This window comes from Papio anubis, chromosome 7 (genome assembly GCF_008728515.1).
Source record: "Papio anubis isolate 15944 chromosome 7, Panubis1.0, whole genome shotgun sequence".
NCBI classification, from domain to species: Eukaryota; Metazoa; Chordata; class Mammalia; order Primates; family Cercopithecidae; genus Papio; species Papio anubis.
The window spans coordinates 70,211,676-70,355,854 of record NC_044982.1 but is presented as its reverse complement, the minus strand read 5'-3'; the positions used below and the strand labels follow the sequence as shown (position 1 = coordinate 70,355,854).

Here is a 144,179-nt window from a genome sequence, read left to right as displayed (position 1 = left end):
TGAACTGTACATTTAAAAATGATTAATATAGTAAATTCTGTCATATTATCACAATAAAAAAGTTAAAAACAAAACAAACAAAAGTAGGTTTTAGACATCAGTGCATTTCTTAAATAGCTCAGTACGTACATCATAGAGTTGAATATTGACTTACTTTTTTCTTTTAAAGTAAAATTTTCAAAGAACGAAGTGAGTCGCTTGAACTTAGGAATTTGAGACCAGCCTGGGCAACATGGTGAAAATCCCATCTCTACGAAAAATACAAAAAAATTAGCCAGGTATGGTGGCACGTGCCTGTGGTTCTAGCTACTCAGGAGGCTGAGGCAGGAGAACTGCTTGAGCCTGGGAGGCGGAGGTTGCAGTGAGCTGAGATTGAGCCACTGAGCTCCAGCCTGGGTAACAGAGTGAGACCCTGTTTCAAAAAAAAAAAAAAAAAAAAATAGATACAGACCATTACCAAAACCCAATGAAGGTATCTTATACCTCTTCCCAGTTAATTCCCACCTCCGCCCCACCAGAGGAAACTACTATTCTAATTTTTTTCCACCATAGAACAGTTCTGCTTGTTCTAGAACTTCACACAAATGGAATCATATAATATATACTCTCAAATAAGGCTTTTTTCTCTCAGTATGTTTTTGAGATTCATCCCTGTTGTTGCATAATCAATAATTCATTCCTTTTTATTGCAAGTATTCCTGTTGAATAAATATATGAGTTTGTTGATCCATTCTGCTACTGGCAAATACAGGAGTTTTCAGTTTGGGGCTATTGTGAATAAAGCTGCTATAGACGTTCTTGTACACATCTTTGTGTGAATGAAATGTTTTCATTTCTCTTGGGTCATTACTTGGGAGTGGAATTGTTGAGTTATAGGGTAAGTGTATATTAGTTTTATAAGAACTCTGCAGCCCTTTTTTCAAAGTGCTTATACCATTTCACACACTCCCTCCCTATGTATGAGAATTCCAGTGATTCTACATCCTCACCAGCATTTAGTGTAATTGGTCCTTTTTAATTTTAGCCATCCTGGACAGTGTGTTGTGATGGTTCATTGTGATTTGCATCTACATTTTCTAGGTCAGTGGTTTTCCAATTTTGGTGTGCTTGTCACCTGGGGTGCTTGTCAAAGTATAGACTCCTAGGCCCCAACTAGAGCTTGTTTGTGTGTTTATTAATATTTGTGTTATATTTTTATTTGTTAAAGTTGGTAACCTAAACCACAACACAGTTTTGAATTCAGAAGGTCTGGTGGAGTTGGGGGCAACAGGTACCTGCCTCTTAACTAGCTCCCCTGGAGATTCTGCTGAATGTGTTTCTGCTGAATGTGTTTCAATAGACCAGCCCTGAGAAACTGGCCCTCTGGGGGTTGCAAACTGATATTTGATATCGGTGTGCATTCACTTTTACCTGGCAACTAGAATTGGTCCAATTTCTTCCAATGGAGGTGCATGGGTACTTTTCATGCTTAATAAAACATTTATGGCTAACGTAATCTTCAAAAATTGGAGACTTCAGGGATGAATATGTTGTCTCATGTAGAACAAAAGAATCTAGATTTTCTGAACCAAATTCCAAAAGACAGATATTTCAGGAAACTGTGCCAAAAAAATCCATATTTTTCAGGTATCTACAATCAGCATATTATTCTCAAAAACTATTTTATGGGTCAGAGATGAAGAAGCTGATTGCTATAATCTTATTTATTTTCATTAATGGGTTAATGTATTTGATAGTTCTATCTAATTCTGATACTTTCATAGGCCTGCATAGCCTAATGGCAACTGGTAGGAAAAAGATTGAAAATACGCAGGCATTTTATTACTGTAATGGGTGCTAGGAGGGAGGGAAAAAAGGACAAAGCTGCTATTAACCTAAAGCAACAATAAATATATGTTATCCATAGGCTCAAAGGAAAAATGTGAACAATGAAAATACTAACAGTAATATTGAATTTATTCAGTACCTTTTTATCAAGAACTCCAAGGCATTTGTGAGTGATGGCTCCCTAAATCTCACATCTCTGTAAGTTAGGCAGGGTAGGGAATGACACCATATTTTTTTCCAGTGGAGAAATTAAGGGATAGAATCTTTAATATAATGATAGGTACAAAGAACAGAACCAAAGATAAGAATGGAACTAAAGAGGATCCCAGGGCTCATAACTTCCCTTTGTGTGTTACAGTACCCAAGCCTGGTTGTTCATTCATTCTCAGAACACATACAGGATTCAGCTGGGCACAGGTGAAAAAACAGCACTATACGTTTGAAAAATGTTGACAGTCAAAATTCTTCTCTTGAATTCTCTAGTTCCTATTTCTTTTTTCATTAAAGAATGTGGCTAAAAGAGTAAAGAGTACTGTTAATATATAAAGAGAGCAAAGCAAAAGCATTCTCATGTCAGTTCTTGGGGCTTTACGGATAAATAATTAAACATAAAGCCCAAACTCCCCATTTCTGCCTTCAGTGATTTTTTTTCCCCTTCCTCCTGCACTGAACACCTGTATCTCTTTAAGAACTGGTCTGGCCTGGCGGGTAACCTGTCCTGCTGAAGGTTGGACATCAACACTGCTGCGTTTGCTAAGGCTGGCTGTCAGCTTGCTTCTTGGAGCCTCTTCAGCTCTCAGACATCTGTAGCTCTGGGCTGGTTAGAGCTGAACATTCCACCCAGAAGAATGATCTCTAGATCTTAGAAAAGAGAAACCCCATTAGGTGTTTGGTTTTGATAGGAAGTCGTTTTTCAAATCTGCTGTTTTAGAGGCCATCTTTGGAAATGTTTGCCACGATTCTTCAAATTTCATTTGACAGGTGGGGAAGTTTAAAGATAAATGTGATCTCACTCATTTGAAAACCTTGGCAATTCCTCTTCTTCAGTAGGAATCTCTAGCTCTTTTCTCTTACTTCATTCTCTGTCATTTTTCCTACCTACACTACTCTTTCCTGCTCTTGTATCAAATTTATACCTCTTTATTCTTTTAATTTAGCCAGTTTTTCCAACTAAGTTTAGGAAATATCACGTGAGCTCTGGGCCGTGCTATTTCCAAGCAGAAATAGACATATTGGATCTCTGTCTTCATCTGAAAGCCCTTTTGGCCTTTTTTGTTTATTCATCCTTTAATCATCCTTGTTGTTCAGTATCGAACCTATCTCAGTTCCCCATGACCACCTTAAGAGAAAGAGACTAGAAAGAGATTGTGCCTCCTTTGTCAGGGTCTGGTTTTCAACATCACATATTAGCAATGCTTTTGGTTCAGAGGTCACCAGATGTACAGTCAATTTCCCCTAAAATGGAAAATGTTAAGATACAGGCCAGCATCTCCTTCCCCTCTATCTCACAAATTTTGACTTGCTGCCTATTTATTGGCCATTTAACCCTTTAAGAAGGAACACCGAGTCAGTGATTTCATGCTCAATTATCTTTGACTTTCAATCTAAAATGAACCATTTACTGAACAGGGAGAGAAACATGAAAAACAAAAGCTATTAAAGAATTATAGACTTCAGAAGCCACACTGTACTTGTGCATTTTTGCTCTGTAGTGAAGGAACCTATAAAATTGTACATACATTAGGAGAAAAGTTGCCACCCAGCATGTCTTGATTTAACGGCATAACTTCCGGTAATATAAAGTAGGGACCTTGATTCTTAGGGCACATTTTGTTATCTTTTCTTTCTTAATAGGATAAGGTTTAAAAATATGCTACTGTGAATACACAATAGCTGCTTTTCACTTATGCTTTTATCTGTGCAGAAATTATTCTCTCAGGCAAGAGATTAAAATAAATGCATAACAACTTTTTAGAATTGCTAATCCAAGTAAATTTCTCAGAGAAAATTCAGCCTTTGAAGAAGTCATCTTAAACCTTGATATAAACAAACACTAATGTACTTCTTCCTACAATGGACAATTATGACAATGAGATAGATATATGATTTGTTTTTTCCTTAGGAAGCCAGTATTGGCATTGCTGCTTTAGATTGTACCGGTAAGGTTGAATTTGTGTGTGCTTTAAACCAAAACAGGGTTAAATCAGGATGTTTTGAGTCAAGTGGAAAGTAAAATGGGTATAGGCTGGTGCTGTTGGAAAGAAGTTCTGAGAGTCCTGAGGCTGGCACTGGATCCTCGTTCAGTCTTGTGGCCTTGGACAAGTTGCTGTTTTGTGGGGTTGGGAGGAGAAAGAGGATACTTTGTGCAAGGAACAGTGCCAGAAACATTACTTGCCTTCATTTTAACCTTGACTTCTCATTTTCTGAAAGGAGGCACAGTCTCAAGGAACTTCTCAATCAACCATTTGCTTTGCTAGGACAGAAATAGCCAATGCTTGATTTGTATGTGTTTTTCACTCCATTATGTTGCTCCTCTCCTGCAGGCTCCTTCCTTCCATGTTCTGTTGGTGTCTCCAGGCTTTGCCCAAAGGAATCTCCAACCAGGCTCATTTACTGGGGAGTTGGTACTCTACCTCTAAAGCCCAGATTCAGAGTTCTTATGTTTGCAATTTCTTTTTTCTCTCTCCTCTGGTCCCTACCCCAGACTCAAATTACCATCTAGTCATTCTTTTCCTGATACCACTTTGTCCTGCTTTTCTTTTTCTTCTGATCTTTATGGCTTCACACAAAAGGAACTCTGTACAACCTATGCCCTGATGTCCACTTGGAGGGCTCCATCCGCTATTTAAAATCACAAATCTGAAGGGTGGCAGAAACTACCAAGGTAGTTTTTAGGTCCATGTCAAAAAGTCACATAAGATGATGAAGAAATTCTAGAACTGAATGTGACCTGAGAGAAGATGAAGTCATCACTCATTTTATAAATGAGGAAACTGAGGTCCCGATTTGCCCAAGATCATAACATGACATCAAAATTTTTTTTTTTTTTTTTTTTTTACAAGAAGAATGTGTTGCCCAGAAGTACATGGAGTCCCATAATTTGGGGCATGTTGTTCTTCCCTTATAAAATGTCTTTGCCTGGACTCACTCACCTGATCATAGAATCCAAACCAAATTATTTTCCCCAGGGATACCATACCACGTGTATCTATCATCGTGCCACTCACACCTATATCTTCTAGCTCAGAAGTTCTCAAACTTTGGTGTGCCTAAGAATCACCTGGATGACTGATTCAAGCACAGATGATTAGGCCCCAATCCCAGAGTTTCTGATTCAATAGGTCTTTTGTAGGGCCTGATAATTTGTTTTTCTAGTAAGTTCCCAGATGCTGCTGCGGTTGCCGGATCAGGGCATAATTTGAGAACTACTGTTCTACCTCACCCACCTTCTGCAAGCCCTCAGCTCAGAAGCAATGCTACACCATTTTTTTTTAAAGGAGTGACCACTAATTGGTCCAGAAGTAGACATCTGATAGAGGGATTAGCCAATGAGCAGCAAGAGGAGAAGGAGAAGAATGGAAAAGGAGGGGAGGGGGGGAGGGAAGGAAGGAAGGAAGGAGAGGAGGAGGGAGGAGGGGGAGGGAGGGGAGGGAGGGAGGATGGACGATGACGATGACGTGACGTGACGTGACGTGATTGATGATTTGATGATGATGACGATGACGATGATGATGATGATGATGATGACAAGATTTGATGATGATGATTTATCGACGTACGACGTGACGTGACGACGATCGACGATGATGATTTGATTTGACGTGATCGACGACGTGACGTGACGTGATCGACTTGATCGACGACGATCGACGACGATCGACGACTGACGACGATCGATCGATCGCAAAGATCGACGACGACTTGATCGACGGACGCAGGATGGGGAGGGAGGGATGAGGAGGGGTGGGGAGGAGGAGGGAGGGGTGGGAGGAGAGAGGGAGGGGTGGAGAGGGAGGGGGGAGGAAGAGGTGGAGGAGAGGGAAGAGAAATATGAATCCCCTGAAACCATAGAGATAAGCATTTGGTGGACATATAGCTGGAGGGAATGGAAATGGAACTATATAGATATGGAAATAACGGGGTGGAAGGAGGAAAGGGAATGAAGGGAATTTTACTTAAAGAGGCAGAGGACAATGGAAGGGATTAGGGGCCACAGCCTGAACACATATGGAGCAACCAGGACTTGCCTTGAAGCTGTATTTGTCTAAAAAGAGACAAGTTTTATTTAAATCATTTGCCTAATAGGTGTGACTTAGAAGTACTGATGGAAATGACAGGAAACCTTCACACTGCCACTGGTTTTTAGTGAGAAAATCAGCTTCAAATACCTGTATCCTATCACTAGCCTTTTGCCTCAGCCATCACTGTTACTGCAGAGCCCCTGCTTCCACCACACACCAAGGTCCTTTCACTTCAGAGGGCCTGCACAGGCTCTCTGTCAAGTGCCTCTTTTGAGGGCAAACAATATGATTGGCTATGTTGTTGTTGAGGACTTCATCTGTAATGAATCTTTAGGGGCATACATAATATAAAAGGCCTTTGGACATCCTAGAGAGATTCTTTGTTTTTCTTACTAACACAGGGATAACCAGACTGTTATAATCAGATGCCACCATTGATGGTGGTCTTGAATCTGGGGACCTTCATTGAAGAGTTGGTGTAGATTTCATTTTGAATATATTTAAAAATAACAATTTACCTTGCAGTGTTATTGTTGATTCTCATATGGAGAAATACTGACTTTTAAAAATATTAATGTCAATAAGATTTGTTTTAAAAGACTCAACAGTCAATACTGGTATGGGTAGGATGAGATTTTCATTTTCACATTTTGCTTACTATATATTGTGTATATAGTGATATGATTATTCAGGAAAGTAGCTTGGCAATATATAAATAAATCAAGCACTTTAAAAGTTTCTATTCTTTTGCTTAAGTAGTTTCACTTTCAGAAATCTATCCTAAGGAAGTAAACAGTAATGCAAACAAAGATCCATGTCAACGACATTCCTCCACAGCCTTATTGACAATAGTTGTGGTGGACTCGGTGAATCAGGTTCAGTCAACATCCTCCAACCTTGTTCTTGCTGGCCCCTCTGTTCTGCAGAGGCTGGAAAGCTAAAATCTACACCACCCTACATATAGGATCCACCTGCAAATTAGATTTCCCTCACTAGATGCACTCATATGATATTTAAGAGGTAAAAGTGAAGCAGAGATATCTTCCTATTAACCGAGGTTTTTCTTGTTTTTTTTTGTTTGTTTGTTTGATTTTCCTGATGACAAACGTGGTGGTGGGCAATGCTGGGTTTTCCTGAAGAAGCAGTCCAGTGTCCATTACTTTTTTGGGGATTATCAAGAGAGACCGTAGCAGTGGTAGCAATGGCCCTGCTTCTTGGCTCATAGCTATGTATGGCAGTGTGTTCTTGAAGTCAGCAGTCTCGTCAAGGGTCTCCGGCTGCCCTACGTCTATCACTTCTGTGTGGTGTCCCAGGAATCATTCCTGGGATGCAGCCTAGCATCTACTCTTTCAAACCATTTATTAGGTTGGTGCAAAAGTGACTGTAGTTTTTGCCATTACTCTCAACAGCAAAAACCACAATTACTTTTGCAACAACCTATACAATTTTATCAGCTCCTTAGTCCGTGTATTAAATGTCTTTCTGCCTAACCTAGGTAGGGAGCCTTCTGTCTCCCAACTCTTCATGAGGCTTGACTGAAATCTCCAGCAACAATAAAAGAAGAAATATTTTATAGTGCATCTCTTTGATGGAACGTTTTGTAGACATTAAAAATAATGTTTAAGGAGGAAATGTAATGATGTGAATGTTTATATCATGGGAAAAAAAGAAAAAACTGGGAGGAAATTGATTCTAACATCTTAACAGTATTTATCTTTGGATAGTGGGGATATAAATGATTTTTACTATATTTGTTATACTTTATTCTTCCAAAGTTTTGCAATATACTTTATTGCTTTTGTAATCACAGGAAATAATAATAAAGATTTTTCAAAGTATTTGCTAATTCATAATGATATATATTTTTTAAATGTTGAATCTAATTATTGGATAAGTTTATTTAAAAGCCATCATTTGAAATTTTTTGCATATTTGCCTTATATCATTCATTTTTTTCTCTTCTGATTTACTCATTGCATTTGCTTATTATGACCATGCTATGATACATTTCATGTTACAGGAAAATGGGTATTTGGTTGGTATCCAAAAGAATTTCACATACATGTATTCAAAAGCATTCTCTTTTGCTTTCTATCTTGTAGAAAGCATATTTTAAAATAGCTATGTAATAACTAATAGAAGGTACTAGTGTTCAACTTGATAAAGATAGAATCAGCTGAAACTCCCAGTTAGATCAACATCACAGCCTTGATATACAGACTAACGCTGATTGGGAAGAAGTTATGTCTATTATGCTTTCACTCCTAATCTCAGCTTTAGATACAGTATTGTGATCATGATGTACTAGATGTTAAAGTTCTGATTAAGTTTGTCAGATTCATAGATTTTAATCTTAAAATATTGTCTTACACATTACTCTGCCCCATTTAAACCATATCCAACAAATGAAAACCCACTGTGTTGAACACCGATAATGAAGAAGGTTCTATATTCTTGGGGAATTTGTTTCTATTTCAGCTCTGAAAAAAATTTTTAATCTAAATTCAATTTCTGACCTAAAGAAACTAAAGAGCATCTGCACAGCAAAATAAACTATCAACAGAGTACACAGACAACCTACAGAATGGGAGAAGATGTTCACAAACTATGTGTCAGTCAAAGGTGTAATATCTAGAATCTATACAGGAACTTAACTGAACAAGCAAAAAATAACATTAAAAAGTGGGCGAAAGACATGAAGAGACACTTCTCAAAAGACATACAAGTGGCCAATAAACATATGAAAAATGCTCAACATCGCTAATCAGAGAAATGCAAGTCAAAACCACAATGACATACCATCTCACTTAGAATGGCTATTTTGAAAATGTCTTAAAAAACAATGGATGCTGGCAAAGCTACAGAAAAAAGTGAACACTTACACACTGTTGGTGGGAATGTCAATTAATTCAGCTGCCATGGAAAGCAGTTTAGAGATTTCTCAAAGAACTCAAGACAGAACTACCATTTGACCCATCTATCCCCTTCCTGGGTAAATACCCAAAAGAAAATAAATTGTTCTACCAAAAGGACATATGCCCTCATGTGTTCATTGTAGCAGTATTCACAATAGCAAAGACATGCAATCAACCTAGGTGCCCACTGATGGTGGATTTGATAAAGAAAATGTGGTACATTCACACCATGGAATACTACACAACCATAAAAAGAAGAAAATCATGTCCTTTGCAGCAACATGAATGTGGCTGAATGCCATTATCGTAAGTGACCTAACATGAACAGAAAACCAAATATCACATGTTCTCACTTGTAAGTGGGAGCTAAGCATTGGTTACACATAGACAGAGATGGAAACAAAAGACACTGGGGACTACTAGAAGTGGGAGGGGCGGAGGGGAGTAAGGGTTGAAAAACTACATATTAGGTTCATATGCTCACTACCTAGGTGATGGGATCATTCATACCCCAAACCTCAGCATCATGCAATATAGCCATGTGACAAACCTGCACATGCACCCCATGAATCTAAAAGTTAAAATTAAATAAATGAATTCCATTTCTTATTCTACCATTTCAGCTGATTTCTTTCTGATCCAGACTTAATACTGATAGACAACAATGGTATAAATGTAAAAGTTTATTATAAATTACCCTCTTATTTTTTAACATCCCAGGCAAGGGAATCTCAGTTTATTATCAGTGTTTAGACATTTTCACCCCACTTCCCCCCCAAAATCCATGGGGGCATGCTTCTGTTGTATCCAGGCCCCAATAAAGAAATATATAAAAGTATGAATATATAAAAACATGTAAAAGTATACTAGTCCTCCATGAGGACTTGACAAAATAACCCTAAGCTCTATAGATTAGAAGAGAAGACGATCATAGCCCCCCTTTAGTCTTCTTCCCTGGAGATGAAATAGGGGAAGGATATGATAAGGGAGAAAGTAAGATTTCTAAATAGACCAGAAAAGGAGTTATTCTTGATGGGACAGAGGAAAAGAAACCAAGTCAGCTGTGCAGATCCATAGCTAAACTATAGTTCTTTGGGATTAAAAAATTGTACCCTGTAAACACATTCATTACCATAGCTTTCTATTCTCCATAGGGAAGGCTTAACTCCTAGGATTAAAAATAATGGCACCTGTTGCAATTTTGCTTAGAGTGGGGACTTCCATGCAGCCATATTTCCACCTGGCACTATATCTCAGAACCTCTTTGGTGTTGGTTTCCTGTAGGCATCTCCTAAGTATGTGGACCCTTTACAAACAGATGCCAACAAAACTGAAATGCAAAGAAAGGAAAAATCATGTTGCTTGGGGTAATTGAGGAAGGTATCATGGAGAAGAGGGATTAGAGTTGGGCTCCAGGTGAATCGGTATGATTTGATTGCTAAAAACTGGGGAAGATGGCGACTTGCATAAGCAAGTCAATTATATTCTCCACCATCACTGACAATGCTCAGCTAATAACCAGTCTCTAGCCCACATCCTGCCAGTTGTGTATCTGAAGACCATGTCAAAGTTCGTTGGTGAAGGGTTTCAACCAAATCTTTCCATTTGACTTATTAAATCGCCAGCTTCTTTAATTTTTCTAATGTAACTTTTAGAATATCTCATTTTGTTGATATGAAGGGGAAAACACCTTTTTAATGTGGAAACACAATCTCATAATTTTATTGTATTATCTAATGAGATCCTATTTTTCTCCTATACCCTTCTCACAAAATCAGATTGTGCTATATATGAATGAAAATCCCACTAAATACTTTGGAGCCATTAGTATAGAAATGAGCAAACTGGGATTGTATGGAGGTGAAATATATCCCCTAGAGAAAAATAATGAAACAAGGGGAACAAATACAGCTGAAGCTGCCATATGTCAAGAAATCATTCTGTGACACACGATGTGGTGATGAGGATAAGCACTGGCTGCCAATTTGTACAGAGGAAAGCATGAAATTGATGCCAGATAAAGACTCATCTACGAGTTTGGAGAGGTAAACAAACTATAGGCTTAATTCAGAGCACAGAGGTGGTCTGGATTACAAATACCACCTGACAGAATAATTTGGTAAATCATTGATGAAATTGGCATTTCTTTTATATAGTCTCCATCCCTCTTACTTCCAAACAAGAGTTAGTGCAGCATGCCCTTCTGGAATTTTGTTATTAATTCCAGGACGAATATGTCAGAAGAACTCAGAAACTGAGATAGGAGGGAAATGGGGCCTCTTCAGTGTATTTTCTGAAATTCATGGAACCTTATGTTAGCTGAACTGTGGTTTCTGTTTTATATTTCAAGGTACATACGGTCTATTTGGCAGCACTGGTAATTTGCAGTGATGGCTAAAAATACAACTGGAAAAAGTAAATAGGAAAAGTACTTAATGTTTGTGGCAAATGGAAGCTAAATCATCCTTTCAATGAAACCACCACAATTTCATGTTTTTGAAGGAACAAACACAATGCACTCTAAACTCAGACAAATGAGTTTATCTAGGGAAAATCACAAGCAAACAGCAAAACCCTGATGTTGTTTATTTCTTGTAGACTAAGCAAACTATTCTCTATAAACAAGTTAAATCTTTCTTTTAACAAGAACTTAGGGCACTTGGGGTTCATTCCTCACCCTTGAGGTCAACATCAGGTATTCCTCCAAATCTCTCTTGGTGCCACTGTCAGTCACAATTTGGAGTGGATAAACTACTGTTTCTGAACAATAAAGAAGGTCTCATGAATTTTTGTTTTTCTGAATGAGGGAAATCCAGCAGGAGAATACAGTCAAATTTAGAAAGGACATAGTTGCATATTTCCACTGGCATTCTCTCCTCTTCATTTCTGTCCAAGAATGCTGTCAGCAGAATCCCAGCATAGTTTCTGCAGGTGCAACTCCATGCACCACCAGGTATCTCTGTTCTCTTTGTTTTATGATCAGGGAGAAAGGATGAGAACTTACCAGAGAGCATATATTATTACAACAGATTTTAATATCAGTTTATTTCAGTTCTGCAAATGCTTTCTTCTTAAATATGCTGCTCTTCTACTCTCCTTCACCCTTAACTCCTTAAGGCCCCACTCTCACAAACTTTTCATATAGAACTAGAGTTGAATTTACAAATGTGGTGGCAGAAAGGGGCTTGACCAATAGATTTAGGACATCCATCATCTGCAAGACTAGTACCTAGCATATAGGAGGTGCTCAAAAAACATTTGTTGAATGAATGAACCATATGTGTAAGATACATGAAAATTGCCCCAGAGGAGCCAGATATTGAACTTCTGGGTTTTGATACCTAATGTTGTTCTGAAGCTGTTTCAAATAGGGACTTGCAGCCTCCATTTTCTCGGTGGGAGGACAGGATTTCATTCTGTCACCCAGGCTGGAGTGCAGTGGCACAGTCACACCTCACTGCAGCCTCAACCTCCTAGGGCTCAAGTGATTCTCCCACCTCAGCCTCCTGAGTAGCTGGGCTACAGGCACACTGCCACCACACCTGGTTAATTTTTGTATGTTTTGGGGGTTTTGCTGTGTTACACAGACTGGTCTCCAAATCCTGAGCTCAAGCTATTCACCCACCTCAGATTCCCAAAGTGCTAGAATTACAGGCATGAGCCACTGCACCCAGCCAAATTTCTTAGGCTAGCTTTGTGGGCAGCACACAACTTATTAGAGGAGGAACATCCTTTTTGATAGTAAGTACCAGCTGTTAGTATAGCCTAAAGCAAGGCTTCTCAGAAACCTAGGGAACAGACGTAACTGATGTTCTTTTAATCAGTCTACCATTTAAATGTTTGCCAGCTAGAGCATTATTTTTAGGCTCGGGCATATTACACATATTTCTTGGCAAAGACAATTTATTTACATTTCATCTTCTTACCATTACGCATTGTGGTTTGCAAGGCAGTAAATTTAAGTGAGAAATGAATAAAATAATAAATACAAGTTTAAACATCCTCAACAAATACTAGCAAACCAAATTCAACAACACATTAAAAGGATCATATACCACGACGAAGTGGGTTTGATCCCTGGGATGCAAGAATGGTTCAATATATGACACCAATTACTGTGATACACTACATTAACAGAAAGAAGGATGAAAATCATTATCAACTCAATGAGTGCAGAAAAAAGTATTTGATAAAATTCAAAGCCATTTCATGTTAAAAACTCAACAAACTAGGAATCAAACTATCCTTATACTCAATGGCAAAAAAGCTTTTCCCATGAGATTAGGAGCAAGGCAAAGATGCCCACTCTCACCACTCTATTCATAATACTAGAAGTTCTGGTTGGAGCAATTAGATAAGAAAAAGAAACAAAAGACACCCAAGGTCAAAAAGGAAGAGGTAAAATTTTACTTATTTGCAGATGACATGATCTTATATATATAAAACCATAAAGACTTCACCAAATACACTGTTAAAATTAGTGAATGAATTCAGTAAAGTAGTAGGATACAAAATCAACAGACAAAAATTAGTTTCATCTCTGTATGCTAGCAACAAGCTATCTGAAAAGGAAAACAGTCCCATTTATAATAACATCAAACAGAATAAAACACTTAAGAATCAAGTTGACTAAGGTAGTGACAGACTTATACACTGAAAACTATAAAACATTGATGAAAGAAATTAAAGACATAAACAAATGGAAAGACATTCTGTGCTCATGGATTAGAAGACTTAACATAGTTAAAAATGTCCATACTACCCAAAGCGATCTATAAATTGAAAGCAATCCTTATCAAAATCCCAATGACATTTTTGTGGAAATAGAAAAAACGATTCTAAAATTCATATGGAACCACAAAAGACTCTGAATAGCCAAAACAATCTTAAGAAGGAAAAACAAAGCTGAATTCCTGATTTCAAAATATATTACAAAGCAATAATAATTAAGACAGTGTGGAACTGGCATAAAGACAGACATATAGACCAATGGAACCAAATAAAAGCCCAGAAATAAATCCATGCTTATACAGTCAATTGATCTTTGACAAGGGTCCCAACAATACACAATGGGGGAAGGATGGTCTGTTTAACAAATGGTGTTGGGAAAACCAGATATCCACATGCAAAAGAATGAAATTGAACCCTATATTACACTGTACACAAACTCAAAATGAATCAAAAACTCAAATATAAGACATGAAGTGTAAAACTAGAAGAAAACACAGTGGGAAAGTTACATGACCTTGGTCTTGGCAATGACTTCATGAATATCACACCAAAAGCACAGACAAAAAATGCAAAAATAGACAAGTGGGACTATATCAAATTAAAACGCTTCTTCACAGCAAAGGAAACAATCCACAGAATAAAAAGACAACCTATAGAATGAGAGAAAATATTCACAAATCATATTTCAGATAAAGGGTTAATTTCTAAAATACATAAGGAACTCTAACTCAACAGCAAACTCAAACTAACTCGTTAGCAAAACAAAAACAAAACACACACACACACACACAAAAAAAAAAAACCCAACAACCTGCTTTAAAAGTGGGCTAAGGACTTGAATAGACATTGTTCCAAAAAAGTTACTCAAATGGCCAAAGCTATATGGAAACATGCTCAATGTCACTTATACAAATCAAATGACAATGATATATCACTTCATACATGTTAGAATGGCTCTTATCAAGAGACAGAAGACAACAAGTGTTGACAAGGATACAGAGAAACTGGAACCCTTGTACACTGTTGGTGAGAACGCAAAATGGTGCAGTCAGTATGGAAAACAGTATGGAGATTCCTCAAAAATTTAAATGTAGAACTGCGATATGATCCAGCAAACCCACTCTGGGTATTTATCCAAAAGAATTGAAATCAGGATCTTGAAGAGATATTAACATTTCCATGTTCATTACAGCACTATTCACAAATAGCCAAGAGGTGAAAACAATGTAAATGTCCTTTGATGGATGAATGGATAAAGAAAATGTTATGTATAAACAGTGGAATATTATTCAGCCATAAACAAAGGAAATCCTATGATATGCTATAATAGCACATGGCTGAACCTGAGGACACTATTTTATGCTAAGCGAAATAAGCCAGGAGAAATATTGTATGCTTCAGTTTCTATGAGGTACCTAAAAATAGTCAAACTCATAGAAACAGAGCAGAATGGTGGTTGCCAGGGGAAGTGGGCAGAAGGAAATGTGAAATTGCTAATCAATGGGTATAAAGTTTCAGTAATGCAAGATGAATAAGTTCTAGAGCTCTGCTGTGCAACGTTGTGCCTATAGTGTTGCATTGCATACTTAAACATATGTTAAGAGGGTAGATCTCATGTTAAGTGTTTGTACAATGAAATTTTTTAAAAATTAAATCAAAAAAAGCAGCAATATAAATGAACTGTATGTAGATGAAAAATATTCTAGTTCTCAAACTCCTGTGTCCAGGGCCTTACTTCTTTAGATTCTGACTCAATCTGGGTTAGAGCCCTGGAGTCTGCATTTTAACAAATCCAAGCATCTGATGCAGAAGCATGTTAAGAAGCACTGATGTCCATGAAAGGGCCTTGTAAAACATATGCAAAAGAAAAGTCTAAGTTGTTAGTAAACCTTGCATAGTGATAGCCGACATTCAATCATCAGCTTCTGTGCCCCAGACTCATGATCTAGGTCACCATATTACCCCATTTTCCAGATGAGGAAACTGAGACATAGAAAACAGTAAATGGCAGAGCCACGAGTCAATACAAGGTGGTCTGATGCACCATCCACTCTCTTGACCACAGATCATCTCTTCTACTACTAGTTGCCTTCAACAAGCAGATACTTCAGAAGCTGTAGCTTGAGGTTTCTGGGAATTCTACATAGCACTGTCACCTCTATTATTCAGTTTTCAATATATTTATAGATGGAACTATTTCAATGAATGAGAAACAAAGTTGGGATGTAAGAACCCCTAGGGGCACAGACATGCATGTCCACAACACATTGCAAGCTTTCTGGTTGTAGGCTGAGCCCTGGGCAGGCGAAAATGTAGGTCTGACCCAGTCTAATACTTTTACATTCTTTGATTTATAAGTTGGTTAAAGTTTTTGCCAATTCAGGAGGAAAAAATCACGAGAGTAGAGTGTTATTCAAATTGTTTAGTATTAGGTGACTTGGTGTGTTAGCACTACTGAAGCAAATATAGACAAGACATTGGTTGATTGGTAGCATTTTGACTAGATTAATCAGACATTTAAGCATTATGAAAAACAATCATTTTTAACAATTATTGCCTTTTAAATGAATAAGTTAATATGAAAGTAACAAGTGAGACCTCACTAGAGGCTGAGATAGCTAACATAAACATGTAAGTTATGGTACAGACAAAGAATGACAAAAATTTACACATTTAAAAACATTTTATCAATTTAGAATTTTCTGCTTAAGTTTTATAAGACAGTGAAGTATATGGATTAAAGAGACTCACTTTATGTCTCCCTTACTTCTTGATGTATTTTTTTTCCTCTTTCTCCCTCTCTCTTTTCTATCTCTGTAATTGCTGGCACTTTAATGTAGAAAATAGACTCATTCATCTTGTCTTCTAATGAGCTTTATGCAGTATAAGAAAACCTAAAGTCTGGAAAGGGGTATTACTGTTGGATCCTAAGAGCCCCAGCATTTGTACGTTTGACTCCATCATCTTTTATCATGTAACAAAAGACATAAGCCAACAAAGCGTGCTATCTATAGAAAATACTTGTAACTGTTTTGTTAACCCAAGAGTTGACCCCTTTACATGTAATTTCAGGCTCAGAATCAGATCAAAGGCCCCAGTTTGGGTTATGTGTGCACTGTGACCTCTTCCGTGGTCTCTGAGTTCCTTGAAGGAGAGGTCTAGGTCTTTCTCATTGTCATCTCTTCATGCCCAGCAAGCTGGGCAGTGTTTGAGGATGAATTGCTTGTACTGTGAGGAACTTGGGAGATTTGGGCAGCAACATATTTGCTAGTGAACTGGCACTTCGGCACCGGTGTTGTAATCTTTTTACAGAGTCAGTGTGGTTTGCTGGAAAGGATATTAGATAGGAAGTCAGGAGCTAGGAGTTCTTTCTTTGCTTATGTGACCTTAAGAAGTCCTCTTAATCCCTTCAGGGTAAAGTGTCCTCATAAAGTGTAATACTTGGGCTAAATAGTGTTCTTTAGTCTCTTCCAGCTTTAAATTTTATGTTTAAAATAGAAGAAAATGTATCTATTTTTTGTCTTTTCATTTTGAAATAATTTTGAACCTACAGAAAAGTTGAAAGAATTGTACAAAACTGCTCCTGTTTACCTTCACTCAAATTCATCAGTTGTTAAGATTTGCTCACATTCTCTCTCTCCACACTCACACACAAAATTTTTGTTCTGAAACATTTACGAGTTGTAGATGTTGTGCCCCTTTACTCCCAAGTACTTCAGAATGTATTTCCTAAGTACAATGATGTTTTCTACATCACCATGATGTATTTATCAAATTCAGGAGAGTAAATACTGATTCAATACTATTATCTAATAGCCCATATTTAAATTGTGCCAGTTGTCCCAATGTTTTCCATATCAATTTTTTCCCTGCTCCAAGACTCAATCCAAGATTACACATTGCATTTATTAATAGTTGTCATGCCTGCTTAGTCTCCTTTGTCTTGCAGAACTTTGAGATTTTTGAAAATTACAGGGCAATTTTTTTTTTTGGAGAAAGTCTATTAATTTGAGTTTGCCTCATGTTTCCTCATAAGATTCCAGTTATACCTTTTTATCAGGAATACGACACTAAGTGAGATTGTGTTCTTCTCAGTGCATCACATCAAGAGGCACATAGGTCATGATGTTAAAAAAAAAAGTTAATGTAAATTTTATGGGGGAAACCTTTTCCATTCTCGCTGAATTTGAGGTCTGTCTACAAGACCATAAACAAATGGAAATTACCCAGGTACTGGAATTCTCTAGATTAAGTAAACTGACTGCCTGTATATTTTACTTTCTATCTAAATAATTTTTATTTTGTGTTAGAAAGCCTTAATAATTCCTGCACTCAACTAAAGAAACCTTAGTAAGTTTGAAAAGTATTTGAAAAGCGTGATGAAGAGAATTCACATCCCATGTGATAACATGATGGATTTTTTTTTCTGTAAGAAAGAAATCTTAAAGATCATCTTGTTGACATTATGCCAGGCAGGATTATGAAGGCTAAAGAGAAAAACAGGGTCAAATAATAGTAGAACAATAACAAAAACACAGCTCTCCTGACCTTTACTCCAATACTTTTTTCACTACATTGTTGCTCCCATGAATCACTATCTGGAAGCAAATCTGGCTTTTTTAAAAAAATAAAGAAGGCAGTTAATGACTATATGCCTTATGCCTAGTGTTCCATTATTGGAACGCTAAGCGTGTGGGAGTTATTTATATCCTACTGCTCAAGGTCATCACCAATGTCTGATTGGAAAAATTCAAAAAATTGCAACCTCAGGCATAAATTGCTTAATATATTTCAAGCGCCCTCAGAATAGCACCATGGACCAGTTGCAATCATGATGTCCCAATAAAAATAAAAATAACCACCTTGGGATTATTGGGACTCTTTGGGACACTGTAGTGTTACTGCAGAGCAGTAGATGGCACTGTTAATATACATTGATTTTAGTATAAAATCTGGAAAAGGGAAGTAGTATTCCAGAGATTTACTATGTGGTTGTTCCAATTCAAGTAGTGATACTTCACTTATGTTGGTGAAGACCTATCAAGTCTGTAGTTGTTATGATACTTTTTTCATCTCCCCTAACCTGATTTGACTGTGGAGGTTTTGCTTTTGGCTTCTCCCCATTCCTCACATACAAATAATGCAACTTATAAATTTGGCTCCAAGAGTTTAGTACTTCATTTGGTGCGGGTAAGTCATTTATTATTTACCTTACAGTTAATATTAGAGACCTGGGAGGATTCAAGGTCTAATAATTTTATATATTTCTTAGCTAAAGAAATATTGTTGGGAACATTTCATACTTTTGACCTGTTTGTATGTTTATATAGAAAGAAAATTTTAATGCACTCAATTTTTGTGATATTTGATCTAGTTGCTGAAAATAAGTCTATGGTTATTTTACTTTTCATTTAGATAAAAAGTCATGAAGATCTGTTTCATATTTCATGACATCACTGTTTATTTGGAATGAGTGGGCAAGATATTTTATAACTCACGTATAAGAAACCTAAAAAAAATCTGGAAATAGCAACATCTCCATATTCCTTAATGAATTCAGGCCTTGATTATTTGCATTGAATGCAAACCTTTACTGGCTGATCACATCTTTTAAACACCTCACTTAAATTATGCAGATAAAAATTACATTCTGTCCCTTTATTTAAAAAAAACCTTGAAGAAATGATTAAAAGTATGTTTAACCAAATGCTTTAGATGAGAAAATTCATAAGTAATGAAATGATATTTAAATTTGCTTTTTTAAAAATAAAATCATTTAGTTTTCCATCTCAGGGTGAGAGAAGTTACACCTTCTAGAACCATGACATCATATGAAATGTTGACATCTATTATCAACCTAATTAACTATTTGCTGTTCAAATTGTGGTGAAAGTACATTGAGACTTCTTTTGTACTCTTATCGCTTGTTTAATACCAAATTGCCTGGCATCTGTGTATCAAGGCTTTGATCTAATACTCTATCAGTTGTTGGCTCAGGCACAAGAGACTGCAGAGTACACAAAGCTGTCACTGCAGACTCCAGGGAAAAAGAGGCTGTTGATATACAGTCCTGATTAGCCAAGTCAGTCAATATTTGCATGACGCAATGATAATGCCTTCTTTATGTTAGATGGTTATTTCACTGAAGCAAGTAGGAAACTTCCTTTTCAAGAGCTCGATATATTTTTCAGAAATTCTTTTTTCCCCTCTCAGGTACATATATGGCATTTTCTTTCATCTCTCTCCATTTCCTTTCCTGCCTTCAACGTTTGATCACACACAAATGCAACATAATGATACATTCTTGAAGAGTCCATATTTTTTAGCATTTATATGTGAAGGAATTTTGTGAAAGTTATTATCTTACCTATAATATATCAAAATATCAGAATCAGAACTACCTGTTTCATTTTTGTGTACTTTAAATATAAAAACTGGTTGTTTTATTCCTATTTTCTATTCTCAGTTCTTCAGTTACTTGGTTTCTAGACTCCACACAGTGATGTCTTTATTCTACTTTCTAGCATAGATTTTAGGCTAGCACATCTTTTAACATTACTCAAAGGTTAGGAGACATGAATCTTACAATATTCATATTTCAATGGAGGCAATAGAAAGCTACGTTGAGCTCACATCAAAAGTTGAACATTTCTCCATTCACTTTATTTCATATTATTTTAGAATTGTTGGCCTTTGCAATGGGGATTTGATATTCATAAGATTCTGTTTATACTTAGCAAAATTTCTAATCACATTCTATTATCTGAGATGCTCTTTCTCTCTCCAACCCTCTTTCTACTCTTATCTTTTAATATATGAAAGGAAATTGATGGTGATAAACAACCAGACTGGTATCTCCTTTAAAGTCATTCAGTCATCATTAATAAGCCAAGGATTGCATTATTTGCTGGAGGCGACAAAAACGGCAAGACACTGTCCCTGCACTCTGAGGGAGAAAAAGCCATAGAAGTTGGCAGGAGCCAGATCACAGAGGGCCTTACAAAGAAGTTTGGGTTTTATCTTAAAATAGTAAGGTGTTAACAGCATTTTAAAATAATAGGACCATGATTGGATTTATGATTTGGAAAGGCACGGCAGCAGGATAAAGGACAGGGCAGAAGGGTGAGACTAGAAGTAGGAAGAATATAATTAGGAGATTGTATCAACAATTAGACAAAGCTAAATGTTCTTCACCTTTTGGGGCCTTAGATCCCTTTATAGAATCACATGTGTATACACACATATAATTCACATATACTATCAGATGGTTCACAGATCTCTTAAAGCCCATGAATTCCAGGTAAGAACCCTTTGAATAAATGATAAGGGCATTAATCAATGCACTAGCAGTGGAGATAGGGAATATCACAGATATGAGAGGTATAACAAAGAATCTATATCTTGGCAGATTGAATATGAGAGGTGAGAGATGGAAGAGTCTCAGATGATTCCTAAGATTCTAATTATCTATGGTGACTAGGTAGATGGTAGCACTTTCATCAAGGCAAAGAATAGAAAGAAACATGTTATTGAGATTGTTGGAAAGCCAGTGGAATATTCTGGTGGAGGCGTAGGACTCTAGAGTTCAGTAGAGGTGTCTGGGCTGAAAGTATTGATTTAGAATCTTGAGTCTGTAAGCAGCCATAGGTTGAGTTCACCTAATGAGATAATGTAGAGTAAGAAAGAGAAGGGCAAGCCATAATCCTTGGGGAGCACCAGATTTGAAGGCTCCATCAAAGAAAGAGGAGTGAACAAATGAGACAGAGTTATAAAGAAAAACAAGAGTGAAGAGCCTTAGAATCCAAAAGAAGAAATAATATCCAGGAAGGCATGGGCCACAGCATCAAGTATTTCAAGGACAAATAGGACAAATACCTCAAATATTTCTTTGCATGTGACAATTAGGTAGTTACTGACGATTCCCACCAGAGGAGTTTCAATAGAATCAGGCTGGGGTAAAGGTGATAAGCCACACGCTGAAAGTTAGAGTGAGTGGGAGATGAGGAAGTGGCTACAGAATATTCAAGGACATTGTGATGGTAAGATGAGTGATTAAACTAAAATATATATATATGCATATATGTATTATGTGTGTGTGTGTGTGTATATATATATATGTATAGAGAGATAGAAAGAAAGAGTTGCTGGGTCAAAATACATGTACATTTTTAATGTGGATAGATATATATGATTGATTGATGCCTCTCCCTAAAAGGTTATATTCATTCGCTTCTATAATTCTGTATAGGAATATCCCATTTTCTACCCTAACAGCTATATATTAACATGCCTTCCAACTTTTTCTTGTCTGATGGCAAAAACTCTTTAATTTGCTTTCTGATTATTCACAAGGTTGCACATCTTATATGTAATTTCGAGCTATTCATATTTCTTTATCCATGTCTTGTTTATAATCTTCATCCATTTTCCTATTGAGTTTGCTATTTCATTGATTTGGAAGAACTCTTTACAAATATTTTTCACCTGAAGATGTTAAAAGCATTTTCTTCTAGGCTGTGTTGTTTTAACTTTGTTTATGGTGTCTTTATCACAACCATGTATGTCAATCTTTACCTTTATAAAAATGTAAAATATTTTCATTTTATTCCAATATTTATTACATATGATTTTGTTTCATCTGAAATCTACGTGTGAGACATAGTGCACAAACTTTATTCTTGTGAAATAGTTACTTGATTTTGCCAATACCATGCATTAAGTATCTACTCTTTTCCTGGTGGTTTGAAATACCACTTTTATTATATACCAAATTCTAGATATACAAGGGTCTGTTTTCAGATTTTTTGTTTGTTCCATTAGTATGTTTGCCTATTCCTGCACTATGTTTACACTGCTTTTAAAAATAGAGCTTCGTAGGATGTTTGATACCTGGTAGGATAAATACTTTTTCCTTCTCTCCTGCTCCTAGTCTGGGCTGTTTCCCTCGGGTCTTGTTCTTGTCAATACTCTCCCCTTTGATTTTCTATCTTCCAGGATTCCTTAGAATCTCTTGTCTGCTGATGAAATTTTAATTTTCTAATATGCTCATTAAATTTATTCTTTTAAAATATCTGTCTTTTCATGGGTTGGAGCCAAGAGTAGATGCATGTGTTTTGTCTGCCATCTCGATCCACTTCCCCAGAGGGATGCTTATACAATAATTTACATGTGGCCAGTTGGTTGTCACCTTACGAAGCAAACAGCATACAGCTGTGTGGGGATTAATTGTTAAGTAACCATTCTGTATTCTGGAAATCTTTTAATGATCAAAAACAGTTTGATGTATAATATATTTTATAGGCCTCACTGTAAAGAAGTGAATGTTGATACCCTAAAGTGCTGATTTAATATCTCTCGAAGTGTTTTCCCTTCAAATTACTGTTTGTCTGTTTGTACTATGTGCTTGTCTCACCTTGGGGATGATTTCTTAAAACAAATTATTAGGCATATTCTGGCAATTAGAAATTTCCTAAATGTGATGTTTAACATTGATGCCTAGAAATCATAAGCAGTTCAATTGACTGTATTTTGTTATTTTTTTCTTTTGAATGGGAAAAGGGTAGAAGAATCTGTTTTCTTCAAAGATGAAATTTTCCATTAAAGGAAGCTACTATATTTCCATATCAGTACTTATTTTATATTTAACCTCTCTAGGGGTGACTGCCTGTTCAGCAGGAAAGCCCTAAAGCTTATTTAATGACTAGATGGATACATTTCACTGAAAAATTGAGACTAACTTTCTTGCTGACTGTGAAATATAGAAACCTGAGTCATCTTTACCATAAACTCATAGCAGATGTATAGGTACCTTTGAAATAAAAGGGGATTACAGGACATTCTTGTTTTGATGGTGGGCTCTGGTTTCTCATCCTCGAAAATTTGGTTCTCATGTTAAAATACTATTAATACAAAAATTATGCCACATGAAGTGAGCATCCAAAGATTGCTAAATAAAACATACTGAAATTAGTAAAATTTTCTCATAGGGTTATATGGGATTAACAATGATTTCACAAATGGGAATGCCTTTTTAATTCTTTCTACTTATTTATTTGGAAGTACAGTATTACAAACTAGGGAGTGGCTAAGATTGGCTAAGCAATCATGCTGGAAATTATTGCATAGCTTAGCAAAATATCCTAAAAATAGTAAGTATGCCTTGCTTTTATGTCCAGGAACTTTTTATTATTTCTGACTTGGAAAATGTTATTTCTAAATTTTTAATGCTAGTTATACTTCTTTCTTTTGGTCACCATAAGGCTTTCCAGCACTTTCCTCAAAGGAAGGGAAATTAAATAAATGGGTATAACTCAGTCCACTTTGGCTAGAGCTTGTTTGTGAGCTAGAGTTTGGAGACAGAATAAATTGGACTATTTGCTAAAATGGGGTTTTAGGATTATTCAAGAGGAAACAATTTCACATATGGCTTTTCACTCTGGTTAGTCTTTGATTGTGGATCCTACATTTATTACTGAGTAGTCAGTATGCTTACAACTGGGCATCCCAGTGACTAGGAGAGAATGTGAGTCTCTGGACAAACACTCCTGCTGAGCCAGAAATGCTGTCAGAATTTCCTCAAAGGATGATCTCAGTGTTTGTCTTTATTCTGATTTCAATCACACGGCGATTTGTCAGGGCTTTATAAATGCAATTTAATCCTGTTCAGTTTCCAAGGAGGGGTGAACATGCAATAAAATGAATTAACTAGGCCAATCATAATCAAACACTGCAGAAAGCCAGGCAGAACCCACCATATGCCAAGGGTGTTACAAACAGATCTCATCCTGCCTGGGAAAACTTGCCACTCTGCCTGGTGCAGGGGTTGGGAGGGTAACCAAGGGAGGTAAGGAGGTAAGATATCCCTCAGGGAAGGAGCATCACTCCTCTCAGAAAGTCTGTTCCTACTACTTTCAACAAAGCACCACCAAATTGTCATTGTATTTTGTGAGTAACTAAATTCTTCTGGGAATTAAGGAAAAACTTTGAAGTTGCCATGAAGGTAGCCTCTTCCCAATTATACCTTGGCTAAAGGTAGCACTCTGATTCTCTGAGGATAATTGGGCCATCTAATAAAATGGACATTGAATCTGGAGCAATCCTGAGCGTTTTCTAAGCTCAAGCTAAGAAATGCTGCTTGCAAGGGGCAACAGGACAGCATTAAGAACATGGTATGGCCCTGAGGGCTGGTTTTGCTACTGATTACTTATGTGACCTTGGGTGAGTGACTTAACTTCAACGAGCTTTTGTATTTTTTCATTTGTAAAATGCAGATAATACCCTCATAGTGTTGATGTTGAAATTAAGGAAGATAATGAAAGTGAAGTGCTTAGTACACTGCATGGCATTTGATAAATGCTCCATAAACATTAATGTCATTATCAGTATAAGCAGTCAAAAATACCAAAACTTTTCTTCATGCAACAAATATTTATTGTGCATTTACTATATGCCAAACTTGCCAAATACTGGAGAATATTTGAAAAATACCCTATTCAGTGACCAAAATAAGAATCTGCATCTCTGTTGTTGGCTATAGATGGCAATTTCTGCTTCCTGGCCTTACTTTTTTTTTTCCATTTTGTTTTGTTTTGTTTGAGACGGAGTCTCGCTCTGTCACCCAGGCTGGAGTGCAGCGGCACAATCTCGGCTCACTACAAACTCTGCCTCCCGGGTTCACGCCATTCGCCTGCCTCAGCCTCCCAAGTAGCTGGGACTACACCAGCTGAGTTAAAATTAGCTGGGCTCACGACCACGCCCGGCTAATTTTTTGTATTTTGTTTAGTAGAGACAGGGTTTCACCGTGTTAGCCAGGATGGTCTCGATCTCCTGACCTCATGATCCACCCGCCTCGGCCTCCCAAAGTGCGGGGATTACAGGTGTGAGCCACCGCACCCGGCCCCTGGCCTTACTTCTTTAAAGAAAAAAAATTTCCTATGTATTACTCACTTAGATCACCCCATTGCCACATTTTTTAGTGTTGAAGGCTAATATATTTTAGTAATGCTTCAATGAACTGTGGTAGCAACAAATAACTGTCTCAAAATATGGGGAGTAGAGTTATAATTAGGATTACAGCAAAAAAGAAACAGGTATTACATGCTGCTGAAATGCTTTTGAGTGGATTGTTTTATTTGGACCCCCTCCACCCTTTAAATCTGATACATGCTAAGATTTTCATGTGCACAGCCACCTCCTAATATGTGGTTTTGCTTCTGTACAAGCATGGAATCCCCTCTGCAGTTACGTTTGCTTGTGCATCTCCGGCAGCTGGAGGACGAATCATATCAGGCTGATGAGTGTGTCACACTTTTCATCCCCCAAGTGAGTGTACTCCCAGGCCCACCTTTCTGGAAAATGTTCTTTGGTGCAGGGTGGATGGTGGGCCAGGGAATCGTCTGGGCTTCCCATTAATCTCAGAGGATGGGAGAGTAATCCCTTCACAAATATGGGAATGGGGGCTGCTCTGAGGCTGGCAAATAATAAACAATGAGGGTTTCTTTTTTTTCCTTTTTTTAAATCCTGGATTCCTCTAGCCCTCCTCTCTTAGTCCTCAGCAATAACTTAGCCCTTGTCTTCCTCTCTGAAGGATTTAAATGGAATGACCTTAATTCTCGCTTTGTTTGCACTCTATCTCTTAAGGAGCTGCAATGAAGACCAAGACAAACAGTAGATTAACAGTGCTACCTTTTATAAGGCTGATTAGTTCCTAAAATATGCTGAAAGGAAACAAAACCAAAAAGAAAAGAGTGGAAAGGGGGGTGAGAGAGAAACCTTTGTCGGTGAGTTTGAAACAGCTCCATTTCTTTCATTAGTTGCAGATATTGACCTTCCAATGAAATATTTTCTTTGTGTGAGAAGGCTTTGCCAGGGTAGCATTTATTAGGCAGGTGCCTGGTAAGTGTTTCTAAGCAAATATTACTTTACTGCCTAATTTTGGTTTAAGGGGAAAGTTGTACCAGGGATGAATTTGGAAAAGATTTGATGATGGTTCATCTGCCCCTTAGAGCAGGGGCTATCAAGTGGTTGACAGTATCCAAATCAGAATTCTAAAGATGCTCTTCCATCTGGAATCATTAAGAGGAGCACAGCCTCTTAGAATCACATTCAGCTCCTCTGGATTTGAAGGAATTTACAGAGAAACTTCCAAGACACCTCAGCTATATCCAAATGAAAACCTAAGCATTATAGGTTTGGCAGAGCTGAAAATGTGTCTCTGGAAAGAAAAAAAAATTACATAAAGCTCCACAGAAAATATTTCTGGGCATCAGCTTGTTTCCTTTGAGGGATGGGAGGTTGTTCCTGAAATTTTTCAATTTAATTTAAAGTTAAATAAAAATGTGAAAGACCAGGGTACTTTAATAAGATGATCTACCTGCTTATAATAATAGGATAATTCACATCCTCATTGTCAGGGCAGAAAGGCTCCCAATAAGGTCAGTCATTAAACTCAATATGTTCCATTCTTTGGTGCTGTCTCACTTAGATTCTCAGCGCCACTTGTCTGCCCTTCTTTTCCACTATGCACCTTTATTGCAAATTTAGTTCCATTAGGTAGATGCTTGCATCATTATGAAGTCTGATTCCATCATTTTCAAAGTGCCAAGCCATTTAAATATGATACAGTCCTTGGTCATATTTAATCCAAACATTTACACACATCCAGGCCCTTCTTATCTTTTTAAATAGGATGCAGGGCTTATTTTTAAATTACATCCTCATTCATGCTTCATAAAAGCATCAAGTAAAACCGTCTATGGGATTTACATTCTGGTCCACAGGTGCTGCTTCCAATTCCTGGCATGGCCGTTAAATCCTAGCCTCAGCATAATTCTCGGCATGACACTCTTGTGTCGAGGCAAAAAAAGGAAAAACAGAAACAGCCATTTTTTTTCTCTCCCAGAAATTAAGCTGCACAGAGGAGCACTGTAGCTTTTGCTTTCTTCCCTATGTGTACCTAATTTAAAGAGCATCTTAAAATAAGGTTCCCCAGAAAAGGGATGTCAGTGGGAAGTTGAGGTGCTTGAAATAAAGCAAGTGCTTACTAAAAACGGATATGTGCATGATTTCTTTTATCACATGTCAATTAGATGTGCATCTATTCAGGGGAGGTTTCTGTTGATATAATGAGTCTTTCCATGACTTGAGTGCCATAACTGTCACCACAGCATCCCAAAAGTCCTGAGTCATCTGTAGTCACCTCTTAGAGCCTTGGTACGGTCTATTCCATGAATTCCCCTTTCTCCCCAACAAGCTCACTCTCCTATCAGTTTCTAGTCTATTAGATTCGGTCATATAACAAGTACACAGATGCCCCAAAGCTATAGAGCCTTAGCTTGCTTGCTTCAATTTCTATACAGTTACTGGCATCGTAAGAAATCTCTTATCAATTTGGATAGGCAGTTGGAACAAATTAGTGTTTGCTTAATTAAACCAACACGCACACACCCTGGTCTCCACCTATCTTGTATCATTTTGTACTTAGAAACTCCTGATGGTGCAGTGGGGGCTGCAGGGAGAGTCTGCGTGAGATCCCCAAATGATCACAACTGTGCAATTGTCCTGGGTGCACTTCTCTGACAGGCTGCCATTTGTTCCCACTCACCTAGAGAGCTTGTGGATAGCCTGAGAGGGTTGTGCGCGAGTGTGCGTTTTAGCAAATTTTCAAAAGTTGCCATGGGGAGAGAATAGAAAGAAAGCCCTTCAAAAAAGAAAATTATTTTCACAGCATCATCACTAGAAAAACACCCCTGCAATGGATATCTTTGAAGGTCGACTGCAATCTGAACTAATTGGGGAGGGAGGGAGAGCTTTCAATTTTGCTCACCTTTTATAAGGGGTCTCAGAGAAGTGATCGGTAGCCAAACGCTTCCTGCAACGAGTGGTTTGGACACTTTCTAAGCAAAAGGAAAGGCTCTTCCAGCTTCTTCTTGTTCATGTCACTGAGAGAGGTCACCACCTACCCTCTTTTACTTGCCACTTCTGATTATTGGGTAGGTTCTGCTCCAAAAGTCATCCTTTGTGGTGAGGACATAAATCCCCTCCCCAGTAATGAAATGCTTGATGAGGAGGAGGGGTGGAAGCAGGGAGAGTGAGCTGGAAAGCCTCAAGATCACAGCCAAGGAGCATTCGTTATAGGCCTTTACTGAAAATCAACCTCAGTCTCTGTGAATGTACTACATTAAACCAATAACAGACAACAAGCTTGTGAATATTTGGCACTGTGATGAAATCGGCCGCAGCCCTTCCGCAGTGGGGAGGGAGGGAAGCCCAATCTAGGAAGTGCTGGTACTCCTCCCTGGAGTGCGTCTGTTGTGATTGCTAGCTGCTTTCCGCAGATCCTTGCTGAATATTATGCCATTAAACAGTATGAAAGAAAATCAAAATATATGTTTACTGGGTACTAAATAGTAAGTGCCCTTTCAAATGCTCTTTAATGGCTAGGCTTTAAAGTCATCGTGGAGCACCCTCAGAAAGCGAAAGCAGCATGTTTCACAGATTTCTGTTGCTGTAAACCACCATGAGAGGCTGAACAAATGCACGCTGAGATTTGTGAACACCCCGCAACTCTGGACCCTTAAAGGTACATTCAGAGAGAGAAAACAGCCTTCTGCCATATGTATTCTTTAAAGTATAATTTTAATTGAAAAATTGCTGATGGCTTCAGCTGAATTTTCTCAGATTGAATGACAGTCAACGTCTGGTTCAGCATAATAGATATGCTTCCTGGGGAAATAGGGAAAGGAATGTATGTTTCAATGGTGAGTCATAGTGAGCAGTGGCTAAATATGACAAAATACTGGTGTGAAGATACAGGAATAACCATTTTCATTTATAAGCTAAGAACAGTCACACATCACTTAACAGGGATATGTTCTGAGAAATGCGTTGTTAGGTGATTTCGTCATTGAGCATCAGAGAGTGTGCTTATAGATGGTGGAGCCTATATACAATTAGGCTATATGGTGTAGCCTATTGCTGCAAAACAAACATTTTGATTTTCTTTCACACTGTCTAATGACATACTGGCTCCCAGGCTACAAACCTATGCACCATGTTACTGTACTGAATAGTGTAGGCAGTAGTAACACACAGGAAAAAATGTGTGTCTCAAAACTTAGAAAGGGTGCTACAATACTATGAGGGACATCATGATGGCTGTGATAACACTAGATAATAGGAATTTTTCAACTCCTTTATCGTATGGGACCACCATTGTATATGCTGTCCATTGTTGACCAAAACATTATGTGGTACATGACTGTACAGTTCTTGTAATTTCTTGTTCAATGTGTTTGTATTATGTTAAATGTACTAGTACTCAATGTGTGAGCAGACAAGGAACAGAATACAAAGTTCAGAAATAGGCCGTAAACATAATATACTTTAGTATCTGATAGAGCGAGCACAAAAAGTCAGTGGTGGGAAAAGATGAATTTTTCCATATTTGGTGATAGGATAGCTATAGCCACCTGGAAATATCTAAAGTTGGATCTGTAACTCATTCCTGCTCAAGGATTAACTATTAATATTAAATTTAAAAGAAAAAATATTCAAGCACTATAAAAATTCATGGGAGAATTTCTTTATAACCTTGGAGTGGAGAAAGAAGCCATAAGGGTGGATGTGATTGTATAAAAATCAGAACTTCTGCATGGAAAAAACTCCAGATATGAGTTTCCCAAACAAGTTGGGAAAAAAATATTTGCAACTCATGACATAATTAAAGGGAAAGTTTCCCAAACATATAAGGAACTCCTAGAAATCAGTAAGAAAAATATTAACACTCCAAAAGAAATGTGGACAAAGAATTTAAGAAGATTAACATGAAAACAAATACAATTGTCTCACAACATAGAAAAAAATATTGACATCACTAGTAACAGAAAGTAATGAAAACCCTAGAGTACTACTATTTTTTACCTATGAGATTGGCTGAATTTCAAGAGTTTAAAACTACCTTTTGTTGTCAAAGTTGGGAAAACAGGTACTTTACCCTGTCAATGGGAGTGTAAAATTGGAATAACCTCTACAGAGGGGAATTTAACAATTTGCATCAAAATTACAATTGCAAATATACTCTAACCTAGAAATTTCACTTCTGGGATTTTATCTTTTATATTTATTTACATACATAAGAAATAAATGCACAAGGTTATTCGTTATAAAGAACGGAATTTTGAGAACACACCAAATGTCCATCAATAGGGATTAAATAAATTATAGTTCATCCATACAATGGATCACTATGCTGTTGTAAAAAGAAAAAGGGAGAAGATCTCTGTGCTCTGATATGAAAAGACAACCAAATATAGTGGTAAGTGGAATGTGCAGAACCGTGAATAGTATGCTACCATTTGTTCATGCAAGAGGCAAAATAAGAATCTTAGTATTTTGAAAAAATATTTTCATAAACTCCAGAAAACTACAAAAGAAACAATAGTTAGGTAACAGTAGTTATATGTGGAGGAGTAAGAACTAGACAGATGAATTTTAGGCATGGGAAGGAAAACTTCACAGTTAAACCTTTAATCTTTTTGTTTTCTAAATATATTTTACCAAATGTTTCCTACTTAAAACTGTATCATAAAATAAATGAAACCACTCAATAAATATTAAATCATTTCACAATCAAAAAAATCAAATAAAAAATTTAGACCGAAAATAACTATCCCAGTACTGATGTTGATTACATCTACCAAAGCAATGATGGGAGATGACTTAGAGCAATTTTGATAAGAGCCATTATGAATTTGGTCCTAGCCTATGATATACCCTTTCACTTACCATATCCATATGCTACATGCCTGTTTTCTGGCTTAAAAAATTGGGAAAATTGAAAAATAAATCAAGGAGGGATATTTATTTTGGTTAACTTCAAAAACATTTTTTTACCATTTGAAATAAGAAATTCTTCTTTGCAGTTAGCTCTAATCTTTTGTTAAAAAAATCATTTCTACATTCCCAAAGTAAAAATTGACCTGAATATTATCTTACCACCAAAAGAAAGTTTGCCCAACTCTGAATTCTGCTTCAAATCTTAACTTTTAACATATCTTTAGGTTAAACAGAACATAAGGTTAAAGTAGCACAGCCTGGAGAATCAATGAGTTGATGCTACAATTGTATAGTTAAAAACTGTATTTACTCTAAATTGCAAAATGGTGAGTATTGTATGTGATGTTTAAGTCACAGCAATTGTTCTAGTAATAAATGTAATATTCAGCAGCATTTTCATAGATTACTCAGTTCATCATTAGTGCCATTTTTGCCTCTTTATAATAATGTGCACTTTCCTTTAGAAAGAGCTTGGTTATTTCTTTGGTTGGGCCTATTTGCTCCTTTTTTATGTGAGATTTTTCAATACTATGAAATGATGCAGAGCAAAAAAGGTCCATCCACTTCACTTGTGTTGCCTCCTGCGTTACCTAAACCACAACAGAACAATGACAGACAACAGAGCCTTTCTCCTCTCTAACAATTCAGTCACCATGACAACCAGCAGAAGAACGTTGGGCCAGAAAAAAGCATTGAGCTTGAGGGACTAGACTAATCAAAAAATGGAATAACATGGCAACAATTACACTGATGAGTGAGAGGGAAGCTACAGATGCATTCAGACACCTATGGCACCACAGACTCAACGCATTCAGCATTTTGTGTTTAGTGTCTTGTGTTTTTGAGAGCAGGTAAATAGAAAAGATCGAATTGTGTAACAGAATGTCAGTGCTCTAGTTAAATAGAAAATTCCTTTCCTTTGGCAGTGCTACTTCAAGCACGTTGAAGAGGGTTTAGGGGAGATGAGGTTTTGAAGTGAAATGTGTAATAGATACAATATGAGTGCCACAAAGCAACGTTATTTAGTCTTAAAAAAGTAAACGTGGGTATGCCCCCCACCCCTTATTTTCAAATATATAGGCACAAATAAAGGGAGAATGCAGCTGGGTTAGTGGCTGACACTGTCTGAAATCTAGCTTCATGTCAGGAACATACATGATTCTCTTCTGTTAACATGTTTCTGGGGGTAGATTGATTCCTATAGACAAAATCAAGCATCATGATGTTAGGCCAGGTCAATTCCAATGTCTGAAGGAAGTTGAGCCCATCATGATAGTTCTGTGGGTCAAATAACATGAGAACAGGAGTATAGCTGTGTCTCCTACTCATCTGCCTCCACAACTGCCTCCATTTACTTCCTTCAAAATTTTCTCCCAATTCCTCAGGAGTTTAGTTTAACAGATGTGTGTATCTCTTTAAAATGGCGTTTCTATTGCCATTCCTTCTTGATTGCAGGAATAGGTTGGATTGTAAACAGCCTGTATAGACATTGACCCTTGCCTCAATTGCTCTGATTAAATTTTTCTCACCACTTTTGTAAGTGTGTATTGTGCTTACATAATTTAGTGGATATTTTTAGTGAATCACATTATGTGGTTTTAATGAATAGGCTTTTCAAAGGCAAATTTTTCTTTCCCTCCCCTAAACAGAAATATTTGAATTAGGATTATTTTATTAAATCAAACAGGAATGGATCACCTCTCCTCAAAGAAAGTAAAAGGCATGAAATACCATCATTCTCATGGAGAAATCGGAGGTGAGAGAAATGAGACCTAACCTTTTAAGTTGCCCGGCAAAATTATTCATGTTGAGATGGCGTTGTAAGTCTAGTCGAGACTTTGAGCTACTGCTGTCCCTTCAGAGCCCACAGACTATAGCATCTCCAGTTGTTATCTGTTCTATCACTTAGTATAATTTCTTAGTCTAGTTATTTTGACATTCTGTGACTCAGTTTACCTATCTATAAAACGGACTTTTTGACTACGTTATTGTTAAAAAGTAGGGGTGGGAAAGGGAAAAAAAGGAGGCAGTTTGATCCTATAAGTAAATGTTTCTTGATGAAAAGTATTCTATATGAATGAATGAATGATGTTATTTTGATCTTGGTGTGAAACCAAACGCTTCTAGCTAGGAATTCTTCATTAGAAAGATGCTTTTAAATTGTCTTTCCTGGGTTACTTTTCCTTTTGTTCAGGTGAAAGGAAAAGCATGGTTAGAGTGATGGCAGCCACTTAAAAAATGTTTATTCACAATTCACCTACTTCTCAAAAAGAATTTGAGACAAGTTAGAAAGTTCTAATAAAACAGATTCATTAACAGAAGCTAAGAAAAAAACATGAAGTGGTAATTGAAGAAAAATTCATATCAAGAAATCCTGGCAAAAAGAGTGCAATTTCTAGCTCCGAGGTTTCCAACAGCTGGGCAGAGAGAAACCCTGTGGATTACAGAACCCTCCGTAACTAATCAGAAGAATGGTGTTGGTTCTTTAAGGGAAATGACCTTTTCCTGGCCCTTAGCTCCTCCAGGTGGTGTCTGTCCTGAGAAGTGGTGTGTGGAGGTGCCCAAGACATTGCCACAGGAGGCGGCTTTCAGCAGAGTTGGGAAGAGCCCTTCCTGGAGGAAGACTTGTCTGACTTTGGCTGATGAGATCTAAGTCAGGAGCAGAGGAGAACCATTCCTTTCCCCTCTGTCATCAGAGGAAGGACAAGGAAACAGGAAAGAAAGGGAAAAGAACATACTCTTCTCGGCTTAGAAGAAATCCACATCCACTTCTCAAAAGAAGACATTCATACAGCCAACAGACACATGAAAAAATGCTCATCACTGGCCATCAGAGAAATGCAAATCAAAACCACAATGAGATACCATCTCACACCAGTTAGAATGGCAATCATTACAAAATCAGGAAACAACAGGTGCTGGAGAGGATGTGGAGAAATAGGAACACTTTTACACTGTTGGTGGGACTGTAAACTAGTTCAACCATTGTGGAAAACAGTGTGGTGATTCCTCAAGGAGCTAGAACTAGAAATACCATTTGACCCAGCCATCCCATTACTGGGGATATACCCAAAGGATTATAAGGCATGCTGCTATAAAGACACATGCACACGTATGTTTATTGCGGCACTATTCACAATAGCAAAGACTTGGAATCAACCCAAATGTCCATCAGTGACAGACTGGATTAAGAAAATGTGGCACATATACACCATGGAATACTATGCAGCCATAAAAAAGGATGAGTTCATGTCATTTGTAGGGACATGGATGCAGCTGGAAACCATCATTCTCAGCAAACTATCACAAGAACAGAAAACAAAATACTGCATGTTCTCACTCATAGGTGGGAATTGAACAATGAGATCACTTGGACACAGGAAGGGGAGCATCACACCCTGGGTCCTATTGTGGGGAGGGGAGAGGGGGGAGGGATAGCATTAGGAGATATACCTAATGTGAATGATGAGTTAATGGGTGCAGCACACCAACATGGCACATGTATACATATGTAACAAACCTGCACATTGTGCACATGTACCCTAGAGCTTAAAGTATAATTTTTAAAAAAGATTTAAAAGTAAAAAAAATATAATAATTTTAAAAAAAGAAGAAATCCACATCCCTTGAAAGCAAGTTACAACAGTTTATTTGGAAATCGCTATATAGAGTAGGGCTTGATTGGCCAATATAGATTGGCCAAAATACTTGTTTTTACCAAAGACCTTCTTGCTTTAAAAGTAAAGCAGCTGACAATCAGATATTTGGAAGGGGCGCATCAGCTGCAGTGGGCCTCCTCCCTGAAGAAGGTCAGTTTGAGCTGCTGCCAGGAGATTGTGTCAAATACGAATGAAAAATGAGGGTTTTTTAAATGAGATTATTGTGAAAAGGTAAGAAGACAGCTAAATCAGCTTTGTAGGAGATAAACAGTGATATCTTGAGTAGACTCACACTTTACAAAAGCCAGATCTTATTATAGACAACATAAATGTGCTCCTTCTTTCTATACAGTCTCCAATATGTTACTTTACTGTGAAGAAAATCTACTTATCAGTCTTAACACCCTTCTTCTGAGTTGCCAGATAAAAGGCCACAGCAATTGGAAGAAATTTATCTTTAAAATGTTTCTATTATGCTTGGTGACAATACTATTTCCACTGAGGACTTCTCTAGTATTATTTTTGTTTTTATTTTTTTTCTATGGATGAAACAGGAATCAAAAGGACTTTTTGCTTTGCCTCAGGAGAATGATACGGGTGTGCAAACACTGAGCCTGGCATCGCATGAAGCTCTGAAAATGCTTTTGGGAACTGGTGGCGCCCTGCACATGCATCAAGGCAAGGGTCTTTACATTCTAGGAAATCTATCACAGTATGACAATCTGTGCGAGGCTCCCAAGCTGGGTTTGTTCCTATCTAGTTCTCCCTATTTCCCAGAGTGGCCCCACACTTTCTGAAATATGTCTGTAGGGGAGGAATTCATGAAGCATTCAGACTAAGGGAAGAAGTCCATGGTTCAGTTCATTCACTTTCCCCTTCTGTGCCTTCATTATGGCATAATGAGGCAGCCGCTTATGGGGTGTCTGTGTGCAGGCACGAAGTGAGTCACTTCACTTATATCACCGCCCACCCTCACCGAAGGCCTGTAAAAATAAGTATTCTTAGCCTGCCTGAAGTCATGTTTTAACTTGGCATTCATTCAACACATTATTGGAGGGCTGATGCTATAGGCCGGCCGACACAGTTACCGATGTTGAGGGACCAGTGATAAACAAGATACGTCCCTCTACATAGAAACGAGAACATTGACCAGCAAAAAGTTATGGGAATTGACTGAGGAAGAACTGAACCAGAGTGTGAAGCTGTTTGTGATTCTGCAGCCCATACTATGCCTTAACACTGTGCAGCTTCTCTTGCCTGGTGCCATCTTGATTCGTGTTTCCTAAGGTTAAGAGCACTGACTTGGGGGCTCAAGTTAGTTTGTCACATGTTCGCTGGATAATCTCAGAAAAATTATTAACTTCTCTAGCCTCAATTTCATCTGTAAAACAAGAATTGTAATACCAACTTCATAAGTATGCTGTGTAACTTAAATGAGATTGTGCATGTAAAGCCCAGCACATAAGTGCTCAGTTAATGTATTTTCTTCACTATGGTTCTTACACCGAGGAAACTCTCTGAGGCTGTTTGCTGTCACCTAAAATAAAAATATGCTTCCTACTCTGGCCGGTGTTGCCCCATAGGCAGAGTTTTTCCTCTGACCTAAGGTGGCACTTGTCATAATTTTGCTGTTCACACAAGGGGTCTACAGGAACAAACATGGAGAATTGTTCTTATACTCAGGATCATATTTATGACCTTATATAATATTAAACAGCAGAAAATAATGGTACTAATCTATAAAGGGGGCATAATTTTCTGTAATGAACAAAGAGACATTGAAAAATGTTTGAGGACAGTTATGTTTCTCTTCCTTTCTCCTAAATCCATTGCCCCAAGGCTTTTGCTTGCACCTGCCATAACAGAAAACAGGAGGGATGGGTGAACAAGGGAAGAGTGGTCCCAAGAGGAGGGCTATAAGAATTTTAGTTTGAGCACTTCATTCCTGAGACACACACAGGAACAAATTATCACCCTCTGTTCCTATGTTCATCTCTCTTGTTAAACTGGAGAACATGTCAAGGAAATGACAATCTTATGCATCTTTGTCACTTTAGTGTCTTTCATGGTGCCTAGCATATAGGAAGTGCTCATTAAATATTGTGGAATGAATAAATTAATGTCAAGTGAACCCAAAAGTTTCATTTGTTTGTTGCTTTAAAGTTTACACATGTCTGCATTACAAAAGGACTAGAAAACATGTTAAGATGTAATGTGGAACAGTGGTCATCTGTGTGCTGAGATTTGGTGCTGTTTTTTCTTTGTGCCTTTAGAGTTTTACGGTTAATAACATAACAGCAATTGATATCAAGAAAAGATCTTTGACTTTACTTGTGAGGTGGAAGACACTGGCATTTCTAGACTAAGGAGTGACATGACACGTGCCGGATCCTTGGAAAGTTCAGTGCAACGGCGGTGTGCAGCACCATCCTTGCCTTACTCTCTTCAGGCTCTAAACAGACCATGGTTAATGTGCCTTTGTAGTTCAAATTGCATAACACTTCCATGGAGCTCTCAGTACTTTAGAGCCATTTTTGCATTCAGCATTCCAATTAGGGGGCCAGGCACGACCAATTCCATTGGACAGAAGATGAGAAAGATTATGCCTTTGACTCGAGTTTAAAATCCTACACCCTGCTCTCCTATAATCTAACCTTCTATCCCTTAGCTCAGAGTGACTTATTTCCCCCTTCCTCCTCTGTGCTAAATGCCTACTGATGTGAGCAATCAGCATGAGCCAGGGTACCTAATTATGTTTAGTTTATAAGCAATGTCTTTCTTAATGGCTTCAGAAAGTTTCATTCTGTATCCTTTCCTCTGCTGCAACTGACTCTGGTAACTAATTGCTTTCAGCAATGATCTACATACTCCTATCTCTTTTTCACAAAAAGATGGGAAATAAAGGTATCATAGTCTTTGAGCTCTGTTGGTTCCACATTGGTCTGTGATGTTGTTATAAAGGTTATGAGTCACTGAAGAACAAGTTCATGCCAATCCTTCCCCCGACACCCCACAGCTTATTTTTTAAAAATTGCATGGTAAGTCATCATGCTGTCATTGGGTCTACATAGGAGGATAACTATGTCTCCTAGTGCAAGTTCAGTGGCTGGTTGGTTATTTGGCTTCTTGGGTGTCACAGGCACAGGTGCACCCCCTACACCCCTCCATGCAACCACAAGACTCTCTCTGGCCAGAACTAATTATTGGGAAGACAACACCCTAGATTAGGAGAAAGTGAACAGGCCTTACAGCATAAATAATTTCTAAACTTAGTCTTGACTAGACTTTATATCTCCTTAAAGAAAAGTATTGATAGCATAAATTAGATTCTCCCAAACATATAGATTATTTGGCAGTGAATTAGGTGATCTAGGGAGATAATCAAATAAATAACTCTCCACAGATGAGTCAGTCATTGAAGGCATCTTTCCCAAGCATGTGCTTTCTTAGTTAGCTCATGCCTGTTTCTAAGAGGCCATCAAAGGGTGACACTAATGGTTGCCATCCAAGTCCCTTGAAGAGACTTTTGGTCAGATGTACTTTTGGGGGTGTCATATCCTATCCTAGAAGGGACTCCCTAATACAGCTTCTTACCTAACATCAGAAGTCGTCTTTTTGGACAGGCTTTTCAGAAAGTCCAGAGTCAAGCCCCTGTCACTTTAGATACATTTAATATATTCTGGAAAGTCTTTTTTTTCCTTTTAATATGGGAATTATTGAGCTTGCTTACATCATGGGCTGTTAGGTTTTAGTGGGTTGAATGATGATCCCCAAAAGATATGTCTACCCAGAATCTCAGAATGTGTCCTAACTTGGAATAATAGTCTTATGGATTTAACTATGGTGGTGATCTCAAGATCAGTTCATTCTGGATTATCCAGGTGGCTCCTAAATCCAATGACAAGTGTCCTTAGATGAGGCAGAAAAGGAAAAGACAGACACAGAGGAGATTACTACGTGAAGACAGACACGGAGATTGGGGTTATGCTGCCCCTAGTCAAGGAACACCTGGAGCCACTGGAAGCTGGACAAGGGGGCAGATTCTCCCCCAGGATCTTCAGAGGGAGCACAGCCCTCCCCACACCTTGATCCTAGTCTTTTGGCTTCCATATCTATGGGAGAATACTTTTCTATTGGTTTAAGCCATGCAGTTTGTGGCGATTTGTTAAGCAAACCTGGGAAACTAATACAAGTACATTCTTTGAGGGTCATAGCTCTAAGGAGTGGCAGAGTGTTTTTGGTGAGTCTGTTCCCTTGCGTCGTTTTCTGGGAAGTGTGGATTGCTTTGTTGGGGTTCTATCTTCTGGCACCCGATTAGGGATATTTGGGCTCACTCCCAAGAGGCCCAAAGTTCAGTACATGGTTGGTAGGTTTTGGTCCAAGGCTGATTATAAATGCAATAAATTCTTCATGCAATTTTAAAATAAACAAATCATCCCTAATGCCATTTTCACTGGGAGTTCACCTTCTTGAACATGAGACAAGGAACACCAAAGGCATGAGCAATAATTAACTCCTGATTGCAGTGCAGGGCCAAGAAGTCCTGTTTTGTTATCAGTTCTCTGAATCTGAGAGATTAAACATTTGATTAGACATATTTCAGCAACAGAAACTACTGAAAAGGCTTTTGAACTATTTTAGTCACGTAGCTGTATATTTACCTTTACCCAATGAAACAATATCCTGTACTCTGCTCATTTGTTTATGTGCTTGAAGGAATTGGGTCTCCACACCTATTTATTCTGTCCTTTCTTGAATATGAAGGAAATGACTCAATTCAAGAACTATTTGGCCAGTACCTACTATGTGCTCCATACACTGAGTTGATTGGGTTAGGACAGAAGTAACAAGCAAAGGTTCCAAATGCTTTCAGGTTAATCAAGGAAGGAGAGTGTACAAGTAAATCCATGTGTCAAAGATACTTGTACCACCCAAGAGACACACCTGGAAACGTCCCTTTTCCTTTGGTAGCTCTTTCTTGGTTTATTTTCCAGGCCCCTACCTCCTCTACCAGCTCTTAAATAGAGAAGTTCCACAAGGTTTGAGTAGAGGCTTTTCTTTCCCTTTCTCTCTCTACCTGGGCAGGAAAGTCCATGCCCTCCAATGCTTTAGTTGCTAACAAGATCCCCAAATATTCCTCTTCTGCCCAGAGCATTTCTCTGAGCTCTGAACTGCTACATACAACTGCTTAACATCTCTTGGATGGCACATAGGCATCTCATACTCAACAGGCACAAACAGAACTCATGATCTTTGACCCTTGACTCAGACTGGACCATCTTTCAACATTTCATTCCCAAGAATGACAGACAGAAACCAGAGAGTTCTAAACCATTCTTGACCTGTCAATTATACCTTTCTAATTTTTCTCAAATTCATCTGTTCATCTCCATTTCCACTGCTGACTCCTTGGTCTAATACATATCACAATAGGATCACAGGAGTGAGTTCCCCTTACCTTTGCCATATTCTATTGGTTTGAAGTCAGTCATGGGTCCTACTCACACTGAAGGAGATTATTCAGACACAAAACCAGGAAGCCAAGATAGATCATGGCACCATCTTAGAACCTAGCAACTGATTTATTTTTATTTATTTTTTTTTTGGTGTGGGGGGATTACAGATTAGCTTGTGTTCAAGGGATCTATGCTAAAGTTTTAACAGATCTGAACTCCAACTTACTTCCTCAGAGAAGCCCTCATCAATCCAAGAATTGAATCTAATTTCATTCTTCAGGCTTACATAACACCATATACTTCTTTATAGCATTTGTTACAATTTCAGTTTAAAAAATAGTTAAATGACTAATATATATATATATCAAGATCTAGATATCTAAAATCTTCCCTACTTGTCAGTCCTATAGAGGGGCTGTTTTGTTTGACATAGCACCAGGCCTGAAACATTGTGGAAGCTCAAAACTGTTTGTTAGATAAATAGAAGAGCCATGGAAGCTGTATTTTTTACTCTGTCTACCCTCACCCAGAGATCAGACATGTCTCACTTCTGGGCTACTTACTTAATGGGTTGCTTCCCACCTCCACTGCCAGAATAGTGGCCACAATGGGCCAGTGGAAGTTAGGCAAAAAACAAAAACAAGACGCTAACCTTGACTCCACTATCATGCAAACAGGCAAATCATGGTTTTTCAAGGTCCTAACCCCAATTACCATTCCAAACTGACAATAGATGTTAGAGGGAGTCAGGGATAGAGTTGTAACCTAGAACCACCAATAAAAGTTATAGCAACTTATTTTTACCTTGTTTTCGGGGATTGCAGATTAACTTATGTTCAAGGGATCTAGGCTAAAGCCTTGACAGATAAGTTGATATGACTGTGTCTCATATGGCAATTAGGGGCAGATTTATGTCCGAGCAATTTTAGAGGACAAACATTTGCTTGGTTACCTGTGAGGTGCCTGGATGGGTTTCCACTTTTTTGAAAATAGGGTGTTCCTTTTGGTGGCCTAATCATGGCCACCATTCCTAATCATGGAATCTTCCTAACCTGCTTCTGAAGGTGGTCACCACCATCGCCTCTAACAGTATGCCTGTGAATTATGGAGCATTTCATTAGTACCAGGCCTGCACCAAACACTTTAGGTATGTTATCTCCCTTACTGATTACAATCCCTGTAGGTATCTAGTGCTTACCCTATCACAGTAGTTCTCAAACTTCAATAAGCATCAGAATTACCTGTAGGGCTGTTGAAACTTCTGGGTCCCACCCCCAGAGTTTCCGATTCAGTAAATCTGGTGTGGGGTCTGAGAATGTGCATTTTCACAATTTCCCAGGTGATAGAGATGCTTCTGTTCTGGTAACCACATGTCGAGAGTTACTACTATATGTGGTATATATTATTATTTTACTGATTTAAAAAAAAAAAAAAAACTGAGGTTAGAGAGATTAAGTAAGATCGCATGGCCAGTAAGTTGTGTAGCCAGAATCAAATCCAGGTTGGCTGACTCAGAATTACTAGGTAATACCACAAGCACAGAAAAATTCTTGTAAGCTCACAAGCAATGGCACAGAAATATGCCCATTGGAGTAAATCAATCTTCAGGTAACTCCAAGCATTCTTGATCACTGTGGTTTAAGTAACCATTCATATAGTCACATTTTAAATTATCATTAAATTTCAGTATATTAAAATCTGAAATAAAATCGTTCATTAAGATGACAGTTGGAAAATCTTGATCAAGAAACAGAAATCCAAAAGGAATTTGAACAGGCTGACTCCAGAAGAAAATCTCCTGCTCATTTCTATAGAAGATGAAAATATATTGGTAAGTATCAGACAAAGGTCTGAGCAATCCTTTTCTTGCTGAGTGAGAACTATCTGCTGAGCAGAGAGGAAAACTCAGATCTACACCTGGCAAATTGAAGGTTTGAAGTGATAGAAACTGGACGTCGGAGGTAAACTTAAAAGTCTGGCTTAAATATGACTTGGTCTGTTCTGTCTATATTGAGTGACTAGAAAGGGAATCACTTTTTGATTCCCATCTCCATTGCTCTCTTCAGGACTTCATCCCTGATTCTGGCATTATCCCAATGGCTTCTGTCTGGTTTTCCAGCCCCAGGCTTTCCTCATAACTAAAAAAAATTATCTATTTTATCCTTCTTCAAACAATGTTTATGATTCTTCCTAACTTATGAACTTACAGAGGCACATTCAAGATTCATTAAGATATAGTCCTTTTTCTTTGTCCTTCATGTTACCACCCCCTCACTTTTCATTATTCCTCAATGAAACTTTTGCTCCTCTCAGTAAGCAAATCTACTCTTCCTAAGCCTTAAATGTTTTATTTCTGCCTCTCTATTTCCCTTCTGCTCAATTACTATAATTATCTACTTTTTTAATGTTTGATAATTATAGTTTTTATTTTGAATGGTAGAATATCACAGCCTGTTTTAACCAATCTATGAGTTACATGTATACCACAATCAATTCCAAGTAGAGTTCAGCTCCATAGTTTCTATTTTTAAGTTTTGTAAGATCATTGTTTTTACCACGGTGTGGGGCTCCACCAAAATTTCTAGTTGTTTTATCACAACAAAAATAGCTACTTTCAATATTGAACATTTTAACTGAATTTAAAATAGCATTCGAAAATGTCAGATGTTTCAACTATGCCAGAACAGGCTATATTTTTATTTCATGAATTGTTGAAAATAAGTCTTTTTATAATTAAGTGATTTTCAATTTGAAGTTGAAGACTGCTGTAAAACTTGTGTCACTTAACCATTTTATCAGGGAAGGTAGTTCTCTTCAACCAAGCACAGAGCTTCGGGAAGGATGTACATGGGGCAGTGAGGGAGGAAGGGTACACCTGCATAGCCAGCCAGGTTGGCAGCCACGTCAACCTTGGTGATCAATATGGTGACAGATGTTGCAGATAGTTAAATGGTGGATGTGAGGGCGATCTATTTTTTGTTGTTATACTTTAGGTTCTGGGATACACATGCAGAATGTGCAGGTTACCTAGGTATACATGTGCCATGGTGGTTTGCTGTACGCATCAACCTGTCATCTACATTAGGCATTTCTCCTAAAGCTACCCCTCCCCCTAGGCCCCATCCCCTACCTGACAAGCCCCAGTGTGTGACGTTCCCCTTCCTGTGTTCATGTGTTCTCACTGATCAATTCCCACTTATGAGTGAGAACATGTGGTATTTGGTTTTCTGATCCTGTGTTAGTTTACTGAGAATGATGGTTTCCAGCTTCATCCATGTCCCTGCAAAGGACATGAACTCATCCTTTTTGATGGCTGCATAGTATTTTATGGTGTATATGTGCCACACTTTCTTTATCCAGTCTATCATTGATGGGCATTTTAGCTGGTTCCAAGTCTTTGCTATTGTGAACAGTGCTGCAATAAACATACACGTGCATGTGTCTTTATAGAATGATTTATAATCATTTGGGTATATACCCAGCAATGGGATTGCTGGGCCAAATGGTATTTCTGGTTCTAGCTCCTTGAGGAATCGCCACACTGTCTTCCACAATGGTTAAACTAATTTACACTCCCACCAACAGTGTAAAAGCGTTCCTATTTCTCCATATCCTCTCCAGCATGTTTCCTGACTTTTTAATGATCACCATTCTAACTGCCATGAGATGGTATCTCATTGTGGTTTTGATTTATATTTCTCTAATGACCAGTGATGAACTTTTTTCATATGTTTGTTGGCCACATAAATGTCTTCTTTTGAGAAGTGTCTGTTCATATCCTTGACCCACTTTTTAATGGGCTTTTTTCTTGTAAATTTGTTTAAGTTCCTTGTAGGTTCTGGATATTAGCCCTTTGTCAAATGGATAGGTTGAAAAACTTCTTCCATTCTGTAGGTTGCCTGTTCACTCTGATGCTAGTTTCTTTTGCTGTGCAGAAGCTCTTTCATTTAATTAGATCACATTTATCATTTTTGGCTTTCGTTGCCACTGCTTTTGGTGTTTTAGTCAGGAAGTCTTTGTCCATGCCTATGTCCTGAATGCATTGCTAGGTTTTCTTGTTGGGTTTTTATGGTTTTAGATCTTATGTTTAAGTCTTTAATCCATCTTGAGTTAATTTTTCTATAAGGTGTAAAGAAGAGGTCCAGTTTCGGTTTTCTGTGTATAGCTAGCCAGTTTTCCCAATACCATTTATTAAATAGTGAATCCTTTTCCTTTCAAACCCAACTCAAAACCCCCTGCCCCTGGGCAATCTTTCATTATTGACTTCATCTAAATGTGGTATTGCTCCTTGGCCTTTCTGGGCCAAGTTGGTACTAAGTTAGTTTATAAATATTGAGAAGTTGTTCTGTGTAAGTATTCTTCAGCTGTTCAATTATTTTCTAACTCCTCTCCAGAAGGACTAGAAGCTCTTTGAGAGCAGATATTATCTTTGTTCCTTTTGTTAAGTGCCCACTGGACCTCATTTATTCCTTTATTATTTTTTTCTTACTTGCCTTCAGCACTTTCCATGTGCCAGGCAGTGAGCTCACCCTCGTGCTGTATGTAGAAGTTTGGTTGCTTTCATAAGCCCTGCCCTGCACAGGGGCCTTCTAATCCAGTTTTGTACTTGGACTTCGATAGTTGTGAGTGCCTTCCATTTACTCGCTGGAGAACTTTGAAACACAGGACAGGTAAAAAGACAAGAGAAGCTTGCTGGGAAGTCAAAGTATTTTTGTGGTCGGGGAGCTGGGTTGGAGAGGGACAGGTTAAGGGTAGGCTTGTTGAGAAAGCAGAATTGAACTCTGTATAACATTTCCCATCAGGGATCCTTTTGCCAAATAGCAAATGAAAGAAAGACTTCATTTCCAAGAGTTTTGCCTAAGGTAGAGCAGAAATCTTGTATTTTCAATAGGCAGAGGGTATGTCAGTAATTGAAATCAAAGAGCGGCTGTCTGAATTCACCCGACATGGAAGTTTGATGACTTTGAGTAGCATCTTTGTTCCTGAGCCTCTTTCATCTGTAAAAAGTAGATGTTAGAGTTGGCACATTAATTAACCAGCTGACCTACTCAGAAATTGAAAGTTCTTTGAACAATGGTAACTTTCCTGTACAGACACTGACACTATCTATGCATGTCAGTATATAGGACATTGTCTACACAGAATGGTTATAAAGGCAAACAATTGAAAGCTGAGTTAGAAATTGGTTATGTACATTAGAACTGGTACATGTGTTAAAGCTAAGATATAGAAAATAGGGGTATAACAGAATTCTACATTTTTGCTCATTCTGAACAATTTTTCCTGCAACCATAATGATTAACCATTCCAGTATGATGGTTCTGGGCGGTTTCAGCTCCTTCATTTATCTGTCCTGCTCTTTGGCTAGAATAGCCAAGTGGTTCTATCCCTCTGAGAGCAGCGAGAGCGGTCAGAGTTCCTGTGCTGTCTTTGACGATTTTGTGTGTGTGTATGTGTGGGTGTTGCCTCTTGTTCTTAAGAGACAAGGTCTCAGCATGTTATCCAGACCGGACTAGAACTCCTGAGCTTATGCAATGCTCCTGCGTCAGCCTCCTGAATAGCTGGGTCTGCAGAGGTGTGCCTCCGTGGCTGGCCAACTTGGTTATTTTGTCCTGGGTGAGGGGGACAAACACAAAGTTCACTGGAGGATGTCTTAAGAGTCAAGCAGTCCTCAGCGCTCAGGGGCTGAAAGTCAGCTACCAGAAGATAACTTTATAAGGAGAGAACTAGGGAATCTGTCTGAAATGTTCTCTCAGCATTCATCATTTTCCTTTCTGCTTTCTCCACTGCCTAGTTGACCTTCTTCCTCTTTGTTTCATTAGTCCGAAACCATTCCAAAACATGCGCTTGTATTTATTTTTGAAAAAGGACCCATGGCAAATCATTTTTACAAATGAAATCTATAGTTGAGGTGCAGTATAGGGACAGCATTTTACTGAGTAATCTTGCAAAGAATATGTCATTAAGCACTACACTAATCTTGTTCTTGATGTACACCAGCAACAAATACAAAGAAAAATTTAGTCTCTTACTTTAGTAGGTTCCAAGTATGCCATATCATATTTCTTGCCAAATAGTTTACTTTATTAGTAAAAGGAGACAACTCTAGTAAGTTATAGAAGTTATATTGAGTTTTTTAAAAAAATTATTGAAAACTATTCTGTGGGGATTGAGGACAGATGAACTAGGAAGGAACATGATGAAACTGGGGTGAGCATAATGTTCTATACAATGATAGGGGCTTGGGTTACATAAGTAAGCATTTATGAAAACTGTACACTTTTTGTGCATTTCATTGTGTATGAAGTTTACTTCAAAAAACATTGAACTCCAATTAATTACATGCATGTTGAACTATTTAGAGTGAAGTATACTGATGCCTGTTTACTTTGAAGTATTTCAAAAAAGTAAAATGGATAGAGGAATGTGTAATAAATTGGTATGTGGTAAGGAAAGTATAGTCAATTATGTTAATAGTAAAATCTAGATGGTGAGAAAACTGGTGTCCATTGTAAAATTCTTTAAACTTTGCTTTATGTTTGAAAATTTTAAGAATAAGATGTTGGTAAAAAATAATTGTTGTGCTATTATTAGAAAATCAAAAAATAACAAATGCTGGTGAGGCTGTGGAAAAAAAGGAACACTTATACAGTGTTAGTGGGAGTGTAAATCAGTTCAACCATTGTGGAAGACAGTGTGGCGATTCCTCAAAGCCATAAAGACAGAAATACCATTTGACTTAGCAATTCCATTACTGGGTATATACCCAAAGGATTATAAGTCATCCTGTTACAAAGACACATGCAAATGTTATGTTCTTTGCAATATTATTCATAATAGCAAAGACATGGAATCAACCTGAATGCCTATCAATGGTGGGCTGGATAAAGAAAACGTGGTACATAAACACCATGGAATATTACGCATTCCAAAAAAAAAAAATCATGTCCTTTGCAGGAACGTGGATGGAGCTGGAGGCCATTATCCTCAGCAAACTAACACAGGAACGGAAAATCAAACATCGCATGTTCTCACAAGTGGGAGCTGAACAATGAGAACACATGGACACAGGGAGGGGAACAACACACACTGGGGCCTGTGGGGAGGGGGAGTGGGAGAAGGGAGAGCGTTAAGGACAAATAACTAGTGAGTACCAGGCATAATTATGAATAATAAATTATGAATAATGATGAAATTATAGGTGATAAAAGAATCTGTACAACAAACCCCCATGGCATAGTTTTACCTATGTAACAAACCTGGACATGTACCCCTGAACTTAAAAGTTAAAATAATAGTTAATTGTTGAAATAATTTTATGTCGTTCAGTCAACTACTATCATTTTGGAATATCTCAACTATTCTGGCTACTGACCCAAACCAACATTACGCAGCTCATGATAGTTTTTAATGTTATATTTAGGAAACATCACCAGCTTTGTGTAGCTTCTGTATAGAGGAATTCTTTATGGAAATGTTACCTTTCTTCCATTGTACATACGTGGATAAAGAATGCCAGTTTTTAGGTGGAGGAAAGCAACATTTAACTTTTTCTACAGGACTGACATACATTTTCTAATCACTACCCTGTTAACCAAATATTACTTTCATCTGTTTTTAAGGTGTTATTTTTTCTTCTATGTAATATGAAAAATTTTCAAGGAGGTGACATTTGAACTGGGCCTTGAAGGGTAAGTAGAAGTTCACCAAGCATCAAAACAAGGAAAGAAAAATGTCCAGTTTCAGTTCTCTCTCTCATCATACCCAGCAAAGTAAATGCTAGATAAATGTTTAGTCCAAGCTGCAAAAGCTGAAAGGTCAAGTTCCTAAACAAACTGTAAAGGAACCAACCTGATTTGAAGTAAACTGTCATTTTACGTGGTGATCAAATTTCAGTGAAAGGTATTCTGAGACAGTGAAAAATTTGGAGGTCTTGCCAAGATTTGCAACCCTCCTGGGAGAAAAGAGACCCCTGTGCCAGGAAGCCAAATGTTGTGGTTTGCTTGATTTTCTTAAAATACATATTTCTAGACTTAATCCATCCAAATAAATTAAAACAGTATCCCTGGGAGACCTCCAGTGCTACAATTCTTAGCAAACTTTTGGAATGGTGTTCAATGCCTACAACAACTTCCCTTCGACTATCTTCAGAGTAGATAGATTTGATTTCTGAAATAAGAAATTCATGCAGAGGCCTGCCTTGAGTTGGACTAGTTTTTGGAAAAGAGTACAGCTGTAAACTCACTATGATTTTCCTAATATAAATTTATTCTTAAAACTGTAAGAAAAGAATTTCAAAAATATCTTTAGTGTCATGAGAATACATGTATAACCTCTTGAGGTGACTACTTTGAAGGACAAAGCTTACATGAAAATACAGTCACACCTAGAAGCATAATCACATCTGTCCACTGGCCAACGTGGGCTTAGAAGCAGTGGTAACTCACGCTTACAACCCCTTTGTGTTTTGAAAAGCATCGGCCTAAAAGATCAACAAAATTGACAGACCGCTAGCAAGACTAATAAAGAAGAAAAGAGAGAAGAATCAAATAGACGCAATAAAAAATGATAAAGGGGATATCACCACCGACCCCACAGAAATACAAACTACCATCCAGAGAATACTATAAAGCACCTCATGAAATAAACTAGAAAATCTAGAAGAAATGGATAATTTCCTGGACACCCACACACTCTCCCACAAGACTAAACCAGGAAAAGTTGAATCCCTATGAATAGACCAATAGCAGGCTCTGAAATTGGGCAATAATTAATAGCCACCACCAACGAAAAAAAGTCCAGGACAGATGGATTCACAGATGAATTCTACCAGAGGTACAAGGGAGGAGCTGGTACCATTCCTTCTGAAACTATTCCAATCAATAGAAAAAGAGGAATCCTCCTAACTCATTTATGAGGCCAACATCATCCTGATACCAAAGCCTGGCAGAGACACAACAAAAAGAGAAATTTTAGACCAATATCCTGATGATTTATCGATGCAAAAATCCTCAATAAAATACTGGCAAGCAGTTCCAACGGCAGCACATCAAAAGCTTATCCACCATGATCAAAATTGGGCTTCATCCCTGGAATGCAAGACTGGTTCAACATATGCAAATCAATAAACATAATCCAGCATATAAACAGACCAATGACAAAACCATGATTATCCTAATAAATCAGTTATTCTCAAAAACCACAGCCAATATCATACTGAATGGGCAAAAACTGGAAAATTCCCTTTGGCAACAAGACAGGGATGCCTCTCTCACCACTCCTATTCAGCATAGTCCTGGAAGTTCTGGCTAGGGCAATCCAGGCACAAGAGAAAGAAAGAAAATTATTCCAGTTAGGAAAGAAGAAGTCAAATTGTCCCTCTTTGCAGATGACACTTGATTGTATATTTAGAAAACCCATTGTCTCAGCCCAAAATCTCTGTAAGCTGATAAGCAGCCAGCAAAGTCTCAGGATACAAAATCAATGTGCAAAAAAATCACAAACATTCCTATACCAGTAACAGACAAACAGAGAGCCAAATCATGAATGAACTCCCATTCTGGTGCTTCAAAGAGAATCAAATACCTAGGAATCCAACACAGGGATGCCAAAGAACCTCTTCCAAGGAGAACTACAAACCACTGCTCCAATTGAAATAAAAGAGGACACAAACAAATGGAAGAACATACCATGCTCATGGATAGGAATCAATAATATTGTGAAAATGGCCACATACTGCCCAGGTTATTTATAGATTCAATGCCATCCCCATCAAACACCAATAGGTTTCTTCACAGGTGGAAAAAACTGCTTTAAAAGTTCATATGGAACAAAAAATTTACAATACCAAGACAATCCTAAGTCAAAGAACAAAGCTGGAGGCATCGCGTAACACCTGACTTCAAACTATACTACAAGGCTACAGTAACCAAAACAGCATGGTACTGGTACCAAAACAGAATGGAACAATGGAACAGAACAGAGCCTCAGAAATAATACCACATCTCCAGCCATCTGAGTCTTTGACAAACCTGAGAGAAACAAAGAAATGGGGGAAAGGATCTGTTAATAAATGGTGCTGGGAAAATTGGCTAGCCATAGAGTAGAAAGCTGAAACTGGATCCTTTCCTTACTCCTTATCTGAAAATTAATTCAAGATGGATTAGAGACTTAAATGTTAGACCTAATACCATAAAAACCCTAGAGGAAAACCTAGGTAGTACCATTCAGGACATAGCCATGGGCAAAGACTTCATGTCTAAAACACAAAGCAATGGCAACAAAAGAAAGCCAAAATTGACAAATGGGATAATTAAACTAAAGAGCTCTGCACAGCCAAAGAAACTACCATCAGAGTGAACAGGCAACCTACAGAATGGGAGAAAATTTTGCAATCTACTCATCTGACAAGGGCTAATATCCAGAACCTACAAGAACTCAGAAACAAATTTCAAAGAAAAACAAACAACCCCATCAAAAGTGGGCCAAAGGATATGAACAGACATTTCTCTAAAGAGACATTCATACAGCCAACAGACACATGAGAAAAATGCTCATCATCACTTTGGCCATCAGAGAAATGCAAATCAAAACCTACAATGAGATACCATCTCACACCAGTTAGAATGGCGATCATTAAAAAGAAACAACAGGTGCTGGAGAAATGTGGAGAAATAGAACACTTTTTACACTGTTGGTGGGATTGTAAACTAGTTCAACCATTATGGAAAACAGTATGGCGATTCCTCAAGGATCTAGAACTAGAAGTACCATATGACCCAGCCATCCCATTGGGTATATACCCAAGGATTATAAATCATGATGCTATAAAGACACATGCACCGCGTATGTTTGTTACCTTTTCTGTCATAAAGACTTGGAATCAGCAAATGTCCATCAGTGACAGACTGGATTAGAAAATGTGGCACATATACACCACCGGAATACTATACAGCCATAAAAAGAGGATGAGTTTGTGTCCTTTGTAGGGACATGGATGCAGCTGGAAATATCATTCTTAGCAAACTATCACAAGAACAGAAAACCAAACACCGCTGTTTGTCACTCATAGGTGGGAACTGGTGTGGGAATCCCTTGAGTTCGGGAAGGGGACATCACACGGGGCTATCATGGGGGAGGGAGGGAGGAGTTGCATTGGGATTATACCTGATGTAATGTGAGTTGATGGGTGCAGCACACCAACATGGCACAAATATACATATGTAACAAACCTGCCGTTATGCACATGTTCCCTAGAGACTTAAGTATAATAATAAATAAATAAATAAATAAATAATAAAAAAGAAAGGCATCGGCCTCTGAGGCAGTTTGCAGTGGGTTCCATGCCTTCCTCAGTGCCCGTTTCTACAAAAGCAGTTCGTGCGATGTGGCTATTTCACATATGACCCTGCAGAAAAGCACAGAAGGGAGGCAAGCTGTGCCCTGTGAGGACATTAGAAATGGCCCAGAATCCAGCAAGAGAAAAAGCAACCATTCACCCTGTGGCCCTGGGATTCACCCAGATCCAGCTGCCACAGAAGGGAGGGGAGGCGCCAGTCCCCAGATAGTGAAAGATAAACGTGGAAAACGGAAACAGCCTGAATCATGCGTGCTAAACGGTATCCTGAAGTAGGGCAAGACTGTATTGTGTAGGGTGATTTGAAAGGAAAACGAGGTGTGGGATGAGTCACGGCCAGCACATTGAAACTACAAGAGGGTGTGAGGGACAATGTGGGTGGAAGAGGCAGAACTCGTGATCTGTGGGTAATAAGTTGGGTAACGAAAGAATAGAAGGAAATCATGGGCCTTGAGGCTTTGTGAATTCTCTCCTGCTATCTAAGATACTCCATTGTTATGAAATAACATTTTTCAGGGTCTAATTGCCTTGTGTTTTGGCACTTATGTTTCTTCTGACTTTTGGTTTACCCAGATTTATTCTCCTTGCCGTCTGGCTCCCCAGACAGTGACTTACTTAATTCCTTGCATTTTAAGTGACATCATCTCTTTTTCAGACAAATATCGTGGCAGCCTACACACCCTGAAGCACCACCACCACCTTCTGTTTATCACCACCCCCTCTTCTAACTAAACATTTACAGAAGACATTCTCATGCCTTTTTTTTTTTTTTTTTGGCAGGGTCAGCATTTAAAGTCATCACATTTCAAACATCAGAATTTGGGCCAGGCACAGTGGCTCATGCCTGTAATCCCAGCACTCTGGAAGGGAGAGGTGGGCAGATCACTTGAGGCCAGGAGTTTGAAACCAGGCTGCCCAACATGGTGAAACTCCATCTCTACTAAAGATACAAAAATTAGCCAGGCGTGGTGGCAGGTGCCTATAATCCCAGCTACTCAGGAGGCTGAAGCAGGAGAATCTTTTGAGCCCAGGAGGCAGAGGTTGCAGTGAGCTAGGTTTGTACCACTGCACTCCAGTCTGGGCAACAGAGCAAGGCTGCCAAAACAAAACAAACAAACTAAAAAACCAACCAACCAACCCACCCACCCAGAATTTTAGTGGATGAACTCCAGAATAACCTGCCCCATCCCTGTTACTTTGTCCTGGGGAATTCTCTTCCTTGTTTGTTCTTCCTCTTTGAGAATATCGTTCCTTGCACACAGGCTGGCCCTCAGTAAGTACTCAAATATGTCATCAATGAATAAATGAAGGAATCATCTCTTGATAACACGAATCTTTTCAAGATGGTTTAACCTCCATCCTGGAGGCAAGGAGATAGATGACTTTCTAAAATCCCTTTAGTTGCTAGGCCTTGAACATTTAAAGACCTACATTCAAAGGACTTTCCAAAAAGTGACAATGTATTCCACTGTCAGCATTGTGGGAAGTGGGTTGAGGGAAGAAGGATAGTGTGTGTGGGTGGGTGTGTGTGCTCACATGTGTGTCCCACCACATACACACATCTCTCCAACCATTCCTCATATCACTATGATATTTGACATACTTTTATAATCGACACACATGGCTCTAGAGCATGCATGTTTCATGAAGAATTGACTGATTTGTCATAAGTTTAATTGCGACTCATGGACAAGCTAAAGTCATGGATTATTTAATGCTGGAAGCAGGGTATTCTCAAGTAGGGACTCAAGTTACAGATAACAAAAGACAGACCTAGAAGAGTGAAATGAGCTCCCAAATCTACACAGGAAGCCAATGGCAGAAGAGAAACTCAACTCCCCGATTCCTGTGTTTCAGTCCAGAGATCTTTGAGCAGCTCATCCATTTTAGGGGACCGTCACAGAGCAGTCAGTCTTGGGAAGTTCTCACAAAGAAGCAAAAACATTATGGACTGTTTTCTTTTCACCTAAGAGGGCTTAGTGACAGCCAGGATTGGGAAAAAATAAAAAGATAATTATGAAAAATATTCTTGGGCGCCTGGCGCGGTGGCTCACGCCTGTAATCCCAGCAATTTGGGAGGCCAAGGCGGGTGGATCATGAGGTCAGGAGTTTAAAGCCAGCCTGGCCAAAGAGACCAGCCTGGCCAACATGGTAAAACCCCATCTCTACTAAAAATACAAAAATTAGCCAGGCGTGGTGATGGGTACCTGTAATCCCAGCTACTCAGGAGCCAAGGCAGGAGAATTGCTTGAACCTGGGAAGGAGGAGGTTGCAGTGAACTGAGATCATGCCATTGCACTCCAGCCTGGGTGACAGAGCGAGACTTGGACTCAGAAAAAAGAAAAAGAAAATCTTTTGAATTATAAGCCAAGGACATGGACATTGAGTGATATCTATGGAAACCACACATATTAACAGAGTTTGGTGGCATTTTTTGCTTTTTAGATTATTTAGTATGCTTTGAGATTAATTACAGCCTCCCTTATAACATTAAGCTCCCCTGGGAAAGGTCCTACTTTAAATCCACCTCAGTCATTAGCTTACACAAGGAACAAAGATATGGATTTAATAAACATATGGGGATTTGACTAATTTGAAAAGGAAAATAAGTTTTAAAAGAATCTATCGACATAAAGCAAAAAAAAATAGCAGTTTTTTCACTATTATGGATTCCCAAAAGTAACTTATTTTTAAAAACCTGCTATTTTTATGTACAATTATTTTTTTAAAAATTATCCCATAGGCAGACAGTGTTTTTATTTCCATTGCTATAATATTATAGCTGACCAGTTGGTGGAGCAATTACATTTCCATAACTCTTAATGGCTATTTTGCTTAGGTACTAGTGACTTAATTAGAATCAAGAAAGAGATTATTAATATTCTAAGAAATAACCAAACCGATCACAAACTTTCAGAAGGAATGACAGAGACAAAAATCACTCCAACAACATCTAACTCATTGAAGACAACCTGTAATTAAATTAAAGTGGTAATTCCACTTACGGCAGCAGGAGAGCTCCCTCTTAACTCACCTTGAAGAGGTAAAGCCCCATCCCAGCAAAGCCACACTCAAGCAGGTATGGGTAAGAAATGGGAGAAGGTCAGCCCTAGGGCTCTAACTCCAGAGGCATGGGGCTAATTATAATTTTTAATGGCACACCTGATACCCTTTTATAAAACCATACAGTACAGGCTCCAATGTAATTGTTAACCTCTTCAGCTTATGTACTTTTCCTAGAGAAAGCCTAGGGAAAACGGTTTTCTCAGTCCCAGATTTCTTCAAAAAGAATGGTTGAAGGAGTGTTTGCCAATCCATCTTTAAATCCCCCAAAACTGTTGTAGCTACTTACGTGTACTTAGAAAACATAACCTTCGGCTGGGTGTGGTGGCTCATGCCTGTAATCCTAGCACTTTGGGAGGCCGAAGTGGGTGGATTGCCTGAGCTCTGGAGTTCGAAACCAGCTTGGGCAACATGGTGAAACCCCATCTCTACTAAAAACACAAAAAATTACCTGGGCATGGTGGCAGGTACCTGTAATCCCAGCTACTTGGGAGGTTGAGGCAGGAGAATCAATTGAACCCGGGAGGTGGAGGTTGCAGTGAGCCAAGATCACGCCACTGCACTCCAGCCTGGGTGACAGAGCGAAACTCTGTCAGGAAAAAAAAAAAAAAAAAAGGAAAGGAAAAAAAAGAAAATGTAACCTTCATCCCTGATGTTTTAAATGAAAAAATACAAGAATCAGTATAGATTATGTAGAAAAAATTATCTCAGTAGACCGAAGAACATAAAGAATCAAAATATTAAACAGTGGTCTCACTTGAATAGTAGGAGTGATTTTTTTTCTTATATTTTCTTTGATGTTCAAAATTTCCTAAAATAAGTGTGTCTTGCTTAAACTATTTTAAGGTGTTGGTTCGAAGTAGAAATTTATTCCGATAAACTTAAAGGAATGAATATGTGCATGTGTATATATAAATATATACAAACTAGTACTATTGTTACGAATATAAGGCCATAAAGAATTCAACACTGCTTTTACATTAATTTGTATTTTGTTAATTGTAACAACCAGTGATTAGGTTTATAGAGATGGGCAAGGCAGGTTCTTGTTCATCCACAGTCAGTGCATGAGAGAGGTGGGTGACAGTGCCTTGAAGTAATCTAGGTCCTGCAAAGCTCAGCCAAGCACCCCAAGTTCTAGCTGTGGCTCCTCTCTTACTGTGTGTACTAAATGGCACTATCTTAAGGCTATCTAATTGCATCTTTATCAGACACTGATCAGTATAGAGGCTGAGCACCTGCTCTTAGCTGAAATCAAGGACTAACCTGTGCATGTGGATAAAGTTGTGTTGCCTGGCCAGCTGAAGAGAAGACGACTGATGTAGGTTAAGGGAGGGTAGGATATTTCATTATTCTATAATCCATGTTTCCTGCAGACATGTGTTTTCATAGCTAGCTTTAAAACAAATATTAAGTATCCATTCTGTGCCAAGCACTGTTCTAGACAATGAAGTTAAAGCAGTAAGCAAAACAGAGATTGCTTCTTTCTGGGAACTTATATTTTATATTGGTGAGACAATGAAACATCAAAACTGTACTTTTTAAATGACGGCAATAAGAAAATAAAGTAGAGAAGAAAGGCAAAGAATGCCTAGAAAGGAGACGGGGAGGTCACTTTTTGAAAGGGTTGCCAGGGAAAGCCTCCTTGATAAGGTGATACTAAAGTCAGAGCTGAAATAACCATGAATATATCCGGGCAAGAGTTCCAGGGAGAGGGAACAGCAAGCTAAAATATGTAAAACTGAAGCATGCCTGGTATGTTCGCAAAGCAGCAAGGAGGTAGGTGTGGCTGGAATAGAGAGTGTGTGTGTTTGGGGTGGGTGGGGGGGGGGTAGGGGGAGGTGAAGTTGAGAAATGAGGTTACCATAATGGGTACTAGACCATGCAGACTCTAGACCATTCAGAGAACTTCGACTTTTACTCTGAGAGAGATGGGAAAGTTTGGGGTACAGGAGTGTCTTGATATGATTTTTAAAGCCTTGCTCTGGCTGTTATATTGAGGAATAGACTTTGGAGGGAGAAAACAGGGGCAGAGGAAGGGAGGTTAGTTAGGACTATTGTAATAGTCCAGGAAAGTGAGTGTGAAAGTGGTGTGAAGTGACAGTATTCTGAATAAATTTTGAAGGTAAAGCCAATGTCATTTGCTAACAGATTGAACATGGTACAAAAGAAATAGAGGAATCAAGGATGACCTCAAAATTTTGTCTCAGTAACCGGAGAATAGAATTGATATTCATTGAAGTAGGGAAAACTGTGGGAGGAGCAAGAATGGTAAAGGTTAGGGAGAAATTAAGAGTTAGGTTTTAGACATACATATTAAGTGTGAATTTCTTCTTAGATACCCTGGTGGACATGTCAGGTAGGCAGCTGGATTTATAAGTGTCAAATTGAAGGGAGAATATAGATTTGAAGCCATAAGATTGAATATCACTAAGTAAGTGAGTGTGGTTAGACAAGAAGTCCAAGGACTATGCCCTAGATGTTGAAGAGATGAAACATAATCACTAGAAAAAGGATGAGTTCATGTCCTTTGCAGGGACATGAATAAAGCTGGAAACCATCATTTTCAACAAACTAACAGAAGAACAAAACCAAACACTGCATATTCTCACTCATAAGTGGGAACTGAACAATGAGAACACATGGACACAGGGAGGGGACCATCACACACCGGGGCCTGTTGTGGGGTAGGGGGGTAGGGAAAGGATAGCATTAGGAGAAATACCTAATGTATGTGACAGGTTGATGGGTGCAGCAGACCAGCATGGCACATGTATACCTATGTAACAAATGTACATGTTCTGCACATGTATCCCAGAATTTAAAGTATAAAAAAAGAAAAAGAAAAAGAAAAGAAAATCACCAAAAGAGATAGAGGGGTATAAAAAAAGGTAAAAAAAAAAAAAAAAATGTAAAGTCCATTGATGCTAGGAAGAAACTGCATCAACTAGCAAGCAAAATACCCAGCTAATATCATAATGACAGGATCAAGTTCACACATAACAATATTAACCTGAAATGTAAATGGACTAAATGCTCCAATTAAAAGACACAGACTGGCAAATTGGAGAGAGTCAAGACCCATCAGTTTGCTGTATTCAGGAGACCTATCTCACATGCAGAGACACATATAGGCTCAAAATAAAGGGATGGAGGAAGATCTACCAAGCAAATGGAAAGCAAAAAAAGCAGGGGTTGCAATCCTAGTCTCTGATTAAACAGACTTTAAACCATCAAAGATCAAAAGAGACAAAAAAGGACATTACATAATGGTAAAGGAATCAATTCATCAGGAAGAGCTAACTATCCCAAATATATATGCACCCAATACAGGAGCACCCAGATTCATAAAGCAGGTCCTTAGAGACTTACAAAGAGACTTAGACTCCCATACAATAATCATGGGAGACTTTAATACCCCACTGTCAACATTTGACAAATCAACGAGAAAGAAAGTTAACAAGGATATCCAGGAATTGAACTCAACTCTGCACCAAGCGGACCTAATAGACATCTACAGAACTCTCCACCCCAAATCAACAGAATATACATTCTTCTCAGCACCACATCACACTTATTCCAAAATTGACCCTGTAGTTGGAAGTAAAGCACTCCTCAGCAAATGTACAAGAACAGAAATTATAACAAACTGTCTCTCAGACCACAGTGCAATCAAACTAGAACTCAGGACCAAGAAACTCAATCAAAACTGCTCAACTACATGGAAACTGAACAACCTGCTCCTGAATGACTACTGGGTACATAACAAAATGAAGGCAGAAATAAAGATGTTCTTTGAAACCAATGAGAACAAAGACACAACATACCAGAATCTCTGGGACATATTTAAAGCAGTGTGTAGAGGGAAATTTATAGCACTAAATGCCCACAAGAGAAAGCAGGAAAGATCTAAAATTGACACCCTAACATCACAATTAAAAGAACTAGGGAAGCAAGAGCAAACACATTCAAAAGCTAGCAGAAGGCAGGAAATAACTAAGGTCAGAGCAGAACTGAAGGAGATAGAGACACAAAAAACTCTCCAAAAAATCAATGAATCCAGGAGCTGGTTTTTTGAAAAGATCAACAAAATTGATAGTCCACTAGCAAGACTAATGAAGAAGAAAAGAGAGAAGAATCAAATAGATGCAATAAAAAATGATAAAGGGGATATCACCACTGACCCCACAGAAATACAAACTACCATCAGAGAATACTATAAACACCTCTACGCAAATAAACTAGAAAATCTAGAAGAAATGGATAATTTCCTGGACACTTACACTCTCTCAAGACTAAACCAGGAAGAAGTTGAATCCCTAAATAGACCAACAGCAGGCTCTGAAATTGAGGCAATAATAGCCTACCAACCAAAAAAAGTCCAGGACCAGACGGATTCACAGCCGAATTCTACCAGAGGTACAAGGAGGAGTTGGTACCATTCCTTCTGAAACTATTTCAATCAATAGAAAAAGAGGGAATCCTTCCTAACTCATTTTATGACGCCAACATCATCCTGATACCAAAGCCTGGCAGAGACACAACAAAAAACGAGAATTTTAGACCAATATCCCTGATGAACATCGATGCAAAAATCCTCAATAAAATACTGGCTAACCAAATACAGCAGCACATCAAAAAAACTTACCCACCATGATCAAGTGGGCTTCATCCCTGGGATGCAAAGCTGGTTCAACATATGCAAATCAATAAATGTAATCCAGCATATAAATAGAACCAAAGGCAAAAACCACAGGATTATCTCAATAGATGCAGAAAAGGCCTTTCACAAAATTCAACAGCCCTTCATGCTAAAAACTCTCAACAAATTCGGTATTGATGGAACGTATCTCAAAATCATAAGAGCTATTTATGACAAACCCACGGCCAATATCATACTGAATGGGCAAAAATTGGAAGCATTCCCTTTGAAAACCGGCACAAGACAGGGATGCCCTCGCTCACCACTCCTATTCAACATAGTGTTGGAAGTTCTGGCTAGGGCAATCAGGCAAGAGAAAGAAATATAGGGTATTCAATTAGGAAAAGAGGAAGTCAAATTGTCCCTCTTTGCAGATGACATGATTGTATATTTAGAAAACCCCATTGTCTTAGCCCAAAATCTCCTTAAGCTGATAAGAAACTTCAGCAAAATCTCAGGATACAAAATCAATGTGCAAAAGTCACAAGCATTCTTATACACCAGTAACAGACATACAGAGAGCCAAATCATTGATGAACTCCCATTCACAATGGCTTCAAAGAGAATAAAATACCTAGGAATCCAGCTTACATGGGATGTAAAGGACCTCTTCAAGGAGAACTACAAACCACTGCTCAGTGAAATAAAAGGACACAAACAAATGGAAGAACATACCATGCTCATGAATAGGAAGAATCAATATTGTGAAAATGGCCATACTGCCCAAGGTAATTTATAGATTCAATGCCATCCCCCATTAAGCTACCAATGACTTTCTTCACAGAATTGAAAAAAACTGCTTTAAAGTTCATATGGAACAAAAAAAGACCCCGCATTGCCAAGACAATCCTAAGTCAAAAGAACAAAGCTCGAGGCATCATGCTACCTGACTTCAAACTATACTACAAGGCCACAGTAACCAAAACAGCATGGTGCTGGTACCAAAACAGAGATATAGACCAATGGAACAGAACAGAGCCCTCAGAAATAATACCACACATCTCCAGCCATCTGATCTTTGACAAACCTGACAGAAACAAGAAATGGGGAAAGGATTCCCTATTTAATAAATGGTGCTTGGAAAATTGGCTAGCCATAAGTAGAAAGCTGAAACTGGATCCTTTCCTTACTCCTTGTACGAAAATTAATTCAAGATGGATTAGAGACTTAAATGTTAGACCTAAAACCATAAAAATCCTAGAAGAAAACCTAGGTAATACCATTCAGGACATAGGCATGGGCAAGGGCTTCATGTCTAAAACACCAAAAGCAACGGCAACAAAAGCCAAAATTGACAAATGGGATCTAATTAAACTAAAGAGCTTCTGCACAGCAAAAGAAACTACCATCAGAGTGAACAGGCAACCTACAGAATGGGAGAAAATTTTTGCAATCTACTCATCTGACAAAGGGCTAGTATCCAGAACCTATAAAGAACTCAATCAAATTTACAAGCAAAAAACAAACAATGCCATCAAAAAGTGGGCAAAGGATATGAACAGACACTTCTCAAAAGAAGACATTCATACAGCCAACAGACACATGAAAAAATCTCATCACTCGCCATCAGAGAAATGCAAATCAAAACCACAATGAGATACCATCTCACACCAGTTAGAATGGCAATCATTACAAAATCAGGAAACAACAGGTGCTGGAGAGGATGTGGAGAAATAGGAACACTTTTACACTGTTGGTGGGACTGTAAACTAGTTCAACCATTATGGAAAACAGTGTGGTGATTCCTCAAGGATCTAGAGTTAGAAATACCATTTGACCCAGCCATCCCATTACTGGGGACATACCCAAAGGATTATAAATCATGCTGCTATAAAGACACATGCACACGTATGTTTATTGCGGCACTATTCACAATAGCAAAGACTTGGAATCAACCCAAATGTCCATCAGTGACAGACTGGATTAAGAAAATGTGGCACATATACACCATGGAATACTATGCAGCCATAAAAAAGGATGAGTTCATGTCCTTTGTAGGGACATGGATGCAGCTGGAAACCATCATTCTCAGCAAACTATCACAAGAACAGAAAACCTAACACTGCATGTTCTCACTCATAGGTGGGAATTGAACAATGAGATCACTTGGACACAGGAAGGGGAACATCACACACCGGGTCCTATTGTGGGGAGGGGGTGGGGGGAGGGGGGAGGGATAGCATTAGGAGATATACCTAATGTAAATGATGAGTTAATGGGTGCAGCACACCAACATGGCACATGTATACATAGGTAACAAACCTGCACGTTGTGCACATGTACCCTAGAACTTAAAGTATAATAACAAAAAAGTTAGAAAAAATGAATAACACCTAGTGTTTGACAGCACAGAGTAACTATAGTCAATAGCAAGTTAACTCTAAAATAACTTAAAGAGTTTGCAACTCAATGGATAAATGCTTGAGGGGATGGATACCCCATTGTCCATGATGTGATTATTTCACATTGCATGCCTGAATCAAAACATTTTCTGTACCCCATAAATGTATACACCTACTATGTACCCATAAAAATTAAAAATTTTTAAAAAGTTAAAAAAAAAAGAAAAGAAAGTGTTTCCAGAAGGAAAAACTGAAATGTTACTAGTAGGTCAAGTAAGATGAGAACGGGATTTATCAGTGGGGAAGTCACTGGTGATTTGGCAAATGCAGTTTTGGTGGCTTGGTGGCATGCTGAAGACAAAAGCCTGATTGGAGTGGGTTCAGGAGTAAATGAGAACGACATCAGTTGGAATGGTAAGGACCTTCAAAAAAACTGCTCCTCCACAGAAGCCATGAGAATGTTGGCAAAATTGTCAAAATTAACTTTTTCAGGGCTCTAGAAATTAACCAAAGGCTTGGAACAATTTGAAGAACATTCATTCAAGAAGAGTCTGAATCTAATCACAGTGACCTTTGTGGTGTTTTACATGCCCTATTTCTGTCTCCTTGTCCCCAGCTCCATGGTAGCCTTGAGAACCAACAGCCTTACAATTACGGTAAGAACAGCAGTCTAGCAGCCACTGGAAGGGAGAGAATGGGTTCAGAGCTTCACTCCCAGACAATAGAAAGCTGTCGTTGTTTGACCTGCCTGGTAGTTCCTTGGAAATTCTCACTCACAGGGCTTGTCTTTATTTGACCTAATTCAAATCTTGTTTAGTGCAAACAGTTGTTTCTCCAGGAGGGTTTGTGAAATAATCACTGGCAATTGTTCAACATGGCAGGTTCTTGAGGTGGTGAAAAAAGCTGGGGCAAACAAGAAGTTTATCAAAAAACTAACAAGGGGAAAGCCGGGGAATGAGATGTTCATGGAGTTATTTGAAGAGCTCCGACATGTAATTGGCCCTTTGTTTCCACAGGTTTCACATTTGTAGAATCAACCAAGCAAGGAGCAAAAATATTTGAAGAAATAATTGAATAACAAAAATACAAATAAGCAAGCAAATGCTGATGGATTTTGTCACCAGGCCTGCCTTACAAGAGCTCCTGAAGGAAGCACTAAATATGGAAAGGAACAACCGGTACCAGCCACTGCAAAAACATATCAAATTGTAAAGACCATCGATGCTATGAAGAAACCACATCAACTAATGGGAAAAATAACCAGCTAACATCATAATGACAGAATCAAATTCACACGTAACAATATTAACCTAAAATGTAAATGGGCTAAATGCCCCAATTAAAAGAAACAGACTGGCAAATTGGATAAGAGTCAAGACACATCAGTGTGCTGTATTAAGAGACCCATCTCACATGGAAAGACACACACAGGCTCAAAATAAAGGGATGGAGGAATATTTACCAAGCAAATGGAAAGAAAAAAAAAAGCACGGTTTGCAATCCCGATAAACAGACTTTAAACCAACAAAGATCAAAAAAGACAAAGAAGGGCATTACATAATGGTAAAGGGATCAATGCAACAAGAGCTAACTATCCTAAACATATATGCACCCAATACAGAACCCAGATTCATAAAGCAAGTTCTTGGAGACCTACAAAGAGACTTAGGCTTCCACACAATAATGGTGAGAGACTAACTCCCCACTGTCAATATTAGACAGATTAGCAAGACAGAAAATCAACAAGGATATCCAGGACTTGAACTCAGCTCTGGACCAAGCAGACCTAACAGACATCTACAGAACTCTCCACCCCAAATAAACAGAATATACATTCTTCTCAGCACCACATCGCACTTACTCTAAAAATCGACCACATAATTGGAAGTGAAATACTCCTCAGCAAATGCAAAAGAATGGAAATCATAATAAACAGTTTCTCAGAACACAGTACAATCAAATTAGAACTCAGGATTAAGAAACTCAATCAAAACCACTCAACTACATGGAAACTGAACAACTTGCTCCTACATGACTACTGGGTAAATAACGAAATTAAGGCAGAAATAAATAAGTTATTTGAAACCAATGAGAACAAAGACACAATGTACCAGAATCTCTGGGACACATCTAAAGCAATGTTTAGAGAAAAGTTTATAGAACTAAATGCTCGCAGGAGAAAGCAGGAAAGACCTAACATTGACACCCTAACATCACAATTAAAAGAACTAGAGAAGCAAGAGCAAACACATTCAAAAGCTAGCAGAAGGCAAGAAATAACTAAGATCAGAGCAGAACTGAAGGAGATAAATACACGAAAAACCCTTCAAAAGATTAATGAACCCAGGAGCTGGTTTTTTTGAAAAGATTAGTAGGTAGACCACTAGCCAGACTAATATGAGAGAAGAATCAAATAGATGCAATAAAAAATGATAAAGGGGGTATCACCACTGATCCCACAGAAATACAAACTACCATCAGAGAATACTATAAACACCTCTACACAAATAAACTAGAAAATCTAGAAGAAATGGATAAATTCCTGGACAAATACACCCTCCCAAGACTAAACCAGAAAGAAGTTGAATCCCTGAATAGACTAGTAACAAGTTCTGAAATTGAGGCAGTAATTAATAGCCTACCAACCAAAAAAAGCCCAGGACCAAACTGATTCACAGCCGATTTCTACCAGCGGTCCAAGAGGAGCTGGTACCATTCCTTCTGAAACTATGCCAAACAATAGAAAAAGAGGGAATCCTCGCTAACTCATTTTATGAGGCCAGCATCATCCTGATACCAAAACCTGGCAGAGACACACCCCCATGCCCCCCTATTCCCCCCCCAAAAAAATGGGGGAAATTTCAGGCCAATATCCCTGATGAACATTGAGTGAAAATCCTCAATAAAATACTGGCAAACCGAATCCAGCAGCACACCAAAAAGCTTATCTACCACTTATCCACCATGATCAAGTGGGCTTCATCCCGGGGATGCAAGGCTGGTTCAACATATGCAAATCAAATGCAATCCATCACATAAACAGAACCAATGACAAAAACCACATGATTATCTCAACAGATGCAGAAAAGACCTTCGATAAAATTCAACAGCCCTTCATGCTAAAAACTCTCAATAAACTAGGTTTTGATGGAACATCTCAAAATAATAAGAGCTATTTATGAAAAACCCACAGCTAATATCATACTGAATGGGCAAAAATTGGAAGCATTCCCTTTGAAAACTGGCACAAGACAGGGATGCCCTCGCTCACCACTCCTATTCAACATAGTATTGGAAATTCTGGCCAGGGCAATAAGGCAAGAGAAAGAAATAAAGGGTATTCAAACAGGAATAGAGGAAGTCAAATTGTCTGTTTGCAGATGACATGATTGTATATTTAGAAAACCCCATCATCTCAGCCCAAAATCTCCTTAAGCTGATAAGCAACTTCAGCAAAGTCTCAGGATACAAAATCGATGTGCAAAAATCACAAGCATTCCTATACACCAATAATAGACAAAACAGAGCCAAATCATGAGTGAACTCCCATTCACAATTGCTACAAAGAGAATAAAATACCTAGGAATCCAACTTACAAGGGATTTGAAGGACCTCTTCAAGGAGAACTACAAACCACTGCTCAAGGAAATAAGAGGACACAAACAAATGGAAAAACATTCCATGCTCATGGATAGGAAGAATCAATATTGTGAAAATGGCCATACTGCCCAATGTAATTTATAGATTCAATGCTATCCCCATCAAGCTACCATTGACATTCTTCATAGAATTAGAAAAAACTACTTTAAATTTCATATGGAACCAAAAAAAGAGCCCATATAGCCGAGACAATCCTAAGCAAAAAGAACAAAGGTGGAGACATCATGCTACCTGACTTCTACCTATACTACAAGGCTACAGTAACCAGAACAGCACAACACTGGCACCAAAACAGATATATAGACCAATGGAACACAGCAGAGGCCTCAGAAATAGCCTCACACATCTACAACCATTTGATCTTTGACAAACCTGACAAAAGCAATGGGGAAAGGATTCCCTATTTAATAAATGATGTTGGGAAAACTGGCTAGCTATATTCAGAAAACAAACTGAACCCCTTCCTTCCACCTTATACAAAAATTAACTCAAGATGGATTAAAGACTTAAACCTAAGACCTAACACCATAAAATCCCTAGAAGAAAACCTAGGCAATACCATTCAGGACATAGGCATGGGCCAAGACTTCATGACAAACACCAAAAGCAATGGCAACAAAAGCCAGAATTGACAAATGGGATCTAATTAAACTAAAGAGCTTCTGCATGGCAAAAGAAACTACCATCAGAGTGAACAGGCAACCTACAGAATGGGAGAAAAGTTTTTCAATCTATCTGTCTGACAAAGGGCTAATATCCAGAATCTACAAGGCACTTAAATTTACAAGAAAAACAAACAACCCCATCAAAAAGTGGACCAAAAAATGTTAACACTTCTCAAAAGAAGACATTTATGTGGCCAAAAAACATACGAAAAAAAGCTCATCACTGGTCATTAGAGAAATGCAAATCAAAACCACAATGAGATACTATCTCATGCCAGTTAGAATGGTGATCATTAAAGAGTCAGGAAACAGATGCTGGAGAGAATGTGGAGAAATAGGAAAGCTTTTACACTGTTGGTGGGAGTGTAAATTAGTTCAACCATTGTGGAAGGCAGTGTGGTGATTCCTCAAGGAGCTAGAACCAGAAATACCATTTGGCCCAGCAATCCCATTACTGGGTATATACCCAAAGGATTATAAATCATCCCACTATAAGGACACATGCACATGTATGTTTATTGCAGCACTGTTCACAATAGCAAAGACTTGGAACCATGCTCAATGATAGACTGGATAAAGAAAATGTAGCACATATACACCATGGAATACTATGCAACCATAAAAAAGGATAAGTTCATGTCCTCTGCAGGGACATGGATGAAGCTGGAAACCATTCTCAGCAAACTAACACAGGAACAGAAAACCAACCACCACATGTTCTCACTCATAAGTGGAGTTGCACAATGAGAACACATGGACACAGGGAGAGGAACATCACAAACTGGGGCCTGTCGGGAGGTGGGGGGCTAAGGGAGGGATGGATAGCGTTAAGAGAAACACCTAATGTAGATGATGGGTTGATGGGTGCAGCAAACCACCATGGCACATGTAACAAACCTGCACATTCTGCACATGTATCCTAGAACTTAAAGTATAAAAAAAAACCAAATAAGCAATATGAAACTAATTACATAGCATTTACATTACAGAGATGATTTAATGCATGCAGAGAGAGGTGCATCAGTTATTTGCAAATATGACACCACGATGTATAAGGGACTTGAGCATCCATGTTTTTTTGTTTTTTTTAAATTCATGGTAGGCCTGGAACCAATCCCCATGAATGCTGAGGGATGACTGTATACCTGGAAGTCTAGAAGCCCATGCACATGTTCAGGGCTGTGCACATACCCAGGAAAGATCTGAGGAAGCCCCAAGCTCTTACCTCTGACTGATCTTGAGGCTCTGGCAGGAAGTGCAGGCTGAGGCCGAATTGTAAACTGCCTACCTGAGCATTGAAGGCAGGTCCCAACATGCAGAGTCCCTCAGCAAAGGCTGGGGTACTTATTGGTTCCAGACATTTAAGGAACTATCTGTCCAAATATTAGCTGACCACTAAGACAGTTGAGTAGAGATTTCAGCGGCCACACATGACAAAGGATACAGACTTGACAAAATTACTTCAGGAAAGTCACTAAAAATCGTTATGTAAATGAGCCAAACATGGCCTTTGTGTATTGGGTCCCAGATTATTTCTTCACCGCACGCTGAGATTCATTAGCACCAAACTCAAATTTTTATATATCCAATTATTAAAATATCCCAAACCAGCAAATTTTTAACCTCTTAAAGCCTGCCTGCTTTGCATACTCTGCAAAACCTCACCCGATAGTCACTGCCCATTGATGAGGTAGAGCCCTGTGGTTATAAGACCCAAGCTACCATGGTTCTTTGGAGCCCTCTGACCCACAGTTCACTTGCTGTGCTACTGGGCGACAGCACCTAGACCTACCATCCTTTTTGAAATGTTTACTTGAAAGTGTACTCCAACTAACAAAATGTGAATCAAAAATAGTAGAAATTGTGGCATAAGAGGACTAACAATAAACATCTGAACCATTTAAACAAAAGTGATCAACGGAAATGTGATCCTCTGAAATAAAATATGTAGAACATTTAAAAAGAAATATTTCAAAAATATTTTTAAACATAAATCTGAGCCTAAAGCCACAGAAAATATTGATGGCTAAAGCATAGATTGTGCGACCTGCAAGTCAGATATCAAGTCCTAATAATACACTGCTTAAAAGACATGTATGTAAAACAATCAGTGACTCATAGGATAGATTCACATACACATATTAAAACAAAACTCCTGACTAAAATATCAGCAAATTAAAGCTAGCAGTATAATTAAGAGCTGTTTAACCGGGTACAGTTTATTTTGAGAATACAAGAATGGTCTAACAATAAGAAATCTGTCAATGTTTGTCACATGAGCAGATTAAAGGAGGAAAACAACATGATTTTGTCTGTCTTGAGACAGGGTTTCACCCTGCTGCCCAGACTGTAGTGCAGTAGCATTATCACAGCTCAGTAAAGCCTCAATTTCCCAGGCTCAAGTGATCCTACCTCAACCTCCTGAGTAGCTGAGATTACAGGCACCCACCACCATACTCGGCTTTTTTTTTTTTTTTTTTTTTTTGTAGAGACAGGGTTTTGCCATATTGGCCAGGCTGCAATATGGTTATATCAAAAGGGATCTGACAAAATTTACTATCCATTCACAAAAGGAACTATTAGAAGTCCCATAATTTAAAATTTTTTAACAATAAAGAACATCCCTCTCAAACTAAATCATAAAATTCTAGAGGTATTTTTACTGAAGATATGGTTCAGAAAAATGTCTAATATTAATGCTATTACCATTTTTGATGGTTTTAAATATGCCCACAAATTCTTCTGAGGCTCACTTGGAAGCAGATTCTCCAGCCAAGCCTTCAAATTACTGTCAGCCTCAGCCAACATCTTGTTGACTGCAACCTCATGAGAGGATCTGGATGAAAACTACCTGCTCCTGAGTTTCTGAGGCTCAGAAAGTGAGAGATAATAAATTTTTGTTGTTCTAAGTTGTTACGTTTTTGGAATAATCTGTTACACAGTGATATTGAATGAATATCCCTTTGTTCAAAAGATACTAGTAAATATCAACTAGATGATTCATAAAATGAATTATCACTATGGAAGTGGAAGAGACACAGATAATCTTTTCTGAAGATTATATGGGTAGATTAATGAATTTTTTTTTTTAATTTTTGAGACATGGTCTTGCGCTGTTGCCTAGGCTAGAGTGCAGTGGCACAAAGATGGCTCACTAAAGCCTTGACCTCTTGGACTCAAGTAATCCTCTAGCTTCAGCCTCCCCAGTAGCTGGGACCACCGGTGCATGCCACCATGTCTGGCTAATTTCTTAGACAAATTTTTTTGGTAGAGATGGGATTTCACCACGTTGCCCAGGCTGGTCTCAAACTCCTGGGCTCAAGCAGTCCTCCCACTTTGGCCTCCCAAAGTGCTGGGATTATAGGCATGAGCCACATGCCCAGCCTTAAAGTTTAAGAAGTCAAAATCTATAAGATATAATATTTCATTGGTCTTAGAACTGGTAAGAACAAACACAAATATTGAAATATAAAAGCAATGGAAAAAATAACCAAATATGTCTAATATTTATTAAGCACATACTATATACTAGAGTATGTGGCAAAATATCACTAGGTATTCACCAGAATGGGTATAATTAGACTATAACACTTAATGTTGGCAAAGATGGGAGACAATTGAGATGCCCATACATTGCTGCTAGAAGTGTAAAATGGTACAGCCAGTTTGGACAAAGTTTGTCATTTTCTTAAACACTAAACACATACCTACCTTAGATCCAGTAATTTCACTTTGAGGTGTTTACCCATGAAAAATAAAAACTTATATTTTCAGAATGATTTGTATAAGAATATTCATAGCAGCTTTATTCATAATAGTCAAAAATGGGACTCAGACCAAGGTTTCCATCAATAGGAAAATAGTTAAGTTGGTATAGTCATGAAACAGAATAGTAACTAGCAGTAAGAAGGAACAAGCAATGAATACAGCAAAATGGATAAATCTCAAAAACATTATGCAGGAAGAAGTAAGACACAGGAGTACCAACTGTATGATCCCAATGACGTGAAGTTAGAGATGAGGCAAAACTAATCTATGGGTGGAAGGGGAAGAGGGGAGCAGAGATGAACAGGAAAGTAACATAAGGAGCTTTCTGGAGGTGATGGTAATGTTCTATATCTTGATAGGGGTTTGAGTTACAAAGGTGTCAAATTCATCAGAACTCAGTGCATGTACTTAGGATTTGTGCATTTCATTGCATGTAAATTTTATCTTAATAGAAAGTATTACTATTGAGCTCTAGTTAAAAATATTGTGCATTTCATTGCATGTAAATTTTATCTTAATAGAAAGTATTACTATTGAGCTCTAGTTAAAAATATGAATACTGAAGTGTTTAGGAGGATGTGTAGTGATGTCTTCAATGTCTGGAGGGGTGAATAGATATATGAAGCAAACATAGTAAAGCAATGATATAACCTGGGTGGTGTGCAAAAATTAACTTTGCTGTAGGTTTCAACATTTTTTAAGCTTGTTGGAAAAAACCATGTTTTTGAAGAAATTCAGATACATTGTCAAATTGAAAAGCAGGATAGAATGCTGCATGTGTGATGTGATATAGTTTAGAGAGTGAAAAAGCACTAACAGAGAAAAGCCAATCGTTATCTTGGGGTGTTGTGCTAATGTGTAAATTTTTTATTTTCTATACTTTCTACAATAAGTATAGAAGACTATTAACAGAAAAAAAAAAACTTATCCCATAAGATTTTTAAAATAGTTTCAAGGAGGCAGATTTTAACTTGGAGCACAGAGAAACACTTTCCGATGGTTGGAACTACATGCAGCTGGAATAGATCTCTAAGATGGCAGGAAGGTTTTCCATCTTCCAAGGACCCTGACCCAGGCTGGAAGACCACAGCTACGAATATCTGAGAGTGGGTGTAAACAAGGCATGAGGGGTTTTAGGCTATCCTCAAATTCTGAGATTTGACATGTGAAACAGAAAATGTTGAAGAAATGAAAAGGCCTCTTGAGTTTTCCTAATCTATTCCAAATTCAGTACTACTCTGAAAATAAAAACACTTGGTACTAAAACTAAATTCCTGGCCAAAAAAACAATTTTTTTTTTTTTTTTTTAAAACAAAAGTGCTAATCTGAGATTTCCCAGACAGCATCCGCACAACTTGGTTCGATGTGTAACAGAAAAGTCCTCCTCAACACCCAGAGTTGTTTTAATGTCTCAGCTGTGCTGTAGGAATGGTGGAATAGTAGTACCACCTCACATTTGCAAAGTGTTTTAGAGGAAGCAGAGCACTTCAATATGTATTATCTAATTCTATGCCAACCCCAAGACACACTCTGTAGAGGGAGACAGGATTTCCCAGATACTGCAAAGCTGAAGGCAGTGAGATTGTTCAGGGATGCCTGGGCACTGACTCTTCCCCCATGTGTGAGGGGTCCTTGCTGGTGCTGCATTTACCTTAAGAACTAAGAGAGCTTGAGATTTGTAATCATTTCTTTAAAGAAACATGCAAAGTTAATTCAAGTACATTTTTCTGGCGTTAGTTTCTTTCTCAACCCTTTCAGTGCCCCAGCTAGAAGGAATGTTAATGTCAGTGAAATGCCCCATGATGAGCCAAGTGTTCAGGGAAAAGCTGAGCCGTGGTGGGCTGCACTGGGAGAGGTTCTGTCATCCATGGCCATGTTACAGTTGGTGTGTGCATTTGAGTGTAGGAGCTTTCCCTGTTGATTAGGAATTTATCTCCAGTGATGCACATGGATGCTATTGTCTCTATTTTTCTGTTTTTATTTATTTATTGTAGATGAGGAAACTGAAGTTCAGAGATGAGGTAGAAGGCCCAGGCCTAGAATGTATGACACCAGTGCTTTTGGTGGAGCAGAAATGAAAGCAAAATTTGAGAGTATTCTTCAAATGAGTTCCTGTGAAGTCTATACAATCTTTAAGTTTTCCAGTTGATATAAAAAAGAAACTAAAAAATACAAATTAGCACTTCAAATTTCAAGTTTTTAAACAATTCTGAATGCTGTAGAGTTGTCCCAGGCATTCTGAGAGTATTTCCTATGAGGGCAAGACCACGTGTATCCAAGTTGAAGCAGTAGATGTTCTCCTCCTCACAAATGACAGTGGACAGCTTGAAGAAAGAGCTTTAAATTTTTATTTTTTGTCTGAGACATTCTGGTTACCTGTCCCATTCCTAAAGAGGGGAAAGGGGAAAACGTATCTAAGATAGGCCAACCAAGAGAGTTTAGAGTGATGGTACAAATCCATGACCACAAATCAAACAATGATACGATAAATCACATCACAGTTTTGAAAAGCTCCTAATGAAAAACCTGAATGAGATGGAGGCAACAACATGTCAGTAATCCAAATTCTTTACTTTGAAAAAAGATACTACTCCAAAGCTTGGAGAATCTTCAACAAAATCATTTAAAGCTAGGACCAGCAGAGATGACATTTTTCATTGCATGCCTTCAAAGTTGCAAAAACACAACCCAATGTATACATTTCTGTGTTTTGCTAGGTTCTATAAGGTGGAGTAAATCCTGTCTTGGCTGAGCCAAGGTCCCCTCATGTTCCAGTCCTGGATCTAAGATGCCAAGTCCACTGCCGGTTCCACAGTCAACAGCAATTCAAACTGTAGCTGCTTCTCTAACTTTTCAGGTTGCTACAGCCTTAACTAAGGACTTCCAGGGAAAAAAACATACCAGAGGAGCAATGTCATCTCCACTTTTCCAAATATTGAAACCCAGCACCATCACCCAGAAATCTGCCTTTCCAGGTTGTCTTCAAAACTCTACATGCAGCCTTTGGCTGATTTCAGCTCAAGCCTGGCTGCTGAGTGGGGAGTTGACTAGGAAGAGGACATCTTACTCCAGAATGTCAGGGCCTTCAGAAGCCTCCCTATCCTTTTGCATTCACTTGCCCTAAATACTTCAAACTCCAGGTTGCCTGAAATTGTTCAGCTGGAGATTTATTTCTTGGGCTAGGCTTCTGTTAAAATGTAATACCACTGGGGGAGTTAATAGCAACTTTCAACTCAGTGTGAAGATGTTTATCAGATTCCTTTATGAAGAAGGTTGTGATTGAGCAAAAGAACACTTGTTGCCCCTCCAGGAAAGCAGGAAAGCAGAGAGGAGGAGAAAAAGATTTCCTGAAGGGGAGACTAGGAATATGGACACTTTCAGATTACACCATGTTTTTCTGGCTGGCCTTGGTCTTAAGTGTTAAAGTGCCCTTCATCCTCATCATGAAATCTCACCTACTTATCTGATAAACTATTCTAATCAAAAGCCACATCAAATTTGTATGTGCCCAATTTTTCTCTATCTTGACCAAATACAGGAAATGAATTACTTCGCAAAGAACACGGAGACCAGCCAAAGCAATTTGCTAGTTGTGCAATTCTGTCCCAGCTCTTGGCTCTATGTATTCAGCAAGGAGTTCAAGAGAAACCTCATTCTTGTTCTCCCTCTCAAATGCACACACCCAGATTTTTTTTTTTTTTCTTTTTGGTAGACTTGTGAGCTTTAATTTTCCAATCTCTTCTTTTTGGGAACAAGCAGAAAATAGTAACATTACATTTGTTTTGTGCTTTTTCTTAGTGTTTTGTCCTCATATTGAGATACAGTGGAGCCAACTTTTAACTACAAAAATATAGCGAATCTCTCCTTTCCTTGTATACACACACAGGCTTATAAAAACCATGTGACCGTGAATTGGCGGCCCATATAACCCTATTTTTAGCACAGGATAAAAAAAACCCTAAAGGCCAGCAGCAAGACCTAATTTTTCTCAATCACTCAGCCAAGCTATTGATTGGCACAACTTGGAACTAGATTTTTTCTATTTTATTCTTGTTTACTGAGTTATACTAACTGGAAACTCACTATATTTTCTATTTCTGGAGCTGTTTTAAAAGCAACCAAAGTAGGCAGGTATATTATCTTTGCTAAAAGATGGTATGATGTTCTAACTATACTTATCACTGAGTTCAAGTACAGGATCTTTATCAAGTCCCTGTGCCATTTTAAAACTTAACTTCAAAAGCATATGAGGTAGACATGATAGTAAACTGTAAATGGAATTTAAAGGCAAATTCAATTTTCTTCGTAGAGCTGTCATGAACTTCAATTCTGCTGGCCATATTTCATTTGTCACAGGATCTAAAATGAGTACATATTGTGTGCAATTGTGTAATGTAGTTGTCCTAAACTTTAATACATTTACTTTTGAGTGCCATTTACAGATTGTTTCTCTAACACGCACAACATGAGTTATTAAAGTTTAAAAGTGCACAAGGCTCTTATGAAGACCCTGTTTATAACTCAAGTACAGAGCACAGGAATTCTGGCTAAATTACCTCCTTTTGCTGCCAGCCTGGTCTCCTTCATTTCAGACAGGCTACAAATCAAAAGAATTGTACGTTCCTTTTCAATGAAAAGGAGAAATTCTTAAACTCTAGTATTTAGTGAATAACTGGTGCTAAAAGGCATGGCTACATTTTTTAAGTGGATCCCTGCTTAGAATACATAGATAATGTTAAGATCTAATTGGAGTGACAAAAGGCACTGAAGAAGAGAAAGAGCAGTAAGTTAGATAATTAGAAAGCTGACCATCCTAAATATATATGCCACTCGGCAGTGACCAATTTAGGTTCTACTATTCCTTCAAGGTCCCTGCAACTGCAGATCGTGTTTCCTGAACACTCAGTTCACAAGGATACAACTCTTCTCTGAACTCTTTAATTTTTGAAGCAGTATCTCACCACCCTGTCACCCAGGCTGGAGTGCAGTGTGATCACAGCTTACTGCATCCTCTACCTCCCAGGCTCAAGCGATCCTACCTCAGCCTCCAGAGTAGCTGGGACCACAGGCATGCACCACCACACCCAGCTGCACCATCACATCCAGCTGATTTTTTAGTTTTCTGAAGAGATGCGGGCCACTTTGTTGCCCAGGATAATCTCAAACTAATGGGCTAAAGTGATGCTCCCACCTTAGCCTCCCAAATTGCTGGGACGACAGGTGTGAACCAACATGCCCAGCCTCTTCTCTGAATTCTTAAAGCATCCTTAAAGTGAGTCTGAACTCGGAAACTTCAGAGATCATCTGGCCACTTTGTGGCAGGGTAGGATCTAGAATCCGGGACTGTTTTCTTGCCAGACCCTACCTCAGTTCTGGGAGGAGGTGGTCAATTAGGCATGAAGGGAAAACCAGATTTGGAGGGTGAAGGTAAATTCAAAGATGCTTGAGGTTTTGAACTTGAGTGGTTTACAAAATATGGGGAGCCCACATTAAAGGAAAGATAATGAGTTTCATATTAAACCTGCTGACTTTAAAATGATGGCAGAACATCAAGTCTATTGGGCCTGGATAGATCAAGATTCTTGGAATGATAAAGGCTAAAATCTCTGTGAAAAGGAAAGGAATGTGTAGAATGATAGAAGTTTTAGCCTTGGTGATATACAAAGTTTAAAGCTTGATTCAGTGGTCTAGGTGGTGAGGAACATTGGCAGATGTGCCAAAGCCTGTAAGAGTGATGGGGGAGGAGGTGCCAATGACTGCTTCCTCAGTAGCAACTGTGGCCTTTTCATTTGAAGCAAGCCTTTCCCAGCCAGTCCCACCCTATAAGTCAGGTCATAGGTCAGCAAACTACAGCCCACACCGCCAGTTCTGGCTCACTGCGTTTTTGGTCAATCCTGAGAGCTAAGAATGTTTCTTTAAGTGGCTGAAAAAAAAAAAAAACTCCATGATGTGAAATTTAAATGCAATTCAAATTTCAGTGTCCATAAAGTTTCACTGGAACACAGTCATACTCATTTATATATTGTGTATGGTTTCTTCACATTACAATAGCAGAGTTGAGTAGTTGCAACAGAGACCATATGGCCTGCAAAGCCTAAGATATTTGCTATGCGGCTCCGAAAAATTGTGTTGATCCTTGTCTCAGGTCTTTAAATGTTTAGACATCTGAAGATGGCTTCTGATCCTTAGCGTTCCCATCTGTTCATCCATCCATCCCTGTACCCATCCAGCCAGACATCTCATATTTATCAAGTGTGTAGTATGTGAAGTTCTAAAGAGTTACAAGACTGAATCCCAGCCTCAGTACCAGCGTTATATAGTAGAAAGAATGTGGCATTCAATTGGAGATGTATAGGTTGAGTATCCCTTATCTGAAATGCTTGGGACCAGAAGTGTTTCAGATTTCAGATATTTTTAAATTTTGGATTATTTGTATTATATCTACTGGTTGAATATCCCAAATCTGAAAATTGAAAGTCTGAAACGCACCAAAGAGCATTTCCTTTGAGCATCATACTGCTGCTCAAGAAGTTTCGGATTTTAGAGCATTTCAGATATCAGCTTTTTGGATTAGGAATACTCAACCTGTACTTCACTGGGTGGTTGAACACTGAGTTTCTAGTATCCTTAGGTTCCTCCCCAGAGTGCTTTTCCTCAGGGACCAGCCTGGGGTTAGAAGGGGGATTAGTCTTTGAGATAAGAGTAGGACTGAAACTCCAGGGGTTCCAGTTAAGTGGAAAAGGAAGGTTGCTGAGATTGGGAATAAGGCTGAATTTGAGGGGCTATGGCTTTTGCCTGGGTGATCAAGGTTTGTTTCTCCAGCTAGGCCCAGCCTAAGGTTTTCATGAGCCTTAGGCACTTTTACCTTTGTGGGTACCTTCTTCCATTAAAAAAAAAAATCAGAAAGCAAAAACTAGTCTAGGCATGGTGGCTCACACCTGCAATCCCAGTGCCTTGGGAGGCTGGGGCAGGAGGATCACTTGAGCCCAAGATTTTGAGACTAGCCTGGGCAGCATAGTGAGACCCTTTCTCTATAAAATAAATCAGGAGTGGTGGCACATACCTGTAGTCCCAACTACTCAGGAGGCTGAGGGAGAAGGATCTCTTGAGCCCAGGAGTTGAAGTTATAGTGGGCTATGATCACACCACTGCACTTCAGCCTGGATGATAGAGTAAGACTATCTCTAGGAAAAAAAAAAAATCAAAAACTAAAAATGTTATGACTACATTGCTATGAATATAAACTAGTCTGGGCTCATTATATTTTTTCTGATTTAAAAAAATATTAGCCATAAAAAAAAGGATGGGTTCATGTCCTTTCCAGGGACATGAAGCTGGAAACCATCATTCTCAGCAAACACAGGAACAGAAAACCAGACACCACATGTTCTCACTCATAAGTGGGAGTTGAACAATGAGAACACATGGACACAAGGAGGGGATCATCACACACCGGGGCCTTTTGGGGGGTGGGGGGCTAGGGGAGGGATAGCGTTAGGAGAAATACCTAATGTAGATGACTGGTTGATGGGTGCAGCAAACCTCCATGGCACATGTATACCTATGTAACAAACCTGCACATTCTGCACATGTATCCCAGAACTTAAAGTATATTAAAAAATTAACATTAACATTTTTTGTGGGCTCCTAAAAGTATTGTGTGCCATAGGCACTGTGCCTACTCTGCTTAACTGGATAAGCCTGCCCTGGCTAGTAGCTATAAAATGCAGACTTCTGGTGGAGAAGGACTCCCTGCCAGCTCAGAAACATGGTTCCTGTGCCTGGGAGCTTGGCATAAACCCCTCCCATGAAGTTCTGAGTTAGAGAGTTTCCAGATCTGTGAACTGCATTAATGTCTCCCGCTTGTAGCTGAGCTACCATACGTGACTGGCTCCCTCAATAGACTTTGTTGTTTAAAAAGATCTTTGTTTTCTCATAGAAATCATTGATGGAATTTATATTAGGTTTGATAAAGATGATTCTAGGCATATAATATGTATTTCATGTTTATATATTTTGGATGCATCACTACTGGAGCAGCACCATAATATACTTTGGATCTAAGATTCTAATAGCTTCACATATGAAAGTCAACTTGGTTCTGCACCAAGTACAACCCATATAGACACTAACATTGTCCCCTCTCACTTTGTATATATAATTTTGATACATACTTTGAAGAGCAGAAATATGAGGCCATTTTTTAAATTCTCTGTAGAAAATGCCATCTTTCTTTTCATATGGGGGGAAATAGAGGGTGGGGAGAATATTTTTGATATCATTTTTCATTCAAAGCAGTGGTCCTATTTTGGTTGTAATACACTTAGATGGGATCTTCTACCACTCTGCAGCCTAATTTGCTGACACCCCAAAACTCTGAAACACACAAATATCTATACTCTGCAGCAAGTGCTGTTGCTCTACCTGCCTCGGCCCACTCTGCCTTAGCCTTGACTGTTTATCAGCAGTGAGTGCACTTGCCACATCCCTGTGCACCACTGCTAATCTTCTCCCACCTCCCCACTTTGTTTCTGATTGATTTCTTGGAAAGGCAATTTCAGGATGTGAACAGTTAAGGAAATATGGAGTCAATGTGGGACAATATTTTATCTTCCTCCAAATGTATACCAGCTTCAGGGAAATAGATCCCTATTACACTGTTAGCAGGAATACAAATTATAACCACGGTTTTGAAATACTATTTAGAAATGACGTTGTAAGCCTTTAAAGTGTAAATGCTTCTTTTGACCACAGTAATTCTACTTTTAAGAACACACCTTAAGAAAATAATCTTGGACATATGCAAATAGTTTTGTTTGGGTTGGTAGCAGTGAAAATTTAGAAATAGTCTGTATGACTAATAGGATACTGATTAAATAAATGCTGTTTCCATGTAAAATACCATTTAGCCATTAAGATAATGCCATAGATATGTAAACACATAGGAAATATGAAAAATATTGAAAAGTAGAAAGATTTCTGCAAACCAGTACATACAGCATTATCTCAAATTTGTTTTAAAAGGATATATGTATATTTATGCATAGGAAAAATATGTAGTACAATATTAATGGTTATTATCTCTGGCTAGTGAGATTGTGGGTTATTTCATCTTTGTGTATTTCTGACTTTCTGTATTTTCTACAATGTACATTGATGCTTTTATAATCAGAAATAAAAATGATTTACTTTAAAATGCAGCATCTGCACCGAAGTGGAAAGCTGCCAGCTAGGTCTTCGTCCCAAGCCAGAGAGGAGATAGTCATGGTGAAACCCTGGACCTTCCCACCATCTTCCGCCTGGTATTTCTGTTAGGAGTGCTTTCAGCTATGAGTAACAGAAAGTCTAACAGTTGAATAGGCTGTAGCAATATTAATTATTTACCTCTGGAAAGTAGGTAATTTCAGGATTGGCCTAGAGATTCAACTGGTATCAATTTCCATCTTTCTACTCTGCTGTCCTTCGAGTGTTGGATTTTCATCGACATGCTTGTCCCTACATGGTCTCAAAATGGCTGTGTTCTCACTTTCACATTCAAGGCAAGAGGAAGGAGGAGGGGACTGCACTGGCATGTCTGGAAAGCAAGCCTTTCTGGGGCAAAGGAGAGGGGACTTGGATATAGCTATTGTATAAGCCAATCAGAAATATTGGTCACAGGTGAGCAGCACCTATTCTGTTGAGACATATCGTAGGCTGATTACTTTTCTCATTCCAGCTTCATTAGGCTTATAATAAGGGGAAAAAAAAAATTCTTCCACGATACTGGCAGAGTTGTTAGTTTTAGTCAGTGTGAGGTTTTCTTTCTCTGTCTTTAGGGGAGTTGGGAGTGGATACAGTCGAGTGTGCTATGCAGAAGACATTTGAAATGGAGTTCCTTGAGTTTTCAAACATTCACATCCTTTATTTCATATGAGAATGTGAGGTAAGTGTATATGATTAATAAGTATGAAGCTATTCTGCAAATTTTATATATGATGAAATTGAGAACAAGAGACTATTAATAAATTATAAAGAAGACAAGTGATCACAAGTCAGGATATATTTGTGATGCCCAAAGATAACTAGTAATGAGCTAGGCACAGCACAGCAGGTCCTTAATACTTGTTCCCAGTCACACCTGTTACTACTGAGTTTAATTCTACTATCTAGTCTAAGAGTAAAAGAGCATTTCAGAAGTAAAAGACACAGTATCCAGAACACATTTTGGGAATCCAAGAGCTTTGATTTCACTGTGGATATAACCATCTGAACCCCTGCCTTTCTCTGGTGTGAATATTCCCTTAAGTAATTTAGCCTTATTTCCCTATCTGTAAAATGGGAATTACTTTGTATACAGTTTGCCAAGAGTTATTTGAATTAATTTGTTAATGTGCATAAAAGGCTTTTTGAGATAAAAGGTGCTAGGCATTACTATTCATTCTTCTAATGGTGTATTTAGTGTATAATGGTTAAGCCTCTAAAACAAAACACTAATAGAAGGTTGAAATTCTCCGTAATAGGTATCACTTAGATGATGATATTGAAAAATGGCCATGAGTCTATTTTAGTATTCTCTCAAGTGAAATGAATTCAGAAAATTAAATGAGTGTCACTTAGAAGTGTACTAAATTTAGTGATAGAGTTTATCTGACCTATTTAAGCAGCAAGATTTTACATCGTGTCAATATCACCTTTGCTGTATTAATTCGTTCTAGCTTTATAATCCTTCTTACTGCTTTCCCATTATTTCCTACCAATAACTATTATTGAATAAATTATTCTTTATATGTGTTGCTAGATTTTTCAACCAATGCTTCAACATTTATGAACTGCCTCTCTGCACAATATAAGCCCCTTTATCATGCTTATTGTTACATACTGCAATGAAATTTTTCTTGTAGTTTCTTGTGTATACATTTCCTCCCTAACTACAAGAACAAAAGCTACCTCCTTTACATTCTTTGTAAGTCGGAAACTTATTAATGTAACAAACATAATATAGCCTTCTATGTTTACATAGACAGACAAAAAATTAACATATTACACAAACATCTTATTTAATATCGTTTTCAAAGCATTTTTTAACCTATTTGATCTTCACTAAGGTATTATTCCTATTAAAAAAAATCTACATTGTATATATGTACACAATTTTTTCCTTGCCAAATGGAAAAATTCTAACTAATTACAATTTATAAGGTCTTTAGAGAAACATGAAATATTTTCATAATGCCACTTACATTTTTTCCCATGCTCAAAATAACAAGATAGAAATATTTGGGAGAAACCAGGCCAGAGAGATTAAAGGATATGCCTAAAGTTATATGCTATTTGGTAAACAGAATGAGGCCAGAACTTCAGGAAAGTTATTCTACATCAGTAGAAATATTGGAGGTGCACATTCTTCAGTGGAAAAGCAGCCTGGAGGAACCGAATGATCTTTAAAAAAACATTTTTTCAAGTGCAGGCAACCATTGAGCAGCCCCCAAGCCAAGCACGCTCTCTTTATAAAAATAACCAAGGCCTCCTCCCTACCCTTCAGTGGCTTTGTGACTTGTAGGTGAGACACACTTACATAAGTTCCTGCAAATCAATGGAGACTGGCCTTTGGGAAATCTGATAAAACCACATTTAATTGTGCCTGTTCAGCCTGTGGGAGTGGGGATGGAAGCAGGAAGTGGGAAGAAGAAAACCCTTAAGAAGAGTAAATCATATCAATGAATAGAAATAAAAAGACACCAATAACTTTATGTAAAACTAGCACTTATTTCATTAGATTGTAATTATCTGTCTGTCATTACCACCAAACACTGAGCTCCTCATTGCCATAAACCGTTTTGTGGCAGAGACTGTTATTTGGACACTGAAATTCACTCTCTCATTCCTCCTTAGCACAAGCCTGACTTTTGGCTAGATAAGCGGCACCAGAATAAAGTCTATGTCTGTCAGGCTTCCTTGTAGCACGGTATGTGAATAGGTTCTGACAAATAGGATATGAGCAGAATTGTTGAGAGTTCTGAGACAAACTCCTTTATTCTTTCATCCTGCTGCCTGGGATACAGGTGGCAGCTGATGTTTCAACTGTCTTGGACTACGAGATAGCCTTGAGAGTGAAAACCAAAATGGGAGAGAAAGGACTCTGGGGTTTTTTTGATGATTCTTTGGAATCATCCCCTGAGCTGACTTCAGCCTTAATTTACACAAAAGAATAAACCTGAGTGTGTTTAAGCCACACAGTTAAGTTTCTGTCAATAGTGGCTGAAACAAAGCCTCACCAATATACATCACATCTGTGTATTCCCAACAGAGAGTATGGCGCCTACATTGGTAGTTGCTCAAAATATTTGCACTTTAAATTTAATTACTTTAAACCTACCTTATTTTAAAAAGAATTAAAGATAGGGTGCTAAATGGCTGCAACAGTTGAAATTACACCAACTTACCAAGGAAGAGCATAAAGACCAAATCAGGAAAACAAAGGCAAGAATGGAAAGTCAGTCTTCAAGATATAAAATCATAGAAATTACACAGGCAACATCACTCCTTTGCTAAGGAAGAAAATCTGGCAACATGATTTTAAAAGTATCTTAAGACAGAAAAAAATTAAAAATTGTAAGTAAATAATTGGCTCTACATATGAGTTGCTAATACATTAAAGGACAAAAATCAAACTCAAAATGATAGTTGAGAATTGATCTATATCAAAGCAGGGAAGGGTTAAGCAATTTATAAAGGAAAGAGGTTTAATTGACTCACGGTTCAGCATGGCTAGGGATGCCTCAGGAAACTTAGTCATAGCAGAAGGTGAAGGGGAAGCAAGGCACCCTTTTTTACAAGACAGCAGGAAGGAGAAGTGCCCAGAAAAGGGGCCGGGCAGTGGTGGGGGAGGGGGGGGAAGCCCCTTATAAAGCCATCAGATCTCGTGAGAACTCACTCACCATCATGAGAACAGCCTGGGGGAAACGGTCCCCCAGATTTCAATTACCTCCACCTGGTCTCTCCCTTGACATGTGGGAATTATGAGGATTAGGGGGATTACAAGTCAAGATGAGATTTGGGTGGGGACATAAGGCCTCACTCAGGAAATCATGTGCAAAATAGGTGCTGGTAACTATGATTTATTCAACAATCACTGACAGCAATTCTTCTGCGCCACGCACTGTTCTAAACACTTATAAATATTAACTCACTGAATCCACATTATAACATTATGAGGTAGTTATTGTTGTTATGCCCATTTTTTAGATGGGAAACTGAAGCCCAGAGAGATCATATTACTTGCCCATGATCACACAGTAGGTGAGGGAGCAGGATTTTACCCAAAGACCAACATTTTTAAGATGAAAAGTGTTGGGCATTATTATTAGTTCTTCCACAGTATACTGTAGAGTATAGCCTACTGATGGGCAGATCAAATTCTTGGCTCCTTTAAATCTACTTCACATTTTGAAATTATGGAGAAAGAGAATCTGGAAAGAACCCAGAAATAGGTTAAAAGAAAAGTCATAGGATGAAAAAATTGATCCCTGAGAAAAAGGCAAAGTTGCTGTGTTTTAGAGAAGAGACGATATCAACGAATTTCCAGTGAGAGTGTGGTCAGAGGAAGGACGTAACTACTTGATTGTGATAGCTGTAAAGGAAGGTGTTGGAATCTGTGATCCTGATGGTTCTTAAAATGAGGATAGATGATGTAAAACATATTTGCAGCAACATGGATGGAAGTGGAGTTCATTATGTGAAGTGAATAAGCGAAGCACAGAAAGACAAAGATTGCATGTTCTCACTCGTGTGAGAGCAAATAGATGGAGTTCATGAAGACAGAGTAGACTGGTGGTTATCAAAAGCTGGGAAGGGCAGAGATAAAAGGGTATGAAGAGACATCGATTAGGGTACAAATATACAGTTAGACTTAGTGTTTGATAGATCAGTAGGGTGACTCTAGTTTATAGTGATCTGGTGTACATTTCAAAATAGCTATTATGCTGGTGCAAAAGTAATCACATCATTTTGCCATTACTTTTAATGTGATATTAAAATCACATTACATTACTTTTAATGTAATGGCGAAATGGTGTGATTACTTTTTGCACCAGTCTAATAGAGAATAATTTGAATGTTCCTAGGAGAAAGATAAATGTTTAAGGTAATGGATATTCCAATTACCCTGATTTGATCTTTACATAGTATATGAATGTGTCAAAATGTCATTCATACCCTGAATATACAAATATCTATTCTGTATCAATTTTTAAAGGATTAATTTAGAAGATTTTATAAGATATTTATATCACTTCTTTCATATATATTCTTCTGAATTGATACTTATAATTCACATTATATGTATATGTGTATTGTATATATAAATTCTGAATGCCTTTCTCTCCTTGTCTTCCTAGAGACACTTCCTTATCTTCCATGATTTTGCTCCAAGAATATTCCCTGTTGATGCTCCCTAACCTTCCCTCTGTCTCTTCCCAGGTGCAGTTGACTTGGGGTGTGGGGGTTGCTTAAAATTTTTTAGCCATTTTAGACACTTATATTTGAGCTATTTTCCCACTGTGTTTGCAATTAATTGTTCACAAGCACACAGCCCTCAAACAGGCTATGTATGAGCTTCCTAGGGCAGAAACCACCCAACACAGTGATAGGCACATGCTTGGCACTGAAGAAAAACTTGCTGAATGAAAAAATAAATAACCAATTGACTAACCATATGCTGTAGGAGGACTAGTGTAATCCAGAGGGGACAATGTCATTTTACAAATGCAGCTTGAAATTTGACAATGACGATGTGAAAACACAGGTTCCACTGTCCAGGAACAATATCAGAAATAGAAGCCAAAGCAAAGTGTTAAGAAAATAGATGAGGTGTTAATCGTTTTTTTCTTTAGAAGAGTCACCCACTAACCTTGCAAGAGGCATCATTGTTGATTCATTGAGCTTTGCCCTCAAAAAGGTAAAGAAAATATCCCTAGCATAGTACTCAAAATAATAGGAAGACCAAAAGCAGTGGGAAATTTGACCTTGCTTTTCACAGTTTCCTTGAGAATTTTTAGTAGTTCTATTGTGAAGCCTTAGTACTCTGGCTGTGACCTCTGTGTACCCCAAGGTTGGGTCAGCTTTGCACATAGCTTATGGATTAAACCCTTGGGACCATCCTATAGCCTGAGCTTTAACTGGCCTCAAGAACATGCACCCAAACCTGCAAATTCTTTTCTTTTGCTTTACAGGGGATGGGGACTCCTTTTTAAACCGAAGCTTTAAAAGACAGTGGTTAGAATTTATGCTGAAGTGGAGTAACAGGCTTTGGAGCTGAGCAGTGTCCTAATGTAGGTGAAAGCATGTATTGATTACTTAAAGAAAGTTAAAATAAAAGCAATTTTTCTCCCCATTTCGGCACATTGCAGCTTTTGGCCTATCCACTCATAGCTAAAAAAGCATTCTTTCCTGATAATCAAGCTTCAGCTGTCTGAATTTCAGGCTGAGCCTCTCCTCCTGAGCTCTGCTGAAGAGCTGCTTTAATTAACCATTATACCACAGATGTTATTGATTTTTTTTCAAATCTGGTTGAAACATCATTGTGCTGGATCATGGCCAAAACTAAGGCCTGAATTTGTGTGTGTGCGCTGCTTTTACTCCTTCTGCATACCTTATTAGTCTCCATGTCTGTTAAGTGCAATCCTTAGTATTAACTCAGAAAATATAGAATTGATTTTTAGCCTAGCAGCCGTGATCTAAGGGCTCCTAATTTGAAATCTGAAAACCTCAGTTGCTGAGGAAGTCTTTCTGCTGTTACTCTATACTTCCTTGAAGTAAGCTTTTTATTCTTTAATTTAAAAAAGAAATCTCCCTCTGCCTTTTACCTCTTTTTCTTTCACACACATACATTTGGAAGTTTCAAGGGAACATGAACATCTCTTTGCATTTTGAACGTGTTTATCATGAAAGGCCCCAGAGCCTTATTCTGCCCTGCCCTAAATGTTTGACCTGCAGTGTAGATTGTATAAGATTTTGAAACTGAAGTGTCTTTAACACTTTCCATATTTTGAAGGGAAATTTGGAAGAACTTGAACAGCATTCACTTTGAGCAAATTGCAGGATATCAGAAACAACGGGGCATCTGCCTTCCTTTTACAATCCACCTTCCAGTGGGATGATAAACTCAAGGACCAAACAATCACAGTAGGTTCCTAAATTCTGATAAGGTTTCTGTGAGTTTAGTGATACATTCTTTAAATGTAATTTGAAGCTTTTAAAATACTGTAATGGCAGCTCTTGACCTTTAAAAATCACATGGAGCAAGAGGTGGTGAAAAATGTTTATTTACTCTGCATTAGTGGCTAACCTCCCATTCCTTCCTAGCACGAGTAGTTCTTTTATACTCGGGAACTCACGCATGTCACCCCCATTCTTCCAACACGAACCAGACAGGCCCACTTGAGCTGGAGAAACAATGGCCTGTAGCCGGTCCTATGCCTCAGTGCGAAACAACAATGCAGGCCTCTTGACGAATTCTGGCGTCGCGAGTGGAATCTTGCAGTTCAACATGTCTGCTGAACAGAAGTTGGAAAAAGAAAAGATCATCTTGTAAACAATTAATTAATGTTTGTCATGAATTATCATTTTTACTTCCTTCTCAAGAGGCTCAAAGGGAATAAAAAGGCATTTTTGCAGGTGGTGGCATTCAAACTAAGGGCAATCAAAGGTTTGAGAGCTGAGGCACAGCACTCTGAGTCTCTAAGGGTGAATGGTGCTAGGATTAGAGCACAGCAGGGGGTTGAGGGCTTCAGGTGTGAAGCTTAATGTTTGTGATCAGCAAAAAAAGTCTTGAATTTATCTAAACTGCTCTTCTGCTAACAGTACTTCTAGCACATAAATGTTCTGAAACTGACAAGTGTTCTCATTGCTCTTCTAATGCAAACATGATCTGCATTTGAAAGATGCATCCCTTTTGCCTAATTTAGAATGTGCATCACAAAGAGCGTTAGATGATGACCCCACAAAGAGATACACACACACACACACACACACATACACACACACACACACACTCCATGCTGCATGCACACACACACATGAAAACTGTCTCTTTCTGGCCTAGATCTTCTCTGAAGCTCCCAGCAAGGATCCTGCAAGATTGCTTTTCTCTAGATTCCTAAACCAGAGGTTGAGAACTAGGGGTCTCAATAGCCATCTGACCAGTGAATTCCTCTGATCTTCTACATGAATAATTCCTTTTAATTTGATTTGGATAATTGTCTAGAATTTATCGTACTGCATTTTCATTTGCAGTCTTCCCTCTGCTTCTCCCAGCATCGACTTGTATCAGTAGGAAGATATTGAAGAGTATCCAATATATGAAAAATTTTAAACACACACACCACCAATATTAAAATTTCCTAAGGAATTATGACTAATATTTGCAACCCCTAGAACCAATGACTTTGGCAGGCATTATTGATAGAGGTTGTTAAGTCCATATAAATACATCTGATAGTTTAATGAATCCTCTCCATAATCAATAGCTGAACTCTAATTAAATACTCATTTTCTTTCTATATCATCAATAAAGGTCACCTACTAGGAAACCTCTAAAGGGAAATACTAAGTTAAAGGTTATGAGATATCACTTTGTGAAAATGAGTCATAGGCAAAAATTAGAAGGACCAAGATGAATCTCAGCTTTGAATTACTTTTTAATCTAACCTTCCCAAACTCTCTCCTATCCTGTAGGACCCACCCATTTTCTTTTCTGCATTCACATTTCCTATTCCCTTTAGTATTCACTTGACATCATGCAATAAACACAGGTTATTGGTGCATGAAGCCTGGAGGCCCTGAGGGATCCAGGATGATAAAGGAAACGTAGGCACAAACTTGCCTCCTTTTGCCCTGACTCTTGGAGCTATTAAGTCGAGTGATGCTCTGAGGTTTATGGTCACCATCCTAGACCCTGTCGTGGGGTTTTCCCTTGAATCCCAGCATGCAGTGGGATTCAACTTATGAAAAAAAACCCCAGAAGCTAGAGAAGAGTTTGGGTAAAATGGGCCAAACTAGAATATTATCAGGTCAGGGACATGAAAGGAGAGTTAAAAAGTTTAGAAGAGGAAGGGATCTGGGAGGAAAGAAGGCAAGCAGAACCCCTGAGATGGAATAGACAGAAAGGAACGCCTTTCCTGAAATTCCTGGAAGCTTTAGTTTGTTAATATCTAAAGGTAGATAAAATGACTTACCAGAAAAAGTACATTAGTTTCTCAAAACTACTAAAACTCTTCAAACCTAGAGATCTACTTAAGTATTTTCTGTGGTTCCCTATTTTTTGTAAAGATGTTAAAATCCTATTAAAAGTCAAATGCCAACTGCTGTAGAATTATGTAGGAAAAAACAGTAAAAAGAAAGTAGCAATGAATGTGGTGAAACTGAAAAAGACTGGAGTTCATGACACCCTATACCCAAAGGTACACTCCAGATTTATTACAGCTACACTGGGGTTGTTTCTAAGTTCCAGGATCCTGGACCTTGGTTAGTGTGTGTCGCTCTGCCTGGTGGTCTACCCTATGTCCACATTGTCTCTCTGAACCTGCCTAATCTTCCCTTGCCCCCTTGCTGAACAATGCTCTGCATGTGACATTGTCTCCAGGACAGATCATATGTCTGTGGAGCAGGAGGTTCACCTTTCTTCCCTGCCACACACTGCTCTTCATTCTTACTTTGGAGGGCTAAGATAGCACTCACTGGGGCTTGAGGGGAGGGAGCTGAAAACGTCCCAAATGAGTGGAAAATTGAAAGTCTATGTGGCTTTTATTGGTATTGGATCAATTGGTCTAGATCTAACTGGAAAATGTTTTACTGTAGGGTGAATTTTACAAAATTATAAACATTTAGCTTTAAAATAAATGGCATTGATTAATCCAGTGATTAGAACTATGTGCAAAGATGGTATCAGACTAATACAATCCCCCTATCAGGAAAGACACAGAAACATTTCACATTCTTTGTTTAAATGTAAACAATTAGATTCCCCCAACAAGTGTTTAGCTGCAAGTTGCATTAACCCAAAGCAACAAGGAAGAGTTTCAAGGAGTAAAAACAAAGAATAGTTTTAAGGAGTATTACTAGGAATATATCTTCCTTCTACAGCAGAAAAACTAGATGTTGCGGGGGAGTGGGGGGAAGTCCTCCTATAGATTGCTAACGAATGCCTCCCCCAACCACCCAGGAAGGAGTTGATGATGGAAAGAATTAAAAATTGTGACCACTTGAACGGCTCTACTGGTTGGATCTGTCTTTTCCAAAGGGACTGATCTTTCTAGGACTTGTGTCTGCGTGAGAGGTCCCACCTACCCTGCTACCATTTTAAGGAGACCTGTGAAAGGCTCCTTATTTTGCTTCCCTCCCACTCCCCCCATTATGCCACCACTGTGTGCTAGTGCTTGAAATTAATCAAGGGCCCCTTCTGGGAAAGGGATTCCGCTTTGAGAGAAACGGAACTGGACACTTCTCTGCCTTCCGCGCCCCTCGCCCTGCCAGCCCCTGCTCCCCAAAGCTCCCCAGACAAAGCCCCAGGACTCCCAACTCCCGCGGAAGCTGCAAGGAGCCGCAGACCTGCCCTTGCCAGACAGCTGCTGTTTGAACCCAGTTCTGACCGTAAAATCAAAAGTGGGTCCGAGGGAAGCAGTAAACACTGTGCAATGAGCCTTTTGAAGGCAGCTGATGCCTCATTTGGGGTGACATGTTGTGGCTGATGAGTGTGGATGATGTGGGGTTTTCGATAAGTGCCTCATCAGTATCCTCATCATGCTCGTGTTGCTCCGCTGCGGCGTGTGCCCTGACTTGATTGTAATTGCCCGAATCTGCTCCCGCTGCTCAGGCGCGCACAGTAATATGCAATAAAACAGCAAGAAGTGAATGTTAACCATCTGAGTTCTGACACGGCGGCTCTGCAGTTCAAGATCTCCATTAAGACCGAAAAAAAAAAAAAAAAAAAGAAAGAAAGAAAAAAAAAAAAAAAGAAGGAATCAGAAAATTCCCAGGGTCTCCTTTTATGATCCAAGGGAAAGTCCAGAAATTAAGGAGCTGTTTAGTCTTCTTAAGTCCTCACGGGTAGAAACTAACAGGTAGTTTGCTAGTGTTTATTTATTTATAATTATTATTATTTTATTATTTTACATCCCAGGTGTCGCTGCCCTTGCTGCTTAACTCTAATAGCAGGCACCGCTGCAGCCCTTGCCCAGGTGTGGAGGGTGGTCCGGGTCTTCAGGGAAGGCAGAGACCCTCCTCGCCCCAGTCTGTCAATGTCCTCCGTAAGCCTTCGGTTGTTTCAGGTGCTAAATGTCTAAGATCCAACTTTTCAGCGAACTCAAAGAGGCAGACACCTGAAGCATTGCTTCATCAAATCACTCACTGCTTACTGGCTTGGTTTTCAACTTCGCTAACATGCAGAGTGACCTAAATGGTCTCTTCCGTTCTTTCCACAATGACTACACACCTGCGGAGGCCTCCTTCTATACTTTGAAATTAAACCTGCCAGTGTCAGGGACATCGGGAGAACCAACTCCTGGAAAGTGAGCTGGTCCCCAGGACTGTGTATTTAGTCTTCAACTGTAAGAAAAAAAAGCCTGTCTGGGAAAGGAGACCTGAGGTGAGCGTACAGTGATCACCTTTCCTTTCTCAGATGAAATATTTTAAAAGAAGGAGGGAAGAGAGTGCAGTTTTTTTTTATTTTTTTAAGTAAGGAAATTTTTTTAGTAAAGTTAAACTTTGTACAGCCCAGATTTCAGTATAGATCTGATGATAAATATGCACACTTGAAAATCTAATTTCCATATTATAAACCTACTTTTTTAAGCCTTATCCTTTCCCCTTTTTTCCCTAGAATGAGCCATAATTGCTTATCCTTTTGTAGGTAAGTTACTATCCAACCCATTGTCTACTTAGGAGCATTTCTTAAAGCATCTCAAAGAAAACACCATATTCTTTGCGATTTCCTGTTAATTGAGTTCTTTGGGAGCCAGTGGCGGTGGTAACTTCAGAATGAGATTTTAATTACATATGGAAACCTTTACCATTGTTTTTCATTTTAAAGAAAATAGGGTTTGCTCAGAAGTATTCTTTTTTTCCTCTCCCCATTTCTAGTAGCAATGTCTTTTCAGAACTTTACAAATGCTGTTTGGACTCTGGGTTTTCTTCTTGCTTAAAAGCCTCACATCTAAAACTAATCAATTCAGCCTGCACTCCCACTTGGAAGCTCCTATACAGATGGAGTCTCATTAACTGTTTGAATATCTGTATCAGTAACTGTTCAAGAGAAACAATTCCAGCCCACATGGATAATTAATGGAACCCTTCACAGGAAAAGACCATCTCTTTTTATTTATTTTTTATTTTTTTTAGACAGAGTCTCACTCTATTGTCCAGGCTGGAGTACAATGGTGTGATCTCGGCTCACTGCAACCTTCTCCTGGGTTCAAGCAATTCTCCTGCCTCAGCCTCCTGAGTAGCTGGGATTACAGGCATGAGCCACCATGACCAGTTAATTTTTGTATTTTTAGTAGAGATGGGGTTTCAAAACATGTCGGCCAGGCTGGTCTTGACCTCCTGGCCTCAAGAGATCCTCCCACCTCAGCCTCCCAAAGTGCTGGGATTACAGGCCTGAGCCACTGCACCCAGCCAAGACTATCTCTTATAGTAACTACCTGGCCTTGCTTAGCAAACCGGTCAGGTTAAACTTCCTCCTGCCTGGGCTAGTCCTTCCTAAAAGCAGCCAGAAAGCTCCTCTTCATATGCAGCGAGTGACTGTATGTAACTGCCTCCCTACAACTGCTGCAGGCCACCAAGTCTTGCCTAAACTCCTGGTAGGTTCAACTTGAATCTTGGGTGGACACAAGAAGAGAATGAAATTGCCCTGTGGCTGCTACCCTCAATAATGCCATAGGAGGCAGCCTTTCTCTTCACCCCAAGGACCTGCCTCTCTTTGATAAGGATGTCCTTATCTATCATGTGTTATAAGGCAAGATTTACTCCTGAGTGTTTGGATCAAATTCCCATGTGGGGTTATCCCATTCCAGCTTTAAAAATTGCCCCCTGCAAATTCAGGTAGAGAAAGCCTTTCCATTAAGCAGGTGTGCAGTGTTAGCAGCACTATGCTTTCACACAGCTGTTGCTTTTTATCCAAGAAGCGGCTGCATTTCAGAGATGGGTGCTTCCAGAATAGAGTTCTGGCTCTTCTAATTAACTTGGCATTATATTGCAGTTTATAGAATACGTTCCCTTAACAGGTGACATACAAGTGAAAGATTTTTAATATCTTAAAGACAGACACATTAAATGAATACAATTTTAAAACAGTTTTTTAAAGGCTCAAACAATAATAATTGTATCAGAGAAGCAAAAATGGATAAATAATTTCAGTGAAAGTGTGAGGGCCCTAAATCAGTGTGCTGTTAAGTGTGCACTCTGGGAGGAAAGATGTTAAACCAGGAAATATTATTAAATGCAGCCAGGACCCTAGCAAATTTCTTCTCAGAAACTGATGTTTGTGTCTTCTTTTTAAAATCAAAAATTGATTTTAAAGAATGTACAAAGGAGTAATAAGTAATTTAAAAAACACATTGGTACACAGTAGATTTTTATGATTCTGTCCTTAACTAATGCCAATCCACTTTATATGCTAGCCTAGAGAATTAATAAATTGAAAAGAAAGGTACACAGAACTTTTTAGATACAGGATATGTACTTTTATATTCATTTGGGTATTTGCATGTGCACACACATACAGTGTATGTTCACATAAATTCGAAGTAAAGATTTGCAAAAGTTTGTTCCCAAAAATAGTTTTCTATTGTAATAAGAAAAAATATGAAAGGAGGAAAATTAATTCTGAAATACCAAGTCCTTTCGTTAAAAGGCAAGTTTAATCAGTAAGAGTGCATGTCGGCTTTTATTTATTTATTTATTTATTTTTTTGCATAAGTCAGCTTTTAGATAGTGCGTCTTAGCAAACCTGATTGAATTCAGGCTTATAAGTTCTGACTGTGAATTCTGCACAAGTTGAAGGATGTGCAAAAACTGCAACATCAACAGTTCATTTCAAAAAGATTCCAGAAAGAAAAGAAAAAACTCCAAACCAAAAAGCAACCCTGTGGTAACATTTCAGCATTAAAAGCTGGGGTTGCCATGGGCACCAGAGAGAAGCTCAGTATAGGGACTGCTGCCTGAGGTTACTGGTGGGGGATGGGCATGCCTAGGATGCACAATATGTGGGGCAGCATCATCAGCTGAATCGTAGTGTCTTCATTCTATGGGGCCCCAACAAATGAGCCATACTGTTGTACTATTGCTGGTCAGTGGAAGACAATGAGTCTATATGCTTGTGATCCTGTGAAGTGAGAAATAACCAATGCCCTAGAATTTATAGAGTGATAAACTTAAGTTCCTGGGCCAGGCGATATGAGCAGGGTTGGAGAGTCAGTTGGTGAACCCATGTAGCTGCCCAGGTCCTAGTCTTTTTCCTGTATGCTGTACCTTAGGGAAGTTATTGGCCACACATCCTTTGAGGATGCAGGTTAGCTTGGGTCAGAATGAAGCGTAAGATGCAAATACAACCCAAAATTTGGTGAGCTCAATTTGGTAAGCTCAAAACCAGCAAAAGAGTCAGGAAGGACTCCTTCCAGAGTCAAATCTCAAATTTAGGATTATTCAGGTAAAGCTCTAGAGTTGCCTTCATATCGCCAAATAAATCACCCCTCCTGATGGAGGTCCAGCTTTCCCGGCAACCTGAACAGACTTTTGGATCAGAAATAATGTGTGTCCTCGGTCTAGAAACACAACCCCGGGGTTAATAAGAGCAATCCAACTTATGACTTCTTATATCCTTTTTCATGAACATTAAAGGTTCTATTCCATAATCATTAAAGAAGGAGCTTTAATGATTAATGGTAAATTGAGAGTAAAAAGTCTGCTAGTCTATTAGTGTCACAAGGAGAGTGTCTTAAAGATAATGAAAATGGTGGCTCTTACTGGTACAGCAGAGAAAATGAGCAAATACCCAAGTGTCCATGAATAAGACATTCCCATCTTTCCTAAACTTGGGACAAAAGAGACTGAGCAAAGATCTGAATTTTATTCCTTTCTTTTAGCCAATAAGGAGAATTTTAAAGAAAAAGAAATTCATGGAATAAACTAGAAGTGTGCCTCAAGACAGACAAAGGGAATGCAAAATTAAATTCTTGATGTGAAAGGGAAGGCACAATGAAGCCTTCTGGATGAGATACCTTTGGAGAAAATTTCAATTTCAGTTTCTTTTCTTTCATGCTTGCTTTATTTTTTTCACAGATATGCTCTGTGGAAAGCCTGAAAGCCTTTTTATTATTTCTTATTTTCTTTTTCTTTTTACTATGTGGTATACATTCATTTTTTTTCACTTTCTTCCCAATGTTGAAGCAGTTCCCATTTTCTAGTTTTGTTTCTGACACCTAGCTGTGACCAACAATACCTTCCATTGAATCCTTTATTTCATCTGCTCAGTTTCTCTTATTTCCTCCATCTCTCCTTTTCCTTCACCTCCTCCTTACCTCTTATTAACCCTCACAGTCCCCAGTATATTGTGATTCTCATAAAGATATATTTCTTTCTTTTCCCAAGCCTAACCTACTTTTCTACATAAACTCAAGTTTATATCCATGATTCTAACTAAATTCATGAACTCAGTCTTTTTAGCAAACAGGAAACTCATATTAATTTATTATATAGCATATAATTTGGCTTTGTTTTGAGGGCGTTTGCAACAAGCTATTTTCTTTAGGAGAATGAAATATATTTTAGTCTAAGCATAGAACAGCACCACCAACAGCTTTCTAATATATTGACTTGCTAAGTCACCGACTTCTTAGGGTCTCGAACACAAGAATAGGACATGATTTAAACGTTACATGATATTCTTTGTCATTTTTTCATATGGCTTTTCTTGTGGAGGAGCGGTACGTATTCCAGTGAGTGGCATTTATGTAAAGAAAACAGATCTTTAGGGAGTTAAATATATGAGAGATGAACTAAAATTTAAAGTTGCATGATAATTTCATTATCTTGAGCTTCTAGGCACGTAGCAATGACATTTGAATGCATTCATAATTTTTCACCATGAAAATCCCAAATTTATGAATAAGTTATTTATAATACCCTCCCTATTTCAGAATATTTGCTGTATTTTTCCTCATGGTTATATTTTGACATTATATTTCTCTGTATTAGGCCCTGAAACACAAGGGAAAAAAATAGTTTTCTTGAAAACAAGGAATCATATTTGCCTGTGGATATGGAAGATGTAAGCTTTTCTTTAGATAATACAGTCAAGTGTGCTTATTTATCAGAAAAGAAAGTCTTCCTTTATATCTACCGAGAAAGGAATTTTTTAAAACTCATGCTTTGACTAAACATTCAGAACTTACACTATACTGGAGTCTCTGTGCATTAAGGAACTTATCAGAAAATTGATGAATGTAGCAAAATATTTTGTATGAATCAACAATAGAATTTTTTACAAACATAATCAGTTTGGAAATTTCTTTTTTTTTTTTGGTGGTGGTCTTTTCCACTTTGGAAATAAGGCTTCGGGAAAGCACTTTTAATTTTTTTCTCTTTAAAGAAACACTTCACTTTTTCTTTTTTCTTTTTTCTGAGACATGGTCTCTGTCACCCTGGCTGGAGTGCAGTGGTGTCATCTCACAGCTCAGTGCAGCCTTATGTCCCAGGCTTGGGCAATCCTCCCAGCTTTCAGCATCCCAAGTAACTGGGACTACAGGTGCATGCCACCACACCTGGCTAATTTTTGTGATTTTTGTAGGGATATGTTTTTGCCATGTTGCCCAGGGCTTACAATTCACTTTTAATGCAGCAAAATCTTTACTATTTTAAAAATGTATAGAAGTAAGGTGATGAGTGAGTATAAAAAACTTAGGAAAAACTTTTGGATGTTTGTGACAATATAATCATTCATTCCACATAATATACCTTAGGTCATTACATACAGCAAATTTAAAATAAATGAAATTATATTGAGAAAAAGACTATAATCAGGATTAAATTGATATGTAACATATTTAAGAATCCTTAGAAACTATTTGATGTAATTTTAAAAAATATTTTGAAAGTTATTGTGTTTTCCAAATTCAGAACATGCATTAATTCTACAGGCTCATGTAGTAATAAAAATCATGAAATAGAGAATTGTTGTTGTTCACATTATCCTAAAGTAGCCACAAAACTGAAAATCAAATCAAGCATCCAAAACGTGTTCATGCACCAAAGATGATTTTTGATACGTGTCATTTTCGATGTCAAAATGCATGCTCTTAAAACATTTATTGGATAGTTATAACAAATGATCTTTTTATTTAGGAACAGTTTCTCTTTGGAGTATTTTTTATTTTCTTAGTTGTCACTTGCAGCATTAACTAGCATTTTCCACCAGTTGGACTTAAACAATGATGTTTTTGTTTACACTGTGTCCTAGGAGAGATTTTTAGCATAAATGAATTACAAAGCCTGTGAATTTGGGACATGGATTTTCCTTTATTCATGAAAGCGGAGGTATTATACCAGTAAAATATACTTTCAGGATTGCTGAGGATATCACATTCTTTTAATAGACAACAGTAATTTTCTCCAACTACATTATCTGTGTCAGTCTAATAATTACATGCTATCAGTTTTGTGTCATTTCCTCTGGGATTCCCTGTCTGCTATGCACCACTTTCAACTATTTCACTTTATTCAGCATACTCTCTAATTGCCATATCAAAGGTTTACTTGAACTCATTTTTGAGTATAATGCATTTGACCACAAAATCATGCATTTGCAGTTGAGTATGCATTTCCATCAAACTTATAGCTTTAAATTTCACGTAGGAGAAAAGCCTCATATTTTAATGCAGGTTTTGAATGCAGATTTACTACAAAATAAGTGAATAATAATGCCAGGTTATTTTGGAAAGTGTTCTTTTATGCAATCACTGCATTCAATACAATCACAAAATGGCTGCCCAACAGGTGGTCTTTTCAGAGTGTTAAGCCACAACAATCGGAACAAAAAGGACACCAGAATCTAATGTTCTCAGAATTTAAAAAGCTGTTCACTTTCTTTTGTTAATTTTCAGATTTAGCCATGTTCATTATTGTTGAGCCCAAATGCAGGACATTCTTTTTTGACATTTTGCCCTAAATAGACACTGACCGAGGCTGACTCTCCAACTAGCTTGTTTTGTCACAGGCGAGCGGAAACTAGTCATGAACAATGAGTGTGCATTCTTGGTTCTTAAATGGCTAAGGAACGAACCAGTTTTGACATGCTGCAAATCTGGCAAAGTCTGGGTTAACAAAAGTATGTTTGACAAAAGATGAAGTTTCTTTTCCTATATTTTCCCCAAAAGTAAGTATTTAATTATGTCCTAACACATTTTCTTATTTTTTGCCTAGAGGATTAGACGCCTTAGTGACAAGCTCATTCACTCTTTGAGGTTATCATGTGGCATTATGGACCATACCATTCAAATACCACCTTTGGAAGAAACTATTCTTTAAGCAATAATTATTCATTTAAGGGGAAAAGGTTTAAAAAATATGTAACTTTTTGTAGTGTTACCATTACATTAGAGGACTAGCATTTTATAAGCTAACATTGTTTAAGAAGCTGTCGGAAAATTGATAAATGTAGCAATGTATTTTTCTAAGCAAAGATCAGGCTACATTAAGTATAAGAGGAAAAACATTTCAAAGACCTTGAATTTATAAATAGATGAATAAAAGAAGGAAACAAAGAAAGTAACTTTTATGCAGTACTTAAATGTGGGACTTAAAGTATACTTTAGAGTTAGTTGTTAAATGCCGTATCCATCATTGTTAAAACCTGTCACCTTTTAAATTGAGGTTTTAAAAATATCAGTATGTACAGGCATGGCATCATTTATATTTCTGTAAGTTAAATAGCCCTTTACTTATGGAAAGAGTCTATTAATTGGTCTTTGTGAGAAGGGTATAAATACAGATTTTATGATAAGAATACTTTGAAGTAATGTATATAAAATAAATTCCTGTTCATCTGCAATAAATATGTAGGAAAGTTAAAATAACTGAAGTGGCTTTGTCTGGGTGACATCATAGAAAGAGAGAAGCAATAAAAATTTGCATTTAAGGGTTTTATTAAAAATGCAATTTAGGGAATGGCATGGGCTGCTCTAAATTCAGCTGTCACCCATACCTTCTGCATCAGAAGTGCTGTTCAAAGAACACTGATGTTCAGAATGGTGAATCTGAGGCATTTGGAATTCTGACTTCACAATAATCAAAAGTAAAATTGCATTATACGTGGTAGAGTTTTTAAAAACCTTTCTATATGACTGTGTCTTAAGCCTTGATACTCAGTAATGTGTGTTTTATAAGTGGAACTTTCAGTTTCCAAGACACATAGTCTTTAAAAAACAGAGTTTATTGTGATGCTCATAGCTTTTATTAGACTGGCCTAGACAACTTTCATTCTTCAAGGATTCTAAACCCTTTTTGGTTACAGAGTTTCAGCCTAATCACCTAAAATTCTATCTGATTTTTAAAGTAAACCTAAGTTTCCCCATGTAAATTTGGATTGGCCTCAAACAAAATCTAGTAAGAAAGAACCAGGAGGGTAATGGCTAGGTCAGGAAATAGCATACACCATGCTATTCACTTCCACGCACATTCCATTGGCCAGAACTCAGTTACATGGTTCCTCTCAAACTGCAAGGGCATCTGGGAAGTGTAGTCTTCCCTTTTGTCCAGAGGAAAAAAAAGTACTGGTGAGACCTTAACAGATTCAGCCACAGTGAGGTCAAATATTAGAGGTCATTTGGTTTTCCTCTCACTTAGGCATACCCACTTCCAAGCTGGACTTACTTGGGCACACATCTTAAGTGTCTTTGTGACATCTCTGGTCTGTGTCATAGGCTGAGTTGATCATTAGCACTTGGGGGAAAAAATTAAAATAATTTTCCAGTGCTTCCAAAGCATTTTAACTGATCAGGATTTTAAGGAAACAGTTTTAATTAGCTTCTGGTGGCATAAAGAAAACAATGTATCTCTATTTGCCTGTTAAACAATGGCACTTAAATTTGTTTAGATCTATGCAAGTGTCAAATCTAAACACAGAACAAAATATAATTTTGTGTAGTGAATTATAATCACAGTCTATTCCTTAAAAAAAAAAAAACAGAATCAATGCTATCAGTGTGCTATTTGAGTAGACGATGGCTCTCTCTGGGTTCTCAAATGTGTATCTATCTATTTACTTATTTTTAGCAGATGATTGTTTTTTTAATCCTCTGGTTCAAAAGTGTGAGGAGAGATATAAGTCTTCAATGTAAATGTTAACATCTAGTAGCATTGGAGATGACTGTCTTTCTATTATGCTCTTGGAGAGTTTGCATTATGTTGTAAAACTGGAAAATGGTGCCATAATTAATTTGGGTAACTAGTCCAGCCACACAGACAGAAGCAATTCACCTGCACTTATGAAACTGATTGTTAGAGAGTATCTATTTTGCTGCTGAGACCAAATAAATTTTTCATGATATTGTTATGCTAAGTTGAACATCACACCTTTTATATTCTCCCTATTTAGCCTTGAATAAACATTAGTACAATAATAATCTAAATGGTTTGCAAGTGTCATGAGCAGTTACCCATCTGCTTTGGACAGATTTATACAAATCAATTACATGGACATAAAAGCCAAACAAATAGAGGCAAATCAACAGAAATGAAATGGATGAACTCTTAAGTTTTGTTCATCCTACGTAACCCCTTCAGTAACCAAAGATGGATAAATTATACTCATTAACCTGGAAAAATTAGATGATTTGTACATAATACATTTGAAACCTATCTATTCCTAGTTATGATGAGTGTTTTGTCCATGATACAGTACAGTTTAATTGAAGATCTACCAAAGGGATTGTTTTGATATGGTATCTTTCTTCCCAGAGAGATTATTCCATGAAATTAGCTTGTATTTGTTTTCCACTCTGTAACCCACCGAAAAACTCCAATTGCTCAGTTATGCTTAGGTAAAAGTGAACATTGGCTGTCAGGAAGGAAGTGTATACATATTTAGTTTTAAGATGATTTCTTAGAACTAACTGAACCTGTGGACAGGGGCTTACCCTGAGAGAGACCAAAGGAAACACTGTTTAAGTTTTCCATTGGGCATTTTTCAAGAAAGTCTTATCAAATTATGTATTATTGCCATGAAAAATTTATCAGTGAAGAGATCGTGCATGTTGTGGAAAAGGTAAGCAAAATCAGAAGCATCTAGCTTTGTAGGGGATGTTCTTATTCCATAAAAGTATGACTTAATGGAATTACTGTTTTAATCATGAGACTGTTAGGGAGATCATTGCTGGGAAACCCTGAGGGAGGAGTTCTCTGTTCTCTGTTTTCTCTGGTCCTGGTTCTCTGTTTCTGTTAAGTGGAGATACTTTAGTATCACTATGTGTTGGTTGTCTCCTTCCTTGTTAAGGAAGCCTCTGGTTTCCAGGATCTGGGCTGAAAATCCCAGTGGCCATCCTCTCAGAGTTCCTTTGGAGAAAACAAAACAGAAAAGAAATGCTTTGGAGGAAGCCATTTTTCTGCTCCCAGTTCTCCAACTGAGATGATGCATGGAGAAACAGTCTTGTATTACAGAAAGAGAGTATTATGTCGGCATACAAAGAATGATTTTAATCCTTGACTGGTTAAAGTGAAATAGGCTGCGTACATCGATAGCCATATCTAGGATACCTCATCAGATGTCACCAGCTTGGACAAAAGATTCTTTGAGTCCGCCTTTTGTGCTATAAATCTACTGTAGAAAATAACCACAGAAAAGTCATTTTCTTTTAATTGCTATCTCTTCGTCTCTAGCTTTTGTCATTGTTTTTCTTTGTTTCATGCTAATTTTTCATGAGTACTTCCTCTGCGGTAGGCCCTCTGCTAAGAGCTTTGCTTTTTCATAGTCTTCCTGGCCTTCTTCCTCTAACACATTCTTCTAAAGTGAGATGTAATGTAAATCTAGCATATTCCAAGCCTTAAATTTTTAGCTTGTTCTGACAGTATGTCCGGGCAATTTTTCCGATTTCCATTTGCCGTATTTGTGTGTGTGTGTGTGTGTGTGTGTGTGTGTTTTACCAGCACCTGCACACATCTTGATTTCTTAATCACTCAGGGTTGTTGCTTACCATTGTTATGTTTTCAAAGCTCTTCATGCATCAGGATTAATCCAGAGGACGTAAGCTTGGCACTGGGGGAGTTAAAACACTTGAAGAGTAGTGTAAGTTCTTAATTAATACAGAAAGAAGAATCACTTATAATTTATTAAAAATATCCAATGCTGATCCAAATAATATTTTGGAGTAAATGGGTATGTAGTGAACAGTCTTCCATGGTTCCTCATTCACTGATTCTTCCTGCTGGTGTGAGGGCTGTTCAAAGTAGCACTTCACTTTTTGGTTTATTTATTAAGATCCTGCACTCAACTGTAAAAAATTAGCCTCCTAGAGGTGAATCACTTCCTACACTGCAAAGAAGAAATCTGCTCCTATACAGCAAAGAAGAAAATCCTGCATACATTCCTGAAGCAGACAATAAAGAAAAGATCAAATATGTTTATTGCACAGCCCATTCCAAGTGTGAAATGGGGCAGATGAACGTTTAAGTAATGTGGACTGAGTGTCTGAAAGAGTGATCTTGTTACTACCCATTAGACAAGGGTAATGTCCAAGATGGGTCATGATGGGTTTTTTGGTGAACTTTTAAACTCAAAGCTCTTTAATAATTGAAAATTGGAATAGCTTGAAGAAACATGTTTTCCCTTATGTAGAATATTATGAAAGCTAATAGCATAACTGCACTGGAAGAGACATTGAGGGAGCTCGAGTCAAGCCCTGTGTCAGGTATGCTAAAATTGCCCTGCTATGAATCAAAGTCTCTACTTTAATTATCTGCAAAATGCTCTGGCAGAGGGAATGTTTCTCTCTCCTCCTTCTGTTCTCATCCAGTGTACTGACTGCTGGCTAGTTTATTAAATCAACATTTTCAAAGACTCCCCCTTCCATCTCTAGGTAGCTAATGCCAGTTAGATTTTAAGTCTCTCAGCAAAAATGTATTCTTCAATAAACGCTGTCTCCGGGACAAAGGTGCACACAAGCCTTAGAGGCCAGGAAGGAGCTAAGAGTATTGGTATATTTTTTTCTTGCCTCTCTCCTCCTCCTTCTCTTCCACCTTTGTCTTTGGTACCTTGTTAATAATAAGTAGAGAGGCACAAACATATCCATTCATACTTGGAAGACAAAAGCTCACACATGGCTCATAGCATATCCCATGGGAAGGGCATATATTACCTTCACCACCACATTGCTCAACTAAGCAATTTTTTTGCCTGTTCAGATACAGCTAGAGAAAAACTTGTCAAATAAGCAGTAGTTTGGGGACTGACCCCTAATTCCTACTTCTCATAACACTTCAACAATTATATAAGAAACATCGATTGTACACTCTATGTACACAACTCTCTGTGGTACATTGGATATGCAGCCCTTGTCCTCTTTACTTAAATAGATTCACCTGCTTCCTGCCTAGCTGGCCTTCTTGTTAAGCCTGATTACCCTGGGCCAGCGCCTTCCCCACCACACTCTCCCCATCAGAGCTCAGCAGTTTAGTGCTCCATTCCCTGGAGTTTTTGGTAGCTGAGTGCCCAGTGAATGAAGTGAGTGGGGTAATGACTCAACCACACAGATTAATTCAAGATCTCTACTGGGCAGGAGGGAGGCTGCTTTAAAGAAGGAGACAGTTCCCATGCTCTTCACATCTCAATATATGGGTGACCATTGTCTGCCCAACTAACCCTGGATTAGCCTATGTCTTAGAAAGGGCATGCAGTCAGGGTGACAGTATCTCCCTCCAAAGAGTTTGGGGGCATAAACCTGAGTGAAAGTTTCTTTTGGGGATGGGATACCTTCTATTCCCTATAGCAAGGAGTGTTATCCTGCCAGGCAGCCATATCTACTAAAGCTAGCTTTCAGAGGATATGGTGCTGATCAAGCCTCATGCACAAATGTCAAATACCAGGGCATGTGAGAGGAGTTGTGTAAAATAAGTTAATAAGTAGGCTTCTTTTCTGTAGCAGTTCATCTTTAATATTAGTACCTCAGCAAGAAGACCATCTCTTGAATTCTGTAGTTCAATGGAAATTCTGTTATGGTTGTACTTGGAATGTGCTGAAAAATTCAAAGTTGATCATCCCTATATCTCTTCATTCGAGAAGCCAGTTGCCTTTTTGGTCTTTTCAAGAGGGTAATTTCTCATACTTTTATTTTGCCAATTAATTTTCCTACCTTTGGCCTATACATTTTCCCTGTTATTCTGTTTTTACTCAAGGTTATCTCAGCCTTTCTCCTACTCATCTGCTGCCTAACTTAGCAGTTCTATAAACGTATCTGCCATTTGTTACAGAGGCAAGAACATGGCCTTTGGAGAGGATGAGGGCAGGCTACCCAGCCCTGTCTCTTACAGAGGCCTTCTCACCTTTCTGAGTCTCAAATTCCTGTCTGCAAATAGAAATAATAATACAGTAACCTCTTTGCTTATTGTAAGGATTAAATAAGATAATGCATGAGAAGTCCTCATGCACTACTCAAAATTGTTAGTTCCTGCCAGTTCTTTCTTCCTTTTTCTCCATTTTTGCCTCTTATCTATTAGTAAAAATTCACTGAATTGAATAAAATTGCAGATGTTTGCTATACAGATAATTACCTTAAAAACTACATTTAAACAGACGATAATAAGATATTTAAAAACAGGTCTGTGGCTTATTCAATACCCTTTTCTGTAATTTTTGCTTTGAGGCCTAGAGGTTAAGACCCTGTTTACAATAATAACTTGTTAACCAAATGTAATGTACCCGAGCATAGTAATCCATTCTGCACACTGTAGCCAGAAGCCAGAGTGATTTTTCTAACAAGCAACTCTGATCCGGCCATCCACCTGCTCTTCCCACCGACTCCTTAAGCCAGTGTTTTGCAAGGCTTTTAAAATCTGGACCCTTCTTCCCTCTCAAAGGTCCCTCTCACACTCTTCCTGCCCCATCGTACCACACAGTGCTGCATGCATGACAGCTAAACAATGACAATAAGTTCAATGAATAAATGAAGAACAAGGTGGTTACATTTTCTATAGCTTTTACTGAATGACAGAGTTCAACAGATGGCCTTTCTACTGCAGAAAAAAGTTTATTAATTTTAAATATAATAATTACCTGTATTTGGCTGCTATGAAAGAAGGGACATAATTGGGCAGTTCAATCAAAATGTTTTGGATTTTTTTAAAGGCAACCATTATTTCCCCCCATTGGAATTCTCTCTTTTGTCAACTATGTGTATGGTGTGTTTTTTGGAAGACATACTTCTTTACTACAGTTCACAGCACATGGTTAGCTTTGAATGGGAATCAATTATATTAACCTATGTGCCTATGTATTAGATGTGTACCAATATTAAGAGTGGAAAGATAGAAACACCTATGTTTTCCCATGTGCTTTCATAAAAAACTTCCAACTCCAACACAGTGGGAAAAAATACGCTGAAGAATAAAATTATTTCACCACAAATTAAATCTTGCTTTTCTGCTGGAACTGGTTACTTGAAGATGATTTTCCAGAAGAGGGAGACAGACAATACACATGATATTTAAGTAAATTAGGTAGTTTGTTGGAAGAAGCTGAGTGTTACAAGGGAAAAAAAATATAGAGCAGGTGAGAGGAGTCTGGAGTTGGGGTGAAGGGGAGGTGGGATGTGCCTGGATCAGGGTAGAAACCGTTGTAAGGCTACCAAATGGAGGAAAACAGTCAAAAACAACAACAGGGCACCCAGTTAAATGTGAATTTCAGATACACAGCCAAAACTTTTTCTGTATATGTGTGTCCCATGCTAAATTTGGGAATTTGGGGCATGTGCTAAGATGCTATTCATTGCTTATCTGAAATTCACATTTAATGGGTGCCCAGTATTTTGTCTGGCAATCCTATCCCATTGAAAGTAAGATTTCAGCTAAGATATGAGGGGATATGGAACAGTAACCCAGGAGAGCATCTAGGCAGTGAGAAGGCTAGTGTGGTGGGGCTCAGGAGTCAAAGGGGACTTGTCAGAGGAGGAAGGGGGGTGGTGCGGGCCAGGCAGATCATGTAGGGGCCTGTAGGCCTTTGGAAGGACTTTGGTTTTTATTCTTGAGTGAACTGAGAATCCATTGTAGGATTTTCAGCAAAGAAGTGACGTGAACTGACTTCCGATTGTGAAGGATCATTCCGGCTGTTGTGTTAAAAATAGAGAGTCGAATGGCAAGGTCAGCAGGGGGACCACAGGGAGCTTTTGCAGTGATCCAAGGGATTAATATGATGGCGGCTCAAGCTGGCGTGGTAGCAGCGAAGCAATGAGAGAGGGTTAGATTTTGAATATATATTGAATGTAGAGACCACGGCATTTTCTGACAAAATGTAAGATAGGAGTTAAAGACGGCCTCAAGGTTTTTTGACCCAAGGGCCTGGAAAGAAGGGAATTGCCATGCACTGAGATGGGAAAGACGTGACTGGAGCAGGTCAGAGGAAAAGATCAGGAGTTCGGTCTTCAAAGTGCAGGGCTGACATGACTCCAGACATCCAAGGAGGAGATTTTGAGTGGGCCACTGGATACTGGAGTCCGGTCCAAGCAGGAGATGTAAATTTTATGTTCTCTATAATCTCCACTTAAATCAGCGTTCCCAAAGGGAAAAGACATGTCACAATTCTCCCAAGGAAATGTTTGTTCCTCCCTTCTAGCTTTAGTTAAAAAAAATATATCTTTCTTTGAACCTGTTGCTTTGTTTAGCTTCCTATCAACCATCCATCACTGTTGAAAGACAGGGGCTGTTTGATGCTTCATGACATTTCTTTGCTTTTCTGCTCCTTGAAATCCAGGAAAGTGGGAGAGTTGTTTTGCCTACACTAGATTCCTTCTAGTGAGATTTTTCTCAAATTTGCCTTTTCCAGCCCAATTTTAGGGACTCTTGGTCTTTTTCATTTTGACTTTTGGCTCTTTCCAAATATTTTCAGAACTTTTAAAGTAGGATTTAAAGTCACACAAGTGTCCAGGCTGAGGCTTGCTGAATTCTGAGTTAATACGGAATATGTATCTAAGAGGGAAAAGGGATAGAACCATTTGGAAAAAGAACATTTGAACCTAAAAAAATCTAAGGTCCCTACATTTCAGGGACCTAATAGCTGGGGCTAGATTGGAGAAGGTAAAATCTGAAAGAAGATTTTATATTTGAATTTATTCAGAAGTGAGATTCTGATTATTTTTAGTTTTTAAAATAGCCTTGCATAGCATCACATAATTTTAAATTACACAAGATCTTGCCAAATTGGTCCAAAAACATTGGATTAGGAATAAAGTAATTCAGTTTTAATCCTGATCCTTTAACTACTTAGCCATGAAGCTTGGGTAATCTTTTAACTCTTGACATGTCCCAGTTCTCACATCTAAAAGATGAGGAATCAGCACTGTTGCATACTCCTTCCCGGAGTAAGATGAGATGTAACTCAGATTATTGTATGAGAAAGCACTTTGAAAACATAAAATATGCTACAAATTCAGTGGATTTATTGCTGTATTGTCAGCAGTATCATTTTATCCAAGAAGAATTTCTTCTACTATAATAATTAACATAAAACATAAAATTCGACTCATTGGCAAAATATAAAACAGGAACATACTTTTATTTCTTGAGGGAGAAGAGTGTCCTTTCGGTAACGGTGTTTCCTTGATGAAATGAATAAGAGTTTAATTACTGAGTGATGCCTAATTTCTGTTATATTTCCCATTTGAAGTTTCAGATTTGTAATTATTGCTGAGAGCAAGAAAATATCAGGAAGATTTGTGGTTTATGGAAGAATAGGCACCTTCCAAAGTTAATCTTGTCTCCCTATTGCAGGTAACTAGTATCTTCAGCTAGAAATATCAAATGCAAATCTGTTAATCAATTCGTTTAACACAGAGATTTTAATTTCCCATTCATATCAGTGTCTGAATACCCCTGAGTTTTACACAATGCTTGTCCTCCTTCAGTTGGTTTGTACAGTATTGTTTTTTCCAGTTACAAATAGAGAACATTGGGCATGTGGGTTATCATTTTTAATTGAGCTAAATTAAGCTAATCATAAAAATTTATTCTTCTTGCCAGTAATTAGTTTAGGAAGAAACATGTGATACAATTCTGGCCAATGAGACATAAGAGGTCTATTTCTTCTGTTGTCCTATATTGTTTTATCTGGACGTGGTACCTGGAAGTGTGGCAGCCATCTTGCCACCATGAAGTGGCCTAGAGGCTTCAGATCAGAAACATGAGAACTTAGGTCCTCAGTGACAATGTTACAGAGCTTGTGAATTAACCAACTTGGACTTCTCTTTACATATAATAATAAGCCCTCCCGTAGTTTAAGCCAGTTGAATAGACGTTTTCTGTAATTTGCATACAAAAGCTGCGTAATGAATACAGGTTAAATATCACAAATCCCAAAATGAGAAATCTGAAATGTTCCAAAATCTGAAATTGAACGCCAGCATGGCACCTCAAGTAGAAAATTCCACGTCCGACCTCACGTGAGGAATCTCAGTCAAAATGCAAAACTTTATTTTGTGTACAAAATTACCTTCAGGCTGTGTGTATAACGGGTATATGAAACAGAAATGAATTTCATGTTTAGACTTGGGCCCCATCCCCCAAGATACCTTATTATGTATATGCAGATATTCCAAAATCTGAAAAATTCTGAAATAGAAAAGTCTTCTGGTTCCAAGCATTTCAGATAGGGGATACTTAAACTATACACAAACCCTAATAATGTTTACCTCTCCTGCTTGTTTTCATTCATGCCTCCTCTTGATCCTGTTAATTATGCTTCTTGGGTATTTCTGGAACCCCCTAATTTTCTTGAAGCAACTAGGGCTGTTGTCGGTGCTATGGGGAAGAACACATACTAGTTAAAGCTTAGGAGGGCAGAAATTCCATCAGTGTATTCCCAGCCCAGCACAGTCCTTGTTATTCCATATATGTTGAATGAATAAATAGACTTTCTATAATTCCTTTTTTTAATCACAATAACACATTGATTTGATAGTCTTAGCCAAGTGACGAAGGTTAACAGAATGAATGCTCTTTTAATTCCTTTGTTTGGATTTTACCTTATACAGGTAAATAAAGGTCAGAGGCCATGACCTTTCAAGCATCAGTCATATTTTTTTCTCTAGATTTGTTAATTGGCATGAGAGTTCATCTACCCCTTGTCTTTCTATTGAGGCAGAAAAATGAGATCAGGATTCTGAGAGCAGGAGAAAAAAAAAGGCAGTGAATAGCTGCTATTTAATAGGCTGCCACAGGAAGGCTGGAGTTCTTTAGCAATGCAGTGAATTTCAAAGCATAATTCCCAGGCTATTAAAGCCTAGATGTTTAAATTAACTGAGATGATATAGGAAAGAAACAGAATTGCCATAGTTAAAAATCAAAAATACACTTTATGATTGGTTATACTTTCCTGTATACTGCTAGATATTTGTATGGTTTTGTCAGTAATACATAAATAACTTGTTAATTTTCATCCCTCTTTTAAAATTACATTCCAGTAAATCTTTTAGGTAGCTTATTTTCCATAGTTGGAAGCTATATGCTGGGATAGCTACTCACTCCAGAGGCTAGTACATACAGGTCAGGATCCTGTATAAGAAATACAAGAAGTAGAAACAACTTGGGTATCTCCTGCTTGGGAAATGAATAAATAAACTCTGGTTTATTCATATATTTGAGATATTTAAATAGCAATTTAAATTGGTAAAGTAGAGCTACATCCATCAGTATGGTTAAAACTCAAAACCAATATTTAGTGCAATGTAGCAAGTTTCAAATATGATATAATTAACAGAATGTGTTAAAAACAAAACAATGCTAAAAATGCCTGAGAATGATGCATATGAACTTCAGGAATGTGATTCTCACTGGAGAGAGAGAGAGAGAGAGAGAGAGAGAGAGAGAGAGAGAGAGGTATGTTTGAGAGGAAAAGAGAGAAAGAGAAAGGGATAGATTTTATCTATGTCTGCACTTGGCCTAGTTCTTTAAAACTAAAAACTTGAAGCAAATATTAACATTTATTAAGTCTAGGTGTCAGGACATAGTTGTTTGATATATGATTTTTTTGTACTTTTCTGTATGTTGGAAAAGTTTATAGTTTTTTAATGGACTCCTAATTTCACAATTCTAGAATGGCAAAAAAAATCTATTAACTTGATAATCTAAAATTATATACATAATTCAAACTTTAATTTTTAAGATAACTTGGAAGAAAATTCTATTCCTTAGTGATTTAAAGCAGTATAGACAAAGACCATCCTACAAAGGCCATTTAAAGACAAGAAAATAGTACTTGTAATAAATTGGATTTCTCAGATAGTGCTGTGGCTACCAAAAACTACAAGTCACAAGGATAAGAACATTTGAAGCATTCTGTCATGTAAGGATGGGTTATTTTTGAAAGTGTCGCTACATAAAAGGACTTTATTTTTTAGAGAGGTTTTAGGTTCACAGCAAAAATGAGAAGGTACAGAGATTTCCCATATACCCCCTTCCCCCACATAGGCATGGACTCCCCCATTATCAATATCCTTCATCAGAGTGGTACATATGTTATAATTGATGGACTTATACTAACATGTCATTTTCACACAAAGTCCACACTTCACATTGATTCACTCTTGGTGTTGTACATTCTATGGGTCTAAGCAAATGTATAATGGCATGCACCTATTATTATATTATCAGGGAGTATTTTCACTGCCTCTAAAGGTTTCTGTGCTATGCCTATTCATCTCTACCCCTCACCTTCCCCCACTCAACCCTTAGTAACTGTTGATCTTTTTACAGTCTTCATAGTTTTGCCTTTTTCAGAATATGGTATAGTTGGAATCATTTAATATGTAGCCTTTGCAACTTGGTTTCTATCACTTAGTAATATGCATTTAAATTTCTTCCATGTCTCTTCATCATTTGATATTACATATATATATATATATATTTTTTTTTTTTTTTTTTTGAGACAGAATCTCACTCTGTTGTCCAGGCTGGAGTGTAGTGGTGCCATCTTGGCTCACTGAAGCCTCAAACTCCTGGGCTTAAGCAGTCTTCCCGCCTCAGCCTCCCAAATGGCTGGGACTACAGGCTTGAGCCACCATGCTTGGCTCAAAGGTTTTTTGTTTTTTTTTTTAAATTTAAGTTCTAGGGTACATGTGTACAACGTGCAGGTTTGTTACATATGTATACATGTGCCATGTTGGTGTGCTGCACCCATTAACTCATCATTTATATTACGTATATCTCCTAATGCTCCCCCCTCTCCCCACCCTACAGCAGGCCCCAGTGTGTGATGTTCCCCTTCCTGTGTCCAAGTGTTCTCATTGTTCAATTCCCACCTATGAGTGAGAACATGCAGTGTTTGGTTTTCTGTTCTTGTGATAGTTTGCTGAGAATGATGGTTTCCAGCTGCATCCATGTCCTTACAAAGGACATGAACTCATCCTTTTTTATGGCTGCATAGTATTCCATGGTGTAAATGTGCCACATTTTCTTAATCCAGTCTGTCATTGATGAACATTTGGGTTGGTTCCAAGTCTTTGCTATTGTGAATAGTGCCACAGTAAACATACATGTGCATGTGTCTTGATAGCAGCATGATTTATAATCCTTTGGGTATATCCCCAGTAATGAGATGGCTGGGTCAAATGGTATTTCTAGTTCTAGATCCTTGAGGAATCGCCACACTGTCTTCCACAATGGTTGAACTAGTTTACAGTCCCACCAACAGTGTAAAAGTGTTCCTATTTCTCCACATCCTCTCCAGCACCTGTTGTTTCCTGACTTTTTAATGATCGCCATTCTAACTGGTGTGAGATGGTATCTCATTGTGGTTTTGTTGGCTCAAAGTTTTAAGAGGTATGGCATTTTGGCAATGCAAGCACAAGAAGAAATGGAAGTAATAAGGAACTGGGACCTAAAAGAAATATATCTGAGATATGGAATCATTATTTACAAGGTGGATATCCTCCAGGTTCATTCACGGCACATATTGAGCAGTTACTTACATTCGACCAACATTGCCCATTTTTACCTTCAACACTAAGAAAATATAAAATAAAAATTATGTTTGCTGTGTTTAAATTCTTACTAAAATTTCTAATAAAGTTGATTTTTTTAAAGTAGCTCTTTATAATTCAGTATATTATTCATAAAATAACTTAAAATATATTTTCTTTATTTTTTGAGACAGAGTTTCACTCTTGTTGCCCAGGCTGGAGTGCAGTATTGTGATCTCGGCTTACTGTAACCTCTGCCTTTCGGTTTCAAGTGATTCTTCTGTCTCAGCTTCCTGAGTAGCTGGGATTACAGGCACTTGCCACCAAGCCTGGCTAATTTTTTGTATTTTTAGTAGAGACGAGGTTTCACCATGTTGGTCAGGCTGTTCTCAAACTCCTGACCTGTGATCCGACCACCTCGGCCTCCCAAAGTGCTGGGATTAGAGGCATGACCTTAAAATATATATTTTTTAAAGTTTTAAGATTCATTGGAACTAGATGGTAAATGGTGATTACTATTTTTCCTGGCAAGAGAGTTAAGATATATTTTTTAAATCTGACGATCTTGGTAAAGTCCAAATGCCTAACATTAAATTTTTAAAATAGTATCAAATTTTTTTTAAAAAAATCTATATTTAGGCAACATAAAATCACTTTCAAAGGATTATTTTTTTAAAGTGGCTCCAGAATATTTGAATACATGTGAGATTGCTTTTCCTCCTCCCCGTGACACTTCCTCCAGGAAACCTTAGCCACAAAGAATGTATAAAAGTGTTAGAAAATGTGAGGATTGTGAAATGTTCACATGCCTCTGCTTTTTAAAAAAGTCAACATGCAAGGCTGGCAAACTGCTTTCCCTGTGTAAAAAGTAGGGACCGTGATTCAGTGCTCAGAAGAAATGAGCAAACAGGCTGGGTGCAATGGTTCATGCCTGTAACCCAAGCAGTTTGGGAGGCCGAGGCTGGTGGATCACCTGAGGTTGGAAGTTCGAGACCAGCCTGGCTAACATGGTGAAACCTCGTCTCTACTAAAAATGCAAAAATTAGCTTGGATGACAGAGTGAGACCCCATCTCTTAAAAAAAATAAAAAATAAAAAATAAAAAAGTCTAAAGCTTTAATGACATAATTTTATTGAATGATGGCGATTATTGTAAAACATTTTCATTTGTAGATTTATAAGCACCAATTAGAATGATTTTTTTTCATTTCTAAATCTTTTGATTTTTTAAATCACCTTTGTGCACATAGCTATCTTTAGCATTTTTCAACTTAGGAACTATGTCAAGTAAACTTTGGTGGATAAACATCATAAAAGATCAAATACTGTTACAGCATTTAGCAAAATCAAATGGTCCAGGTTCTTGTCACAAAATATTGCATGATTAAGCTCTTCTCATTGAGTACCTGGCTGGAAATACTATTTCCTTGTTGTCCTTGGAAATATATGGTTCACTCCCTCATCCTTGAGTATGAGAAAACTCACCTAGAACGTGCATCTTTAGACTCATGGTCTGAGATTTTGCTTACATGATCAATTTCACCAACATCATCTAGGGTCTAGAGTACTGCCTGCCCTCTGTCTCTCTGTGTTCACCTGCTGCTTTAATGATGGTGGAAATTCTTCTGTTTTCTTCTACTTGCTATTATGGGCAAAACATGAAAAATTCTGAACTCTTCACTGTATTCACTGAAAATTAAACAAAAAGGACTCTAAAGATGGTGTTTCTCCAGACTTTCATACCTTCTTGAAAGATGATGTAATACTTTGGCAATGCTATATTAAAACTGAAGGATGTTATAATAATGATCATTTATTTTCCTATCACTGTATCTTTTTAGGTAATTCCATCAATGTTCCATTTCCTTTTTATTTTAGTCTTTATTTTTATAGCATAGTTTGGAATAATTGATTAGTAATGTTTAAATAATTCCTAGGATAATGAGATAGTAAGTTTTGAAAGATACAGAAAAGATCTCATAATATGTCTTAGATTTATGAATCCAAAGAACCCATATGAGATTTACAAAATAGGAGCTTTATTCTATTTTTAAAAAGTAAATTTTCTCTTTGTCATTTGGAGGATAGCTAAGAAAGAGTAAAAGTCGTGAAATATTAATTCTTACAGTTAGAACTGCTCAAAAAAGAAGCCCCAAACTAAAATTTTTTACAATGAACCTGGATGCTATCTCTTGGATCAGAAAGTATTTCCAGTTAATATCACTGAAAAAACAGTATTTTTTTCAGGCCAGCTGCATTTTCATCAGTCTAGGTAACAGGGTCAGGGGTCTTAGCTCATGCTTTCTTTGTTGGAAGTGCCCTTCATTCCCCAAAGGTCTGGGCACATGAGGCTATTTTGTTCTTGGAGATTCTACCATTTGAGCCACACGTCATTGTTCTGGGGTGGACAGTTGGCCCAGGTTGAGAATATCAACTCCTGTTTCAGATTTTGAATCATAAGGAACAAACAGGGTATACTGGAAGCAAAGAGCTAGGTCAGAAATAGCTCCACGGGGCCCAAAGCCCTGGGAAAGCCTAAATTGCAAGGAAGCAGAAAGGAGGAAATCTTCAGAGAAGCCAAGCTCCAAAGGGAAAGAAGCGGGTGTGCAGAATCCAGACAATGTGGCCCAGTGAGGGATAAAGGGTAACAAAATCTGCCTAAACTTCCTGCAGTTTGGATTCTTTACATTCTTTATACCACCACCCCTTTATTTTAGAATTGGGCTCCTGTTTCTTGAAAACAGCAAATCTCTAAAACAGAAACTAGTGCCAGGAATAGGATTGCTCAAGCAACAGATCCTCAGTGAAAATGCAAAACTAACCGTGGAGTTAAAGCCAAGAGGGGGGATAGGGGTTGGGGGTGGACAGAGAGGATACCCTGTTCTATGGAAAACTGGTGCTTTGAAGGTAAGTGATAACAAAAGAGCTGAGCAATGGCCTATTATCTCTTGGGACCCAAATCACATGTGCAGGTTGTCTGCCTAAAAGCAGATAAGAGAAAGGCAGGGAAAATGACTTATGTTTCAAAAGGGAAATCTGCTGAGATTGCTGGAGACCAGGTACAGATATTATTCATGAGTTTGAAAAAGCTCAAGGGGCCAGCAATGGAAAGGAGAATATCTAACAGTACCCAGACTAATGTGGGAATCCTAAGCCTTTCCCACAGGATAAACATGTTGATGCCCAATCCCAGCCCCACCAACCCCTTGTAAAACACCTTTATAGACTGGAATGTAACCTGTGGAAGGGAGATATCTATAGGGCAGAGTAGGGAAGAGGCGCTTTCCAGTCCTTGCAAACAAGCCTCTTTCCAATCACTTGTGCTCCTTTATTCTCTCGAGGACAAGGCTGTTAGAAAGAAACAATGGGGACAGAAAGCTGAATAAGGAAAGTCCTGAAGGAAAAAACATCATCAGGCAGCCTTGTGATGAAGGGAGCAAATTTATCCCACAGAAATTCCTGGCATCACATTTCAGTCAAAGATGTGCTCAGGACAATGATTAAGAGCCCACTAATGTTCTGGGGTAGTTATCACCAGAAGAACCTTAGTCTTGGACAAGTACCTATCCTAACTCCTATCAAGATGGTGTTGAATCTTGAGCCTCTTCTGCAGGCTCCAGACTCAAGTAGAAAAGGCTGCTGGCACCAGACAATAATTACTCAAATGGAGAGAAGACTCCTCTCTTAGGTCCCTAAGAAGGGTAGGCCTGAGGACAATGGAAAGAGGGAATCCTAGTGAGATCCTAGGACTCCCAAAGCGTGACTTAGGAAGTTATTCTATTACCCAGGCAAGAAACAGACTCATGGCATTTATTGGTCTGGACTAGTGATCAGTGTATGATCCTGTTTTCTAAGTTCCTTCCCTACCACCAAGTCAACCTCCTTTTCTAACTGATAATTTTTAATTTTCATTTTCCCTACTGAATGGCGGTGTGCCGATAGTAAAATGTGTCACTAAATGTGGAGGATGTCATTCTGACAGGATGATGATCACATGGACCAGATGCAGAGTGGGGAATAGGTATTTGCAGCTGTACTTATAATACGGGATCATGTTAGAAAAGAACATCTTGAGGGATAAGTTTGCTCTGCAGAAATGAAATACAGTGGTAAGTCACTGGTGGAATCCACCTAGCCCACATCTTCTTGGGAATGATTCTGAAGCCTACATTTTCTATGAGGTGACCACAATTTCAAGGCTGCCACAAATGGTTGTACAAGGTTGTATGTAAATTGCAAACTTCTACAAAGAGGTTCGGCCCCATCTGGCCACAGTTGACTGAGATGCCTGGTCACACTGAATCTGATTTAATCTCTGGAGAATGTGAGCTAAGAAACACAAAACATGAGGTAAGCAGCAGTCACTGGAGTTGTGAAGTTCTAGAGCTGAGTTCAGAGTTTGCACCATAGCAGCTCAAACACATTAACAAGCCGAGGCTCTGAAGACAGGACTAACACGACACCCCATGTGGGGAAGCAGAGATAAAAAGGTCTTCGGAGAAACCAGTCCACAGAAAGATAATACAGTAGGTATATAGACGATTATGTTTAAGATTAAAAAAACAAAGGCAGAGTGACAGAGACAAAGGCAGAGGGAGAGCAGAAAACAAGGTGATTAGAGGACAGAGACAAACAGAGTAAGGGGCAGTCAGAGACACAGAAAGAGTTTAATTGCTGGTGACTTTCTAGATCCTACAATGTTTCACTGTACTTCCTGCAATGAAGTTCCAGATTTCTGCTCCTTTTTAACAACTCCTCTTTTCCAAACTATTGGTAGGTTTCTGACTCTTGTAACCAAACCTTTTTTGTTTGTTTTTTTAAGACAGGGTCTCACTCTGTCACCTAAGCTGGAATGCAGTGGGTCACTGCAGCCTCGACCTTCTGGGCTCGAGCAATCCTCCTACCTCAGCCTCCCAAAGTGCTGAGATTACAGGAGTGAACCACCAAACAATTCTTGACCTCAACAACTGCTCCGTGAAAGAATTTCCACATAACAGTAGCTGCATCTTTCAAATGTTTAATTTGTAACCGTGGTAATGAGAGGTGACAATGTTCTAGCAGCCCTCACTCTCAGTGCCTCCTCAGCCTCCGCGTCTACTCTGGCAGCGCTTGAGGAGCCCTTAAGCGCACCACGGCACTGTGGGAGCCCCTCTCTGGACTGGCTGAGGCTGGAGCCGCCTCCCTCACTTGCGGGGAGGTGTGGAGGGAGAGGCGCGGGCGGGAACCGGGGCTGCGTGGGCACTCGCAGGCCAATGTGAGTTCCGGCAGGCGCAGGCAAGGGCTCGGGGGCCCCATACGGATGCCGAGCGGCCGGCTGGCGCCGCTGGCCCAGGGCAGTGAGGGGCTTAGCACTGGGGCCAGCAGCTGCCGAGGTTGCGCCTGGTCCCCCAGCAGTGCCAGCCCGCCGGGGCTGCACTCAAATTCTCACCGAGTTTAGCTGCCTCCCCGCCGGGTAGGGCTCTGGACCTGCAGCCCACCATGTCTGAGCCCCCCAACTGCAGTGGGGTCCCGTGTGGCCTGAGCCTCCCCTATGGGCTCCGCCCCCTGCTCCGTGGTGCCCGGTCCCATCCACCGCCCAAGGGCTGAGGAGGGAGGCGCGGCTCGGGACTGGCGGGCAGCTCTGCCTGCAGCCCAAGTGCAGGATCCACTAGGTGAAGCCAGCTGGGCTCCTCAGCCAGGTGAGGACTTAGAGAACTTTTACCTCTAGCTAGAGGATCGTAAATACACCAATCAGCACTCTGTATCTAGCTTAGTGGGGACTTGGAGAACTTTTCTGTCTAGCACTCTGTGTCTAGCTCAAGGATTGTAAATGCACCAGTCGGCACTCTGTCTAGCTCAGGGTTTGTAAATACACCAGTCAGTACTCTGTGTCTAGCTCAAGGTTTGTAACTACACCAATTGGTACTCTGTTTATAGCTAACTCTGTATCTAGCTGACCTAGTGGGGACTTGGAGAACTTTTCTGTCTAGCACTCTGTCTAGCTCAAGGATTGTAAATACACCAATCAGCTCTCTGTAAAGTGGACCAATCAGCAGGATGTGGGTGGGGTCAGATAAGGGAATAAAAGCAGCCTGCCCAAGCTGGCAGTGGCAACCTGCTCTGGTCCCCTTCCATACTGTGGAAGCTTTATTCTTTCACTCTTTGCAATAAATCTTGCTGCTGCTTACTCTTTGGGTCCATGCTGCCTTTATGAGCTATAACACCACGAAGGTCTGCAGCTTCACTCCTGAAGCTGAGACCACGAACCCACTGGGAATAATGAACAACTCCAGACACGCTGCCTTTAAGAGCTGTAACATTCACCACGAAGGTCTGCAGCTTCACTCCTGACAGCGAGACCATGAGCCCACCAGAAGGAAGAAGCTCCAGACACAGCTGAACGTCTGAAGGAACAAACTCCGGACACACCATCTTTAAGAACTGTAACACTCACCGCAAGGGTCTGCGGCTTCGTTCTTGAAGTCAGTGAGACCAAGAACCCACCAATTCTGGACACAATAATGTATGTACTGCCTAATAACTGGGGTATTGTAAAGGTGAGGCTCTCAAAAGAGAGGTACTATAATTTCTTTGCAACATCCTAATTGCTGTCCAAAACCAGACCTGGTTTTATATTAGCTAACATTTACTGAGCAATTCCCTTGGGACAGACAGTTTCAAACATACATGATCTCACCTCTTCTTCATAACAATAAGGTAGTTTCTATTACTGTCATTCCCATTTCACAGACTGGGAAATGAGGACAAAGACAGATTAAGTAAGTTGTTCAAAGTCACACAGTCAATAAAGGGATAAAGCTGGATCTACTGTTTATTTACATGAATACTGACATCTTAGAAATTAAGAAAAACAAGTTCATACATCCATTTAAAATTCATTTCAGTCAATAAATTTTTGTTGAATGCCTATTATATGCAAAGTACTGATTTAAACTAATAAACTGGTTAACACCAATGTTACAAATATAAAGTCCTTTTAAAGTATCAGTATCAAAATAAATTTTCCTTTCTGTGGTCCACAAAAGAAAAAAGATGTACCAGCACTTTTAAATTAAGTTTTTCAATTTCCAAAATACCTCCTTTAAAACAGAAGGGAATAAATTCCAACAATGCTATTTTCAACACATTCATTATTTCAAAACTTACTGGAATATCTGAAGATTACTTGCTGCAAGCTGGACTCGTGAAAATAAACCTTGACTTCACAGAGAAGTCTACATTGATAAATATATATCCGTTGAATTAATAACAGTGTAAGTTACACATATGTATACAAAAAAGTAAAATGACAAGGATGGAGAGGAGTTTTTCATGGAAGGTGGTGGGTTGCCATGGATTCTGCTTCTCTTGATTTTCTGAGGAGGGCTTGTTTGAGGGCACTAATTTTCTCATCAAGTTCAGCCAGTGAATAGTTCTGCTGTAAACAATAACGACACAAATTGCTGAATAAGATTCTGAAGTATCTTAATGCAGATAAAGTGCCAAATGAACTATAAATATTTAAAATATTCAAAAGCATGATCAAATGGGTTTTTTTCCCTCATGAGAATAATCTTAAAACTGCACAACTATATATGTTGACTATATCATAAATTTAAAGGCATAAAATAACAAGGCTTAACTATTTCTTTTTCTCTTTTCTAATAATTAAGCTCTCCTGAACCTTTTATACTTTGAAAGAGTAAGTTTACAAAAAAAAAAAAAAAGCCTGATTATTAGACACTGGAGCCTATTTGAAGATGGGAGGAGGGAGAGGACTGAAATATTGCCTATCGGGTATTATGCTGATTACCTGGGTGACAAAATTATCTGTACACCAAACCTCCGTGACATGCAATTTACCCATGTAACAAACCTGAAAACCCCTTGAGCTTAAGTAAAAGTTGGAAAGAAGAAAAATGCTAATTATACTACTACCAGGAGAAAAAAAAATCATTTGAGATATCAGCTATCCCTTTTAATAGAAAACTTTCTATGTTGATTACTAAGGTTAACCTGAAGTGGAAAACAGTGAAGAAAACACTCCTTTTGCTTTCCAATAAAAATTGGATTTGTTCAAGTCTATCTATGTGAACACCCTCACTTACATTAATATTTCTAATTTAGACACAAGTATTATGTGGTGACTATTAGGGGGTAAAGAGAAAGGGAAATTGGGACTGAGTGCTAATAGGTACAGGGTTGGGGCGGTGATGGAAATGTTCTAGACTTAGTGGTGATGGTTGCACAACATAGTGAACATACTAATAGCCACTTTAAAATTATGAATTTTATGTTATGTGAATTGTATTTTTAAAGCAGCAACAAAGTGTTACAGTTTACTATAAGAGAGTAACTTTTAAAAACCTGATTATTCTCATAATCAATAGTAAAAAAAGTTAACTTTAAAAATAACTGCTTAAAATACCTAGAAATTCTCTCTTGAGGGATCAACTACAATAATTTACTTCTGGAAAAAATAATTGCTATCAAAAAATTTACTCGGAATTTTGTAAGAAAAAAAATGCTACTCTTAAAAATTAGAAAGTCTTCTCCAACTTTAAATTCACATTACCACTATTAAAGTCTAGCAAAGCCTTACTATTTAAGGTTCAACTAATTAGTAAAGTAGCACTTTAGACAGGGCCAGCTGAAGTCAAACTCTGCCAAACACCCTTTTTGATGTAGGTGCTGCTAATCAGAAGTGTTCACAAAAGGAAGGGATGGGGGGAGACTGAAATTACTTGAGCACTTACTATTTTTAAGCACTTGATGAATGACACATCCTTGTACTACTAAAAGCAGGACAAAGGTTTTATTTATTTAACCTATCTGAGTCATTCCATGCCCTTAAAAGAATTTTTCTATTCAAGTTTATTAGTTTATACTGCCCTTTTCTTCAGTCGTAAATTGTACCAGGGTATGACCTAAAAGCAACCATAGTAGAAACTTTTATTAATAAGAAAGGTATAAAACTAATCAAACTGTTTCAGAAACCAAAATGAAAATGCAGTAACTTACTTGAGGTGGTTGAACTTTTCTTCTTTTTCCAGAAAAGCTCTAGATTTTAAAAAAAAGTAATCAACATTTAAAAAAATCTAAGCATTATTTTTTTCTTTATAAAATATCGTACAAATTATGTACAGCCTTGGGAACTCTGACAGAAAGAAAGCCAACCAATTTACCAATACCAATTATTGTCTGTAACCAACATCCACCTTATATTCTGCAAGTTACCCTCTAAAGAGGATGACATTAACAATATATAATAGTAATACTGCAGCAACATGCTTATCTTTGGCAATACATATTTTCCCATCAATTACCAGCTTCTAATGAGCCTGGGTGATTGTGGAAAGAGGTGCTCTGGGGATTTTCTGCTTAGTTTTTTTTCATAACCTTTCCATCCCAGGGTGTTGAAAAAGCGAAGTGACAATAGACAAAGGAAAAATGTAATCTGGTATATGAGGCCAAGAGGTGAAAACACACACACACACCCTGGACTGACTATAATGGACACTGTGGTTGTTTATGCAAGGAGCTACCTATCCACTGCTTCTCTGTGTGGCCCAAGCCAATGGCTTCCAAATGGGCATGGGTCCAGTTCTGGCCAATGAGTAAAGGAGAAGACTGCTGGAGATTAAGAGGAGAACTTCTGGAAAAAGCTTCCTCACGTCTTTTGAGAGAAAGCCCTCAAAGAAGGCAGTTTCTCAGGATACTGCTGTATCTGGGTAAGACACCTGAAAGTGCTGTAGCCATCTTGCCATCTGCCTGGGAAAGAAGGTAACACCAAGCAGAGTTAAGAGGGGAAAGAAACCTATTTTCTTACAATTATGATTTAGTCACTGAATCAATTAAATCTGAAGCTTGTGCTACCATGGAGTTCCTATTTTATAGTTTACATAATGTTTAAGCCAGTTTTGAGTTCAAATTTCTTACAGTTGAAGCTGACAACATTCTCATTGATCCACTAATGAGCCTTTTAAATCTTGGTCTAATGAATTCTTCCTAGACTTTTTCTTAGTTTCACACAAGCACTAGCTTTTAAATGGCAAATTAGTAAATTAGTATATTTGACAAACTGAATCTCAGAGACAAAATGTTCTCATGAGCATTTCTGACTATTGAGATTTTGAAGATAGCATTAAAACTCACATTTTCCTTTGTGTCAAAAGTTGATTCAAAGAACATCTAGGTATGCTTCTTATCAAGTTACAATAAGTTGGAAATCATTAAGTATTAGAATTAGTAATTATGAAATAATAGAGTTCAGATAATTATGCTCCTTCCTTTGCCAAACCAAGCTGCATACCTGTGGTAGGGCCTATGGGCAAATAAGGAATCAATGTTTAATTTGGCAATTGATCAGTCTCCTGACTTCCTAAGAGGTGGCTTTGTATACACTTAATGCAAATATAATTCCCCTTGGCCAGGCGCGGTGGCTCATGGCTGTAATCCCAGCACTTTGGGAGGCCGCGGTGGGTGGATCACAAGGTCAGGAGACCAAGGCCATCCTGCCTAACATGGTGAAACCCCGTCTCTACTAAAAACACAAAAAATTAGCCAGGCATGGTGGCAGATGCCTGTAGTCCCAGCTACCTGAGAGGCTGAGGCAGGAGAATGGTGTGAACCCGGGAGGTGGAGGTTGCAGTGAGCCAAGATCGCACCACTGTACTCCAGCCTGGGTGACAGAGCGAAGCTCCGTCTAAAACAAAACAAAACAAAACAAAACAAAAAAAATTCCCCTTGTTCTCCTAGTCGTTTAACCTATAATATGTCGATAGTTTCTATGCTATTAAACAGTCAGATTACTACTGTATCATAGAACCAAAGCAAGAAATATCAAAATGAGGAAAGTAAGGTCATCAGTGGTTCAATGACTTAAAAACAGTAAAATGTGGCCTTTTGGGCTTGTTTTACGCCTGAGCAGAATATTTTGATAAGAAGAACACTTAGAAATACCATATCTACTATGGATACACCAGATTAACTTCACTATTTGTTTTAGGTGTAAGGAAATCTCAGTACAGTTCCTGACTTACGATGGCTAGATAAGGCTTTTCAAATTTACAATGCTGTGAAAGTGACACACATTCAGTAGAAACTGTACTTCAGATGCTGAATTTTGATCTTTTTCTGGGCTAGTGACATGTGATACGATGCTCTCTTGTGATGCTGGGCAGTGGCAGTGAGCGAAGCTCCCAGTCGGCCATGTGGTTATGAGGGTAAACACCCGATACTCTACAGTGTACTGTGCTGCCAAGTGACTTTCCTCAACTGTAGGTCAGGGTACACATTCTGAACATGTTTAAGGTAGGCTATGCTAAGCTATGATGTTTGGTAGGTTAGAGGTATTGAATGCATTTTAGACTTGATAATATTTTTAGTTCTTGATGAGTTTATTGGGACATAACCCCATCTGTATAGAAGTATAAATAAAAGGTGGACATTTTAACAGGTGTTGGTACCTGAGAGAAAATACTTGAGAGCACAGCACACTAAAGAAAGAGCTGGAGAAAGGTAATGCAAAATTGTCTCTCCTCACCCATTATTTTACCTTAGTATGTTCCTAGTCATGCATCGCTTAATGATGGGGATATATTGAGAAATGTGTCAATTTTGTCATTGTTTGAACGTCATAGAGTATACTTATAGAAACCTAGATGGTACACACCTAGGCTATATGGTATAGTCTATTGCTCCTAGCATACAAACCTGTACAGCATGTTTGTGTACTGAATACTGTAGGCAACTATAACACAACGGTATTTGTGTATCTAAACACATCTCAACATAGAAAAGATACAGTAAATATACCACACTATAATTTTATGAGACCACTGTAATATATGCAGTTGACTGTTGACTGAAACATCCTTATGCAGAGCATGACTGTCATACACACACACACACGCAAATCCAGGGAACCAGTGCTCTAAGGAATCTCAAGGGTAAGGAGGCCTCTTCCATGACTGGCTACTTTCTTTCTTTCAGTTGTAAAAGGCAACTGATTCTACACGTGCAGTATCTAAAATGTTTTTCTTCCCTTCTAGTCCCAGAGCCCTGATTCAGACCTTCATTTCTCTCTGGCTTGGATAATGACATGTTTCCTAAACTAGTTTCCTTGACTCCAATTTCTCTCCAACTCAGACTTTATAGTGCCACCAGACAGGGACCTAAATTACAGGTTTCTCTTTCTCTAAAACTTAATTGTGCTCCAATGATACTAGAAGTGCAAACTGGTTAGTATGACCTTCAAGGCCCCCTGAAATATGTTTACAATCTAATTTTCTAGCTGAATCCAGTTGTTCACTCATGCTTCAGACCCAGCACATGTTCACACGCACATGGCCTGTGTACATGATGTTGACCTGGTTTTCAGCATTCCCCTCCCCCGATGCTTCCTTAAGAACCAGGAGTTACTGTTACAGACTAAGAATTACACCGAGTCAGTGCTTTGAACAAAGTTAACACACCTTCAAAGTCCAGTAATGAGCTATCAGCCAAGTCCTATCCATTCATTTGCACATCTACTTGATATCTACTACATTCTGTATCTCAAAGATGAACAAGACACAGTTCCTGCCCTTGAGAGTTTCAAAATATAAAGTGAAAAACATGTATAAACATATAAGTAATAAATGCTATAAAATGAACAAAACACTTATAAAAGCATGTTGGTACTTACTGTTTTCAAGTATCATACTTTAAAATCAGTAAGTCTTTGGAAATACTGAAAGATCATATATTTTAAATGAACTGTTAAGGCCATGCCCTTAAACTTCTGAAAACATTACATTTAAAGCTTTCCATGGCTAATGCGAAGAATAAAGACCTTTAGAATTCTTACATCAAAATGTCCAACAAGTATTATTAACTTTTGCCATAAATCCTGTTCTATACACATTATAACATATTTTGGAGTTTTATGTCTGGCTCATAAAATGAGAACTTTATATAATCTGATTACGTTTTATAGAACAAATATAAATGACATCTTTTTTCCCGACAAATATTTGTTTTTCTATGCCAGCCTTCAATGTTACCCACGATAATCAATCTCTATCCAACTGTAAGAAGCTCCCCATGTTTAGAATTCATCTACATGTGAATCTGAATAAACACATTTCAACGAAAATCTTTTCAGATTTCAGGAGTTCCAACAAAAGTTCAATCCTTAATAAATTTAATGGGCTCAACTTTTCTATCTTTAGAAGCTATAGGGCTGTGCTACATATGTAGTTTCTTCTGTATACTTTTGAGGGATAAATATGTAAAATTATGCAGTTACCATATATGTACTCCCAGCATGATGGTGAGGGTGATGAATAATGTACTATGTCCTCTGTAAGGTATGTGCTCAACTCCTCCTGTTTGCAAGGACACTCTTAGAGCTAGCTGTATTCCAAGTGAGGTTCCTAAAGATGGCTCATTCATCCTATTATAGAAGGGTGAGTATGAAATCTTCTTTCCCATAGGGCTTGTGTCATGTATGTTCACAGGCCTAAAGGAGAGAATGAGTCTGAATATTTAAACCTTTCCAGTGTTTTGTTCTTCCTTGTAGCTCACTACTAAATTTGATATGTCACTTCCAACACTAATCCAGAAGCAGTTCTTCTAAAAGATATATAGATTTTTTAAACATATTTGGAAACACTTTTAAAAAGCACCTGTTTTATCACAGGTTGCCACCATCCATCCTTTTCTGAATGCTTAATACATATATGCCAATCCTCTGTTTACGTTTACAAATGCTTCTTGCCCCTGAAATTAGGCAGTCACCAAGCTTCAGACTTCAGGCCTCAGACAATCTCAGTGTTCCTATCCATCGATGGACTCTCACCACTACACAGACTCTCCCAATTGTCCCAAGTGTAAGTGCTATATCTCAAAAAGCTTACCTGATATTTTTACCTTCATAACCTCCTCTGCCTTCAAATTCACATTTCCCCCAAAAGTATCTCTCTCTCTAGATTTTCTTATTTCTATCAATGGTATCATTTTTCCAACCAGAAACTGGACTCTATCCTTGTTCTCTATTTCCATATCCAATCATCAATATTTGTCCATTTTTTTCCAACCTGCATAAATCTTTTCCATTCTCACTCATGTCGCTATTTTAGGATCTAACTTCGCATCTAAGCTAGCATAACACTATCTCCTTGTCCTTAGTTTCTCTCTTTTGTCTCCCACAACTGTATTAGATAAATCTTTCTAAATATCATGTTCACAAATTACTTCTCTGCTCAAATGCTTTCAGTAGATTCCCCCTGCTCCCTGCCTGGAAAATAGATTTTAACCTTCTGAGCACAGCACTTAAGGTCCTAACAATCTGGCTACTTTACCTTTTTACCCACTCTACCCTATGTGTAACAGATCAAAACAAAACAAAAAGATTATGATGTGGAAGGCTTGTTCTTTTGTTAAACAAATCTATTAATTTTTTTTTTTTGAGACAGAGTTTTGCTTTTGTTGCCCAGGCTAGAGTGCAATAGCGCAATCTTGGCTCACCACAACTTCAGCCTCCTGGGTTCAAGTGATCCTCCTGCCTCAGCCTCCCAAGTAGCTGGGATTACAGCCATGTGCCACCACGCCTGGCTTATTTTTATTTTATTTTACTTTATTTTATTTTATTTTATTTTATTTTTTTTTTGAGACGGAGTCTGGCTCTGTCGCCCAGGCTGGAGTGCAGTGGCTGGATCTCAGCTCACTGCAACCTCCGCCTCCCGGGTTTACGCCATTCTCCTGCCTCAGCCTCCGGAGTAGCTGGGACTACAGGCGCCCGCCACGTCGCCCGGCTAGTTTTTTGTATTTTTTTTTTTAGTAGAGATGGGGTTTCACCATGTTAGCCAGGATGGTCTCGATCTCCTGACCTCGTGATCCGCCCATCTCGGCCTCCCAAAGTGCTGGGATTACAGGCTTGAGCCACCGCGCCCGGCCTATTTTATTTTTTTTTTGTATTTTCAGTAGAGATGGGGTTTCTCCATGTTGGTCTGGCTGGTCTTGAACTCCCGACCTCTGGTGATCTGCCTGCCTTGGCTTCCCAAAGTGCTGGGATTACAGGCATGAGCCACTGTTCCTGGCCTATGTTAAATTTTTATAAATCAGAATCAGAGAAAAGAGATGAATGATACTGCAGTAAGTTCTCATTGGAGGCATCTGATACTACCATACTCTATTGAAAGATCAGTTCTATTGTTAGTAAGAATTATATTAACAAGGTATGAAATTGAACTAGAAAAATAACTTTCCTAGGTTACTAGAATGGGAAAAACTTATGGTAGACTACTGTAGGAAAAGTCATTAAAAATCTTTATGAAGTTTCCTAGGAAGACATTCAAAGAATAATCCTAAAAGTGAAAAGACCTTTGTAATTATGTAGTACAACCAACACATTTTCTAAAATTAGACACCTTGAAGGCCAGAGGAATAGAGTGACTTTTCCAGGTTTATACAGCTACTTCATAGTTCTGAAACTAAATAAATGCCAATGAGGTTTTTACCATGTGGTAAGCAGTATGCTAAGTGTTTGATTGGCATTATCTCATTTGATCTTTGCTTCAGCCCTTAGTATTTTTATAAACCTCATTTTACATTTGAGAGCAATAAATCACTAAAACTCTTCTCTGAAATTTTGTCATTTAAGACTTGCTGCTCCCTTTTGTTACGTGACCTGCCTTCTTCCTCTGGAAATACTTTTCTGTAACTCATCTAATACTCCATCTATAACTTTGGAAGATTGCTGTCATACCTAAAATAAATTTTAAATATATTTTCACCACTAACTTGCATGATCCATGCTAAAATGGGCTATCTCACATAATTTTTCAGAAATAGGAGTTTTGGTATAATCTCACTTTGATATTATTTTAGTTCCAATATGGTACTGCTTTAAAAAAAAACTTAAAGAAGGCAGGTATTATATATGATCACCTCAGAAGACTGAGGAAAACACAATGAGCTCAGGATCATTTTTCTGAAAAAAGCTGATGTGCCAAAGATACTAACTTACTAGCACAACACTGTTTCTTAATGTTCTTGGAAAAAGGGGTAAGAATGAATGAATCCTAGAGTTAAGGAATTACAAAAACATAGAAAGTCTGGTGGTTAAGGTAAAGAGTAAGAATGGCAGCTTGAGGTGTGCATTTGTTTAGTATTAACTGCATGTGAGCTGAGGGAAGGAGCCTGTTGGGGAAGAGAGATTAAAGAGGCAGAGGGATCACTGACAGAGCAAGGTTCCAGAGGAAGCCTCTGTTTTACAAGGTAGCAAGTTCAGAGTAAAAGGCCCAACCACCACCCAGTTTGACTTACTATGCCATGAAAATGGCCTAAGTTTGAGAATGTGGGTAATATATAATAGAAGTATCCCTTTTTAAAAATTCTAAATTTTAAAAATATTCAGAACCAGAGTTTTTAAGGAACTAGATATATCCCCTACACAGGACTATGTTCATTCATCTTTGAATTATTAAAATAGTTTTGCTTATAGATCAACGAGTGACTGTAAAACCACAACGAATCCAGAATAACATTTTGATTTATTTTTAAAAGACACTTATACTCACTACAGACTGAAAATATTCAGGAGAGATGCCTTCCAATTCAAGGATTTTATCCTCAAGCTTTTTAATTCTCTGATAAATGTCTCTTGGCACTGGACCACCTAAATACATTAAAAAAAATTCTGAGATACTGTTGAATAATTCTTTCTTCTTACAATTTTTATTCTTAAAATACCATGCAAAGACACTTATGCAAAGGAATGGAAAATACTTAATAAAAAACAAAAGTAAAACAGAATGAAGTCCTTATTTGAAGGTCAACTTTAAATGAAGGTCATATTTTCATATTATACACTATTGGACATATTGTACTACACTTCCTCTCTCCAAACCCCATTTATGCTTCCTATATTCTAGGAGTTTCATGTTAAATTCATTTTACAAGATATTGTGAATAGCTTCCATAGAGAACAATTTATATTTCTGATATGCTTTGATAACATGGGAGGACAAAAATGCATAGTGACAAATGATGATAATTCAATGCAGTGGCTGCAATATGTCATATTAGTTTCTTCAATTAATACTTCTTCCTACATGCCATATTTTTTCCTTTGACCTAAAAGAATGTAAAAAAGGGGCTTTACCATAATTTTAAACTAACAAACTTTCTGAGGAGGGGAACAGTAAATTATGGCCACTCAAATTTTAAATTTATGATTATATCAAGAATCCTTCTACTTCTCACCCCCTCCACACTGTGGCCTTTTTGGTCCAGACCACTTCCACCTCTCCCTGGATTATCGCAACCCCCAAACTGGTCTCCCTGTTTCTGCCATGCTTCCATAGAGTGTATTCTCAACACAGGAGCCAGTGATCCTCTAAAAATGTAAGTTAGATCACGTCATTTCTCTGCTTCCAATACCTGATCATTTCACCCAGATTAAATGCCTTCCAATATCTGATCATTTCACTCAGATTAAATACCAAAGCCCTCACAATGGCCTACAAGGCCATACACAATTTGGACATTCTCCCTATGCCCACATGGTTCCAGCCACTTCATTACTTTTTTCTGTTATTCAGCGAGGTCAAGCACTCTGTAAGCTTTAGCTAGTTCCCTCCACCTCCATAATCCCAAGTCAATTTCAAGTCTTGGCTCAAAAGTTACCTTATCAGTAATGCCTTCTCTCACTATCCTGTTAAAAACACCAGTACTATGACTCCCCTACGCAGCACTCCCTTATCCTCCTTACCTTAATTTTCTCCATTCCATTACTACCACCCAACATTCAGTATATTTTCTTTCCGTATTGTTTGTTTCCCCATTCTAATGTAAGCTCCAAGAGGACAGTTTTATCTGTTTTGTTCATTAGGTAGGGCTGTGCAGCTTGTGCACTGCACAAACCGAGGAAGCATTAGTTTGTAAGACTACAATGCCTGGCAAAGAGCTGGTGCTTAATATTTACTGACTGAATGAATACATGATTAGCCAATCATTATGCAATTCAAGAATACAGGTACATTTTTATATCAAAATTGTCAACTTGTTATGTATAAAAATTCTAGAAAGTTTTTTTGAGGATTTAAAAAAATCTTAGGACCCGGGTTGTTCTTGTTCTTGAATAAAGTAACTTGTTCATTTGACTTTGCTCTTGCTGCTCCCTTTACCTACAATGTCCTCTGCCTTACTTCTGTATCTGTCAAGAGCCAGTTCAAGCTTCACTGGGTGACGCAGGCACTGCCTAAACCTCTTCATTCGCATAAAGGCTCCTTGTGCCCCCCTGCATTCTTCAGTGCTCCTGAGTTTTTTGGGACGGACTCTCACTATATTGTCCAGGCTGGTCTCAAACTCCTGGACTCAAGCTCTGTTCCCACTTCAGCCTCCCAAGGAGCTGGGATTATAGGCACATACCACTACACCCAGCCTTTCATTACTCCTTTAAAACTCTACTTCACTATTAATCTTTCTCTCATCAGATTATAAAGTCCTTGAAGCTGGGGACTATGATTATATCATCTCAGTATCCCTTGTGTCTAAAATAGTGCTTGGAGCATAGTAAGCATTCAACAGATGTTTTTCCAAAAAATTAACTATTTCATATTATTGAGACTTAACCAGTCAATCCTTTTATACAGTGGCATTTTAAACCCATCCACTTCTGAGGGAGGAGATTAATTCTTAATGCCAATGTCTTATTACTCTCAAAGATTTACTCATTCTGTTTTCTTCTTCTACCTCCATCTGGTTAGTATAGCTTCAGATAGCTAGTATACTCCAGCTATACTGGATTCAGATATCTCCTGAACCATATTTTGTGTTTTTGTCCTTTTTCGCAAATGCTGTTTCCTCTTTTTGGAATGCTTTGCTCTGGGAAAATTCCTAGTAATCCTTCAAGGCCTCAAGTGTCACTTCACAAAGATGCCATCATCCCTTGACCTACCCTGAGAGAGTGAAACACTAACTTTCTATCCCTCCTACATATATCCGCAAAGGTAAAATGAACAACTGTTCATTCAATAAACATTTGAGCACTTGTTTTGTGCCAGGCACTGTAACAGGTACAAAGTAATGAATATGACAGGCATAGTTGCACTCTCACGGACTATCTAGCAGAAGACAGACATTAAACAGAACCATGATAACTGCTTTAAAGGGCAGCAGGGAATACCAAGTGCTATATAAGATTATACAAAAGATGAATGTGCACTGGTCTAGGATTAGGAAGAAAAAGCATGGACAGAAGGGCATGAGTATAAAGATCCTAAAGCAGCAAAATGAGTGGGAGATGGGAAGCCCAGAGGTGTAGCTGGAACTACAGATGTGGACAATACTATTTAAAATTACAACCCCCTCCAATCCCAATCTCCAAATTTTTAGCTGGGAAGAAACAAGATCAAATTTGAGTTTTAGAAAAAGCAATCTGGCCACAGCATAGAGAATGATCTAGAGGAAGTCTAGTGGCAAAGAATCCAGTAAATATCCTTCCATCAGTCCAAGCAAGAGATCACAGCAGCTTCAACTCTAGTAGCAGCAGTAGAGATAAGACAGAAGTGGGCAGATTTGAGAGATATTTATTCAGAAAACAGAATCAACAGACATGGTGACTAAATGGAGAGGGAGACTCAGGCTCTGCACCCAGTGAAGATTTAGGTTTGAGCAGGGTGCAGTGGCACATGATTGTAGTCCCACTGACACAGGACGCTGAGGCAGGAGCATCACTTGAGCCTAGGAGTTCAAGTCCAGCCTAGGCAAGACTGGACTATCTCTTTTCCTTTTTTTTTTTCTTAAAGAGTTGTCACTTACTATCTGAGGCGTGTTGCTTGGGCTCTTTAAACTTCAATTTATTTATCTGTACAATTATAACAGCACCAACACCTCAAAAGGGTACTATGACCTTTTAAGTGAACTGACATATACATAACACTTTCTGAATGACTGGCACTTATCGTTCAAACAATGTTAGGAGCTAAAGGAAAATTTGGTGACTAAATGAACTGCAATTTTTTAACCATTTGCAAACGTTCATTATGAGGTCCACTTAGCACTCTGCTTACCTGTCTGTAACCGCAAGTGGGCCTCAATATTTTGTAGTCGTTCTTCTACAGCCTGATTACCACAATCTCGAAGCATGCTGTTAGGTTTATGACCTGACCCTGGAATTCCTTCAGGTCTAGTCTGTGGTCCGTATGTATTCACAACTCTAGAAACTAAATTAACAAACTTTTGAGCCTATATACATTTATATTTCAAAAATCAGAAATTCTTATTCCCTAACAGCACTTTGTATTTTTTTCATAAAGACCATCTAACCACAAGTATGAAGGACGGCAAGATGTTTTTGTTTTAAAATAAAATTTAGATGGGAAAGTTATTTCTATTCCATTTTGCTAATAATCTAGACTTCTGTCAGTGACTCAGATGTCATGTGGTGGTTACTTACCTTTTACGTGACTTTTAAATCCGGGGTAAGGAGTAAAAATCGCATCAGTTCTTGCACAACTATTTTCTAAGGAAAATTTAGATAAATATAAGTTTAAATATATTCTTCCCTTCAAATGTATGAGATTTTAATAAACTTCCAATCATTCATATTAACATTTTACTCATAATAATTTTAATAAATAATAGTAACAATAAATTACCATCACACACAGGATAGAATTTAGTGACCTTCTTTACCTGTCAAAATTTATTATAATATCTAATATTCTTACCTAATATTCAGATTTATATACAGAAAAGCCATCAACATTAAGTGGCACAAATTGATACAATTTTGAAAACCAATGTCACTATTCGGGCCTCTGGAGAAAATAATCTACTGTAGAGTATTTAAATTCTACTTCATCGTAGAACTAGAACTCATCATTTTTACTAGAATTCTTTTAATTCAGCATGTTTTATTTTAATGCCAAATTAGTGAACACCCAACAAAAAGAATTATGTATTTAACACATTTTTATTTCAGAACTCCACATAAAGATGACCTCAAAACCTCAAGTAAACACACATTTCCACTCTACCTAGATTTCCAGTGCTCATTTTAGAAATCTGTCATCACAAAAGTCATCTACTACTTCTCATCCTACCACTTTCAAAAAAGTTTAATTTTAGGAAAGGTCTGTTGTGAAAATTTGTTCCTATTTTTTTCCAAGCTGAAAAGTATAGTTTCTTTCAAATTAGATATCAATGCATAAATTACAAAGGGGGAAAATTGGAAAGATGTTAACATATAATACAACTAATATATTAACATAATTGTTATATATTAACATATGATACTACATAGTAATAATATATACTTGTGTTTGAAACAATGTTTAAAAGCCACACATTGGCAGTAAGTCTCCTGTAAAATTCCCTTGAATATTTTGTAAAAAATGGCTGGTAAATGAGATTCTTAAAAAAAAAAATTCCTTCCACCATCATGAAATTTGATTTTTAAAAATTCCACTGCTTATAGTTAGATTTGTACTATTAAAATTCCTTTTAATAAAAAGGAACACACTAACATATTAAAATACATTTATATTTTTTCGTTGAACATTCCTTAGTAGTTCTGTTGATAAATCAAATAGTATGCATAAAATTCCAAATCCACTTAGCTTTTATATCCAGAGACTAAACAGTCATCTTTCCTTTTTTTTTTTTTTTTTGGAGGCTGGAGGCACCTCAAAATATGCTTAAAAGGCCATCCTTTCTCCATTCTCTTCCTACCATTTCATGGGGCTAAGGGTTAAAAAAAGAAGCTATCATCCATTCCTGAACTATATTCCAAACATATAGATTAACTGACCCATCAGTGAGAAATTCAGCATGGTGTGAGTATATGAGTGCTAGTCACTCTCCACAGCAATTCTTTCTAGCACTGTTTTGAGCCAGCAAGGAATTGAATGGGCCAAGGAATCCTGCTGAGCATTTCAATTCTTGTCAATTTCTATCCCCTGGTGGTTTATAATAATAGAGTTAGCAGGGAGAACAGAGGAATAACATTAGTGACACATGTGCTTGCTCTCGCAACAAACCCTTTCTCATAGTCGCTTACAGCTGGTTGTAGTACCTGAGATTTTGCCACTGTTGCACCTGTTCTCAAAAGCTAATAGGAAAATATACCAAATTTAGAGATGCACATGTGTAATGTTAATAGTAGCACACAGCTAAATTCAGGACCCAATACCAGCCTATATTATTTCATTATTAAGAGAATCAGTGTACCAATGTGATATGAGTCAGTTTCAGGTTCATGTGACAATTCTATGTTCATAATAATTAGTCATGAGATATTAGAGGCAACAAGAAACATGTTCATCCCAATTATGAATTCTTCTCCATAATTTTTCCTAAGAACTAGTTGTTCTGATTATTACTATGGTGACTGAGTATGATCTATGGCACTGCTTTGCAATATTTTGTATTCTGCAGCATAACTGCAGATTTGTAAATGTACTATAGCATCAAGTAGAGAGGTAAAGGAGAATCTGATGAAAAACAGCAAACGTATGCACTATGGCAGAAAGGAAAAAAGCAAGACACCATAGTCTTCATGATAAATTGGTTGTATTGTGACATAGGACATTTCAAACAGCTCAGGAGTAGTGAGAAAACTGCTCCCTCTGGAGGAATATTAACTTTAAGTTCACTTATGTATTAACATCATGATTTCACAGTACATGTATAGGTTTGAAATTCATAGAGCTCAGTTCCTTTTACTAGTGGGATTGATCAACCCTGTCACTCATACCTCACATTCATTTCCTAAAGGAACTTTAAAATAATCTTCGCCAGTGATAAACACTTTTAATGTTAGCATTTACTTTGTGTAACCAAAATGAAAACCAGTTTGCAATATAGTCTATTATTAAGCAGAAGGAAACTCTATCTTAGTTACTAACTAAACCCGTGATATAACTTGAATTGTGTTCTTAAAGCTATTCATTTAAAAAATAAATAAAAGATTAGAGCAACTATAAAAATTGTGCTTAAAACCCTATGAAAATTAATTTCTAGGTAGTTACCTTGATTACAATCAATAACATTGCAAAATTCCCTGACGTTGTTTTCATTGATTTCAGCTTGCTTTCTTTCAATAAATGCAGATATTCGTCTGTCAATCTACAAACAACAAGTTTTAACAGTGTAAACATAAGATTTTTAAAAATAATACCCTCTCACCCCCGCCAAAAAAACTTACTTCTGCTTTTCCAGCCTTTATCTGAACTACTTCTGGATCAAAATGGATCTGTGTCTTTTTCACATCTCCTAAATCACTTTCTTTGTGTTTTTCTTCCTCTTGTAGGTCACCAATGGAAAATTTGTCATTTGCTTCATTTTTGTTCCCCATTTCTGTTTTTCCTATCTCTTCAACAGCAGTTGTATTCTCCTCTTTAATTGGAGACTGAAGTTTTGCTAAAAAAGGCTGAGAACAACACAATTCCATCTGCTGAGGTTCAAACTGACCAAAATTAATTACACATTTAATATATTTACATAAATTTCTGCTAAGTAAATGAAATACTTAATATCAGTTAATAAATATAAAAAGTTGGTATACCAAGACACATAGATCTGACCACATGTAAGTATTTACTATTCTCTGCTATTGTAACCATTATCATTTGCTATAAATTAGTTTTTAAAAAGGAGAGAGGAAAAAAGAAAAGAAAAAAGAAAAGAAAACCTAAGGAAATTTAAAATTTTCTTTGAGAGAATCATTCTGTCACTCATCTTTTATTTTGTGCCAAATCAAAGCCTTCAGCCTCTGGCACCAATGCCACTTAATTAACATGTCATTCAAATGCCTCCTCAGAACACTAAGGCTTAGTATTTTTCCTCCTTAACACGAGAGCCAGTGCTCTCACTCAGCAAAGCCCTGCATTATCACTATATCACTGGAGATTCTCCACTTGAAACTGCAGTTGGCCAATGTGAATGAGGAAGATAGACATGAAATATATAGGTGTTAGGTTGAGTGAACACTCAGACATTTCCTGACATGGCAAGATCTCTTCTTGGGTCATAAAATTAAATTTTAAAAAAGAAAATGAACAACAACAAAAAAAAGATCTATAGCTGAAAACAGGCAGAGGCCTATCGCTATACTACAGGGGAAAACCCCTGTTGTAGACTATAAACTATATTACCCATTTACTGGTCCCCTCTCCCGCTCCCCACAATTAGGCCTCATTTGAGTTCTACAGCTCACTGCTCTGCCCTTTAAAACAGGGTTAACTATTACTTTTAACATGGAACAGTTAAAATTTCCCACAAAGTCAATGAATGGAGGGCTGAAAATTAATGCCTATTCCATTAGTCAAAACACACTAACACTGATAATGTTCCAATTATTTTTTTCATACCCACAATTTTGCTTCCATTGTTTGCTATACTACTCTTTTGAAACCCTGTAACACCTTAATCACAGTAAACTGACCAATCCAAACAGTTCTTCCACTTGTCTTTTTGACACTTCACATTTTACACTTTGATTAGAGATAAACTGCAAACTTACATCAATTATAATTGCAAAGATGTTCAATTAGAAACCAGCAAGGTCATAATACTGTTCAGTTATTAACATGAAATATTTAAAAATATAACAACATTATTATAAATACAGATTCAATATTAACTTCTAATATAAAGAATGAATTATTTCAAACTGTTAAGGAAAAGAAATGATAAAATAGTGACTGGCTACTTACAAAGATGAGACATTAATGTCACAGAAATTACTTTCTTTTTAAAAACTATGCTGAAACTGTTTAATTGCAATAGACACTCCAGGATGTGTCATGCTGGGATAATGTCCCTTCTTGAACCACTGAAAGCACTCCATGAGCCTCCAAACTCACCCAAGGCATGGAATCATTATCATAGCATGACACACACCTGCCGTGTCTTATTGCTTAATTATAACCCACCATAGATGGAACTGTATTGAATTTTCAGTGCAGGTCTAGAATTGAATAGAATTGCATTCATTCACTCTCATACCCACATTGGTCTTTTGGGCTATATTCCCTTAACTGTCCTGATCACTACTGAAATTAACAGATTTAGATTAAATCTGGATGTAAATAACCTTTTGTTAGCAACACTATTAATATAGTGTTTAGAACTGTCAAATACTCAACTAATTTAACCATAATTAATGTCTATTTTCAATATCGGGTTATCATTTTAGCAAGAAATTTACCTGTAAATATAAAATGTGTTGTTCAAGTGCACTAAAGAGCAATGCAGGCTGGAATGCTGAGAGGCTCTGGAGCTTGTTCCAATCGATTGTAATTTTCACCACATCATCTCTGAGGTTAAGCTTCAAAGGGGCAAACCAGCAACATCACAAAAATTACACAATTAAGCTGTACATATGAATTGTCACAAAAATAAGATTTCTAGAGTAACGGGTCTATTTTGCTCTAAGTTATCAAGTTTTTAATAATACACTGAAATGCTCCACACAGTTACCATTTTAAGAGGCCAAGAAAGCTACAGATTTTCATAAAAAACAAAAACAACATGACATGTCATTCAAATTCTATTCTTGGGTCTGTGTAATGCGACCATTTTAGAGGTAAAAACCATTCATGAAAGATGAAAAGATGAAGGCTCTTTTGATACTTCAATATCTACAAACCTTTGGATGGAGTCCAATATAGGCCTGCCCTATTCAGAATCCTACTACTTCTAGCTCAGAGCCTTAAACAGAGGAAGTACAACTGTTTTGTGAAAGTTTTAACATGCATCTTTCTCTTTAAGTATGTACACAAATACATATCAGAAATATATCATTATTCTGATGTCCTCCAAATCACATTTTTAGTTTTTTAACTTTTAACCAATTTTTAAACTAATTTAAAAGTCAAGATTATTCATACATATTAAGTGTAGGGATAAATGGCAACATGTTTATTTCAAATGAAAAACTATTATTTAGCTACGGAAGTCTGAAGCTGAAAAACAAAGACTTCTCCACTATAGTGAAATAAGTTGCCAGACTGGATGAAATGTCCAGATCTTTTGCTAAATGCTAAGATATGAGTGCTCATTATATAGAAATTTCTATCAGTTGGTGATCTAATAGAATAAAATCATACCCAGAAAACTACCAACAACCTGAATGTAAGACTATCATCAAAATGAGTGAAAAGTTTACAATGAGAGCGCCCATCTGCAGTCTTTTGAGTAAATAAAAGTGAACCATCACAAACTTTTCTAGGGACATGTGTTTATAGCATAGTATAAGAATACACTTCACAGTGGAATCAAGTTAACATAATTTATTCAAAATGAGTCATCTTTTCTACAAAATAAAGGTGTTACATGAGTTCAAATACAGATTTTATGAGTCATAATTATAATAAAAAAGATGAATCACTGTACAAAGATCAAAAAGATGTAAGGTTACCAATAAAAAGATAATATATTGAATACTTTGTGACAGAAATGTACTCCCTTTGAAGATGAGAACAGAAGCATTTAGAAGTCCATATTAGACAAGCGTAAAGATACATGAAATTTCATGTAGGCTGCACTGGCAAAGATTAGAATATGTTAAGATTTTACGTTAAAGTGAATGCATTAATTTACATTACTTTAATTCCTATAAAGATTTTGTTAGACAGCAACCTGTATTATGTACGGAAGTAACCTATTATTGTACTTTCATAGTCTTCAAAGAGATCTACAGTTGATCATAGAAAACTTAAGAATACAGCTTGGGGATAAAGCAGGCAAATCCTCAACCAAAGCAAAGTATCACATTTTCTAGAGAAAATAACTTACAGAAAAATAAGTCTTAATGTTTCGTTCATAGTGTCACTTCAATTCAGCAGAATTACATAAGCTTCAAGTGCAATTAAGAATAACTGGTCTTTTAAGAAAATCACATAATAATGTCACAAATTAATTTTAAAACTATTCTAATACATCTAACTATTCATTCAACAAATTCATTATTAGTAATATGAATTCTATGCATTTTGCCCTACAGAACTTGGAAGAGTAAACCATTCACTCGAAAATCTCTATTAGTCTGCTATTAATATAGACTATTTAAATAAATATTTTCAGTAAACACTTTACTAAATTAATACAAAAATCCAAGCTAAAAATAAATAAGTGTTTAGCTTGGTAAGATGGACCATCCAGAGGCAAGCAAAAAGGTTAAAATTAGTAAATTTTGTGATCTTAAGTAAAAAATTCTTTTTAACATTCAGTTTTATGTTTCCTACTGAGATCGAATAATACAATGATACTTAGGGATGTCACAGGATGAAGTTAGGCATGTTACAACATACCTTCTAGAAATCTTTTAAAGTGATTGCAAAAGAAAATACTGATTTCTCTGGGGGCAATTTTGTAAGTGTGGAACTCTGGCTTTCACTCTTAATACTTCTCAAAATATAGAGTATTATGAAAATAGTTTGCATTTAACTGATGAAACAATCATATTTTTGACACCTGTATAGGAGGTCCCTTCACTGTGTCATGGTAAAGTAACCAAATATTTACTGTCAACATTTTTGACAGGTGACACAAATAAATTGTAATTGCTTCTTTACTTGTAGAGTACTTGAATGTTTAAAATTTTCTAATGAGTTTGAAAAATTCAGTATGCAAAATGTTTCAAAAGAAACGTTTAAATCATTGCTCAGTATTTTTTAAAAATATTCCATCTTCTGTTAATAGTTGAGCATAAACTTTTTTCACCTTGACATTAGAAAATAAACAAACTTAAGTTCCAACGTCGCCATAAAAAGTTCTCTAACTTTTAAACCATTTAAAAGGTCTTGGGTCTTAAGACTGGAATATATAACAAAACACCCCAAGCCTTTAAAAAACGATTTCGGTAAGCACTTGGCAAACAACTGAATTTAAAAGTTATATCTTTAAGCAGACTCCATTAATAATTGCGTTATTACATAAAACCGTTTAACTTACAGTAATGTTCTTTGTAAGACACAACACACTACGATTTTTTAAAATAGTAACTTTTTAAAAAGCTGATTCTCCATCTACTCAAGGCTTTAAAAATAATTTTCACAAATCAGACAAATGTTCTATTTTCATAAGAATTTACCATTATCTTAGACACAAATGCCTGCCGTGTCCACATGCGCTAGTGCCACCCTCAAAACAAACTTTTACGGCTAGAAAATGGTCTATGTAAGATAGAAAATATTTCCTTTTAAAAGGCAGGTAAACAAGCGTACTTTTAAATTGTTTCTCATTTAAAACTTGCTTTGAATTTTACACCGTGAAACGAAACAGTGACTTGATCGAAGAAGCCCACTAAATTCAAAACCAATTTTACTATGACATTTCTGCAAAAGCGATTTATCAGCCAGTTAAACTAGTTAATAGTTAACGACAGTTCTAACGCAAACAGCATCAACGATGGATAACTCATCCAACTTTACGCTAGAAGTATTTTAAACGAATTCCTTTTACTTTCCTCCCCATTTGAAAGGGTTATAGATGCCCAAAACAGCCCGAAGGAAAAAAGAAATAAACAAAACCAAGTAACTCATAAGAACAAATTACTCCTTCCCCCCGGCCAAGAAAAAGCTAATAAGCGCGCGCTTTTCTATAAATCTCAGGCCTACTGACCAACTAATTCCCATAAAGAGTAAGTTGGAGGAAAAAGGACCCTGAGCGCTAGGCGCCTCCTAAACTCGCAGTGAAGCTTTTCCACATTCATTCTCCCCAAGCCTGCCTCTTTCGGAGCCGAGTTTTCACTTAGACCAACCTCACCCACTCTTGGGGAGGACAGCTGCAAGGTAAACTACTCGGCAACGGGTACCGCCGTCCTCCTCACTCCGAGCGAGGCGGCTGGGCCCGCGCTCCTCCCCGACCTCGGCTTCAGGGACCGCATCCCACACCTCAGCAGGCCTAGCTGCCCCCGGCCCCTGCTAGAGGAAAAGAATGGAGGGATGGGCCGGATGGCTTCCATATTCCCAGTCCCTCCGGCCACCTCTCACCTGTCCAACCAGGGTTTGTAGGGAGCGAAAGATTTCGTAGAGCACCTCTCGGGAGAGGTTGGGGCTGCATCTTCGCTCGAGGCTCCTGTCACCGCTGTTCGGGCGACTAAGCTCCGTGGCAGCAGCCATGATGCCTTCTCAGGCCGCCCCACCACTACCACCACCACCACCACCACCAACGTTTGCTCACAACCCCGCTCCCTCCCTTCCAGTTTTAGTCGCTTGGCGATGACGTACGACAAGGCGTCTCGTTTAGATCAGGCTTTGAGGCCCCACCCTCTCTATGTGACTGACAAGCACGTTACACCAATCAGTTGCAACTGTGACATTACGCCGAGGCTCTGAAGTGGGTAATTGCAGACCAAAGCTAGGCTGGAAGGCTATATTTGAGGTGGTCATTAGCGTTGTGGTCTGTTTAGCGTTATGAAGCCTACCTTGACTCCCAGATGTTCACTGTGAATCTTGGTACGAGGAGACATAGTTAAATTTTGTAGTTTGAGTCCCCAAATTAAAAGTTGACATTTTAACATGGCGGTGTGGAGTGGGTCTGGAGGAAGCTTGCTGGTCAGGGATGGAGTGGTGCCCACACGTGTTTCTAAACACTGGAAAACTCACACGGAATTGTCATGATTAGATAGAACATTTTCATCTCTTCAAGTTTTAAGTTGTTTTGGAGGCAGAGTCTCACTCTGTCGCCCAGACTGGAGTGCAGTTGCGCCATCTCAGCTCACTGCAACCTCCGCCTCCTAGTTTCAAGCGGTTCTCCTGCCTCAACCTCCTGAGTAACTGGGACTACAGTTGATATTCTCTGTTATAACTGTAGAGACTCTTAACCCTAAAATTGTTTCAAAGAAATGAAACACTGTCAATATAATCCAACAGGAATTTAACCTGGATAAATAATATGCAACCACAATCTTTGAAATTACGAGGACATAAAACCGAATTGAAATTTTACAAAGTATTATTTATCTTAATAGCTTTATTATAAAGATGTTCGTGGGGGGTTTTGTAATCTTTTAGTCAGACTCCAATATTTTTAAAAAGTGTTATCCAATTTAAAAAAGTATTACAAGAATTTTTAGTGTTAAATTTTATTCAAAAACACTTTAAGAAATAAACATCAGCTTAGAGATAAGGAAGGTGGGATTTAAAACTCTTCATTCTGTTAATAGTCTAATGCATTTACAGTAGAGAAAGCAAAGGTGGAAACTTGCACAATGGGTATTCTTTAGTTTTAGGGTAGACTACATTAAAGGGAAGGACTAACGCATCGAGGAACTAGGATAAGGACGATGGAGATAAAAGAACTCCTTTGACCTGTCCCTAGGGAGTCTCTTAATTAGGCTTTCATTTCCAAAGACAAATGGGATCACCAGGCTTGACAGAATCTTGGAAAATCTTTTCTGTTCCCTTGTTGGCAGCAAGATATACAACTGATATTCCAGCCTATGTCTACAGCCGGAAAGATACTTCGCAATGTCCAATCTCAAATTGAGCAACCTTCTTATTCAAGCCACTCATCCCCATATCTAGCCTAAATTCATGATTCTTTGCCATGTTAGCATGTTTTGTTTGCTTCTGGTTCTCTTGTTAATAGAGAATAATTGTAATGGGGTAACTGTAAGTTTTTGTTCTGCACCAAATTAGCAATCAGTTTCAGATCACTTGTTTGCATTGAGGTGTTTCATATTTTTTCAAATATGGAGAACACTGATATGCAACACATTTGGGAATATGCTTTGTACATTAAAAAAAATGTTGTCTTTAACAAGGTGCTGCTCATTCTTTGCCATCACTGATTTTGAATTTTCAAGTTTTACTTGTTCTTTTGAGCCTCTAATATATAATTAACTGATGACCATTTGATTTGTGTATTGCTTCTCCATGTAATTCTATGATTTGATATCCAGACCTGCACTTGTATCTTAGTATTCTTTACTTAGGTACAGGTTGAGCATTCCTAATCTGAAAATTCAAAATCCAAAATGATCCAAAATTTGAAACTTTTTGAGCACCAATACCTCAAGTGGAAAATTTCACACCTGATCTGACATAACAGGTCATGGTCAAAATGTAGTCAAAACTTTGTTTCATGCACAGAATTATTTAAAACATTATATAAAATTACCTTCAAGTTGTGTGTGTAAAGTATACATGAAACATAAATGAATTTTGTGTTTAGATTTGAGTCCCATCCCCAAGATAGCTTATTATATGTATGCAAATATGCCAAAATCTAAAAAAGGTCTGAAATCTGAGACACTTCTGGTCCCAAGTAGTTCAGATAAGGGATGGATACTCAACCAGTAATACTTAGAATTTGTTAACTCTTTTGTGCATTCTTTCTTCTTTCTAAGGACCTTTCTTATTCCTTCTTGATGCCTATTACCTTCATTTTGGAAATTTTTCTCTTTTTCTTGTTTTATAATAGAAAATTCTATTTTAAATAGAAGAGTTTGTAGCCTGAAAGATTTGGATTCCTCTGGGCTAACTCAAAATAGAAATGTGTAGATATTGTATGTGTGTATGTATGTATAACAAAAGTATAATACAAACTATGAAATTTAGAAAGGGAATAAAGGGAATAATTTTCTCTTTATGGAAAACTAATTACAGTTTATAAAGTGGGTTGCTGAAAAATCTGCTGCCTGGCAGAAATGATTCAAAGTGTTGGTGTTGGCGTTAGCAACAGAGTTAGAAATACTGTCCTGCAGGCTTATGCCAAGAATCAATTGGGAGGATAGAGACTATAAATGAAATCTAGGCTATTTACCTTATCAACAAAAATGTCTTTTATAATGAGCTTTTATGGCACAGCTCTATTAAATAACCCAGTTCCCAGCAAAATACCTGAGGTATTATAAGGGCTCAACTGATGTTTGTTGCATATATAATAATACAGATTTTATTTCAATGCAGAAGAGTAAAAATAAATGGTATTTGTCATCCCTGTCTCCCCATCACCTGCTGCATGAGTCCAAGTTCTTTAGAGTGACATTAAGGCTCTTATGATCTGGCCTTTGCCTAAATTTCCAGCCTCGTTTTTTGCCACAAACCATCTGGTGCTTAACTCTTCTGCTGAAACTGCTTTTATGTCTTCAGCACTTTACTATTTCTTGCCTCCATGCTTTGATTTTTACCCTGTGCCTGTTGTCTGCTTGAGAAACTCCTTTTCCATTTTCAAACTCCAGTTAGAAAATCTTTGGGAAATCCCTCCTCATAAAGAGCTTATTTTCTCCTCTGCTAAACTACTCCTACAACTTGTATATACTTCTATTATTGTAGTTATCACAGTGATACTTGAATTTATTTGACTATATCTGTCTCCCTATTGAACTATAAGCATTTATATGTTGGTGTACGTAAGGCTTAGCATAGTTTCTGGCACAGAGTTAATTGCTCAGTATATGCCTGTTGAGCTGAATTTATTTGCCTTTATAAGTGAACAGATTTATAAAATGGAAAAAAGTAGACAAGTGCCTGTTGTTGGAGGAAAACTGTAACATATAGGCTGCTATCAACAATTTATTTTAAATAATGAAACATGTCTGTTTATTCTCTTTTGTGGCAGCAAATTCAAAGTGTTCTAAGTTTTCTTAAGGGAGTAAATATAGCTAGCCTTCATAACCATTCTCAAGAATTTTACCCATACAAATTAATTGTACCCAATATATACGAGGCACTCTAATTGACATTGACCTGCAAAGATGAATCAGACGAGGACTGTTCCTTAAAGAGCTCCAGTTCTAGTGGGATAGGTAAATATATAAACAAACAACTATTCATGTAATGTGACAATGGCCATAT

General features: G+C 38.0%; 1 protein-coding gene and 1 long non-coding RNA gene across 10 annotated transcripts; one reads left to right on the top strand and one right to left on the bottom strand.

Annotated features, from left to right (window-relative positions):
• The first annotated feature begins 26,503 nt into the window (after nt 1–26,503).
• Nucleotides 26,504–91,631, top strand: LOC103886193. Of its 2 annotated transcripts, XR_002523306.2 has the most exons (8): nt 26,504–32,400; nt 33,237–33,305; nt 42,352–42,495; nt 80,036–80,142; nt 84,596–84,677; nt 85,430–85,532; nt 86,251–86,381; nt 86,627–91,631. It is a non-coding gene; the product is annotated as an uncharacterized LOC103886193 (long non-coding RNA). The 2 variants fall into 2 exon arrangements; XR_002523305.2 differs by lacking the exon at nt 42,352–42,495.
• A 26,556-nt stretch (nt 91,632–118,187) lies between these two features.
• Nucleotides 118,188–140,593, bottom strand: MBIP (MAP3K12 binding inhibitory protein 1). 8 transcript variants are annotated; one of them, XR_002523307.2, is made up of 10 exons: nt 140,370–140,593; nt 136,583–136,702; nt 134,579–134,803; nt 134,403–134,499; nt 131,828–131,893; nt 131,442–131,594; nt 127,947–128,044; nt 124,673–124,885; nt 120,403–120,441; nt 118,188–118,819 (listed from the first exon to the last, which is right to left on the bottom strand). XR_002523307.2 is itself a non-coding variant. In XM_003901713.4 (9 exons), the coding sequence occupies exons 1-9, from the start codon at nt 140,496–140,498 to the stop codon at nt 118,712–118,714; spliced, it is 1,035 nt and encodes a 344-aa protein (XP_003901762.1). In that variant the 5' UTR covers nt 140,499–140,593; the 3' UTR covers nt 118,188–118,711. The 8 variants fall into 8 exon arrangements, 7 of the variants coding, with proteins under 7 accessions (XP_003901762.1, XP_009209674.1, XP_009209677.1 ...); XM_003901713.4 differs by lacking the exon at nt 124,673–124,885; XM_009211410.3 differs by lacking the exon at nt 124,673–124,885 and having other exon boundaries at nt 118,188–118,816.
• Between the last annotated feature and the right edge of the window lie 3,586 nt (nt 140,594–144,179).

Bases quoted from the DNA above. Each gene is read 5' to 3' on its own strand.
- MBIP (XM_003901713.4), bottom strand. From the start codon at position 140,498: ATGGCTGCTGCCACGGAGCTTAGTCGCCCGAACAGCGGTGACAGGAGC. The intron at 134,500-134,578 runs GTAAGTTTTTTT...TGTTGTTTGTAG, and splicing joins TAAAGGCTGGAAAAGCAGAA to ATTGACAGACGAATATCTGC. The intron at 118,820-120,402 runs GTAAGTTACTGC...TATTGTTTACAG, and splicing joins GAAAAGTTCAACCACCTCAA to CAGAACTATTCACTGGCTGA.